The sequence below is a fragment of the Mixophyes fleayi genome, chromosome 11, assembly GCF_038048845.1.
Source record: "Mixophyes fleayi isolate aMixFle1 chromosome 11, aMixFle1.hap1, whole genome shotgun sequence".
NCBI classification, from domain to species: Eukaryota; Metazoa; Chordata; class Amphibia; order Anura; family Limnodynastidae; genus Mixophyes; species Mixophyes fleayi.
Window position 1 is genome coordinate 56,415,499 of NC_134412.1, and position 144,179 is coordinate 56,559,677.

General features: G+C 41.0%; 2 protein-coding genes across 3 annotated transcripts; both read right to left on the reverse strand.

Annotated features, from left to right (window-relative positions):
- Positions 1-12,739: 12,739 nt before the first annotated feature.
- Positions 12,740-76,215, reverse strand: SIDT2 (SID1 transmembrane family member 2). 2 transcript variants are annotated; one of them, XM_075190107.1, is made up of 28 exons: positions 76,068-76,215; positions 73,902-74,209; positions 50,228-50,349; positions 49,780-49,938; positions 49,646-49,691; positions 45,290-45,391; positions 43,658-43,741; positions 42,972-43,071; positions 42,821-42,886; positions 42,645-42,738; positions 40,266-40,321; positions 38,099-38,110; positions 36,938-36,988; positions 31,838-31,918; positions 28,113-28,231; positions 25,644-25,717; positions 24,119-24,185; positions 23,954-24,027; positions 23,526-23,649; positions 22,894-23,011; positions 22,630-22,766; positions 22,042-22,150; positions 21,874-21,950; positions 21,319-21,365; positions 18,139-18,244; positions 17,923-18,033; positions 17,468-17,581; positions 12,740-15,296 (listed from the first exon to the last, which is right to left on the reverse strand). In XM_075190107.1, exons 2-28 carry the CDS (start codon positions 74,073-74,075, stop codon positions 15,234-15,236), a joined length of 2,487 nt encoding a protein of 828 aa, XP_075046208.1. In that variant the 5' UTR covers positions 74,076-74,209; positions 76,068-76,215; the 3' UTR covers positions 12,740-15,233. The 2 variants fall into 2 exon arrangements, with proteins under 2 accessions (XP_075046208.1, XP_075046209.1); XM_075190108.1 differs by lacking the exon at positions 38,099-38,110.
- A 30,466-nt stretch (positions 76,216-106,681) lies between these two features.
- Positions 106,682-117,464, reverse strand: PAFAH1B2 (platelet activating factor acetylhydrolase 1b catalytic subunit 2). Its single transcript, XM_075190110.1, has 6 exons — positions 117,327-117,464; positions 115,460-115,556; positions 111,298-111,387; positions 109,723-109,839; positions 109,488-109,610; positions 106,682-108,147 (listed from the first exon to the last, which is right to left on the reverse strand). Exons 2-6 carry the CDS (start codon positions 115,538-115,540, stop codon positions 107,869-107,871), a joined length of 690 nt encoding a protein of 229 aa, XP_075046211.1. The 5' UTR covers positions 115,541-115,556; positions 117,327-117,464; the 3' UTR covers positions 106,682-107,868.
- Positions 117,465-144,179: the final 26,715 nt, after the last annotated feature.

Below are 144,179 nucleotides of genomic sequence, written 5' to 3' on the forward strand. Positions count from 1 at the left end.
CTATTTTTATTCACAATGAGGTAATCTCTCTGTGACACATGGTATAATGAAGTTACATGAAGAAGACCAGATTCAGCAGCTAGTCTGAAAAATGTAATGCACAGTTAAAAGGTTGAAAAATGTTTACTTTAGGAAGGTTTAGTATATTCAGTTGTACTCTGTAGATTTGGTTAGTGAACAGCCCCGAGATGTGTCCGTTACACAATATAATGGTTTTATTACTTTTATTTGCTGTTAAACATTTTTTCAGAACAATTAAGTATTTCTGTCTATTTTTATCCATGTCAGTTTAAGAAAAAAGAGCAGAAAAACTATTTTTGTCACTTCTATAAACTTTGAATTCTCAACAGACACAAGTAACAGTTACTAAAAGTATAATACAACAATAATAAAAACAACATACAGTACAAGGTAAATTTTTAGCAAAATATGCACGAGGTCAGCTGGGGAGGGGCAAAGGATCACTGATAGTCAATGGTTGCAAATGGAGGCAGGAGCTGCGACAAGGAGAGACCTGTTTTCTTGATCCATGGATTTGGCTAAGTTGAATAAAAAAGGGGTTAAATGGGACTGCTGAGGGGAGGTACTGGGCAGAAGAGGGGTATTCCTGTTTTCTCTAAAGAACCTTTTACTTTTGTAAAACGATCTGGTCTATCATGGAGGTAGTATGTGATCTTATCCATACACGCGGCATATCAAACGTGTTGTTTATGCACAGAGAAGGGGGGCGTCTACTTGCTTCCAGTGGAATGCAATAGATGATTAAAGGTTTAAACATACTTGCCAACTCTCCCGGAATTTCCGGGAGACTCCCGGGCGAGTGTGGCAATCTCCCAAATTCTGCCCACTTCACTAGGAAGTGGCCCACTTCCTAGTGAAGTGGGCAGAATTAGATCCCAAACGCCGCGATTCCTGGTGACGTTTGCATCATGACGTCACAGGGGGCGGGGCCAAAATGACACGATTTTGGCCGTCCCGCTCCCCTCACGCCTCACTGGCTGGCTCCCGGAAGGGAGCTGAAGAAAGTCGGCAAGTATGGGTTTAAATTAATATTAGTTATGAACAGGGTTTCTCTATAAAGCACTTACTAACTTAATGAGGTTGTCATGTAGTGCTAGGTAACTTTTAGTCTCTGTTAGGGATTAATAATTGACCTGGAGCTATTATGATGTCAAAGCATAGCCTTTATTTGCTTTATCATTAAGATTACCATTTTGTTTAGGTGGAAATTGCAAAAAATAGTAGAAATAAACAATTAGAGGAAATGCTATTCCAGAGGACAAGACCCCCCCATCTCCATTAATCGTGAAACAAGAAGAGAGGTTCATTCTTTACTTCAGTCTGTAGAATGGATGACAGCACTGACTAAAGGGTGGGGGGTTCCTCTCAATATTTGGTGCTCCCTAGAAAATCCTGAGTAAGTCATAGTTCCGGTGAGAGACAGACTAGATGATTTCCAATTTGTTATGAACATAAAGCCAGCCTTAAAAAAAATCTCTGTCTGGAATAAATTTCTCACCTCCTCCACCAAACTATGAATATTGCATTCTCAGCAGAAGAACAACGGCAAGTGTGTACTTCATTTGTTTTCTAGTAAAAGTGGAGTCTGGAGACATGGTCTTGGATCTGAAGCAGACACACAATTTTGTGATTATCAGCAGCTTAAAAACCATACTTGCCAACTTTGGCAAGTTGACCTCCAAGTGGAAGTGGGCGTGTGGGGCGAGGCTCAGCAGAATGCATCATTAGACCCCACCCCTAACAGATCATCACAATGCTAGCCTATTACAGCTGGGGGCAGGGCCACAATGATGTGTGAATTGCTTCATAAGCCCCACTTACGCCACTTAACTATAATTACTAGCCGGGAACCGGGAGGTTGACCTACTCTCTCGGGAGTCTGGGAGGACTCCCTGAAATCCAGGAGTTTCCCGAACATTCTGGGAGAGTAGTCAACTATGTTTAAAACAGGGCTAGGGACAAGCCATCTATGCCCTGGAAGTTATCTGTATGTCCCAGTAGATGTGTCAATGTTATCCTTATACCTTAGTAGCCAAAGCTATTCAGAATTTTCTCATTTGCAGATCATATGTTTCTTTACATGCCCAAAAGTATTTTCACAATGTATATTCCCTGGTAGCAAAACTCAGATAATGGGATTATCTATTTTTCCTCTACAATTGTCTATGGCAGCCATTACAGTGGGTAAATCCCTTTATAGTTTCAGTCATATATATAGCCCTATATATTTTCCTGTCTCTAGTAACATGTAGAACAGGTAGTGTTCTATTGCTTTTCTTTAGTGCAGGGGCTTACCTTCTCTATCCCGACAACATACTATCCAATAGTGTAAGACAAGTACTGGGCTGGGCTGGCTACCTGGGGAACACCAGTCCACTAACTCTGGTAGCAGATCTGGCGTAGGCCACAGGTCACCAAGATGGAGACCAGGCTAAGGAAGGCATTCCCTGCCCTGGGAAACGTTTTGCCACAGTTGTTTGGTATGCAGCGACAAGAGTTGCAGCAGATGAAGACCGAGACAAACCGCAAACACCCAAAGGGCACCCGCTCTAGATGAGCCCCATAGTTAGGATTCTTTATGCATATATGCATTAGTTAGTAATGTCCTGTCTCTTCAAGTACTTTTGTGGAAGGAAGAAGGACAGCAAGCTAGAACAGCATAGAGATAAAGACTGTAATAAGCCATTAACAATTCAGTCTGAAAGGGTCTTTTGTACAGCGTGCTGTTCTCAATTCAAGGGAAAAACTAAGCAGTATAGAAGTTTGTAGCCTGGATGAGAGGATCTTTTGTAACTAAGGAAGATCTGTATGATCATCATCATCACCGTTTATTTATATAGCTCCACTGATTCCGCAGCGCTGTACAGAGAACTCACTCACATCAGTCCCTGCCCCATTGGGACTTACAGTCTAAATTCCCTAACCCCTATACACAGACAGACTGACATACAGACAGACTAGGGTCAATTTGTTAGCAGCCAATTAACCTACCAGTGTGGAGGAAACCGGAAGAAATCCACGCAAACACAGGGAGATCATACAAACTCCTCACAGATAAGGCCATGGTTGGAAATTGAACTCATGACCCCAGTGCTGTAAGGCAGAAGTGCTAACCACTAAGCCACCGTGCTGCCCAATGATATACAGAGGTTAAAGAGAGCACAGTCTCAGGCATTCATGAAATTAGAGCAGAGATACTCTCAATTAGAATTTGATTATCCAGGTAATTTAGAAGATTGGTCTAGTAATGAATCCCGAGAGAGTAAAGAGACACCTCAATTGTTTGTTTTAAGCAATGTGGAGATTTTTTTAAGCACATATACAACTTTATAAGGGTAACGAACCAACTGCCACAGAGACTCATGAGTAGAGTTTTCCCTGTACATCAGGTGGTGAAATAACATATTCCTAAGGAATAGAAAAGTGTCAGTCTGATTAAAGAGATTAAAACATATATATATATATGCATTCAGTGATGAAGAGGTTCAGAAATAGAGCTTGGTCTCAAAAGTACCTGTAGCTAGTATGTCATCCACAACTATGATCCCTATTGAAGATGGGGTCCCTGTGAGGTTCAATGGATCAGTAGATGGAGAATTGTTTAAAGAAGCTTCATATTTCATTTGGAACCACTTTGAAATCTGGCTTTTATGGCCTCAGCGGCAGGGCACCTAGATTCTGGGGAGAGATACTGTATATAAGATGTCAAAGAAAAGAGAGCAGAAAATATGTGTTGAAAAGCATTGCGTTTATACAAAAAGGAAATTTCTGTGTAAAGCATCATTAGACACCATTGCTTTCTTAGCAAGGGCAGTGGCATCAGTAGCGATGGCTAGAAGAGCTCTCTGGTTTTGTCACTGAGCAGCAGACTCCCAGTCTTGCCAATTTCACGTTTGGAGTGTGCCTGCTCTTTAAAGATTTGGACACTGGCCACTAGATAATAGGTCTAATTCTTCCTTGGCTCATCAGTACTTCATAGAGGTAAGACGTTATAAGCCAGGGAGACAATACTTTCACTGCTCCCCTCATGCCCATGCTCCTTTAACGCTGTACTTTCCAACTCCAATGGATTTCGTTCCTCTTCCTTTGCAGTCAAAAATGGTATAGGTCAGGGCAGCCTACTTTCTCATCTCATATTTGCCATCATGATAGAACTAAAGATGGTCACTGACCCCCGCAAAGTGGTTTTGGTTTAGCTTCGTGTTTTGGTTTTGGATCTGTATTTTTTTTAGACAAATTGTTAAATATTCTAAAATCACATAATTTTGCTCTTTTTTTGATTCTACATTATTATTTACCTCACTAACACTAATTTCCAGTCATTTGCAGTCAATTTTGACCACCTCACAGGTCACAATATTATTTTCATACACTTTCAAACAAAGATTGCAGCAATTCTTGCAAGTGATAAGAAGAAGGCCATTGTCATGCCTGGGCATAAGACCAAAAATCCACCTCTTACATGTGCAATTATTTTTACACAAATCCTGACAACAGTTGTCTAGCCATTTGCAAAGCCACACTCAGTAGAGGTAGGGACCTTAACCATCTAGGATCCTCATCCATGTTACGGCATTTGAAGCGAGTTCATGGAAAGCTGTTGGGAAAATCAGAATCGTATGATATAAAAAAAACAACAACAAGCAGTCCAGCATCATCTACCTCCCTTCTCTCATCTACATCCCAGCACCTGCAATCTACACCCCAACACCTTCATCATCACTATCTTCACAAGTGATGGGAGTTAGTCCTGCATCCAAGTTGCTAAGGCTAGATGACTCCTCCACTAACCACGATTCCTCTGAAGAATTATTGAGCGTTAGTCCCGGTGCTGCTGCTGCTGCTGCAGCTACTGGGTGTTACAAAAACTAAGGGATTTCATTGCAACATGGCCAATCCGGCTTGGACTCTCCTGAGGATATGTGATTTCTCATAATGCCAACAATATTGTTAGAGCATTACAGTGGGGGGGAATTCCATCACATTTCCTGTTTTGCTCACACAATCAACTTGGTGTTTCAGAATTTTTTAAAAAATGACAATGACATGCAGGAGATCCTGTCTGTGTCCTGAAAAATTTAGGGTCATTTTCGGGATTTTGCAACAGCATGTAGGAGAATGCAGCAGCTGCAAGCAGACTAAAATTTGAGGGGGAATGTACTTTACTCCAGCGAAGTAGTCACCTGTGAAGAGAGTGCAGACACGGTTAGCTTGAGTCAAGTGATTGCCTTAATTATACTTTTTAAGAAGCAGCTAGAAAAATTGAAGGATGAATTTTAAACTAAGCAAATCCACTAACTATATTGTAATTGTAGATCTAGGACTTAATTCTCTTCAACAGGATCCAAGAGCTATCAACATCTTGTAATGACGTCTCCTCCTTCAGATTCTCTGGCAACTGCTTCTCGGAAAAAACCTAGCTTTCCCAAGACAGCCATCGGTGATGCAGATGAGTCAGCACAACATTTTGACATTTGCTCTGCTCTAAAAGAATTGCCCAAAAATCGTGACAGCTCTGCCATAAAATGAACTACAAATTCCATGAGAAAGACCATTATCGGCAATTACATCATAGTACACAGACGTCTGTGATGGTGGATTCCAGCGGGGATGAATTAGTATTGTTTGAGGAAGATGTACACAATGATGAGGGTGAATATAATGACAGCTAGATTTCAGCACCTGCAATCTACACTAAGAGAAGGGAGCTACCTGATGCTGGCATGCCTGGTAATATTTTGGGTAGAATGGTATCTTTGGAATTTTATGTTTTTCTACAGAAAACTTTCACCTTTTTTAGAGAGGTTTTTTTTTCTTTAAAAAGGTACAAGCTTTTTATTTACATTTTTGTTTCCCTGACTTAAAACCACTATGCACTTGAACATAGGCTTTAGCACATGAGTTAGAGGGATTAGGATAATCATGACTGAGACTGGAGAGTGACACCAACAATGTCACCCCTCCTGTTTCTGTATGAGCTATGGCACAATACAATATCACTGGAGACTTTTAAGAACACTGACAGCCCTATTATTACAATTTCTGTTTCAGCACTGAACCCTGCCATCTCTCCTGTTTACTGAGTGAGCTATGGTACAGTAAAATGTAATTGCAGATTTAGACCAAGCCAGCCAGCCCTATAATTTCTATTTCAGCAATGACTCTTAGCCATGGAGCACTGCGCTTTGTTAAATATATAACGCAGTAGAATGTGCCTGCAAATTCAGAAGACAAGCCTGCTAGCCCTCCTATTTGTATTTCAGTAAAGACAAATTAGCAAAGGAGCTCTTGTCTTTGGGTATGTATAACACCCTACACTTTTCGGTGCAAATTCAGAAGAAAAGCCTGCAAGGACTAGTATATTTGTATTTCAGCAATGGCAATTAGCAATGGAGCTTTCTTTAACACTGCTACCACCCTCCTCTTTCAATTCTCTAAGTTTGCCTGCCCAACTGCTCTACACTCTATGCTACCCCTTCTGTATCCCTCTCTCAAATGGCGCTAGATCACCGTGGAGGGCAGTATTTATAGATTCCAAAACTTGCGAGATCCGAGATCCAACAACGTCACAATGACGTTGATATCCAGATGATGACTATCAATGGTATCAATAGACATTTATCCAGCTGCTTTGCAAATAAGGGGTCCTCAGGATCTCAGGCACCTTACGCTCCTTCCTCTTGTATGCCTGTAGAATTTCTACCCTGATCCATCTTCAAATGGATTGTTTAGAAGGGCACATCTTTTCTTAGGCCCTGCAGGAACCACAAAGAGATGTTCTGTGCTTCTAAATCCTGTCCTGGATAAATATATAGAAATTTCCCTTACCAAATTTAAGGAATGGAGTTTTCTTTCCTTTTCATTGGGCGGTTGGCAAAAGGATGGCAGTATAATCTCCTGATTAATGTAGAACGTAGGTTCTAATTTTGGCAGAATCGCTGGATTGGCTCTAAGTACCACTTTATCTGCATAGACATTCATGAAAAGTCTTGTTGCACCACAGCACTTGTAATTCTCCAACTCTGCCAGCAAAAGTAATTGCCACCAATAACACCGCTTTCATTGTCATCTATCTTAAAAATATTTCTTGCAGTGGTTCAAAAAGGGTCAGACATCAGAGGATCAAGAACTAAATTGAGGTCTCCTGGAGCCATAAATGATCTGATAGATCCTCCGCTCTGGCTGCTTTGGATGAAGAATTGGGCCTTGGTCTAGGAGATCTTGCTGAAAAGGTAAATACCATGGATACACCCAGTACATCTCACACGCTACAAGGAACCATGGACGGTGAGGCCAAAATGTAAAGATTGCTATCACTTCTGCTTTTTCTTCTCGGTTCTTTCTATTTTTAGAATGTGAGTAGTGATGGGAGACATAACTCAGGTGAAATGTCTACAGCATCTATTCCCTCTGTCTCTGGACATTTGTACCAAGAAAAGAGACTAGGCATTTCTGCTTATCGTCATTACATCAATGTCCAATTTTCTTTCTTCTTTGAATAAACATCTTTTTGGGACTTTGCATGAGTAAAATGAACAAGGGTAGAAAATGGAGAGGGTACAGGAAAAAAAAAAAAAAGGGAAGGGAGGGGAAAAAAGAGGAAAGTTATATTCGAAGGCAAAATCACAAGAACAGTTGGGATATAGCAACAAAAATGTTCAAGGAAACAGCCAATAACAACCAAACAAGCACATGTGAAAAAAAGAAAAAGTTAAAGGAAAGGAAAAAACAAAAAAGAGGGAAGAGAAAGATTGATTTATAATTGCATAGGTTGATTTTCCCTGCACATGCTGCATATGTGTTTATTAGTAATAGCAATGTTGAAATTTGTTCCTTTCCTACCCCCCCCCCCCCCCCTTCCTCCTCTCCCTATCCCTGAACCATCTCCCTCTCCCCCACTAGTATAAAACATAAAATTAAGAGGAGACATCTTGTTTACTCATATCCTTTTGATCAATATGATGTTTTTACTTCTCATGCTGTTTCCTCTTTAAATAGAGTTTAAGAAAAAAAAAAAAAAGAAAGACAGAGAGAGACAGAGAGAGACAGGGAGAGACAGGGAGAGAGGGAGAGACAGTGAGATAAGGGGGAGAGCAAGAAGTCACTGCTCAAAGAAAGATAGAGAAGAGTAAGAAAGAGAAAGGAACGTCAGATCGATAAAGGAGGAGAGGTACCATAGTACTCAGTCCAAGGATTCAAAACGCAATTGAATTTGTTGGAGGAGTAATGAAGGATTCTTGAGATAAATTCAATGTGATAAACTTGCCACACTCGTCTAACTAAGGAGGGAATCGATGGTGGTTCTGGGTTTTTCCATGAAAGCGCAATTTGGTATTTTGTGGCCCTGAGAATATCTGGGATAAGCTTCTGAGTATGTTTAGGAACTTCAGGAATATATCGCTGGAGAAGGGAATAAAAAAAAGGGAGTTGGGGGTGGAGACTTGCGTTATATTGGTGATTAAAAAATGAATAGCCTGCCAGAGAGGAATTCATTTCGGGCAGTTCAACCGAATTTCATCCCTCTCCTCAGGGTCAAGGGATTCCCTCATGTCCACCTCCCATTTGAGCTTGTGAGGATCTATAGGGTGAAGTTCATAGTTCAGTATGAGACAGTAAAAAGTAGATATAAGATCTTGAGAAGAGGATCGCAGAGAGCACACTAAAACCACCGTTGAGGACAAGTGCATGTCCAGGCACGGGCATCGATTGGTGTCATAGAAATGTTGGAGGTACTGATAAAAGCTAGATGAAGAAATGTGGAGTCACATCTATAGATTGGAGAATGATGTTGGGACGTAGGGGAATATGTGTCAGTGATAAAAGCTTCAATGTCAACCCAGACCCAATCGGCAGGAGGCGAAAGAAGGAGAACACTTTGTGTAAGAGGAGAAGCATGGTAATATTTAAGAAAGTGGGAACTTTAAGGCCACCCTCTTGAATAGGTTTATGGAGAATGCTCATGCGAATCCTGGGCTTCCTGGACGACCAGATGAACTTAGTAGTCATTTGTTGAAGCATCTTAAAAGAATTTGCAGGAAATTTCAGGGAAAAGAGTCTGAAATAGATAAAAAAGAAGAGGGAGAATACCCATCTTAAGAGATGCGATCCTTCCCATCCAAGAAATTTTGAGCTTAGCCCATTTATTGAGGTCAGCAATTTCAGAAGAAAGATTGGAGGGTTAGTAATGGAAAAAAAGATATTGTCCACATATAAAGAAAGCTTATGCTCAGGAGGGCATACTTGGACACCCTGGATGTCTGGATTCTAAAGCAATTTAAATCAGGGTTTAATTGAAATGATGTCCCGAATCCCCCAATCAGCTTCTTTATTTGAGACCCAGAATTTTGCACTGACCCCCTTTCACACTGAGCCTCTGCCCAGATCGTCAGAGCTTGCCCCGGCAAAAACCCGGGTTTTTAAGCAGTGTAGATGGGGTATTACTGAGTTGTTTGTTCTAGAGAATTGTGTGCAAAACAATAGAGGTGCTCAAATCCACGAGCTAACAACAGTTAGGTCATGTTTTCAAGATTTCTGTCTGTAGAAACAGGTGGGAAAATTACCGACCCAGAAAAATAGATGAACTCACCTTTGCAAGATTAAACAGATCCTGAAAACATCAACTGGTGGCAGCTCATGAGGATGGAGTTTGAGTACCTCTGTTCTATTAAGTCTATTAAGAGATTGTTATGTGTGAAAATCCCAAGAGATCAGCAGTTTCTGAGATATTCAAATGACCTTGTCTGGCACCAAAATTCTTTTCACAGCCAAAGGCATTTAGATCACATTACTTCCCCAGTCTGGCATTTGGTATGAACAACAACTGAACATCTTGACCATGTCTGCAAGCTTTTATGCATGACACTTGATTTATTAGATGTTTGCATTAATGAGCAGTGGCCACTGAGAGTGAGAGTGAGAGTGTGTGTGTGTGTGTGTGTGTGTGTGTGTAATATAGACCCACACATACATATACACACACACAGATCCACCACAACAATAAAACCACAGGCAACTGTAGTGAATAGCTTTATCTCATTATAAAGTCCGGTCAAGAGGTGGGATATATTAGGTGGAAGTGAACAGCAAATTCTGGAAGTGTTGGAAGCAGAAAAAATGTGCGACAGGATGGACCGCCTATGCCACCCTGTCTGTTGCGGTGCTGGGGACCGGCTGGGCTTGCCCTCCACTGTCTCCTTTTCGTTATCCCAAATTGAGCCCTCTAAACGCTGTAGGAGGGGCTTACAATGCAGCCACCAGTAGGCTCCTACACCGGCACTTAGAATCGCTTCCTTCTGGGAAACTGTGGCTGCTAGGGTACCCACTGGCTGGTACACCTGACCTCTTGCCTTTAGATCAGGGTTGCTGTGGCTGGTTCCCCCCCGGCCTATCACACTGGCCAGAGCTGCAGGTAGCTGGCAAAGCGTTGGTACTGGAATGCTTGGTCCAACTGCAGAACAGCCGAAGAACGGATTAGATTTGGGTCTAATATGCAGGTCACAGAAATTACAGCAGGGTAAGTAGTCATCAAAAGCAAGTTCTTTAAGCAAGGATGTTTTATTAGCTCAAGTAGTCCTAATAAGAACAATTAAGCACCAGTCTGTGGTACTAGTGGTCTTTCCAGAAGTAGATAGTATGATACATTTCAGTACAAACCAGTGCTCCTTTTGTACACATTTTGACACAAGTTAGCAGGGGGTAACGCCGCCCCCTGATCCTCCCTGGCTCCACCACATCCAAGTTATTTTTAGTATCAGGATGCAATATGTTTCCCGAAACATGGATTTAAATGCAATGCAACGTTAACAAAATTTACACTAATCTGCTATATCCCAAAACTTGCTGTTTGTCTGTGTGGCTTGTTATCCTGCATCTCAGATCCTGTCCGAATAATTCAGAGAGGCAACGGCCACCTGCTGTGTATACACGCCAAACAGACGTGTTGGCCACGGAGATGAAAAGGTCTAATTAACATGAGGGACTTTCTTTAGAAAAGTTTATACAAATCTCAGAAGTTACAAATCAATACCTCAGAAATGAATGCATTTCCTAGACAGAAATATAACACAATATAATAAGAACATTTATAACACACAGTATCAAGAATCAGTACATTATAATGATATAAATTGGCATACTGTGATAATAATTTAAATATATTATTACAATAAGTTATTTATAAGTGATCCAGCCACAGTAAGGATCTGAGAGACTTTAACAAGGGCCAAAATTATGATTGCCTGACGACTGGGTGAGAGCATCTCCAAAATGGCAGGTCTTATGGGGTGTTGCTGGTATGTAGTAGTTAGTACCTATCAAAAGTGGTTCAAGGAAGGACAATCTGAACACGCAACAGGGTCATGGGCACCCAAGGATCATTGAAGCACATGGGGAGTGAAGGCTAGCCCGGCTGATCCAATCCCATAGAAAAGCTACTGTAGCACAAATTACTGAAAAGTTAATGCTGGATATGTCAAAAAGGGTTCAGAACACACAGTGCATCGCAGATTGATCTGCATGGGGTTGTGTAGCTATGACCGATTAAAGTGCCCACGCTGACCCTGTCCATCACTGAAAGCAGCTGATCGCTGTGCGTGTATGTAATTTATATATATATATATATATATATATATATATATATATATATATATATATATATATATATATATATATATATATATATATATATATATATATATACACACACACATACATATACATACATACATACATACATACACACACACACACACAGACATACAGTTTGAGTGGATAGTGGTACACTCCTGAATAATGTGGAGCTAATTTTCTACCATCAAATCTATTCACAACTACTTCTATGCTGATTAAGCAGAATACTAAAAAAAAAAAAAAAAAAAAGGGTCTGTGTCTTTGTTTGGCTGTAGGACCCACTGAGCACAATGCCCATCATCCTGGACCATATGTCCAAGCTGCAAAGGCTGCCTACTCCATTACCCCAGCCAGTAGGGATGGCAAAGGAGAATCCACCTCCTCTACTACTCTGCACACCTTGGATCAATTGTTCCTCCCCACTCTTACTACTTACCCAACATCTCACCAAATCCAGACACCTGTGCAATCCTTACTATCTACTCACGCACCTCATTCCACCCACAAAATTCTCATACACCTTATATGTCCAATACCACCAACATCACTCCAATACCTCCAACCTTATTCACATCACTCCACTATTCTGTTCCTACGCACTCTGGAATGCTAGATCTAAAATCTTATACTGGGGATTCATGTCCTCCAGAATCTATCTCAAAATTACTCACTCTCACCTACAAAGCCCACAACACCACCACACATTCATATAGCTCAAATTTCATCTTGAAATACTAGATTTACCTCTGACCTGCACCCCGTATCTGATAATCACCTCTCACCTACAAAACATTTTACGTGCTGCTACCCACTTAAGGAATTCCCTTCCACACTTGATTTACTGTTTAACAGCCTATAATTTTTTAAAAGGTCTCTGAAAACGTGCTCTTTTCCCATTAAATTGTAAACTCATGGTCCGGGCTCTCTCGCTTTATTTTTGTGTTTGCATTTAGTTTGTCAACCTTGTATGTCCCTCTTTTATGTATGGCTTGTCTTCTCCACTGTCCGACGCTGTGGCTGCTTACAAATCAAAGAAAATAATAATATTATGAAGGTAAAAACAACACAAAAAAGTCTCCAGAGACAATCGTTTTAACCACTTTTTTTTATATATATATATTTTGTTTGCTTTCTTATTTTAGCAGTATAAAACAAAACAACAAGAAAATGAACGGTTTACATGAAAAAAAATCACTGTGGAACACTAGCAGTGCCACAGAAGGGCGGATGCATATGGGAACATGTGCTTATAAGAGATGTGGTACTTTGTGGGTACAAAGCATGCACCGAAGGTCTGCATCAAAGGCAATATCTTGGCAAAAGATTTCCTTGTTCAATTAACATAACTGTTTTTATGCTGCAAGTAGGCCTGCGTCTACACAAAAACGTGAATGCATTCATTCTCTCTCAGTATATATAAGCCCAGCATGTGGAAAAGGGGAACACCTATTAAATCTACTATATGTATCAATATCAACAATCATCAGGGAAATTTAAATACTGGTGTGAGATAAATGGGGGAATTTACATGGTTGGATTAAAAATTTCAGTAACAAGTGAGATAAATTAAAGCACTTGCTTAAATAAATACAACTTTTAAAAACTCTTAGTAATTCACTTGGCTTATAATACCAACCACACAGCAATATGATAAGGAGTATGCGTTTCAGCTGTTATACCTTCCTACTATAGTTACCATAAAACATTCAGATAAGTCTATATTGGCCAGAAAACCTGGATAGCTGGAATTAAACACAGAGGGTGAGTAAATGAAAACTGCTGCTGTAAGAGTGTTAATGTTTTAGAATTTACGAGAACTCTATGAACAGTCAATAATAACTATAGATGATTTAATAGGGAAACTTTGGTCTGATGCGATAGTTCCCTCCAGTCACTTATAACAAAGTGCACAGACTATAACTCTAATAAAGCAATGTTAGTCCTACTCAGGACACAATCTTCATAATAAATAACACCAAGGCCATCATAACACTTTTTTTTGCTGTAGATCCCCTGGGCTGAAATAAATACCTGAAAATGCATTTAAAATAAATGACCAACAAACCTACAATACATAATGTTAATAACAGATTACTGTAACTGTTACATACATAAAAAATGTAAGATTAGAATTAAAGCTACAAATTTTGCATCTGGAATCTTGTCTCTGTGAGTGATACTGAAGAACACAACAGGAGGCCTGGAGTGCATAGAGAAATATACAACTTCACACACACACTAAAGAAAGAAAAATCTATACCATCTGACATATTTCTGAGACTAAAAATATTACTGTGAGCTTTGTAGCATTGGATGGCATCTTACATTTTAGTGTCAGTGGGCCTTCAATTATATTTAAAATTTCCCAGAACAGCAAGCTAATCTAAGACTATCTATACAATGGTAATATCGCCCACATTTCTGATGGAATACACTGCCACACATTTACATGAGTTTCTTTTTACATATTAAAGGCTAATTTCACTTTCTTGGACTTCAGTTTATGGCAGTGGTTCCCAAACTGTGCGCCTAGGCTCCCTGGGGTTCCTCGGCCAGGGCCAGTGGAAAGCAAAGTGGGGGACTACTTGGTAGATATTTTGGCTTAGGGGTGCCTTGAAAAAATTTTGGAAACCCTAAGGGTGCCTTGAACTGAAAAAGTTTGGGATCCACTGGTTTAGGGGATTAAATGTGCAGAATAGACCTAAATGGCATTTGCACTATTACGATTAAATCAGAAGAAACTGGAAAGACCACACGGTGCTGTAAGTAGAGGATGCAGTACGGCTGGCACACTAAAAGATAGAATAAGCTGCAAGAATGGTAAGGGCTAGATACACTCATCTCAAAAGTATCTAGAAAATAATAACATTAAAGAAAGTCCATGAAAGTGCAGTTTTCCTTTAAGAAGAAAATATCTTCTCAAAAGTGTTATTATTCCAAAGCCATGTAAGTCTGTATATAAAAATAATCTTCAGAAAATTAAAACAATATCACAAGAATAAACACAAACCTCTCACATAAAAATTGGCAATGAAAAAATCCTATTAATATTCTCCTGAAATGTGTGTTCATGAACATCTACTGTGGAGTCTTCCGCTCTAGTGATGAAAAACAGGTCAGTGACAGTGTTCAGAGAGACTATTCCTGTCACGATTACCTATTAAAGATGTCCCCTTTGTTCTGTTCTAATATTTGGCCAACTTATTATAGTTAAAATGACGTAGCTTACGAAGCAAAAAGCCATATAATGGCGGAGATGCTGGGCCCACAATAAGCTCACTTTGGCAACCAGAAGCACAACACTGGCACCCTGTGGTCAAACTGGAGAATACAGAGCACACAAAAAAGGCCCTTATGTAGCAGACAGTGGTGGCACATCTATCCTTCTGAAACCTTTCCACAGTTACAAGTCTACTCGTGTCTTCAATAGGAAGCGCTCTGTAAGTACAGGATGAATGACTGGACGGATACTGGGTCTCCTTTTAGGTTTGTCACAATTGTTGCGTAGTTCTCTCTCTGTACCCGATCTGGGACTGTTCAGAGCTAGTATCCTGGACTGTTTTTATTGTCCATCAGAGCAAATTTCAAAATGCATAAATCTTGTCTCTCTGAACATCATCCAGATCATCATCCAGACACAGCAGAACCTGTGAGAGAGAAAATCTCTGTCAAAAGTATTGTATAATATTATAAAATATAAACAGTCATTCTTCAGTGTAAAATATAGATCAGTGTTTTTGGAAATAGCACACCCAACATACTAGATGTATTAAACAGGTATAATCCCTATTTCACAGTTTCTTTAAAGGCTCAAACCCCTACAAATAAACAAATTCCCCAGTTTGTAGACCGTTTCCAATACTGCAACTTACTAGTTAGCTAATTTTAGTCTTCCTTACATTATCTATAGAAAATCATCATGCCCTGTAAAAATAATTACCTTAATGTCATTTCACCTTATAACATTCAACTAACAGAAAAAAGGCAAAAGTTCTGAAAATTAGAAACTAAAGAAATGAAAAAAACAGAATGGCAGGGTTGGAAAAGTGATCAGAACCCTGATTTAATACTGTGTAGAGCAATCTTTTGCAATTACAGCCATCAGTGTGTTTGGATAAGTCTCAACCAGCTGTGTGCACCTAGATTGGGCAAATATTCCCCATTCTTCCTTGCAGAGTGTTCAAGTTCAGTCAACTGCTCTCTTCAAGTCCATTCACAGACTTTCTAGTTTAGGTCAGGGCTCTAAATTGGCCAGTCAGCAGCTATTAACAGAGACGGAATTAGCGAGCTGTCAGCCCCGGTGAAGGGTGGAGGGAACCGGGCCCCCCCGACCCTCTGCATTTATATACCGCAAGTAATTTTGCGCAGTTTGCACCAAACTTAAAGTTATTTGGAATGAACTCTAAACTCTATCTTGGTATTATCTGACCATACAACCTTTTGTCACACGGCATCAGAATCTTCCAAGTGTTCCTTTGCAAAGTGCAAACAAGCCTGAATGTGGCACTTTTACAGAACAAGCTTCTTTCTTGCCACCCTGCCATACAGGGAAGCTTTGTGTAAAGCTTGTGAGATAGTTGGCACATGCACAGACCGACCAATCTCGGCCATAGAGATTTAGAAGTCCTTCAAATTTATCATTGGCCTCTTGGTAGCTTGCCTGATCAATATCCTCCTGGCTACTGCATCCTGTTTTGAGCAACGGCCCGAACTAGGCACAGTGTCGGTGGTGCCATACACTTTTTACTTCTCAATAATGCATTAAATGGTACTCAGATGGGGGTAGGGGGCGGATGGGGGTTTGGGGTGGAGGGGGTAAAAGTCTTAGAAGAAGAATTCAAACTTGTGCCTTTCCACAACTTTATCCTGCAGCCCTTTTGAAAGCATCTTTCCAACAATGGTGAATTATTTGCCTTACCATGCACTACTAGTAGTGAAATCCTCAAGGAACAGTCGGCTTTATTCTGAAGAAATCAAAACCACTAAAATTGGTTGTGGCCAATTAGCCTGTTGTGTGATCTGGTTGTAGCTGAGCAAGTTTATAATGGTTACTCTAAGGGCATGATCACTTATCCAAACCAGGTATTTAATTAATGAAATTATATTAATTGTTAAGAATGTTATTTTCATTTTCATATTGATGGTTGTAATGTGTATATACAGCTGCAAAAAGTTGATTTAATTTATTTCACTTTCCATGATAATGTGATGTGACAAAAGGTAATGATTTTGAAAGGGTATGATGCTTTCTAAAGGCACTGTAGCCTACACATTTTCTAATCCCACAGCTGTTTAGTCAGTCAGACTGCTACTGTCTACCAATAGCCCCATACTAGCAGTCAAACAACTAGTTCAACAAATCCTCCAACCTACATTCCACAGTTTTTGGTAGTCTTATATTTCCTACAGGTCCCATCAGTCAGTGATATAGTCATGGGAAGGATAATTCATGTCCAAATGTGGTGCTGCTATGGCATACCTAAGTTAAGGCATTTAGTATCGCCCGCCTAGTATTGAAGTGCCAAAACACACACAAGAATCAGTAGTAACAGCGTTGTACTTGTAGCTACAAAACACATGGAATGCTTTCAGCCCAAAAAATGTGACTAGTGCACTAGCTGCATAAACTGAAGCAAGACAGCATTGGCCACACTGTAGTCCAGAGTTCCTGCAGCCTATCAAGAAGGGAGGATACCTCTGAAATGAGATTCTGCGTAAACAAATCATTGCCGACGGGAAAATGTAAAAATAGTGCATACTCCCAGAATTCTGACATAGTAATAATAATGTAACCATGTAAAGAGAGAGTTAGACTCACAAGAAAAGAACCGAACATTGCGATGGAGGATAGAAAATGCCAAATATCATGGTCATCGAAGAATCCAAACAATATACAGTTTCTGTTGTGCTCTCGAGATTCAGCTGGAGTTTTCTGAACACAGAATATATATGGTGAGAATATGTACAATACCACATAGCCCATATACAAAGCAGATCATAAGGATAACCATAATACACAATATTACAGATTAGCTCATATTTTCCCTTTATACTGCACAGTAGCAATGGCCCATTAGAAAGTCTAAAAAAAATACCTAGGCCAGCAATCTCAGAACTCTATACCATGAAATACATAATATTATATATGACCCATTTCCTTAAAACCGACAGACAATACGGCTGTGGAGCTTGGTACCCCTTCATTATATTCCTGCATGACATGACACATGATCTCAAACACAGACAGGAAGGAGTTACAACGACTATGCTCACCTGCCAGGTACTAAGGCCATGGAAGAAGAAGAACAGAGCAAATCCCCAAACCACTGATGTGCAGGCGATGAACAGAAGCGGGACGGGAAGAATCCGCTCTCCACTGCGCAGCTATGATGGGCAGAGGAAAGGAGAGTGATACAAACATTGTCATTCAGGATCTCTGTATAATGACCATCTTATACACAAACATCATCATCATTCCTAACATCTCACCTTCATGATGATGTAGAAGGCAAAGTAGAGCAGTAAGTTGCAGATTCCAATGGCGAGAAGATAGGAGGCAAAATCATTAGGTCGCACAATCAGTCCATATGCTGCCCTGCAGACAAAGGAAGCACATGAATAAATGGTTTAACTTTCAAGCACGGGCAAAATGATTAGGAACTTTTGGAACAAACAAAGCATAATTTTAGGTGTAAATAAAAACGAAGAACAAGTCTTAAGAAACATTCCCCATATATATGCTCACACAGTTACAGAGGATAACTCCAGACCACACGAAAAGTCATTTTTTGGTCGATTTCTGTAAGTTAAATTGCTCTCCACTCAAAAGTCATTTACGACCATTTGGTGGGTGCCTGTGTTTCACTTCCACACTCCTGTCCTCTGGAACAACCGGTCTCCTCTTTAGTCACAGGGAGCATGTCACGTTTACTATGCTGAAATGCATGATCCAACAGAGCTCTGTTTCACCTGTGGCCACTCCTTGCATTCTATGAGCAGCAGCTATTGCAGCCATTGTGGACAGAATCCTTTATAGTAACCACAACTGTGGGCTTACTAAGCAAGCGCTCCTGTATAGTAATCACATGCATCAGCCATGACAGGCTCATTACAGTGTAGAGGAGTCAGGATACAACAGAAGGACAGCCTCCTCCGATGGCAGCAGTCTTTAACTCCTCATTGTCAAAACTGACCCTCTGTTCTCATCCAAGAAATTTTAACGCTATTATATATAATGTTCTCTATTAAATATATCCCTATTTTTGTTAAAAATGGAGTTTGCAGCCAAACTGTTATTGCAGTTCCCCTCCCGTTCCAGCATGGGTCAGGTGATTTACCTTGGTGTCCTATAAAGCTGCTACTGCTTGGGGACTGCTTGCCTAGAAAATCTGTGTGCAGCCAAGATTCAACCCATTTTAAAAAATGCATAGTAATGAAGTTGAAATTCGAGCTCAGTCATTGCAATTACTACCATATAACATCAGTACGCCTCTTGCTTCTTTGCTGTAGAGATAATAATGCCTGCATGGGCACATGCAAATAGTCTGTGCGATGATGTTCACAAAGTGCCATAAATTTATGTAGCCAAGTAAAACTGTTTGTTTGCTCTCTGAGAACTTGTGCATAGATCAAACAATTTTAGGTGTGCTTGACTAGGGTCGGAGCACCTATTGCCATCAATCTACAACACAGGGAACACAGAGACCTGCAGGACACACAGTGAGTGAGGACAGAGCAACTTGTAGCCAATCAGAGCATTAGATTACCAGCAGCACAGAGTATTCCAGATCAGCTAACTTCCGTGAGTCCATATGTAGGCAAGTTGCAAATAGGAACCCAGCAAGTGAAACGTTTTCAAACAGAAGCATGAAAGAAAGCATGTATGCTTCATTTTCTAGGTTTCTATCCTTCTCTCCAGTGCTCAGACTACAATGGTGTCACATAGGGACAGGTGATCCTGGACTAGAGTAGCAGCAGAACTGTAACATCACTATGTATTTTAAAAGACTCACTAAACTACAATTTGTATTGCTACAAAGTGCTTCTCATCTCCCTTTGAGGAGATCTGCCCTTTATGCAGTGGATGTGCTGCTTTTTCTGTCAGATATAAAATGAGTCAATGAGCAGTTTCGGTGGTGGATGGGTTTAAACACTTCTTAGGTCTACGAATTAAGTGGGACAAATCTAGTGTTTTTCCAATTATAAGGGGGGCCCGCAGGCTAGTTCATGGATGTCTAAATGTAAATATCTAGGTATATGGATAGCTAACAATAAGTACACACTAAATATTCAGCCTTTATTTCAATGTTAAATGATAAAATCCATGCATGGAAAAAATACCCCTTTTAATGACTAGCAGAATAAATCTAATAATAAATGGTGTTTCAGCCTATGTTCCCATATGTATTACAGCACGCCCCAATATACACACCCAGTCATATTTTCTGGACAACGGACAAATACGATTCCTCCCTGGTCTGCACTCTCTCAGCTTTACTATTATGCATCCAGCTGGGGCATTTGAAACAGATGGTGATAGAACCCTGACAAGAGCTGCAGATCCTCCTTACTGAACAGACAAGATGCACCTCTTGTCACGCAGCCAATAGAGGTTTGGACAGAGTTGAGAGAGGTAGTGGAGCTGATCCCGCTACAATGTTGTGGGAAAATGCCAAAATAAAGGATCAGACATATTTGCAAGGGAATAATAAGTGGTTTAAGTATGGAGCAAGAAAGCTAGGACAATTATACTCAAATTAAAATCCTTCAAACAGATTTGCAAGGAATTTGGAGTCCCTAGAGCAATGTTCTATACTTACAGCTCAAACATGATTTGGGGCACCAGACTCAATAAAGAAGTTTCTTCAGACAATGGTTACAAGAAAACATATATTGGGCATATATTAATTTTAGCAGGAATTATAATTCAGACAACCTTGCAAAATTGCAGGTTAAATGGGGGGTGGGGGGATCCATGGGCCCTCTCGTATGCTGTAGTAACGGAGGAGAGAGATAGGTCTATGGTTTAGCACTTGTGGGGAGTTCAGTCCCAAGCCTAGAAGCAGGTTTGTAGTTTACAACATAATTGTACTTTGATATTATATAACAGAAGGTATTTAAGTACAAGGGTAATTCTAGTCACTGTCTTATAATGTTGGATAATTTATTACCGGAGTGCTGGCATATTTGTATCCCTCTGTGAGTACATTGCACTAAGTATATTGTATAACTGCAATTGTATCACCACTAGTTGGTATGTTAATTATGTGACTTTATTCCAAGGATAACGAGATGAGTGCACTGTGTTCATAAGAGAGCTTGAAATGTCCAATGTATGATAGTGTGTTTTATGCTATGTAACATGTTCTTGTTAAGTTTTAGCGTGTATGCATTTTAGTTTGGGACGTTATTTTATCTAAAAAAAAAAAAATTTGAAAAAAAAACCCAGCTATGAAATTACCCTAATTTACAGAAAATAAAGAAGAAGTCTTTTCTACAGCCGCAATGAGCTTCATAAAAAAGGAAACTTGTGCTCTACTACATAGAAATTCATTGACAAGCACACACTGGTGTGCAGGATATTTATAATTCTTTACCTATATAAATGACACACTGCGGAGTATAAACCTCCCTGAGTTCAACAAAGTAATAATCATTCTCTTTACTTACAAAGACCAGTTTATGATGTTTCCCATCACAAGTAGTACCATTCGGTCCTGGAAAGGTTGGACAATTAGAGGAAGTTAGATTCTGACTAAGAGTGGTGTGGACAACACAAGACAAAGGTGGATTGGAGGGAGAGAAGGAACAGGGGAAAAAGGAAGGAGTCAAAAATAGCACGTGCCCTGTGCCCCAATTTCAGAGGGCTATATTAATATATTAACATAAATAGACATTTCTCTCAAATAAAAGCAAATAAATAATTTTAATTAAGTGTAGGGAGTCATCGTTTATCTTCTGTCACTTCTAAGGCAGAGTGCTGTAGAATACAATATTTTAGAAAAGAAATAGGAACAGGAAAATACCAGCAAATAAGGTTATATACAAAGAGTAAACATAACAGGCTTGTTCAAGACCAGCATGTTTGTAAATAGGATTTTCTGGGAACTTACCTATATTTCACAGACTTTTCCGAGAAATGAGGACATACATTTATGTACACACTATATGATGTGATAAGGGGCCAATACAGAATCCCCTAAACACATATAGGAAGTAACTCACCACATACATTGGGGGGCTGCACTGCCTCACACAGTCTGTGTACAGAACCTGAAGTATCCGGTGTATGATCCCGGTGTCTGTTGGTAAGGAGAGATTAAACAGGGAGTATAAAAGGAAAAAATTCCACGATCATACAAAGTTGGTCTCATCAGCTAACATGTCGATTACCTAGTCTCCAGCGACCCATATAATAGAGCTGAGTGCTCAGGAGCAGAGTAAACAGTATATGAATCACAGAGAACACAATCCAAAATACTGTGTTTCCTTTCCCAAACACCTGGGGGGAGAGAAGAACGGTTAGAGAGGTGCAGACTTGTAAGAAATACATACATACTGAGACTTAAAAAGGCAAGTGTACATAACGCATGTGTAAAAGTTGTGCAGAGAGGAGCAACAGCTGGATGTTTTTAAATAATAACTTTGTTTAAATTGATGCGAGAGGAAAATGTGCACAAATAAATGCGGAAATAAAGAATCATGGTACACATAAGTGTGTGACTATGTGAAGAGTAATCAGGAGAGAGAAACAAGCAAGGCAAAAGAAGATCACCACATCAAATCTAAAGACAAAGTAGACTACTTCAAAAATACATCAAAAACTAAGAAAAGGGATTCAGGAGAAGTTAGTGGATGAATAAGACAAGGCTCAGGTGGACATGTAAGAACTGCAAATCCAAATAAGTAATATTAAAAAATAAAAATATCTCAGAATCCAGATAGGACACCATTCTAACATGCATGAAGCTATATACTCACCACACCGAGGACGGAGAAAAAGATGACAGCGGCTAGGCAGGCATAGGCACTGTAAGCACTGGCGTTAATATCTGGGTGTCTTTTCTGATACAACTTCAACATGCACAAGCCAGCAATCATATACATGAAGGAAGTGTCTACAGGAGAAAGAGATCAAGAGGAAGAAAGGAACAATGGAGGATTACAAGGAAATAGACAAGGAATAGTAAATGGCTGAAGGAGTTGTAAAGAAAATATAATGCAGGTAAATGGGTGAACACTAACCGAATTGGAAGTTGGTGTAGTTTGGGCACACATGGTAACATGCGCTGAGGAGTCCCTCCATCATAAGAGCGGTGCCCATAGCGTAGAACACACCAAAGTGCTTGGGGATCCCACATTCCTGTGCAGAAATGTGAAAGGACATGATGAGGGCGCACTGGGCATAAGAAAGCGCTGCAAAGTCAATTTCAGGAGGCAAAATATTTATATGTCAGCCAACTTTACATTCAAACAGCGTGCAACATAAGACGGACCACGGTTTGATGTGAAACTTTTGGCTTCATATCTGGGACATAACATTTATTTCTGAACTGCTTTTTTTAAAATGGCAGGTACAAACGTATCCAACAGAGAGGGGTAATCAAAGAATTAATGTATATAATATAATTAAGCATGATCTGGTCTGCAAAGTTCCCCGAATTTGCAACAAACCTATAGTACATGCTTTGTTAGTTGCATTACTTGAGTTTTTATTATTCAATATCTCTATTTACAATATGCATTTGTACTTTAATAACTGCCCCTCCCACTGATATCAAGTCTAATTATAATGCAATCTCCCACTACAAATACAAGTCCATTTACTGTATTAAAATGTCACCTGTAACAGTTTTCCTCCTACAACGCCATCTTACCTCCAGCTGTCCCCTGCTGTACATGCGGCTGCGGTTATAACAAAGTTCTCTCTGTAGTACAATGATGAGGAAAAGCAACCCCAACATGATGTAGCCCAGGTTGCTGAGAATGTTGTTAAATGCACTGCAAAAATATAGCAAATAATACCAGAAGTTAGAATAAAGGGTGAAGGGATAAGAAAGAAAGGGGAAATATATCAGCCGGTAATGTATCAGATTTGGGTCGGTGTCTTTTATTCGTCCTATCTTGTCTGATCTGTGCTTTAAATGCTTTATATTTATTTCACTTTCACCATTTATCAGAATTTGCAATAAATCAGTCCCTCAACAGCCAACCACTGGTGTCAGCCAGTAAATGTCAAACTTCCGGATGCCTATTGGTCAAGGTGCTGTGATTCCCGCAGAACTGTGTCCCACAGCAAAAGTACCTGAGAGAGCCGAGGGGATGAGCACACAGGAAATTATAATAGCAAATGTCCTGATTTCCGGTTACATTCACCACCTGCAGATAAGCAGAGAATTAATGTCCCATGTTCACATACACTTATATGTGTTTGCAAGTACAACAAATATGAATGTTTATGTCCTCTCACCGTCTGGTATGTTATAACAAGCTGTACAACAGGCAAGGCGTAGAACACAGCTATTGTGGAGATATTCCTGCACATGAGATAAAGTAGGAGAACATTTGGACGTGCACAGTAAGAAAATGGAAAGACATGAAAAAGAGAAAAATCAGGAGTTTAACTTCGCATCCCGTTATCTCTTCAAGGCTGAGGTATTTATTCATTGTCAAGTCTTGGAAAACCTGATGCTTTCCAGTTGTTCGACTACAATTCCCAGCAAGCAAACACATATGCTTCCATAAATATACATTAAGCTTCATGGACTATAAACTTAAAGTTGTTGATTTACAGAAAAACAAATGAGCCTATAAAAACCGTACAATAAAAAGGAGCTGTTCTCTCGAGCAAACAGTGGTTTGCTTTAATTCTCTAATCTGTACTAGAAGAATGATGTAGGACTCATTTCATATAATCTTCTTTTCACCTTCAAATCTTCTGGAATCAGTTTGAAAGTCACCTCACATCAGTATTCTGTGGTATAGGAGGACCTGTTCCTTCCAATTATCTAGTTATCATTCTGTGATTTTACGTGTACCTCCACTCCATTCCCACAATATGACATGTGCTATTGTCACATGCAGCTAAGCAGCCACTTATATAATGACACAATTTGACAAGTCAATGTCTTCCACAAGATCAGCACACTGTGCTCCTTAAATACTTTGCGCTGTTGTGAACATTCTGATGATTTAAATGGCTAAAAGTTATTCTAGCTCTATCCAATTAAAGAACTGTGAAATGGAGAGGCTTATAAAACAAAATTAACAAGTCACATACTGTATATTACATATATGCCAATTATACAGTACCAACTCACATAATAATTTGAATAATATTGTCCTATTAACTAAATTAACTATTAAAGAGGCATCTGTAGTGGTGGAATGGTAAGCTGATTTTAGATTTTAAAATATTTCTCTGGCCATCTTCCATTAAAAGTAGTTCGTTTTGATGTATGATTAAAAAACAAACTGCACTTATATATTCCTTATTAACTGATGTGTTGGGGGTGTAAGCAGCTTAAGGAAGGAATATTCTATATTGAAATAATGCTTTATCAATAAATATGACAGCTCTGACAAAAGCTTCCATATCCTAGTAAACTTAACATACAGACTTTATAGTCCACACAACAAGTAGATCTGGAAGCTAAACCATAATCTGCTTCCAATCTTGTACAAATAGGCAGCATTGTGTATAATGTTAGAGGACCCAGGGGAGGTGCAAGCACTTAGGACATATAGATTACTGTTGAAGGTGAAATCTGGGTTGGGTGTAGTTAGTAGATTAGTTTATATAATTGGGACATTACCTCAGGGTTATTATGAGATTCAACAATGGATTTAAGCAGCACATTAATCTAGAAATCATCACTCTTCAATCACTCTGTATATGAAAGCATTGGGAACTTGCAGTTGCAGCCCATTACTTCAGGACTACCAAAATTGGATTTACGCATGAGCCATGATCTTGGATATTAGCATTTTCTCACCAGAAATAGATTTGGTACTTTTTTCGGATCACACGCTTGTCTTTTCTTGCTAGATCGGCAACACATAGATACTTCTAAAAACAAAAAAAAAAAAAAACAGACAATATGGGCAATTGTAAGCTTAGACGCCGAGTTTAATAGACATCAGGAAATGCTTCTCTTCTGTCTCATAGTATTTCTTACACAAGACATCATTTCTGCATGTTGTTACAGGTCATATTGGTGGTCAGATAGAATGCTGGTCTCAAAGACAAAGGCAGCAGATGAGCAAACTTTCAACCCAAATAGTGGTCATTAGCATAACCAAATCCGAATATTATCAGGGTCCATGCTCCTTCTGGAACCACACACACTGTGGTAATGGGAGAATGTGATGATCTCACTGTATCTACTACTGGCATTAGAGTATGAGAGCAGCACAGTTATTGTACATTGGGTACAAATACCATAACACTGACATACAAGGTACAAAAATAAATAAAAAAAATTGTGTAATAGAGACACCAAGCATATTGAAAGCAAAAACATCCACACAGGTGAGGCTCATGCATTAAGAGAATAACATCCCAGCATGGTCTGGGTCATGTATAAATGCCCTGGTTGTCTACGATTACAGCTATCGTGGTTGCAAGAGAAGGCCTCAGTGACACCAAAAGAAGGGCGATTACTGGGACATGGTTGGCAGGAGCTTCAGTGATCAAGGTAGCTCAACTGTAAATAATTAATGAGTAACAGTGTCTAAGGGGATATCAGCATGGAATTCAAAGGGCAAAAAAAAAGAAAAAAATAGCAACGGGTTTTACGCAAGTATAAAAATCCTCTTAGTTCATTGGGGGACAGCTGGTACATTGGAGTATAGAGGGGACAGGGTGAACTGGCCGAAGAACTGCCCTATCCTCATGAAAAAGGAGAGTAGACTTGCAAGATAATCTGCAAACTCTGAAACTCTTCTCGTCGTATAGATGGGCAAAAGAAAAACAGTTTTCCAAGTTAAAAATTTGAAATCAACCGTAGCCAATGGTTCAAAAGGCGGATCCTGCAAAGCATTCAACACAAAGTTTAAATCCCAAGGGACATACAGAGGCTGGACATGAAGCACCATCTGAATGAAAGTTTGCACATCAGGCATTACAGCGAGTCTTCTCTGACAGAAAGAACGGATTGGCAGGTGTCTAGCAGGACAGTCCCCTGCACAAATCCAATGCCTAGCAGGGCTCACATGTCCCAGTGACCCTATTTTTATTTGTTTTGCTTTAATTTTGAATCTGAAGCTTCACAGGCAGTAACTGACAGCCGCGGCTGCGGCTCCATGAGTCGCAGGCTGTCACAGAGCAGGTGGCAGAAGCTTCAGATTCAAAATTAAATCAAAACAAATAAGAATAAAAGTAAATAAACAGAATAGGGCTGCAGTACAGCCCAAACACAGCCCGTTCGCCGGGCACTTAAGCTAAACTGAGGACACAGAAAGTGCAGTATAGAGAGGGAGGAGCCAGGGCTTAGTTAACAGAAGTTCTTAAAGTGCCAGTTTGCCCTGTCCTTCTCTATACCTGAATGTCTCTGGTGTCTCCAAAAGTAGGACAGAAAAATCAGTGAAAGTCAACAATGCAAGGAAAGGTATACTAAAGAATTGTGATATCAGAGCATTAATTGAAAGTATTCGGCAAACACACGAGCACTGCAGATCAATTGTCTGCAAATTTCAACCTGTGGTGCAAGTAGACAGACTAATCAAAATAGTCCAATGAGAGCTTCACAAAGCAGGATATCAAACTCCGGCTGCAGAGCATAAATCATTCATCACATTGGTAAGGCATGTTTTCGAGTTCAGTGGTGCAGAGAGTCCTGGCAGTGGACTACCAGGCAGTGGAGGAAAGTGATATGGTCAGATGAAACATGACAGAAAAGCACAAACATGGGAACTCTAACTGCCCTGAATTTTCATTTCCATCAGTAAGGGATTATTGTGGTTCTGTACTGTATCAGGACACATTTTCTTGGTATGGTTTGGGTGCAATCATTACCTTAGAAGGCAAAGTAAATTCTAATCGCAACTTAATGGTGATCATTGATGAGTCATCAGCCCATTCTAGACACCGACATGCTCAATGCTGTGGAGTATACAGGCCGTGCTGACCACATGTGGTAGCACAACACCCAATTAAGTGACTTTATATTGGCATTTCCCTTCTTCTGTCCTCTACTTGTACTTGAATATTGCTAGAAAGCTTTCGAAATGGCTGTTCTGCAGCAATGCACATACATAATTCAAATAGGGTTGGCATTTAAATGAGGTTGCCTTAACCGGTAATTCTTTATTTTATATTACCATACCAATTTTTTTCCACAGCACTAAGTGCATCCTTAGCAGCCTTTCAGAACACAACTTAAAGTCTCACTTGCTCCACTTAAGTTCTGAGCTTATTCCACAGCCATTCATGAGTCCTCATGTCACAGCCCTGTTCAGCTCACCTTTGTCCTGATAACATTCTTATCAGACTCTATGTCAGTCAATGTATCATAATCATCCTCCTCTACAGAGCTCAGCGACTCCAATCGTGGACGGGACACAAGATTCTCAAGAGATCTGTCTGTGGAGGAAAGAAGTCACCAGTTGACATCTCTTTCTGAAATGTAGGAATATAGCACAAATAGAGACAACACTAGTGACACTCACATTCACTCCGGTCTTCCTTTTACTGTTTAAACCAGAGGAAGAGGGGTTAAAGCCCTGTGCTTCTCAACTGCTAACTGTACATGTTTCATAGGCCTCCTCACATAATCACAGGTGAAACAATTAATATTCGATCATTTAATATGAATCACTCATTAATACACCCGAGTGCCAGAATAGATATGTAGAAAACATGTCCTGACATCAGGTCCAGAGGGCCAGGATTGAGAAGACCAACTGGTTTGTTTAAATGAACCAGCCCCTTAGACAGCCTTTCAATTGGTCTCCCTCCCAGTACCCGAATGTAATTAAAATATATCCAATGTACCAGTCACCAAGCTTTCATAGAGGTGCGAGCTGATCAAACTGCAGCTTAATCTATCAGCTTACAGTACATTCCTCCTAATGTATTTATTTTATATCATACTATACCTACAGTACTCTTGTTTTCCCTGCTCTATCCTATTCTTCACAGAGTATTACATCATTTGTCCATCCTTACTTTCAGACATTAACAACAGTTAAAATCATTAGGCTGGAGATCATCCAAATTAACACAAATTAGCGTATGAATTAAAGATGACATTTTGAGTGTCCTGAGTTGTGGCAAAAGTGTGCATCACTGATCCCTTTTCTATGCTGACAAATCTACCAAGGTTTTTCAGTATTGGGAGATAAGCATGATCCCTATTTTCTCACCTACAGTCCCCTCTTTTCGCTCACAGACAGATCTTGACACAAGATCAGTTTAACTCATAAATTCAACACTAAATCAACCCCGTATAACACCATTACCTGATTTATTGCCTTTTACACCAGTTAGTGTAAATGTGTTCTTAAATGCATAAAACACTGAATGTATGTTGAAATTCTACGGTTTGAATGAATCCAAAGTACACCCTTTTCCTCCCATACATCTCCCCCCCTTTGTTTTTCTAAACAACTTGAGGAGAGGCTTTTCTGTCATCTGATGGACACTTCTGCCAGTTTCAGGAGACACACATATATTACTGCACAGGATCGCATGATTAGACAGTCTGTAATGAGAACCAGAGGACAGTCAGTTCTGGCTAACACTCATCATTCTCTCTTATTTCCCCGATTCACACAAACCCTTTGAAAACTGATAGGATTTAATAGCAGTCATACAATTGACCAGTTCTAGGCATTGTTAATGTACATATGGCGGATAGATAAGCAATTACTATGCATTCAACCCCCCAAATACTGAAATAAATATGCTGCCTCTTATCCAGTGCTGTGTAAAAAAGCAGAATCTGTCTGGGGAAACATGTTAAGGTGCTTATGGTTGTGCACAGTACAATATTAACATGTACACCTCACCACACGGCTGTTGTAATCCCAATAAGCTGCCCTCTTTATGTACTGCAAATACGCTCAGGACAACTTAGTCTGTTGATCTGCTAAAACTAGTTGCCAATTACGCTCCATACATTGACATTTTGTGACTAGATGAATAATATAGATATGTTGGCTTAAAGAATCACTGACAGGCAACATAATTATGTTCCCACTCCATCTAATCACCTTGCATACTTCAGGCACTCACCTAACAATGTTTCGCACCAACACACCACATTGTATCACCCACCACCAAATACTATAGTACACATTCAGACTGTCTCTGGTTCTCTCAAAACTGTTACAATAAAAAAGATTTTATTCTTAGGTATAATTTTTTTTGGGGGGTAATCCTTTGCAATACCACTCATAGGCCGCTGGTTAGCACACAGGTAGCGGTGTTTGAAATGCTCATGACCTTTAGAATGAGAAATTATGCATTAGGATGAACACAAAAGACATATGGTAATCGTCTGCCCTTAGCATCTATAACAGTGGAGAGAATTTGGATGATCCATAAGAAGCCTGAACAAGACAAGCTTGTGTTTTATATAGGAAAGCATAAAGAATCTGGTGAAAATACTGAACTGATCAGACCCAACAAACACAGTGCATATGATTTTACAGGGCAATGAGGATAATATTTTAAAAGTACAGAATACAAACATTACAGTACAAAATGTACACAAATGAAAATAATATGCAACATACAGAAATAGCAGTTTTTAATCTCAGTCCCTTCTACATAAATATAATGGGGATATTTTAATGTCTAGACTATGATTAAACATTTACACAGTTATTTTATTTAAACTGAAATATTAAAATGTGAATTGGATAGAGTTCGATACGTAAGAGTACATACACTCAATGGCCTTTTGACTAGGTACACCTGCACGTTAATATAAATATCTAATCAGCCAATTATATGACAAACTCAATGTATAAAGCATACAGACATGGTCAAGAGGTTCAGTTGTTGTTCAGACCAAACACCAGAATGGCGGAAAAATGTGATTTCAGTGACTGACAGTGGAATGATTGTTGGTACCAGGTAAGTATGGTTTGAGTATGTCAGAAACTGCTGATCCCCTGGTGTTTTTACGTACAGTCTCTAGAATTTAAAGAGAATATTGCACAAAACAAAAAAAATCCAGAGAGCACCAGTTCTGTGGGAGAAATCATAACGAGAGAGGTCAGAGGACAATGGTTAAAGCTGCCAGGAAGGCAACAGTAACTCTAGTAACAATGCTTTACAGCGGTGGTATGCAAAAGAGCATCTCAAAACGCACAGCAAGTCAAACCTATAAATGTATGGTCTACAGCAGCAGGAGACCACACCGGGTTCCACTCCCGTCTGCTCAGAACAGGAAACTGAGGATACACTGGACACAGGCTCACCAAAACTGGAAAGCTGAAGACTGAAAAAATGTAACCTGGTCTGATGAATCTCAAGTTGCTGCATGCAGAGGGTAGGGTGAGAATTTGATGTAAACAACATGAATCCATTCTGCCTTGTGTCAACGATGGAGGCTGGTGGTGGTGTAATGGTGTGGGGAATGTTTTATTGGCACACATTACCCCTTAATATCAACTGATCATCATGCCACAGCCTACTGAGTGTTGTTGCTGACCATGGGCATCTCTTTATGGCCACAATCTACCCATCTTCCAATGGCTGCCTCCAGCAGGAGTATACCATGTCACAAAGCACACGTCAACTCAAGCTGGTTCCACAAACAGGACTGAGTTCAGTGTACTCCAATGACCTCTACAGTCACCAGTTCTAAATCCAATAGGGATTCTTTGGCATGTGGTGGAACAGGAGATTTGCAGCATGAATGTGCAGCTGACAAATCTGCAACAACTACATGATGCTATCATGTCAACATGGACCAGAATCTGCAGGGAATGTTCCCAGCACCTTGCTGCATCCACACCACAAAGAATTCAGGCTGCTCTTGGCACAAAAGGTGATCCTACCAGTACTAGAAAGGTGTACCTAATAAAATTGCCACAGAATGTAAAATGCACTTGCATACTTTAAAAACTGACACTACCAACTTTTACTTTGGTATATATCATGTAAACAGAAACCATTATGATATACACACTTTTTTTTCTCTCTTAAAATCACACAGGAACAGAGATTCATATTTACCCGTATAACTGTAAGTGACCTCTGCCGAAGACACCAGACTGTCTGTGCCATACTCTGGACTGGCAACTGAACTGTTTTCTGCTGCATAATGGAGGGAAAATCAATTTTATTGAGAAAATTGAAAAAGAAAAATGCAAGAAAAGCAAAACATTCTAGATTCCAAGAGGAAAATGTATCAAACATTATAAAAAGGATAGTGGGAAAAAAAGGAAAATCAGATTCTAGCTATCACTTATCTAGTACAGTCTAAAAAAGAGATAGCTAGAATAAGATTGTTTGCTATGGGCAACACATCCACTTTCCTGTTTAGTTTTTTAGCTCAAGATTAAGCAGTTATCAAATGTTTGGAAAATGACCATAAACCCAACAACCTTATATTATACCCAAATATTGGACACAAACATAAAAACACAATTATTAGGATTTAATCGTCACACTTTTTTCTGTAAATTTTCAAATGGAAACACATTAATTCTCAAATTGCTGAGGTTCAGTAAGCAATCATCCACAGACTTTAAAAGTTAACTGTGGTCCCAAGGTCAAATAATTATTGTAATCAGTAAATTTCTTTCTCATTAGTTATCACCAAGTACTAACCATTTGACAAATCTAATGTACCAAAAAACACATAATAGATTTTACACTGTCATAATTTATAAAACATATTTAGCAAACTAATATGAAAGAAACCATGTGTGAAAAATTATTACACCCCATGATTCAGGAACCTGTAGGACCACCTTTAGCAGCAGTAACTGGAAATTCCATTTTCCTGTATGAGTTGTTCAGTCTTACATAGTATTTGAGGAATGTTGTCCCACTCCTTAGAACACTGCTTCAGTTCTTTACGGTCAGAGGGCAATAATTTATACACAGCTCTCTTAAGGTCCTGCTGCAGCATCTCCGGAGGTTGAGGTCTGCACTTTGATGTGGCTGTCCCTTGATTCTTCTGTTTATTAGCCATTCTGCAAGTGTGCCTAGAACAATTGTCCTGTTGCACAAAACAATTTTCGGCCAAAGCTTCAGTCGTCGGACATAAGTCTCACATTTTCTTATGCTATAGTTTGATATAAAGAGTACATGGTGGATTGAATGATTGCTAGGTGCTCACACCCTTGCAGGCAACCATAATTGTCACCCATCCACCACCAAGCTTAATGGTTAGTAAGAGGTCCTTGTGGTGTGGCTCTGTTTTTGGGTTTCATCCAACATGGCATTGTGTGTTAAGACCAAACCCTTGGTCTAGTCCAGGTCTGGCCAACCTGTGACACTCCAGTTGTTGTAAAACTACAAGCCCCAGCATGCTTTGCCAGCAGATAGTCAGCCGATAGCTAAAATGGTATGCTGGGACTCATAGCTTCACAACACCTGCAGAGCCACAGGTTGGCCACTTATGATCTATCAAGAAGTCTTTCATTTTGTTTAGTTTAATATATATATATATATTTTTGGGGGGAGAGAATAGACTTTCTCCTGGCTAACATTTCATGGAAAAAAAAAAAACTTAAGGCTTTTTCTGCCACCAAAATCATGAACTTTTATTGTTAAATTTACTGTGTTAACTGAGGCCTGTAGATCCTTTAATACAGCTCTTGGGTAACTTCCAATTTCTCAGACTATCATACAGTATTATGTTTGGGTAAATTTGCTGGGATGTCTATCCTGGGATATAATCAATGTTCTCCATTTATAAATAATCGTTCTCAATGTAGAAATATGGACTTCAAATTGTTTAATGGTCTTATAGTCATTTCCAGACAGATGAGCAGCTACAATTGTCTCTCCGAGATCTTTGCAGATGTCTTTTCTCCTTGGCATGGTTTCAACACAAGCCTGAATGGTCCAGACCAAACTGACAAAGGTTCTGCTTTTATATAGAGGTGGTAATACTTACAGATAATGAAATAATGATGACTAGCACCCTTACAACTTCTATATCAATACCAATGACTCACTATGGAAGCTGTAAGGTTGTACTTACTTTTTCACACATGGCTTCATCATGTTGTCTTATTTTCTATTTAATCTTATATATAAAAATCACTGGTCTATTTGTTGGTTTGTCTGTCTGGTTATGCCTTCGGATACCCCTGCCCAGATTGGGATGAAACCAACGTGAGGTGGTCCAGCTGAATCCTGGCTAGGTTTTAGGGGGGCGGGGGTGGGGGGGGGGGGTTAGGGTCTCTGTCGGACCTTCTGTTGGTGTACGCTGAACAGAAATTTGACCATGGGGGTGTGTTCTGGGCCTTCCACTGGATGGATTTGGAGGTCATTTTATATAAAAACAAAAATGACACTGGGCTGCCACATCATTGGTGTGTTGGAAAAGCTTCTAAGCTGCTAATTATTTTTAAAAGGTTGACCGTTACATCCAACTCAATGATAAATTAAAGATTTAAAGATTTAAACCCGGACAACGTCAGGTATGTCAGCTAGTAAATAATAAAAGTAAAATTGATTGATGTGTGTTATTAGTAATAAAAGGTTAGATATGTCAAATGTTAAGACAGTAAGAAACAGACTGTTAATTATGTTAAAAAAAAACAAAAACAAGAACCCAGAGGTTCGAATGTGGGTGTACTTTTTTTTTTTTCACATAACAAAATTAATGTCCATTCCATTTTCCGACATGTTTTATACCTATAAAAAAAAACGATTGGCCAAAAAAACGAAGTATATACAAACAGACTTACCTGCAGATGTCCGATGGCTCCGCAGGCTGACAGGCAGTGATTCCGAATGGACAGCTCTCCGGCACTTAAGTGTTTCAACACTTAGGCTGCGGGGTCCGGACATTGCTGCTTTAAATTACCATACATCTAAGTCGCGGACACATCACACTCAAGTGTCGGAGAGCTGTCCATTCGGAATCACTGCCCGTCAGCCTGCGGTGCCATCGGACATCTGCATCTTCATCTTTCAGGCAAGTCTGCTTGTATATACACTTGGGTTTTTTGGCTAATCGTTTTTTTTTGTAGGTATAAAATTGTGGTAATCAGTAATACGATTACCACCGATGCGTACACAGGGTGATTGATTTATATTTATTTGATATCAACATTTATAATATGAACACCGTTAGCATGGGCTAGCTGCTCTGTAAAGGGGGGAAGGAGTTAACAGGATTCAAGTAACTTGTACACAGACTTTAAATATGTTGTTGTTGTACCAAACATACAGCACTGTTTCCAGTAAATGAAGGTCAGTGCACACTGTACTGAGAAGAGATAGATAAGGAGTGTCAAGACATTTGTGGGAGTCTCAGAAGGATAGCAAAGACTGAAGGTTTATATTTAGTGTTTCCACTTAGCACACTCATGATCGTTGTTTAATCAGCCGCACAAAACAATCAGAATGTGATATTTCGCACATTCTATTGATATCCAACACAGTTGTGTTCATACCCTATTACAAATAGAATATATAACACGTGTCACCTACTTGCATTAAATTGGCTACATGTAAAAAATTGGATGTAGGTCAAGAAAAAAAAAAAGTATTGCTGCCAACGTCCTTTAGAGACCTCCTTAGACAGATTAGATTTTCTTGTGCTGTGACTATTCCACTTCAGCCCCTCCATTAGGTTTCAACCATATGTGTTGAATGAGTTCTCACCTAGGAACAAAAACCTGAAGGATGTGGGTGTCACTCACCGGACCGTGAGTGCCTCTGCGCTGGTGCGTGGTTCTCTAGCCTTCCTGCCGGCGCCTGTCCTGAGCCGCGGCCGTCCGCCATCTTGGATGCTGCGCATGCGCAGCATCCAAGAACTTATGACCTTTGCTTTTAATCTAATTGGTGGATCAGGCACCTCTCCCTATTTAAGGCACCTGTGCTCATTACATCGTTGCCTGATCTTGAGTCTCATTCCCTGTGAGTCTCTGAAGGTGTCTCCTGTGTCCTGCTAGTGTCTTCAGTTTCCTGCTGATTACCTAATCTGCTCATCAGCGGTTTTCATACCCGCTACAGACTCCGGTATCCTGCTCGTGTCCTCAGCTGGCTTCTGATTACCTGCTCTGCTCACCTGCGGTTCCCATACCGCTACAGCCGTTCAGCGCCCCTGCTGTGCCTGCATATCCTTGTGGACAAACTTCTCTACTCATTAGCGGTATGCTTACTTGTTAATGACTATCAACTGTTACCTTGCATTTCCGCTTAGGACAAGCTTCTCTACTCAGCAGCGGTATCCATACCCGCTATAGACTATTTGTTGTTACGCTGCATATCTGTTTGAAGCAAGCTTCTCTACTCAGCAGCGATATGCAAACCTGTGATTGACTATCAGTTATTATCCCGCATATCCGCTTTGTGCAAGCCTCTCTACTCAGCAGCGGTATACATACCGTTATAGACCATTAGCTGTAACGCTGCATATCTGTTTTGGAACAAGTTCCTCTGTGCTCTCAGTGTCTTCTTACAGTTATTGACCCTTTTCTTGCCTCCACTCATCCGCACCTGAACTACTCCTCACTTACTAGCAGTGGTACAACTTGCTATACGCAGACCACTGACTTTCCCGCTACCTACCTGCACCTGGACAAGTCTTCCCATCACAGCAGTGGTACAACTTGCTATCCGCAGACCACTGACTCTCCCGTTACCTTCCTTCACCTGCTCACGTCCACCCTGGTCTTCGTGGTTCAAACCTGCCTTTCCACTATAGATGTAAGTCGCTGACTCATCTACCAGAATAGCTGCAAGTCACTGACTATCATCAATTTCATTGGCATCCTCTCTCCATCTGCTGTTATGTACGTTCCACTATTCACCCTGCTGCCAGAGGACCGCTGTGCAAACTCCGCCCCTCTGGTAAGCATAGTCAACTGGTGAGATCCTGGGCAAAACTCCTAGTGCCCGTGACAGTGGGCCACACCTTTTACTGGCAAGTGAATATTTACTAACTAAACCTGATTTACTTGTAATCTCAAAGTGTTTTTCTGACAATAAACCAGCTATAAAACAGCCAACATCTTTTGTCAGTCTGGTTGTTGAATCAAAAGTCCTGAAAACATTTAGACAGACAATGAACATGTGCAAATATCATTCAATATTTGGGTAGAATATTATCCATTGCCATTGTTATTTCTCTGACTTGACACTTACCCAGGGAACCATAACCACACCCATCATATCTCTGAGCTATGGAAGACTTCCCTAAAAGTAAAAACAAAACAGTGAGTAAAAAAAGAGTGCAAGGTGCAGAGACAGATGAGTGCTGGGAGTTGGTTTGTAGACTGTACAAGTTAGTAATGTACACACATACCTCCCAACTGACTCAAATTAAATGGGAGAGATTTGATTCCAATGGACTGTCCTGACTGCCGGGAATGTTGGAATGAGCAATGTAAAGGTATATTCAGGGGAGGGGCATTAAGTTGGGGGGGGGGGGGGGGTTCTAGCACCTCAGAAGCACTAAGCATGCCACCCGGGGACGTGGGATGTGTCCCGTCCACAACATGATGACGTCACACACCCTCACACCCTTTATAGAGGGTGCATAGTCATCTCCCAATTCCCAAACATACTATGTTGGGAGGTATGTACACACAAAAGGTTTTCCCATCCACTTCTATACAAGTTCATGCTCATTCTCAAAAGGTGAAAAGAGCAGGTACAATGGCACAAAAAATATTTGTTGGATAGTTAAAGACACAGTTAAAAATGTTGTATACAGTCAGCAGAGAACAATCATATGCATTTTTTTTTATGGATGACAGTTGTACGAAAACATTTACGATGGTCAGATATTCCTTAAATTTTTAACATTTGCTAAAATGTATTGACCATGCTGAAATTTTCATTTGGAAAAACATATTTGGAAGTTTTTCCTTTAAGATATGTGCTATTACTCTGTCTTTAACTATACACATTATTACATTCCACACTTTAGGGCAATAAGAAATATTTAAGTGTAGCAGAAATAACATTGTGAGTATAAGTTAGTTCCAGTACACAACACATTTTGTGAAGCTTCTCCACTAGCTCAGATGTGACTTCTACCAATTGCAGACCACATCATTTTGCCACAATAAAATCTGGTGTGTACATGCTACATACCGGTGTTAGAATACTGCCAAAGATATTTAATATGGAGTAAAACCAAGCGAGAAATTAGTTATTTTTAATGTGGCATTAATAAATGGTTAGAAATTCAACAAACCATATGTAATGTGGTCTTAACTATTTGCCAATATGTTACCAAGCACCTAAACTGCATGCAGTGCTACCCACAGTACTATCTGGGTCCTCCAGAAGAAATCTTACCGAGCAGTGAGGCTGGAAACGGTAGACATTAAAAGCAGAAAAATAAGTTATTAACCTAATTGTAGCACAATTGAATGCACTTACAGTTCATATAAAAGATAACTAGCACACTTCTAAAGCTTGTTCTGTCCTTTAAAGGGCCAACACACTCCAAAATTAACATTCTCAGATATGAATCATAAAGGTAACATTGCTCTGCATTTACTGGACATTCTACCATTGGTCAAAGAAGTAAACATTTCCTCCTTAATCCACTGCAGACATCTGAAGCTCCTGCTAGAATTTAGGACACTGTCCTAAATGAATCTAAATACAGGAATCTCTGTACCCTCTGGTTCAATCTATTAATCTAGACAGTAGTTTTCTGCAAAGCAAGACTGAAAACCTGTCAGTCACTATTTGCCTGTTTAATTAAACCACCACAACCCTCATTGCAGCCTAATGCAAGTGAATAAATGTATTTTGGACTTTAATCAAGGATAAACTCTTATTTCAAGTATATTATTCAGTTTAGTTTTAATCCAGCTTAATAAAACAAATTCTAAGTTTAATTAGCACATCGTACAATATATGGCTTCTATACTTTTTTTTTTTTTTATTGAAGCTCAAGGTGCGCAATTCCAATCACTCAGTGCAGTGCTCCCACTGGGCTGGGGGCTTGGTCCTTTCAACCCTCTCCAAAAGGAGAAAAAGACCCCGTTCCTCCCCATCCTCCAGGTGCCAAAAGGCCCCAGAAAGGGACAAGGGTCTACATGGCCTTCTTTGCTTAAACTTAGGAGAGCCCCTTGACACCCCCAACCTCCAAAATCCTTAGGAGGCAAAGATATTTGGGTCCACCTCCGCCACAAGGCTTGATGGGCCCAATTGCCCAGCAGTCTGCCGAAACCTTTCCATGAGACTTCAGTCCCCCCATAAGTAGAGGCATCCAACAAACATGGGGAGGATGGAGACCCATATGAGTCCAACCATCCACCCTCCAAAAACATAACAAAAACACAAAAAAGAGTTAAAAGCGGAGGTGTAGTGCAGTGTGTAAGGCCCCAGACATTCGGATGGAAATCTAAAATTTGTCCTTGCACCCGGCTAAAAGGCCAGGGCAAAGGAAAGTGGTGCCACTCAAAGTGCTGTAGCAAACATTGCCTTACTCCATGCAAAAAGTGTGCTCCATCACCTAGGGCATTTTCGGGCAACCCTGGCTCAAACCACAATGGGGGTACAAAGCTCCTTGGGCTTCAAGCAGTCAGCCTCTCGGCCAGAGAACCAGGTAATGGCCTATAGCTTACAGGGGGTGCATTTAAGCCCCACTGTGTACATAGGCATCTACACCTGATTGTAGCCAAAAGGTATGGCTTCTATACTTACTATGGCCAGCCATTGTAACATGTTTGACCACAACTGAAAAGATATAATAGATGGCACTGGCTGTTACATGCCTCGAGTCTCTATAATGCAGTGTCAATCCTAAGGGAGAGGAGATGGGCGCTGGCTACTAGAAGGCTTTGTGCGCTGACATTACTCCTACAGAGGTGGATGGATTCTCACTCTCTGCACTGGATGCTACATATGTCCTCTCTGCTATTTTATGTGGAGTAAAATGGCCGTATTTACAATGTGTGTAGGGCAGGCTTAGCCGAACCTGTGACATTCCAACATTTGTAGAAGTCCACAGCTGGAGATGCATAGGGTCACTTCCTAAGCCTGCTATACACATAATGCAAATACTGAACATTTGTATTGCACTTTGCATCTTCCATCCTTTCCCTGAACCCGGAATGCTATCAACAGTGCTTTCAACTGATGCTTAATTGACATTTAATACAGAATACCTAAAATGTGTGTTCATCATCAACAGTATAAATGAACAGGAAAGGATATACTTTGTTCCTACACGGTGTGGATTTTTTTGCAGTGCGCAATCTTCAGATCAAAGTTGTATATTACATAACTAGTAACAATGGATCAGTAGTAATTATCTATATTTACCCTCTATTCACAACACTCACTATACAGCTACTAATACACCTAAATATGCCCATTTCAAAATCTCTAATATCATCTTTTCTCAAATGCAACTCAGCTAAATGCGCCTAAATTATTCATCTCTTTAAAAGCAATCATGTTACCAATCCAAAGTGCATGTTCCTTTGTATGTCATTGTGTAGATTACCTGTTTCATCATTCAAAGTTCCCTCCGAATTCAGCAAACCTGCTTCTTTCTTCTTTCTGTATAAACAAGCAGACAGAATGACATCAAATAAACAGAAACATCAAACCTTTCTTTGCACAAACATAGAATGTTGCAATTTTTTTTTTTTTTTCAACTAATGACCAACACATTTTATAAAATTCTTACCGATCCTGGGAAGTTATTAGAGTATAAAAAATATTTTTAAAACTATAAAATATACACACATTATAAAATCCAACACACTTTTTAAATTTGGTCATTATTTAACATCACAAACACAAAAAAAACCATCATCATCCCCGATTTTCCTATATAATTATATACATAGATTACCTGGCTTTAGAATTCTGACTGGGCAGATACTTGTGTCTTACTTTATATGACATTAAACACTAGTAACTGCTTGTTAGAGAATTCTAAGGACACATATGATGTAACAATTAATTTTAAAACGTAGCATTGTTGCCTCCACCAAATCACTGGGAAAAATAGGCTTTCACCCTTCCTTGACATTCAGAAAAAAAAATACCGTAAAAGTTTGGGTTTTTTAACCATTTAAAGCACAATGACAAACAATGTTGTCACTAGCAAGTCAGCAGGGACAAATGCAGCAGTGTTCATAAGTGCATTCACATGTATTGTCAAACTCATGGTCACCAATACATAATTTCAAAGAGGTTTATACCCTCACTCCAAGGTCATACAAAGCTAGATTGTACACTCACGGTCAGTTCCCTCATATTCCCATTGTTTGTCCATGTTTTTTAAAGCTTAAAAGATTGAAAATAATAAAACAACAATGCTGGCTATCAGCACCAGAATTAACTAAAAAACCTGAAACAAAAACCACTAATTTACTGTTGAGGTCAAAACATTTACATAAAACATCACCAAGGCAGTTTATGGACAGTTTCCCTAGGTAATTTCATAGATGTGTTCCAAATATTTCCTTTTAGGATACACAAATTACATTATTAAATGGGATCAGATATAAACATTACACGTTATAAAGGACGTCAGAGATAAATCAAATGCAAAGAGTAACAGCTTGAGTCCTCTTAGGGTTTGTGCAAACGTTTTAACCTGTATGTCCTCTGTTCTGTTTTTTTGCCAATTTACCAAAGAAACTGATGAGCAGCATGTTGGAAAAATAGCACACACTGTACATCCCCCCATGCCGTGCTGCCATCCACCATGTGCATTGTACCAGAGGAGATCAAGTCTGTATGTGATGGTTCATCTAATCTGCACTAACCCATCAAAACAGAAAAGAGACTAGATAGATTAAAAGACGTGTGCTTAAACAGTTTGTAGGAAGTGCTGTTATTCCTTCTAATACGCATCTGTTACGGCTGCCGAGAATGCAAACATCATGACACCATTCAATTTAAGCGGGGATTAGCAATGTTCTCTAAAATAAGCACTGCAGGAAAATCTGCTCAACTACTGTTTATTTTAGGTACGTTAAAAAACGTTTACTTTTTTTTTATTTTTTTTGACTGTTCCTTAAGAGCCACCATGTATGCGCAGTGTGAAGTCAAAACAAGTCATTTATACAGATACCATTTGCAAAATTATACAAATATTTTACAGTCACATGTATAATATGTAACTCATTTTTTAATACACAAAAAAATGTATATACTATAATTTTCAAAACCTTGTACCTTCAATAAAAGGTATTCAGCCTGTGTTTATTTGTTCACAAAACTCTAATTGACTATTCTTCAAATTCATGCCAAAATAAATATACCATACATCCGTACGCATTACGCACATCACAGGATATGTTTTCTCTTTATACTCCGTTACATTCGCTGTTAAACAAGAAGCTACCAAAATAAGGCAAACACCATAATGACGAAATACAAAACTAAATAAAAAAACAGCATCATTCGATCAAAAACATCACTATTTTTTAATGGAAAAACCTCAACTCCAAAATCACAAAATGTTTGAAGTAATTTTTAGGACTGTGGAAAATGTTGTCGGAGGCATCACTCCGAAAATCTATTTTCTCCATAGCTGCCCCAAGCTGATGATACAGTATTTGTATATCAGACTTCCAACACCAAAATCAACATAACCGCTGTTTGACGCATCAGCAAGTTGAGCAACATTTCTCAATCACACCTATGAATAGTCGTTAAGTGCTTGCTGGACAAAATGTGGGACTATCCAAAAGACCAGCATCTGTATACATGGACTAAATATGATGCGATGGTAACCGCTAAGCACAAACCAACTCCTGTGAGGAATCGTTTGCTTGTATCCCCAGTTTATACAAGGGCTTCTTTTATTTTAGTAGTTACATACAACACTTAGCAGATTTTGTTTCATCCATCGTTCAGCTCTTACCTCCATTTCTCCCAGCAATAAATAATTAGTGCAAACAGGTAGAAAGATAGGAAAACACCAAAACAGAACAGCATCCCACCAACATATGTAGTTCCTGAAAAAATAAACACAAAACACATGATTAACATGACCAAGAAGAATAAACATAATAAATATTACCCAATTCCTCTACATACGGCTAATTGCTGGGCTGACCAGGACTTCCAGGGTCTTCTGGCGATCTCCATGCTCAACTGGAGTTTCTACAATACACACCCACAAGTATTAGAAGGGATAGCAGTCTGAAGACCGGAGCAGACAGCGAATGTTTGGGACAGAATGCATTACCTGGATTTAATGGATAGTATGGCAGCCCCCCACCGCAGGCTTCATCTTCAGTCTTCACAACAACCACAACGTAGAAACCACCTTTGGAAAAATCTTTCCTCTGAAAGGTGGCAGAAAGAGCAAAAAGGTATGAAATCATTATATTTATATTGTATTTACATAAGATAAGATGCGTAACAAATATGGAGTAGCTACGTGGACAAAAACACGACTGGTTTTACTTTGGACCCAAGTAATTAAATAAAGCAAAGTGGAGAGATGCAGATTACAAAGGAAAACAAATACAATAAAAATATACAATAAATCTCTGAAGTGAACAATACTGTGCAAAACTTAAGAGCCCCCCCCGGAAAAAAAAAAAAATATTGCGAGATTGCATGCGCAGCAGCTCCATTTCAACGAGTCTGAATTCTACAGCAGCCGCAGCGCTGTCAAGCAGCATCCGCGGCAGTGCTGTATTATACTACAATACAGCACTGCCGCGGACGCTTCTTTGACAGCACCGCGGCTGCTGTACAGTACCGTTGGTTCGCGGAGGGGAGGGGTTTCTGGAGAACCAGAAACCCCCCCTGCGTGCGCCACTGGAGCCAGTCAGTCATATTCAGCAAACATTGGAGCAATGAATCCATTGAGACATGCAAGGTAGACTAAACATAAAAGTAAAGTAATAGAAAAATCAAAGTCACCTGAACTGTGATAGCAGCTTTCTTTGTCATGGTTTGATACATGCCAATAAAAGCCACATTATTATCAAGGTCATACACTGGGCACTGCAAAAAAAAAAAAAAAAAAAAAAAAGTGATTAAATAACAGTCTCTGGACTTTGAAACAATATTATGGAGGCCTAAAAATCTATTGCCATCTCACAACTATATGTAAAGTGTCCCTTCCTTGGATAAAGCGTCTGAAAAATATTTGAAGTGACACTTATCACATAATATTTTTATTTATACGGCGCCATAGAATCAGCAGTGCCGCACAATCAAAAAAAATAAACTGCAAAAATACAGATAAGGGACAAGAGAAACAACAGAATCAGTAAAAGTCAATACAAGGGAATATAGAGAAAGTGACTACATAAAACGACAACTGGAACAAAGGAAACATTACAAAGAGGATGAGGAGTTAGGAGGTGGAGAGAACCAAACTTGTGAGAGAGTTAACATTAAGAAGGTTAGGGTAGTAAATGAAGACAATATATGTGGAGTGAAATCGGCGGATGGAGGGCTAGCAGGGAATGGTCTTAGGATGGGTCCAAGTAGGCAAGTGTGAAAAGGTGAAATTTGAGGAAGCATTTGAAACATTCGAGGTTGAGGGCGAATCTGATTGGGCGGGGCAGGGATTATCTATAGAGGTTCCCTGGAGTCACCTCAACGGAATATCAAATTGTAATGGAGATTCCGTGACGCAAATGGAATAAAAAAACAAAAAGGGAATACAATAGTGTGTATTATCCTAAAGAATCAATGACAATTAACCTTAAGTGGCTATGTGGTAACCACTTGTCGTTCCTCAAGTGGGCAAGGTTTCATTCATTATAAGCTTATGAGTGATAATGCAGTATTTTAAGTATTCAGTACAAAGCATGATCTTAACATCTGTGGAGGTCTGGATGTTCATTGATATGGGGACATTGAATATTACAAGGTTCATTTTTTAAGATATATATCAGGTTAGTACCCGATAATAGACAAATCATTTGGTTTATACAGTAAACACAGTCATGTTTCTTCTGCCTTTTATAAGGAGATAATGGACTACCACATAGATAAGTCAGCACAATAAAGAACGTTGTGCTTTTGAAGAAACATAAGGTGAGTAGAACCACATGAGGTTGATTCGCATTAATTCTATAAGGCGATACATACTACTGTGTTACTCCTTTTACTTGGTTCCATTTGTGCCGAGGGATCTCCATTACAATACTGACATTGTAAAACTGCGGCATTAGTTCTTCCACTTGCATAAATCAATCTCTTACATGAAACTATATCTTTACACACACACACACGGCATAAAAAAAAGAAAGTTAACCTCAAATGTGTTAGATTTGCGCTGAGCACAAAAGGGAGCAGACAGAGTTTGGAAAACGGAGCTGAAACACTGCCATATGCAAGTACGAAGGTGAGTCAGAAGGTGATCAATATAACCCCTGTTTACGTGCTTTGTGCTAGTGTCACAAAAGCTAGTAAAATGCATGTATTTTGAAGCTAGAGGCTATGCGGCCCTAATCCCATATCTATACTATACACACACAGTGAACAAAGTGAACTCCCCAATATGACAAAAGCCATTTATACACAATTTTGTGTGCACACCTGAATATCCTGTATTGAGATGACCGAGCAGGGGAATGCGGACGGAGAAGAGACTTTTACAATCACGGAATCCACTTCAGCAGGAAAAATATACTTAAAATACTGCAAACAGACAAAAAGGAACAGGATAAATAGAATATAATAGAGATCATATATTAATATGCAGCACAGTCCATCAAAAATAAAAAAATCTGTGACATCTTTCACTCCCACATCATACTAACATATTTCCCGAGTTCACCAACACGGACATTCTCACATATAGAGTATACACAATCAGGACACTTATCACATGACTTTTCCTCATAGACAGATATATTGTTTAGCAGAAGGAAAAAAAAGGCAAAAGATAGTTCTAAAAATTAAACATATTTACGTATTAAATATATATATATATATTTTTTATTTTTTTTTAACTGTCCCCACTTTAATATAGAAACAAGACCACAAAATCTTCAGCCAACTCTTATGTAATATGTAATATAGGGGAAGTAATTAGCAGCCACCAACAAGCAGCTATACGCTATCACTTAAGAGGAAATAAGATTTAGAAAATGTACATACTAATTAGGTTTGCATACCAGCCCCCCATCATTGCAATTTTTTTTAATCATCATCTACGCCTTGTACGTCTATTTTGTTTTGTAAATGTAAGCCCCTTATATTTTATATAGATTACATTTTTAGTAATGCAGTAAAGTGATATGTTGAGCTAAAATTAAATAGACTAATGTAATGATGATATCTTGCATATTTTAATAAGTTGAAGATACTGCCTAATATTTACATACTCTATATACGGTATTAGTGCCTCTTCTCTTCTATAGTATGATAGTTCTTTTCTGACTTAGGTCCTGGGTGTAAGCTGCACATTTTCTAACTGCATCCCCAAACAAACAAAATGTAGAACTGCATTTCACATCACTCCACTTTATTGGATTCACATAAGCTGCATTCTCATACATGAGCGCAGTGAGGGCAGCGTGTACACATGTTGGAAGGAAGTGTCAGCGCAATACAGAATTCTGGCAGCCAACGCCTAAAAGGTTCAATTATGGCATACCAAGGTGGGATGTTTTATTTCATCCCCTTCCATCTTTCTCTTAGATGTCTGAAGATTGGTTAAAAAAAAAAAAAAAAAAAAAAAAAAAAAAAGAAGCAAATGAAACCAGGCCTTCTTCAGCAGCCACCTAGCCACAGCCCGCAACCCTCTCCTAGCCCTGATCTCGCGCTGGAGGTGGTCATTCTAGGCGTGCAGTGGCTATTTAGTGGCCTCTTACAAGACAGTAAGGTTACGTTTCAACAGTGCACTGCAAAGCTGTAGATGAATTAAAAGATGGAACTCATCTTCATAGGAAATACATTGGGTACCTTAGAAGCTAAGGCCTTGCCAGTTTCAAGCTGTGCCTGATAAAGAATGGTCAGCACTCAGGATAGCAATAGACGGGCTTAAGAATAAGGATATGGATGAGAGGGCTACCAGGAACAATATACATGTCCTGAAACAGATTTGCTAGAAATTTCTGTCAATTAAAACAGCTTATTAAAACAAATATTACCAGAAGAAATTATAGACAGGAGACCAAGAGCAGCCCCTGATCTGTACATGTATTTTTACAAAACAAAAGGAAAAAAAAAAAAAAACATGCATGCTTTCCAAAATGTTTTCTCAGTGGTATATATCTTAATGCTACTTCCATTATTTCATTATATAGTTTCATTCACTATTGATAAGAGGCTAGATCTACAGGAAATCATGAAGACACTTATCTTGTATAATTTGATAGCTAGAATCTGATTGGTGGCTATAGGCAACAGCTGCACTTTTTCAAACCAGCAGTTTAGTAAATATACCCCCAGGTCTTCACAGAAGGCAGGCCCCTGTCCTGTATGCTATAACATGTATGCGTCTCAATGACACTCATTTACCCGACCCTTGCTCTCAGCCCACCGCATAGGGTTGGGTAAATCCTTTGGCACAGGATTGGCACAAAATTTTACTTCAGCCTGCCCTGGCTAGCTCATACTTTACACTGCTCTGGACACTGACCCCTAGGTTATGTCTGACCCCACTTCAGGATCACAAGGAATATGGTTTCCTTTGGCTTGTTCAGAGTTCCATTTAGGACCACCAATCTTCTTATTGGACACTTCAGACTCCACATATCTCAAAGTAAAAAAAACTTCAGCCAAGATAGCCGCTGCCCCACAGTGTTCTATTAAGCAGTTACTCTCCAAGTTTCTCCAATGCCCTCCTCAGTTGGATTGACTATACCCTAGCATCATACGGATTGGTCATTGTACTGGACGACTGTTTCAATCAGCAGGATCAAACTATTCAAAACTTTAGACTGTTTTCAGTGGCTCAATCCTGTGCAAATCTCATATTAGTAGGGTTTTATTTTGCTCATATGGGTCCCTAATACCAGATCCCTATATTTTTACTTCAGGTGCAGGGGGTCAGCCTCTCCCCACCCAGGAATACCAGCTTCACTCATCTATACTGAGGACTTTGCTGTATATACATTAGCTAATTTTTGTTCCTTATTCACAATTGCAGATAAATAAAGGCCCTGCCTATAGGACATTCTTTAACTCCAATTAATTCTCCATTCCCTATTTCCCAACTGAAGTCAGTCCTCCTTAAGCTCCCATTGGACAAACAATTGTGTGTTTGAGGTCTAAAATTGATTATTTCTATATTTGTTCTCCTATTCTTATAGGTTACAAATTAAAAGTTAATGTTAACAACCTGAATTCGCCTATTAGGAGGTTGGCAAAGGGGCAGAAAAAGAGGGATAAACCCTGGCAGCACCTCTATCTTTGTATTGCTTGGGGAAATCTCTGATGTCACCAGATTTAGCTTACACTACTCCAACCTGTCAGTAACTGTACTAGAGTTATTGAAATAATTTAAAAACTCAATTACTGTAGAGAAGTTGGTGAGTGAATTTGTAGGGTTGAAGAAAGTTGAGGACCAAGAGTAAAGGTTTGCCCACAGGATGCTACCATTTGAGACGAAGTTGTCACCTAGCCTTATGGGAGGAATGGTCCTGGGTATTGTACTGGGTGCTTTCTCAGGTGCACAATCCCTTTCAGGTGTAGTGTAACTTGTTCTAATAAGGGCTGGCATGTCAGCTTCTAGTAAACTTATCAAACGCATTAGACATTCTTGCCTATCAAAAGAATGTAAAAAAGAAATTATGTAGCTTTGTTAAGGACCCTATAACTGTCAAATCTTCTATAAAAGTACATGTAAACCTGCAAATAATTTTTCAGAACTGGACATGCAGCTGATGACTCGTGTTATAAGTGTCAGGCAGTTACAGGTTCCTTATACCATATAATCTGGGACTGCCTGGACATATTTTCATTGTGGTGAAAGTTTTTCTAGTCATAATTTAGACCTACCAGTGGTAGTCTACCCTCAAGTATGTCAACTAGATGTTGTGCAACTGGGAGAAATAAGAGAATGTTTTTATCATCATTTATTAGATTTTTATACTAAAAGGGCTCACAATATTCCAAGTGCTTGAGCTTGGTGAAGGTACACTTCCCAACTTCCATGAGTAGAGGCTGATCTGATACTTTTTGCAAGTTTTGGACACCTGGATTGCCTGTCCTACTCCTACTTCAGGCTCAGTCTTCACAAATAATCCTGCTCCTCTATGCTAGTTTTCTGGCAATCATCTGAGTTGGTGTATTTTATGACAATGCAATTTATATTCTCCCCAAGTTAGTTTTGTCTGTTTAATTTGGTGGGGTTCAAGTTTAATTTTGTAGAAATAATTAAAATACAGCATTTATTGGAAGGAGCATGGTCAATGTGGCCTAAACCTCCTTACTCAGAATAGTAAAATTATGTAGGCCCTTCCCCTGGGACCCCTTTTCTCTGCATTATTGGGGTCCCTGCTAAAATCAGGTACAGATTACTAGCAGATCGGGCTCTTCTTAAATCAGAGACTCCAACAGTACAGAAGATGCACCCCACAGTTCTGGTAAGGATGGATGGGGGGGCATTATTTTTTAAAAAATTAATGTAAAAGTTACTTGATTATATAAAGCAGTTAAAAAAGTATTGTGTGTTTAACAGAGACATAGAAAAATTGTGAAATGTGGTCTCAAAAGATGTAATCATGAAATGGTCATTCTATTGTGTTTGTTCAACACAGAACGAATAGTACTCATGCTTTGAGCATGTAAAGAAAGTACATTTTGTCTTTAGGAGTCAGCTAGTTATTAATTTCCAGATACACAAACACAATACATCAAAATAAAGACAACAGCAAACACAGACATAAACCTTATCTTCACCGAATAGAAAAACATGTACTTGCCACCTCTTACACATTATACCTGAGGCTGAGCAGGAGTTGCATTAAAACTGAACGGTTCTGTTGTCCTACAAAGATAAAAAACTCATGAAATTCACACTGATACAGACACGCGTATCTATATACAGAAAGTCATGCAGAGACATTGTTTCTCACCGCAGCACAAAACTCTCCACGTGTGTGACACGCAAACTGTAGGTGGTGTTCTTTTCCGACAAGGTAGACACATCAACATAAAAGGATTCTGATTCTGCCCTAGTTGGTGGTTGGCACAATGTGCGTCCAACATCCTGGTACTGGTAGTTACGCTGGTACCTGGGGAAAATAGGAAGATTTGTAAATGTGACTATGTGACCGTGTGTGTGTGTGTGTGTGTGTGTGTGTGTGTGTGTGTGTGTGTGTGTGTGTGTGTGTGTGTGTGTGTGTGTGTGTGTGTGTGTGTGTGTGTGTGTGGAGAAATAATGAAGAGCACAGCATTGAGTGCTTGTTTATAGGGGATAATAAATGACAAAGGCACAATGCAGTATAGTAATACAGTACCAAAACAGTCTGGCATTTGGAAAATATACTGTGGTAAAATAAGGGAAGAATGTTTGCTACTTACAGGCCTCTGAGGATAAGTGGTACTTGGAAAGACACTACAGCTTCCTTCTGTCTGACGACAAAGAGCAGCGGCGTTCCTTTATGTTCAGACAACACTTTAACAGACACTCTCACCCCCTCCGTCTAAATACAAACACAGACACCATTATAGCAATTCATATTAGTAGAAGTCTGCAAGCTGGTGCATAGTCAACATTGGTCCATTGATGTTTTTAAACTGCAAAGAAACACAGGGGTCGAATTTAGAATTCGAGCAGCTACTCAATGTAACAATGTTACCTGTAAAGCCTGATTTAGAGTTGTGAGGAGGGTGCAGCCTAGCCCAACTCTAAAATACAGTATAAAAATAGAGCTGGAAAGTACGTGTGCCACTTTTGATGTGCAACATGGTTTGGCCGGCTGAAAATTCTGCACCCAGACAAAATTTGCACCCAATTTTAAACCAGACCCACAGTCTTTGTTACTTTTGATTATTTTTTGATGCTGCAGACTTTTGCACTCTTTGGTACAGATGTGCGCAGACCCCCTTGTTTTGGTTCTAAAACCCTCTTTGTGTTTTCGATTTGGTCAAAAGACGTCATGTGTTTTGTTTTGGATCTGGATTTAATTCAAAATTGTGAAAAATAGGTAACAGTATGTTAGCAAGAACATTCATTTACAGCCTATTGTCTAATGATCTCTTCGCAATTGTCAACATTTACACCAAATCTGGCCAAAGGCTGCAGCAAGCTGACTGGCTAAAATTAGTGACAGAGCAGCGGTACAAATGCATAACAGTTTAATAAAAGATACAATCCTTATTGAGCATAATGACACAGCAGTGTGCATAAAGTGTGGAAGTCCAGATTGCTACTACCTCTTGCTTCAGTGGCATAGCAAGTAATTTTTTTGGAAGCTGCCTCAATGATCTACATGCGGTCGCTGAACGCCGAAAATGCCCAGAAACTTTATGAGCCGCAGAGTGTATCGTCTGCACCAAGCTGTAATTTTTTTAAGAAATTCTGCACCACCAAGTTTATTGTATTAAACAACCCTGTCAGAGGCCTTTTCTAGAAACACCACCAGAGTGGATGTAGACTGTTTGTTAGCGGTCAGGCAAATTTTAGGCAGGGAGTGAGACTGCTCAGCAGCCTATAAGGGATCGGCTCGGAAAGCATATGCCCGCCTGCCCATGTTCTTCATAAGAGCAAACTAGAAAAGATGTAACCCTATTACGTTAGCCGTAAGGCCACCATCTCCTTGGCTTGGTCATACTGGTCAGTGGATATGAGATTGTCCGAAAGCAATCAGGAATAGCCAGTGAATGAAACACAATACTTTGGTATTACCACCCGCTAAAAAAATCTTTGCCACCCACAAGAGCCCAGGAACTTTATTTGGTAAACCAGTTGACCCAGTTTCAGTCGATCAAAGAGGTGCTGAACATACTTATCGCAACTCAGAGAAAACTTCACCTGCTTGTTCTCACCATTCCACATTTAAGGCAAAAATGAATGGGGCTGTTGAAGTGTCCCAGACTGCAGTTTTTGAATCATCGTGGGCTGCAGCCAGTCCACACTGAAGGAACAGCCATACAGCAGCTATATTCCTACACAGAAGAAGTTTTTGGCCATGGCTGTAGCGTGCAAAGATGTCTCTTGGGAATCATGGATTGCATTAGGAGAGACAGTTGGAATTGGGAAAATTGGATGCTGGACTACGCACTAATAATGAGGAGGTTGATAATTAAGGTGTTGACTGTGAAGATTGCCTGTGATTTATCCATTTGGCTGCTAACAATTTTCCACCTTTTGAAAAACGACTTGAATGAACTCATTGCAAACAACGTACTATGGAGGATGTGCCTAGATGATCAACGTTCCTACCGCTACATATTGTGGCATCACAAAGGCTACAGACGCCTCTACAAATGTTGTCTTGGTTGGGGAAAAAAATATTTCAAAACAAAAGATGTTTGGTTTTTTTGTTTTATGGCCTGGCATGACAATGTGCTCATCATGGGCATAAGGTGATATCCCTGGGGGTTGCCTTACTTCAAACACAATCATCACCCTCCTCGTTATCTAGTTCAAGTACAACAAATTCATTTTCAGTTCCACAATTTCCCCCCTAAATCATCATCACCACTACTGATCCTCACATTTTCAATTTGTTGAGAAATTTGGGAAGAAGGCTGCTCTATAATTAGAGTGGCAGACTCTGAAACGTCAGACTCGCATATAGCACTCATGTATACCCTTAGACTCTCCACAGGATTTTGTGAGTGCCCAAGTTATTCTTCAGCCTCAGTGTTAGTGCACTGATGTGGCTGATTTGGAAGGTGACAGACCTCCACTCTGAGCAAGAAGGTGGTGCAAGGAAAATTAAAGATAATGCATGACCGTGTTTGGCATTTTTTTTTGCAGTGAAACACCTGTGATTTTAAAAGCAAGAAATCTATTATTTTGGGGTGTGCTGCTCAGAGTAATACAGCACCCTGCGTTTTTGCCACTGAATAGTTCAGATATCTATCATCATCATCATCATCAGGTATTTATATAGCGCTACTAATTCTGTGCTGTACAGAGAACTCACTTACATCAGTCCTTGCCCCATTTCAGCTTACAGTCTAAATTCCATCCACACACACACACACGAGACAGAGACAGAGACAGAGACAGAGACAGAGACAGAGACAGAGACAGAGACAGAGACAGAGACAGAGACAGAGACAGAGACAGAGACAGAGACAGAGACAGAGAGTGTCTAGGGTCAATTTGATAGCAGCCAATTAACCTAGTAGTATGTTTTCGGAGTATGGGAGGAAACCGGAGCACCCAGAGGAAACCCACACAAACACAGGGAGAAAAAACTAACTTCACACACATAAGGCTGTGGTCATGAATCAAACTCATGACCTCAGTGCTGTGAGGCAGAAGTGCTAACCACTTAGCCACCATACTGCCCCTGTCTATACTATATATACTATAACAACCAGTATCCTACTCGTCACTCTGATACCCAATTAATCACACACAATTCTAACAGACTGATCTCTAAATAAACTGCAGTAAAATCAGTTATTAGTAAATAAATTACCTCTTGCACCCTGTCCAACCCTCTACAAGTTATTTTCTTACCACAGAATTGCTGCCACCTTCCTATTCAAACAACTGCTCTCATCTCTACTTTTTGGTTACTGTCTCTGCATTTCTAATACAACCCAAAACGCACCTGGAAACAAATTAAAAAAATTAAAAAAAGCAATTAAAAATAAAAACCACATTGCGGCATTCTTTATAGGTTTGTGACACAAATTAAATTCTGCTTTTTAAAAAAACAAAACAAAAAAACAAACAAACACCACTGTCTTACCATCCATTTTTTAATACAGAACAAGAAAATCAGGATGGATTAAACACTATATCTTCTATGCAAGGCCTAAAGCCTCCACAACTTGTATAAAACACTGCAAAGTTTTCCATTTATAAATGTTCAAATGTGATTGTGGACAAGAACTGTAAAGTGACGCATTCCAATACAAATAATGTTGTGTGATTCTTTTTGTTTTTGAAAAGATTCTTTATGATAATTTAGCCACAGCTCTGTTGAAATATATGGGCATATTTAATTTAACCTTGACAGTAAGGAGGCTAGTACTAACTGAAACAAAGTGTTTACTTTCACAAAAGTATTTATGATATGAAAGCAAAAGGCTACAGATATCCCAAATTGAACACAGGCCAAAATATAAACAAACAGGTACAAAATGTGTACACCAGAATAGGAATAAAAAGCTTTTTACTGCTTTGAAAGAATACAGCATGCTGCCAACAAATAACATTCTCATGATAAATCAGAAATTGATGTTTTCAGTATTCACTTTTGTGAATATTTAGAGATTTAGGAATTGAACCAGGATACAGAGAGGACAAGACTATATTTCACAAACAATGGTATCAGTTTGTTGTCAGCAATCCACTTTTTTTTGTTTTGTTTAAGTGTTTCTATATAGATTGTAAGCAGCACTTATGGTTATATTGTCCAATACCTCTGAATTAAATAAAAAAAAAATAGTTTTTAGGGACATCCTCTACCTGGGATTTAGAAGATTTAGCATTCACACAAGTGTAATAGATATATATATAAACCGTTTGCTCACATCATTATGTTTAGAGTAACTTGTGCAAAGTTATTTCAGCAACTCCTCCTCCTCCTCATACCCTTCTCCCCCAATCATCCATTGGGGAACACTGGGGACGTCCCAAAAACGGCAATCATCGTTGGGGCTCAGAAGATACTGCGCAAAGCACCTTTCTCCCCAATAATGGAATCCTTGTATGCAAACACACTAAACATATACAAAAATCTAGTATAAGAGTGAATAAAGGACCAGGTAGCCATCCGACACCATGCTGTGCCACCCAAGAAGTGCTCGCTGACCTGGTAGAAGATTCTACCTGAGCCTGAAGATTCTCTGGAGCAGGCTGCCCTGCTACACTATAGGGCTGACAGATTACAGCCATAATCCATCTTGCAATGGTAAATGTTGAAGCCAGCCAATCCATTGTGTGTATAATAGAGGACTAAACGATCCTCCGTCTTGCACATGTCCCGAGTTCTACGCACAAAGTCTGCAAGGTTTTGACCACAACCAGTGAAGAAAGCCCTCTGCCTCTGAAGATTTATATATTATTATTGAAATGAAGGTTTGGTCTGAAGAACTGCTACATCCTCATGAAGATCTAGAAGAGAAGACTTGCAGGTCAAAGCTGGTGAAAGGGAAGGCAGTTTTGCATGTCAGGAATTACAAATCAACCGAATCCAAGGGTTCAAAAGGTGAATGCTGCAAAGCATTCAAGACCAAGTTGGGATCCCAAGGGGCCATCAGAGGGACATAAGAGGTTGTACATTAAGTACACCCTGCAAAAAGAGTCTGCACATCCGGTAACAGAGCCAGTCTTCTTTGAAGGAAGACAAAGTGCTGACACCTGAACCGTAGCACACAACTTTTTCCATAAGATCATAAGCAACCTGTCAGGATTCCCAATATGAAAACCACTGAAAGAATGTAAGTGGAATGAAGTGGTTTATTATTACACAGGTTACAAAGGCTAGGGATGCAATAACAGGTAAGGCATTAAATACATGTCAGCAGAGTATGGCAGTTATAGCAAGAGTTACTCAGGAAGCCAGAGAAACCATGCAGGATACCTGGTTTACTCTGGAGGCACGAGGAACCGGATGAGTCACAGGTAGGCAGACAGCCAGGAGACTGGATCAGACACAGAGGTGTAACAACTGCAGACACAGGATCTGGATATCAAGACTATCTGATCCAGTCTAAGACCATGTTGGATAATTTTAAAAAAAGGGGATACCCTCAGAACCTACTGAGTGAGGCCGTTCAGTGTACCTCTACATTAAATAGGGACGAATTATTAAGATCTTTAGTAGTTAGTAGTAAAAGAAAAAAGGAACCTGATAACAATAATCCGGCCTTTATTTCAGTATATAATGCAAAATCGAAACAGATCCATAATGTTGTCAAAAGAAATTTTAGTATTCTAAAAGAAGACAATGTATTAAAAACTTGTTTGGAGGACAGACCGAAGGTGATCTTTAAGAAAAATTTAGACCTAAAGAGAATACTAGCCCCGAGCATGCTTAAGCGAGAGCGAGTAGAAACAAATGACACGTGGCTCCCCGATAGACCTAAGGGGTGCTACAAATGCGGTAAAAGCAGATGTCTGACCTGTGGTCATATTCTGAATAAAGTTAATAAAGTGAGATCTAACTCTTGTGGAACTGAGTATTCGATTAAACAATTTATTAATTGTGACACCTCCTATATCGTATACATGCTGGAATGCAGCTGCAAGCTCCAGTATGTAGGTCGTACTGTTAGACCTCTTAAAACAAGGTTCCGCGAGCATAGGCGGAACATTTTGAATGGTCTGTTAACGCACAGTGTTTCAAGACATTTTTCTGAAGTCCATGAAAAAAATCCAGAATGCCTTAAGATTGTAGGCTTGGAACATGTATCCTTTACTGTGAGACGAGGAGATAGGTTCAAAAGGATTTGTTTATGAGAATCCTCGTGGATTTTTAAATTAGGGACTCTTTGCCCAAATGGGTTAAATGAGGCTCTAGATTTTTGTGATACAAATTAGTGCATATACCAAAGGTGATATAAGTATGTAAACATCTTTGGGAGCACTGATTGGATATTTCAGATATCTATTCTATATGAAACATCATGTGTATTGTTTGTAAGAGATGCGTCTGTCTTGAGTTATTAATATTTAAATATTTGGGACTGTATAAAAGCAGACCCAATGAGAAATTGAATTATATGAGAAAATTTATGAGTATAAGTAATTAGGAGTACTATATATGACATGAGAAGAAAATATGAGTAATGTTTGATATATGAACATCAAGTCCAGGTCAGGGTGAACTTGGAATCTATGAATTTTTATGAACAAATTAACTCTATGAAGAATGTTGTCATCCTCTACTGAAAGAACTAGTGGGAGATAGAAAGAACCCTTATAACACATTGGAAGACATCATCTGCCCTTTAGAGATATTTACGATCGTTCCCACCTGGAAGACTTTACAATCCGTTTTCCCTTATTCTTCTTCTTTTATATATTGGAGGAAAAAACGGGATAAGTGAAGAATGGGAGGACCTTATAAATATAGACATAAAATAAAAACAATATAATATATATATGCTTTGATGTATATCCAATATACCTTTGTTCCCTGAAAAGGAATGGGGAAATTGCAAAAGAAGAAGTGTATTCGAAGGTGAACGTCACCTGGAAGATAACCACGCCCATGTGCACTATAAATAAGATTGGAGAATATCGGGGTATTAGCTTTGAGAAAGTTCCGCTACCTGTGGGACGAAACGCGTCAGCTAAGGATTTTCCTCTCACCTGTTTTTATACACAGCGCTGTGTGGAGTATAAGAATACACTGATAAGTATATGCCCTGATAACTTCAATTGCATTTGACTGAAGCGGAACAAATAATTCATCATATGGTTCCCTGGAGGTCAGAATATACACTGCACTCCCCTGACGGAAATACCATCGGAGGTTTGGAAGGTCCAGGGATGATCGCAAAACAACATTGGAATCACGTTCTCCGTTTACCCTCCTTTGAGAGCTATAGGATGTGGTAAGAGCGATTCCAGCATATTATATATTTTTTAAAATATCTGATGCCACGCAATTCCCGTATATGTTAAAAGAAGGATTTTATCAATCATACTAAGTATATGTGGAACCAACGGAACTTTACATCATTGTAATACTTGTTTCACTCAGCTGGAGACCAATTGTTTATTACGAACATATGATTAATCCATTACTCTGGAACTTACTAATACTATTATTCTTAATGTGTGTCTGACAAGACCATTTATTCTATGTCCGGATTTTGTTTTTCTTCTTTTTCTCTTTTTTATGCATGCATGCACTTTTGAAAGTACTCCGGAAAATTGTTGTTTTTTCAATTATGGAAACCTAGAATATCCATGATCCATGGAGTCCTGTTTAGTTGTATACTAATTATCCGGATCCTACGTTCCATGATTTATATGGAGGTTTATACATTATAAATACACCTTAGCCTCATATTGAACCAATGTGCTCACTATATATCATTGTATAGACTTGTATGTATTTCAGGTATGTTTATTTTAATATAGGAATCTATGGTTCTAATAAATGTGTGTTTTTTATCAAATTGCAAACATCTTTGAAGTTTATCAAGAAACGTTTTGCTATATAGAGATAGAGGGTTTTCCCAGCGCTGGACACCTGCTGTCTTTTACAGGATCTGGATATGCCACAGACTGTAGATGCTGGATTGCTTGTGGTGCAGTGGAATGCAGACATAGTAAATCAGGATGGTCAAACAAGCCAGGGGTCAAAGCCACACGGTCAACCACGATACCAGGAGAAGGCAGAAGAGAAGTCACAACAAAGCCAAATCTGGGTCATAAGATGAGGTGCAAAATGAGGAGCCAAGCAGAGGTCAAAACCAGGAAATCAATCAGGATTTCTACACAGGAAAAACCAGCAGCCCTAAATGCAACAGATGAACTGGCAAAGGCTGCTGGAACAGGCATTCTTTTATAGGCCAGGGACAGATGCCAAGCATCCTGGAGTAACGAGCTTAGCTCTGGCAGGTAGGAAAGCAGTCCAACTACCACAGTGGCTCCATGGTGGAACAGTGGTACTGCAAGCTGGATACATATAAATGCAAAAGTCCAACATAGTACTTGGCAGACATGATCTGCAGGAGGCAGATCGTGACAACCTCAGTAAACAAAAAGAAGATGTAGGAAACCCTTCTCTCACACACTAGGAAATATATGTTCTCCAGACCCTGTGATAATTTTTGGCCTAACCCAAATAATGTTTTACAAACACTTGTTTTGCTCGAAGGATCATGGTTTCACCAGACATGCCATTAAAGCCAGCCCATTCTAAGCCTTGGTGTAGAAACTGCCCTTAACCTAGAAGATCTGGTCTGAGCGGCAAATGGCACAACGGACCCACCACCATAAAGAGAATGTTGGTGAACTAAGCTCTTCAAGGCCAATCTGTAGCTACCAAAATGACTGGGATGCCCTCTTTCTTCACCTACTGCAAAACCCTCTGAAGAATTGCTACCGGAGGGAAAAAAACAGGTGAATCTGCACCGCATCTACCAAGATTGCTCAAGGATCTCTTGACTTGGATCAGAAGAGCACCACTTTATGGATCAACCAAGACATTTGGCTGACAACCTGTCCACAACCTGGTGAAAGACCTCCAGATGCAGAGACCATTCTCCGGAGTGAAAAGTCTGCCTGCTCAAAAAGACTGAAATAACGGCCCTTAATGTTCTGGTTGGCCCACCTAAAGATCATACATGCCTCTCTGACTGCTACTGCCACCCTGATGATTGAGGTATGCCCCCACCATGGCATCATCTGACGACTATCTTCACTGTCCTTTCACGCAGCAAATGCTTTGTGCTGACCAGAGAGCGGCACTCAGCTCTCAGGTTCAACACAGTATTGGAAGCTTGGATTTCTCCAATGTTCAAAGATTCTCAAAGAGCCCCCCAACCCCGAAAGCTGAAATCTGTCACTACCAAAATTCCAATCACAGATTAAGAATCGCCCATGGGTGACTTTTGCAGAGAGAGATTCTACCTCTGCAGCCACTAAAGGATCGACTGATACACCTTTGGGGAAAAGACAATCGTGAGATATGTTCCAACTGAAACTCTTGCATTAAACTGAGCAAACTGGACATCCTTTAAAATCGGTACCATCTTGGCCAGAACTTTCATGCAGAAGTATACTGAAGTGTGTCCGACACCCAACAGAGACCTTACCAATTTTTGTATGGCCTGAATCTTGTCCAGTGGCAAGAACATTTCTGGGTGTCGAAAAGAAGACCCAAAAGATAATCCACAGAGACCGAATCAGTTTGGACCTCTTGTAGTTCCGAATCCAACTGTATGATTCAAGAGTCTTTGCAGTCACCTGTACATGGGACAGAAACACAGACTAGGACGGTGCTTCCTGAATGAGAAGATTATACAGATAAGGAAAGATATTCACGCCCCTGGGACCGTAACAGACAGTCATAACCTTGGAGAAAACCCTTGGGCCCATGGATAGCCCAAAGGGAAGAGCCCGGAACTGGTAATGATATGACTGAGAATGGACAGATGTCCCTACCAGAATATGTAAATACACGTATTGATGCACAAAGCCACCAAGAACTCAACTGTTCCGGGCTGTTTATTAGCAATTTTAAGGACAACATCTTGAATCTGGGTTCCCGAGGATTTCAGATTCAGAATTGGTCTGAAAGAACCGGCGTACGGAAAGCACTCTTACCTCTCGTATTCTGATTAATGATGTTATCAAGCTCATGCCCAAACTAGACACCCCCTGAAAAAGGAAGCAACTCAAGAGTCCTTATAGACTCCACATCAGCCTCTCAGCCCTTAAGCCAGAGGATCCAATGAGCAGAGACTGCAGAGTCAGAGATCCTAGCCCCAATTAGTCCTGCATCCAGAGCTGCCTCTCCCAAATACACTGTAGCACTCTGCATTTGTTCCACCACAGGAGGCAATTCAGACTCCACCTTGCCAGCTAAGATGCCCTTGGAAAGCTGTTCGGCCCATCTTTCCGCAGCGTTTTTTACCCAAGCAGAGACCAAGGGGGCTAATAAAGAGGTTCCTGCCACCACAAAAATGGACTTAAGGAAACCATCAAGTATACGGTCCACAGCATCCTTACGCATTGCTGCATTGGGAATGGTAGTTGTCTTACACAACCATGCAACAGGTTCATCCACCTTAGGGAGCATTTCCCATGTATAAATATAGTCAGAAGGAAGAGGATAAGAGTTCTGCAGCCTATATGGCTGTGGGAGGCAGAAGGAAAAAAAAAAAAAGACAGTATACTTTTTGCCCTCACTTGAACAGAGAAGGGTCTGCAGGGTCCAGGATATCCAATACCTGGCACACTGCCAGTATCAGCTCATCCACCCCCTGACCTTCCCCCTCAACATCTGACCCAACAAGCACTTTGCCCTCCTCCTGAGGAGGAACAGCTATAATATGATTTATGTACATAAATTAATTAGTTCTACGCTCACGTAGATGGGGATGTGACTGGATCACTTATAAATAACTTATGGTATAAGTTTATTTAAAGGAAATAGCGCAGGGTTGCTTATTTATATCATTGCAATGTACTGATTTCACTGTATCATGTGGCACTTTGTAGAGGAATTGCAGTCATTTCTGAGGTATTCATTTCTGATGCAATAAGCATTTGTTGAGGAAATCTTGTGTATTTTGGTAGAGGAAATGTCTTGTTTAGGGTTTTGTAACTTTGCTCGAGGAAATCTCCAATTAGGCATATGTGAGGAGGGAGTCTGTTTTGCGGATAGCAGGAATTGCTAAATAAGTCTATTCAAAGTGAGTGACCAACACCTGAATGCACGACAGGGAGCCGTTGCCTGTATCCTGGCTACAGTCAAACGAAATTTCCACTCAATGGGATTCAGACTATTGCAGAAAAATGTACATTTTGTTAAGTATAAATTGCATTTAAATCCATGTTTGGGTAAACATATTGCATCCTGTTACTGAAAATAACTCAGACTTCAGGAGGACTGGCTTACCCTGTGAGGCTGTGTCTAAAACTGTATAAAACAGCACTGGTTTGTGCTGAATGTATCATTCTTGTTTCATCTGACCTGATCACTGTGTGAAAGCAAATAAAATTCACTTGCTTTAAAGACCTGCTTAAGAAATTCTCCATGCTGAAAATCCTGTGACCTACAGATTAGGCTCAAAATCTAATCTGTTCCCGGCTGTCTGAGATTTGGACCCAGCTTTGCAGCACCACTGCTCTGCCCGCTACGCAGCAGCTCTGGCCAGTGTGATAGGCCAGGGGGATCCATCCACAGCAACCCTGATCCATAGTAAGAGGTCAGGGGTACCAGCCTAGGTGTACCAGCAAGGGGGTACCCTAACAGCGACAGTTACCCAGAAGCTGGTAAGGAGTCCAGTGGAGGCAGCATTTGCAAGCCCATCCTACTGCGGTTAGAGGGCGCATTTGGGATTACAAAAGGGAACGGTGGCAAAGTAAGCCCAGCCGGTTTCCAGCAATGACAGGATGGCATAGGCGGTCCCATCCTGTCACAGGGGTGTTGTATCTGTGCATCAGGAGCAGCTTGGGCTAGGTGTCCTGCCTCCACACAGAGTATATTAAAATGACAAAGAAACAAGCACCACACCTTATGGTCCAAGCTGGTTCCTCCAAGGCCACTACACAGGACCATCAGCTGGTGCCTCAGATATCATACCTGTCAAACTCCCATTAGAACCAGAGGGAACCAGTGAAAAACCTCCCTCCCGGGAACGGGCAAGTTCAGAAATAGAATTGGCTAGAGACCACCAATGCTGTTTCATACAAGCAATGAATTAAAATAAATATATGAATTAAAAAAGAAAAAGCCTGAGCAACAACAAATGCTCTGTACTGCCGGGCACTTAAACTAAACTTAGGGTGTAGAGTGTTAAGAAGTTTTTAAAGTGCCCACACGCCTGGATCCCTATACTCCAATATACCCCGTATTACCCAATTGATACTTGAAAATCAACAAAATACTAATTCACGTGACTAATACACATCTCAGACAGGTTCAATAATAAATTCTGATTTTAGTACCATATATTCAAAAAATATTGATCTTCAATGACTGATACAGTACAGCAATTGAAGTTTTTACTCTGTAAAGCAGAGTACTGAAGTGGTCAGCCCAACGGATGATCACGGTGTAGGAATTGGTAGACCTTGAGGTCTCCACTGCAGCTCTGAATTCAACAAAAAACTGTCCCTACACTTACGGACAGCTGGGGTTAGAGGAGGCACTTCAGGGTCTTTGGCCTACAGTTCAATAGGAGAGACCATTGCGGGCTTCAAAAAGGTAATATATTATTTATTTGTGACAACATAGGAGGGGGAGGAATTCATAACTAAGTTGGTTTCTGATAAAGAGTGCATAAATAATCTATTATTTATGTTTAATTTTATAACATATAACAGAGATTCAGTCACAGTTGAATTAGCACAATAGCTTTGCACAAAATCAGCCATCCTGCCCCCATTGCAAACATTTGACTTGCTTGTAAAAAGTTGATAAACAGGTTTGAACATTTGGTCTGTAATTAGCATATGAAAGCCTGTAGCAAGCTTCTAGACTCCGCCCACAAGAGGGGTTTACACTGCACACAGACAGACAAATAATCTCACTATATACTTGTCACTCCATGCTGGATTTCGGACTGGTAGGTCATGTAGCTCCTAGGTGAATGGGCCTTCTTAGGCCCTAACTAGTGTGGATGATGGATTTGAATGTAGCAAAAAGGTGAGTGAATATGGATAAATGAATGTTGTAAGTGAAAGTTTAAATGAGAATGAAAGTGTGACATAAATGCATGCCTGGTTGGGATAAATGAAAGCATTTGTGTTTGAATTGGGATCGATTGGTTAGGCATTGGTCATGGAGACGTTTGTGCTATGTGTGAAATATCATGTGTTAAAATTGGCCAGTGGACATTGTGTGTTAACTGCTTGTAATGAGTAATGGGTCTGTATTTGTGGTGGATTGGCTAAATACTGCTTGTAATGCGTAATGGGTCTGTATTTGTGGTGGATTGGCTAAATACTGCTTGTAATGCGTAATGGGTCTGTATTTGTGGTGGATTGGCTAAATACTGCTTGTAATGAGTAATGGGTCTGTATTTGTGGTGGATTGGCTAAATACTGCTTGTAATGCGTAATGGGTCTGTATTTGTGGTGGATTGGCCAAATACTGCTTGTAATGCCTAATGGGTCTGTATTTGTGGTGGATTGGCTAAATACTGCTTGTAATGTGTAATGGGTCGGTACTGAGTTCACATTGTTTAGTAACTGTAATTGTTTAGTAGGCCTTGTGGGCCTACAAAGCCTGGCAAGTCAGCCATTTTGGATGGTGACTACATTGCATAGAAAGTGATGGATTAGGAAGTGATCAGATCGTTAAATATAACATTTTGTATTGGTGTTATACATAGTACGGTGTGGTTTTGTGTTGGTTTCAGGAAGTGATCAGATTGTTAGATATGCATAGAAAGTGCAGTAGTTTGAACTGGTGAAATACCATGTGTTTGAAAATGGCCGCTGGTCTTTGAGTGAGGTATGCATGTGGTCTATATGAATTCTCCCCTCCCCCTTCACTACACAATGCATACACACACACACACACACACACACACACACATACCTTTAGACAATAGTTAGTCAAAATACACACAATTACATATATATCTATATTACAGGAAATAAGTATGATATATTGCACTAAAATCTATATTGTGTGTACAATATTGTTACGCTGTTTATTGTTCTATAATATAATACAATACAACACACTTTAAACAAATCTATATCTTGTCGTGATTATTCTTGAAACTTGTCGATATAAAGAAATATAAAAATGATATTTCTTGGGTTAATTCAGAAATACCTTTTGCGAGGAGTTGGTTGACGGTAATAGTCATATATATATATATATATATATATATATATATATATATATATATATATATATATATATATATATATATATAACACGGTATTAAAATGGTCATACATACATTTGCCAGTATATTAAGGAGATTGTAACCCAAAAAGGGGGGGAAAACCCCTTTTACAGTTTCTAATGTTATTTATTTATTCATTGATGGTAGTTCAATATACATATTGCACAAAAAGTAGATCCTATGTCACAAAAGTCTGTAAAGCATATCTGAAACAACTTCTTTGGAAAATCAGAGTCAGGTGTGACACCAAGGCAGAAGACTTGGGAGACTGAGGAAATTGTAGCATGATTGACGTTGAGGGAGATTTGAGGGTAGGTGATGAGCTTTAGGTACTGTAGAGACAAGTATGTTGAGATAGCAGAAAAAGTAGGTTACAAAAAATAATGCAGCCAGGAAGAGGTCAGGGGAAGAGAGGTGGTACAGGAGACCAATTGAGCAAATTATTTCTCAAAGAAAAAAGGTGTACAGTGAAAAAAAGCATAGAGCAGAGCCTTGAGGGACCCAAACAAATAGTGGGGAAGTCATAAGTAGATACATCAAAGGTGCATTTAGATGTGGCAGAGATACAGACGCTAAAGGAGCATTTCCATAGGTAGGAATTGAACCAGCAAAGAACGGTGTCAGAAAAGTCAATGGAGTGAAGGCAATGCAAATATAAGGTGATCAACAGTGTTGAAAGCAGCAGAGTAGTCCAGGAGGAGGAAAATGGAGAAGTGACCCTTAGACTTTGCTCTAAGTAGATCATTGATCATTTTTGTGAGTGTAGTCTCAGTGGAATGTTGAGGGTGGAAGCCGGAGTGAGAAGACATAAAGAACAGCGATTGTACATAGTTGCTGAAGTAGTTTGGAGGCAAAGGGGAGGACATAAATAAGCGCTTATCCGTTTGTCACAGGATACAGCAGGAAATCATGTCAGGCAGGATCTTCAAACGGTGATGTTTTATTGCTCAAGAGCCCCAACAAGGACTTTACACGCTAGTTTGAGGTACTAGCAATTCTCCAGAAGTTACAGATGGAATGATACATTACATGGTGACACAGTGCTCTTTTTAATATAGTTTTGGAGCCCTTGCCTGGCAGGAGGTAACCCAGCCTCTGTCATAGCCGGCACCGCAACATCAGATTTTACATTGAATGTTTACCATCAGGATATAATATTCTCTAATCTTGCATGCAACGTAATTTAACTTAACTTACACAATTCACATCAATCTGTGATATTCTGAATTACTTGCATCCTGACTCTACAGAAATAGGACACCTAACAGCAAGTCTAATTACCCCATGCTGTGTGTTCAAGCTAAACAAGTATAGGTCACAGAGATCAAAAGTGCTAATTGACATGAGATTACCTGCCTGCAGACAGTGTAAAAAACACACTTCCTCCAGACATTTGCCTATTGCCTAATAAATCAGTACATTTCTAATACAGAAATATAACACTGTATCAAAAATCAGTACTTTTGCAATTACATAAATTGGCACCTGCACCACTAATTGAAATACATTTCTACAATAATTTCTACGTGATTCAGCCACAATAACTTAACGCTTTAGACTATTTATATTTTTTATATTGATCTTGATTTTGTTTATTCATTACTTATTTATTTTTTCTACAGCGTCTGATATTTGTTATTCCTATTCCTATTATTCTTTGCCACAAATCTAGTGTCATCACTCTTATCTCATCTATTAGCAATTCTCCACCACCTACACCCCAGTACACTAGTGACATATCAAAAGTTACTTATTGGCATCCCCCTCTCGATACATTCTTAACCATAACCGTACCATAGTAGTTCTACCATCAACCTTATTCTAGGAAATAAATAGTGTTTATAGGTGTTTTATAGAGACGTTATGAACTGCATAAAACCAGATTTGCCCTGTCTCATACTTCAATTAACACAATACAGGATGCAGTATCAGATACTCTCAAATGGTAAATATGTGAACACCTTGTAACAGACAGAAGTAACAAAGTATTGAAGAAGAGACTGATGGCTTTTGGGTGACTATAGAAACAGGGGACAAGGCTATTCTTAGTACTGGGGTGATCTATAGACCACCAGGTGAGGAAGAAGAAATGGACTGGAACTGACCGCAGGCCATCAATAAAATGGCTTTAAAAGGAGAGTTAATAATCATGGGAGACTTTAATCTACCTGATGTGACCTGGGAGGAGTCTTCTGCAAGTTCCACTAGAAGTAGGGACATTCTGAGTTCCTTGCAAGGAGCATCTCTCAAGCAAATGATGAGGGAGCCCACTCGCAAAGACGCAATATTACAATTAATTCTTACAAATGGTGACAGAATATCTGATGTAAATGTGGGTGAGAACCTAGGATCCAGCGACCATCAAGCAGTATGGTTTAGTATAAAGACAGAGACTGACTCATACCACACAAAAACAAAGGTGTTAGATTTTTAAGAAGGCTGAATTTGTAGAGATGGGAAAATGTGTAAGGGACACTTTGGCAGAGTGGAAGAACTTGAAAGGAGTGCAAGAAAGGTGGGAAAAATTAAAAAGTGCAATACTTATTACCTAATAGATACAAATGCAATACCTAATAAAGCAGCAGAGCTCTGTATCAAAAGGGTTAAGAAAAGTACAAGGAACAAGGAAGCCACTGTGGTTTGCAAAAAGAAGTAGCAAGTATTGTGAAAGAAAAAAAGGTGGCCTTTAGGAAATATAAGCAGACTCAGAATAAGGAAGACAAAGAGGTGTATCTTGCTAGACAGAAGGAGGCTAAGAAGGTAATCAGATGTGCAAAGGCACAAGCTGAAGAGAATATGGCCCAGTCAATAGGCAAAACTTTTTTTCGGTATATACCGTAAGTGAAAGAAGAAAAACAAAAGGAGGAATAATAAGACTAAAGTGTGAGAGTCTTGTCGAGGGAGACAAGATAATAGCAGATCATCTTAATAATTAATTTTGCTCAGTGTTCATTACAGAAAGAGTGGGGAAGGGACCACAGTTAAGCTGCAAGTATATTCATAAAAATGAGGTAGATACAATTACATTTACATAGGAGAAGGTCCTAACAGAGCTCTCAAAACTGAAAGTGGATAAATCAATGGGGCCAGATAAGATAAATCCAAGGATACTAACAGAGCTTATAGGGGTGTTGGTAACACCATTAATAGAATTATTCAGTCAGTCACTAGCTACAGGAATAATTCCAGGGGACTGGAAAAGAGCCAATGTAGTCCCACTACACAAATGTGGAAGCAAGGAAGAGACGAGCAACTACAGACCAGTGAGTCTTACATCAGTAGTAGGAAAATTGATAGAAACACTCTTAAAAGTAAGAGTTGTAGAATATCTCAAATCCAGTAACTTTCAGGATCCCAAACAGCATGGATTTACTGGGGGGAGATCATCTCAAATAAATCTTCTTATTGACTTTTTTGACTGGGTGACTAAAGTAATAGATCAAGAAGAGGCTGTAGATATAGCTTATCTAGATTTTAGTAGGGCTTTTGACACTGCCCCACATCGCAGACTGTTAAATAAACTTGAAAGCTTGGGATTGGATAAGATCTTGATTGCAGGATAGAAAACAGAGATGCAGTACATTCACAGGAGGAAAAGGTTACCAGTGCAGTACCCCAAGGATCTGTACTTTTTAATATCTTTATTTGAGACATTGCAAATGGTATTGAAGGGAAAGTATGCCTTTTTGCAGATGACACAAAGATATGCAACAGGGTAGACACACCAGGAGGGGTAAAACAAATGATTGATGATCTAGGTACACTAGAGGAATGGTCCAAAAAGTGAAAACTACAGTTTAATGCCAAAAAATGCAAAATCATGCACTTGGGTCTCAAAAACCCAAAGGCTAAATATAGTATTAATGGCACTATAATGGAAACTGCTGAGCAGGAAAGGGATCTAGGAGTCACTATTTCAGGTGACTTAAAGGCAGGTAAGCAATGTAACAAAGCAATGAGGAGGGCAAGTCAGATGCTTGGTTGCACAGGGAGAGGAATCAGTAGCAGAAACAAAGAAGTAATAATGCAACTGTACAGGTCATTGGTGCGGCCTCATCTAGAATACCGTGTTCAATTCTGGAGGCCATATCTCCAGAAGGATATATATACACATTAGAAACTGTACAAAGAAGGGCAACTAAAATGGTGCATGGCCTACAGCACAAAACTTACCCGAAAATACTAAAAGTACTTAATATGTATAGTTTGGAGCAGAGAAGGGAAAGGGGGACATGATAGACACTTTCAAATATATCAAGGGTTTGAACAAGGTACAGGAGGGAAATATTCTTCAAAGGAAGAGGAGTATTAGAACACGAGGACATGCACTGAAACTGGAGGGAAGTAGGTTCAGATGAAATTTGAGGAAAAACTTCTTCACAGAAAGGGTAGTGGATAATTGGAATAGCCTCCATCATTGGTGGTAGAGGCTAATGTAGTAGAGCAGTTTAAACATGCTTGGGATAGACATAAGAATATCCTTATAAAGAATAAGGGATCAAATAAGGTTTAAGGTTACCATAGGTTAATAAAACAATGGGCAGACTAGATGGGCCAAGCGGTTCTTATCTGCCGTCAAATTCTATGTAACCCTTTAGCTGCCAGGAGCCTGTGTCCAATTTCTAGCTCAGGGGACCACATCATTGTTTTGCACAGAGCTGTGCTTGCAGCTATGATTTTTTTATTATTATTAAAAAAAAAACAATCAAAATTGGCTTCTTTTTTCCTAAAATAAATGTTACTCAGCACCAGCATCTTGCAATGTGAGAACAAGGTGCAATGTTTCTCCATGCAATCTACTGTTGCCTACCAGCCTTTGTAACCCTAACAGGGGCTGCTTCTCACAGCCATTTTTCCTGTGACTCCTGCTTTACTCTCACAGCCCTCGCCAAAACCCCAGATTATGGCTTGTTAATGACATGCCAAGGAGAAAAGATATCTGCAATGGTCTCAGAGAAACCAGTTTTGCTGTGCATGACTGGAAAGGGTTAAAAGGCCATGAAAAAAAAAAAACAACAGCAATTTGAAGTCCACCATTCTACAGTGAGAAATATTATTCAGAGATAGAGAACAATGTATACAGTAGCCACTCTTCCCAGAAGTGTGCATCCCAACAAAATCACCCACAGATAACACAGTATGATGCTCTGAGAAACACAAAGTTACATGCCTCCATCAACACTGGCACTGTTAAAGCTTACCATCAGCAAAAGTCTAAGCAAGTTTGGCTGTCATGCAATGGTAACCAGGTGAAAGCCCATTCTCTTCCAAAATATCTAAAAACAATTGTTAAAAAAAATATTGCAGTATGGCTTCTGTTGGCAAAACTGAATGGAGTTATCTGGTCTTATTGCACAACAGCATGTTTGGTAACAACCAAACAACATATCACCACAAGAATCTTAAATCAACCGTCAAGCAAGGTTGTGGAGGAGTAATGATCTGGGGTGAGATGCCCCTGTCCATCAACTGAAACTTGGCTGAAATTGGATCATGTAATGGAACAATCATACTAAGCACACAAGAAAATCTACAAGTGAATGGCTGGCAAAAAAGAAATATGTTTTTGGATTGACCATGTCAAAGTCTAGAGCTCAACCCCATTGAGATGCTGTTAGGGGACCTGTGCATAAACAAATGCCTTCAATCAATTAACTGAAGAAATTTGGCCTACAGTTTCATACAGAACTGCTTCAAATATGAGGCTGAAACGCTTACAGAAAACTATTACAATTATTGTTGGCGGTTCTACAAGCTACAGAAACATAGTACTTTTTCATGACTTCATCATCCTAGTTTATCTATTGTTGAATAAATAATGATACATTTTAGGCTATCATATGCCATTTGTCATATATAAGATTAGATCTATTAATTTCAAGAGTTGATGATTGTTAATTATGTCTTTATATGTAAAAACACAGATTTGAAAGATACTGTTCTGTCTTTTTGACATTACTATATATGTATTTTATGGAGGACTATGCTGAATGGGGTCACCATCTCCTTGGCTTGTAAGGCCAAAAACCGGTAAAGACCCATTAAGTAGCTATCCCATCCAACACACAGTCACATGTTCTAAGACACCTTTTATCTGGATATTCACCAATGTGGTTATGGCTCCAATGCGGAGCCACAACCATCATTCTACCTGGTGCTGTTCTCTCTCTCCTTTCTTTGCTTGCTGCTCCCCATCCATTGTTGGATCTTAAGAGGCAGCCTGCTGGATCCCTTGCTACAACACCAGCGGCTGTTGAAGTCCAGTGACACCCAAGATAAGGAGACGAAAAACATTATTAGCATGGTGATAACAGGTGTGTGTGTGGGTGGGTTAATGTTATGTGGGAATGGTCGGTTGTAATGCATCAAATTCTATTATCTTAAATTTTCCGTATTTCCACTACACGCACTGCATATAATGATACACACTTACTAGTCAAACCACTCAAGCCCTGACAGAAACACCAGACGACAATAAGTGCATCTGATTTTTCCTTATCCATAGAACTGCTTACTTGCTTTAAGCGTCCCCTATACATGATACCACTGCAAAAACACCACTACTGCTGGCACACCTCAAACAGTAAGTGAGCTTTGATACATGTGCAAACACTTCTAATGCTTACTAAGAGTCCATTCAGCAAATCGGTTTCTAGAAGTGGGATCGAATATTTCCAGATCCCAAAATATCTCAATGGAGATGATCAAGTTAAGTATAAGAAAAAATAAATAAAAATATGAAGGTCACCGAGAGTAGTCGTAGTGCAGTCACCAATTAAACTAAATATTCAGTTTTTCCTTGTGTCCAGGTTTGGTTTTGACCTGTCAGTCATTGTAAGATGGAAAAGACTTTTCCTATAGAATTCAAAATATGACTTCAAACGAGAATTTGCCAAAATATATTTTGCTTCTTACAGTGTGAAACACACACTGACGCTGATTTTAACTTAACTTCTTGTCTACAGTAGAATCCAGTTGAGCTCTGTATTCTGGCTTTTCACAGCCCCACCCTCTCCTCACCTGGCCTAGCTAAGACAAAAAAACAATGGCAAACAGCCAGATACCTCTGCACCTATTGACACTCTGCAGTAACTGTAAAAGCACATGACTTATTATGCCTATGTTTTACACTACAGAATAAACTATTCCTTATTACTTTGTATTTTTATTTTATTTTTTTACAGTAGTTTTGTTGATCTAGCAGAAGTTGTTTATTATTAATCCCGAACAGTGTTGCAAAACACATTCTATAAATAATAAAAAGAAAATGCCATCTGCAGATTGATAGGCAGTAGTGCATGGCCATATACGATTGTCCCCAAAGGAGGGGGCTGGACCTTTCACTGGAATGACCTCCCATGCTCTATCTGTCCCCTAATCTGTGCACCTTCAAATGAGCACTTAAAACCTATCTTTTCCTCAAAACCTACCAGCCATCCACCTAACCATCTCTCCATGCTCAATCTTCTCACCTCCTTCTTCCCTGTTTGCGCTACTCTTGTGCCTGTTCCCTTCTAATGACTCCCTCCTGTGCCTGCGGTCTATTTACCCTCCCTTTAGGATGTAAGCTCTTATGAGCAGGGCCCTCTTCCCTCCTGCCTTTACACCCTTTCTCCTCCTCCCAACTTCTCTGTACTTGCTATGCTTGGAGCCCTTGGAGTCTTGGTTTATTCATTCACTGCTCTGTTTTACTCTGTATGGCCAATTGTCTGTATAATGTACGGCGCTGCAGATATCTTGTGGCGCCTTATAAATAAAGAATAATAATAATAGTCCCCTCATTCCTGGAATGCAAGAGTGCCCTCACGTCATAATAATCTTTAAGATAAAAGCTACCTTCAAAACGAATAAACTAAACTAACTAAGCAAAAAGAAAGGTGGTAATTTAATCAGCTATAGGAGCATCCAATCTGCCCTGATGTCCTACCAGGGGCAAGTCTAACGCACAGGACAAGAAGAAAAGGCCTAGTAAGCAAGAAATCAAACGAGGTTTCATGGTTTTACAGCAACCCAGCAATTCTTAACCTGCCCTCACCAACTCAAGACATAGTGCCAGGACCCAACACAGGCTGCATGCCATAATCATAAGGAGGATGATACGGTCTACACATGGGCCACAAAAGACAGTATTAAAGAAACATTACAGACTGCAAGAGGTTACAGCTGATGAGTTTAAAGCTTCCCATAAGGATCTTGAAAAGGGAGAAGTGCACTCACCTCCTCAAATAGGCAGCAACGTGGTTGAGTTGAAGGACAGGTCAGATACGATGGCAGGAAACCTGCCTTGCTGCAATGACAGGCCTGCAGACTTGGAAAAGGAACTTGAGGCTTAAAAGAGGATGTAAAATAAAAAATAAAAGAAGCCCAGACCTATGGCTGGGACTTTCTCAAGAGAGGTCATACTAAAGCTACATTACTACAAAGAAAAGAAATCCTTCCTTACTGCTTCCAGAAATAAGCATACAATTACCTTCACCGATTCCACCCTGAAAGTCTACCAAGATCAAGCACCATCCACATTTATTACACCCAGATGAACAGTACTTACAATGAGAAGACATTCCTATCATTGGGGCTGATTATCATTGGGGCCCATTTGGACTGATTGTACAGCAGAATGAAACACAAAAAGTTATAATGCAGCCTGAGGAGGCGCAAGCGGATTCCTTCTTCCGAGCTTCAGGCATCACAGCCTCCTGGACCTCAGAATTTACCCCGTCCAGGTCTGCCAGCAGAACCCCAAGAGATTCTCAGAAATAAAGCACACCTGTTACACTTAGACCCTAGAGTTTGGTGTCCGTCCCTATTGTTTTATGGCAATACAAACCGAAAACAACAAACATATTAGCAACGTCCCACCTTCCCACATATGCTATGTAATAAATAAGTTTATACAGAAAACATGGGACGCTCGGGGGAAGAATCAATTATACCTGGAGAATGTTTTTATTGCATATGTGCTAGGTCTTGTATGTTAAAAGCCTGCCGATATCCCCCCACCCATTTTGTTTATTTTTCTGCACCCCTTCCACGCCCTATTGTGCATTTTGCATTGTATACCCTTTAACATCAATACAGATTGGCTTTAAAAAATAAAATATGTACACATAAACACAGTGCATGCTTTCATTTTATATCGTACTGCAACACAAACTATACGTAGATCACAGGCATATTGTGTTCCAGGCTAGACACATGGATTGTCTTAGTTATGAAAAATGAGATGAGCGAGTCTCCCTTACCGATTCATTTAAGACATGAATTTGCTTTGACTTCAGTACTTAGTACTTTATTAGTAAAATGGGATAGCAAGTTGTACAACAATGTGAAATGTTTACCATGACCATTTTCATGTGGACCTGGAAAAGTAGGGGCAGCCCCATTTTACAGATACAGTTTCAAGACCCAAAAAGTCAGTGAGCACCTTGAAGTGCACTAAGCGGACACGTGTGCAAATTTAATGAAAAAAAACCCCACTGAAGTTTAAAAATAATCCTTACAGAGATTATCTTACCTTGTTCTTCAGCATGGTGTGATTGAAGGCATAAATGTTTTGTAATTCATTGTTTACAGAGTCATTATATTCCCGGTTGAATTCGGCATTCCACTGTTGGATTGTTTTGCTTGAAAAGTCATTGACTCCTTCCACAGGCCACAGCAGCAGTAGGAAGCAGCAGAGGGTGAACATTTTCCAGTGGCTAGCTGTGGAGGAGTGCAGAGTTCCTGCTGTCTTGTGCACCTTCCAACATCAGCAGGACTTCATACCACACCTTATGCAATCAACAGACTGAATGTCTGAGTCACAAGCAGATAGTTGAACACCTTAATAATACAGATATACAAGATGCATTCATTAAGATACTGGTGTCATAATGTAAGAGAAAAAGAAAATGTACAATAAACAACATACATATGTGACAAGTCACGTTCACAGGTGGCTAAAGAACGGGCAAAGTTCTTACAACACATACATTTTCGTAAATATTTCAATTACACTATACCACACAAATTGAGCAGCAGGACCCCGATCCAATCTAATCTACTACCGGGGGGCAGCAACAGGACCCCGGTCCAATCTAATCTACTACATGGGGCAGCAACAGGACCCCGGTCCAATCTAATCTACTACATGGGGCAGCAACAGGACCCCGGTCCAATCTAATCTACTACATGGGGCAGCAACAGGACCCCAGTCCAATCTAATCTACTACATGGGGCAGCAACAGGACCCCGGTCCAATCTAATCTACTACATGGGGCAGCAACAGGACCCCGGTCCAATCTAATCTACTACATGGGGCAGCAACAGGACCCCGGTCCAATCTAATCTACTACATGGGGCAGCAACAGGACCCCGGTCCAATCTAATCTACTACATGGGGCAGCAACAGGACCCCGGTCCAATCTAATCTACTACATGGGGCAGCAACAGGACCCGGTCCAATCTCATCTACTACAGGGGGCAGCAACAGGACCCCAATCTCATCTACTACAGGGGGCAGCAACAGGACCCCAATCTCTTCTACTACAGGGTAGCAACAGGATCCCAATCTAGTCTACCGAGGGTAGCAGCAGGATCCCAATCTAGTCTACCGAGGGTAGCAGCAGGACCCCAATCTAGTCTACCGAGGGCAGCAACAGGACCCCAATCTAGTCTACCGAGGGTAGCAACAGGACCCCAATCTAGTCTACCGAGGGCAGCAGCAGGACCCCAATCTAGTCTACAGAGGGCAGCAACAGGACCCCAATCTAGTCTACCGAGGGCAGCAGCAGGACCCCAATCTAGTCTACCGAGGGCAGCAGCAGGACCCCAATCTAGTCTACCGAGGGCAGCAGCAGGACCCCAATCTAGTCTACCGAGGGTAGCAGCAGGACCCCAATCTAGTCTACCGAGGGTAGCAGCAGGACCCCAATCTAGTCTACCGAGGGTAGCAGCAGGACCCCAATCTATAGAGAGCAGCAGCAGGACCCCAATCTATAGAGAGCAGCAACAGGACCCCAATCTATAGAGAGCAGCAACAGGACCCCAATCTATAGAGAGCAGCAACAGGACCCCAATCTATAGAGAGCAGCAACAGGACCCCAATCTATATAGAGAGCAGCAACAGGACCCCAATCTATATAGAGAGCAGCAACAGGACCCCAATCTATATAGAGAGCAGCAACAGGACCCCAATCTATAGAGAGCAGCAACAGGACCCCAATCTATAGAGAGCAGCAACAGGACCCCAATCTATAGAGAGCAGCAACAGGACCCCAATCTATAGAGAGCAGCAACAGGACCCCAATCTATATAGAGAGCAGCAACAGGACCCCAATCTATATAGAGAGCAGCAACAGGACCCCAATCTATATAGAGAGCAGCAACAGGACCCCAATCTATATAGAGAGCAGCAACAGGACCCCAATCTATAGAGAGCAGCAACAGGACCCCAATCTATAGAGAGCACCAACAGACCGACAGAAAAATATCACAGTATAGTCTGCAGGTAAGAAGCACAGATAAGGGACTGTGCATATCTCTAATCCAACATACACGTCGGTAAACGGAGAAGCCGTCCCTGTTTCACCACATTGATGTAACATAGTTTTGTATGACAAAGCCCGTCAATAACCAGAACAATGGGGACCAACACAAAGACCATACACTCAGCATTGTGTTCCATGCACAGAGGACTTACACCCTCCTCTGCAAATCCCCCAACGATCCTCATCTCCGTCTACCTCCCATCCATCCCTCTCGGTCTCTCTCCCCCGGTCCTCTGGTCTCCTCTCCCCAGCTGTCTCCTAGACACTGTCTCTGTGTAGCCGGAAGAGCCGAGCGCTGTCCAGTGACGTCATCCAGGATCTTAAAGGAGCCCAGGGACATGAGTCACATGAGGGGTAAGGGGGATTCGGTGTATTCACTCATGTAAATAATACTTGTTGACTAGTAATGTGACATAACTCAAGCTTAATAACGAACAAATATGTATAGGGAAATCCAGAAGACATACATTTAAAGGGACAACATCACTAAAGCAAATAAAAATGGACAATTCTGCAGAAATTGATGCTTTCCTTTATCTGCATAGAAGTAGAAATCAGTGTTTGTTGATATAGTCATTTCTTATACTACAGGACTAAAGTTGGATAAAAGAAGGTACTCCAGTCCACTAAATTTTAAAAAACACACTTTTATTAGCAAAGTAATATTAACAATTTTATTTATATTTATAATTATATATATATTCGTCTTCACATTTATTAGGCTGGAATATTTAAAATAAAGATAAAATAGGTGCAAAGAGAAAGAAACAACGTTAAGTGCTCTGTTAAAATAGGTTCAGACTCTTAGGGGCGTATTCAATTGTCAGCGTTAACGCTGCAAAACGAGCGCTCGAAAAATATTACCGTTTACACGGTAATATTGCGCCTAATTACCGTTCATACGGTAATTTACTCGCTCAATTTCAGCTCGCTGCTCAGGGAGCTGCGAGCTGAAATTGAGCGAGTAATTACGTATAAACGGTAATACTTTTCGAGCGCTCGTTTTGCAGCGTTAACGCTGACAATTGAATACGCCCCTTAGGGTATTCAATTGTTAGCGAGATCCCCGTAAAACGAGCGCTCTAAAAATATTAGCATTAATACGGTAATTACTCGCTGAATTTCATCTCGCAGCTCCCTGAGCTGCGAGATGAAATTCAGTGAGTAAACTACCGTATTAACGGTATTTACGCGCATATTACCATATTAACGCTAATATATTTTGAGCACTCGTTTTTCCAGGGATCTCGCTAACAATTGAATACCTTGGGGCTGTGATATATTGTCTGACAGACCAAGATCTATGTTTATTGTTTATTTATTATTACATACTTTCCTTTGATAAAACAGATTTCACATGTATTGTTTTTATAACTGTATATTATCTTTGTGACAATATTTGATGTAATAGTAGTTCAGTTTTTCAATAGTATTGCATATACTTTACAATCTTTGAACACATTAATCATCCATCAAAAATTGTTAATTTGAAAAATCGTTATTTCTAATCTTGTGATTTGAAAAATCTTCCCATTGGTAGGAGACAATAACTACAAACTATGAATAATTTGATTTCTCATATATCTCAACCTATTGTTATAAGAGGTTATCTGTTTATTTTCCTAGTTTATTAGTGCACCTAGTTTATATTATGAATATCACTTGTTACTTTATTTTAGATTTATTTCAGGAAAATGAGAAACACAACATTTTATAATTGCTTATAATTGAATCTTTAAAAGTGTTTTTTCACTTGTCTTTGAGTAGCAAGAAGAATAGGAAACATGAAGTTTTATAATTATTTTCCTCTGCATTGACCATACATGCCTAAGTTTATGTCTTTTGTTAGGAAAGTGTCATACACCTTAAATAATTAAATTGTCCCAGACATACACCATGATGATAAATATAATAGTATATTGCCTATTCACATTGCATGAACAGTACTGATTAATATATTTATATCATAGTGAAAGTTCATCTATCTAGTTAGTAATATTTTTTTCTGTAATTATGTCACAATTTGGCCTAAGTATATATTACTATAAGGAATGCAATGCTATTTTGCATAATCACAAATGTCCCAAATATACCCTATATGGACATACGTATTTGGCCACACCTGTTAATTATCGAATTGAGGTGTTTTAATCAGACCCGTTGCTAGAGGTGTATAAAATCAAGCACCTAGCCATGCATTTGCAAACATTTGTGATACAAAATGGGTTGCTCTGAAGAGCTCAGTGACTTCAAGCGTGGTACTGTGATAGGTTGCCACCTTTGCAATAAGACAGTTCATTAAATTTCATCCCTGCTGAATATTCCACGGTCAACTGTAAGTGATATTATTAGAAAGTGAAAGCGTTTAAGAACAACAGCAACTCAGCCACGAAACGGAAGACCACGTAAAATCATAGAGCAGAGGTTGGCTGCTAGGGCTGCGCATACCCAAGTTACCTCCAAGTTACCTCCTAGTTACCTCAAGGGTTCTCTGGACTCTGAAAATCAATGTACCTTGGAATTGTTTTCTAAACTCTCTTTATAGACAGCGTCCCTCCAGCCTTCTCCACAGTGGGCCCTGACCCTCCATGTTGCTCCAAAAGAGGGCCATGTCCCTCCAGCCAGCTCCAGAGAGGGCCCTGTTCCTCCAGCCTGCTCCAGAGAGGGCCCTGTTCCTCCAGCCTGCTCCAGAGAGGGCCCTGTCCCTCCAGCCTGATTCAGAAAGGGCCCAGAAAAACAGGCCTCCAGAAAAACAAAGAGAGGAATAAGAAGAATAAAGACAGAGAGTGTGAGTCTTGTTGAGCGAGACAAGGTAATAGTAAATCATCTTAATAAATATTTTTGCTCAGTGTTCACTGCAGAAAGTGAGGGCAAGGGGACACAGTAAAGTTGCAAATGTAGTCATAAAAATGACATAGATACATGTACATTTACAGAGGAAAAGGTCTCAAAACTGAAAGTGGATAAATCAGTGGGGCCAGATTGGATACATCCAAGGATACTAAAAGAGTTTAAAGGGATACTGGTAACATCATTAACAGAATTATTCAACCAGGAGTAATTCCAGACAACTGGGAAACAGCGAATGTAGTCCCATTGCACAAAAGTGGAAGTTTCACGCCTGAGGATCTGTCTGTACCCAGGCTGGGTTGTGTCTCTGGAGCAGAACTGGTGACTATGTGCAAAAAGGTGGGTGGCTTGATTAGCTTCCTTTGCATGAAAGAGAGAGGACTGGTATAGATGGTGGTTGCTGTGAGATCAGGAGACTAAAGAATATGAATGGCACTGGAGACTGGCAAGTAGTGAAGAATAGCAAGATGGTGGTCAGATTCAGCAAAGAAGACCAGACTGGAACCAGAATTCTGAACTGGACTGGAACCAGGAATACTGGCCTTGACTGAAACCAGAATGCTGGACCAGACTGGAACCATATTGCTGGACCGGACTGGAACCGTATTGCTGGACCGGACTAGATCCTGATTGTTTGACCAGACTGGAACCGGAATGCTGGACCGGACTGGAATCTGATTGTTGGACTAGACTGCAACCAGATTGTTGGATCAGACTAGATCTGGATTATTGGACTGGACTGGAACAGAACCGGAATGCTGGACTGGAGTGGAAATGGATTGCTGGACCGGAGTGGAAACGGAATGCTGGACTGGAGTGGAACCGGATTGTTGGACCGGACTTGGATCAGATTGCAGACTGCACTTTCTGAACAGGAATAATGGAAGACTGCAGACTGCTGGGAACCAGGTTGGTATCTGAATAATCAAGGTTGCACTGGCAACAGGTTAAGGCTCCAGGAAGTCCTTTTATACTAACTGTTGTCACCTTGTTCGAGGCTGTGGTTAGCTGGGCTGAAGCAGCACGCTGAGTGGCTGAAAGGGATCAGGTGACTAGATTCAAGATGGCAGCGTCCAGAAACTTGTTTTGGTGTGATCTCTGGAGTGGAGACGGACTGGGCAGCATCCTGCAGAGAGATCTGAGATCAGCAGAGCCTGCAGACTACGGGAACAGTTTAGAAAGACAGTAAAGGGGTAAGGACCTGAGAGCCTGGTGCATGACAGGAAGCAAGGAAGAGGCAATCAAGTACTGACCAGTGAGCCTTACATCAGTAGTAAGGAAATTGAGGGAAACACTCTTAAATGAAAGAGTTGTAGAGTATCTTAAATCCAGTAACTTACAGGATCCCAAACACCATGGATTTACTGGAGGGAGATCATGTCAAACAAATCTTGCTGACTTTTTTGACTGGGTGACTAAAGTAATAGATCAAGGGAGGCTTTAGATGGATCTCATCTAGATGTTAGCAAGTCATTTGACACTGTCCCACATCACAAAATGTTAACTAAACGCGAAAGGATTGGGATTGAATTCTAAGATGGTTGAATGGATAAGATCTTGGTTGCACGACAGAAAACAGTGAGTTGTCGTAAATGGAGTGCATTCAGAGGAAGGAAAGGTTACCAGTGGAGTACCCCAGGGATCTGTATTTGGACCAGAACTTTTTAATATCTAGGGATCTAGGAGTCACTTTTTAGGTGACTTAAAGATAGGTAAGCAATGTAACAAAGCAATGAGAAAAGCAAGTCAGATGTTTGGTTGCACAGGGAGAGGAATGAGTAGCAGAAAGAAGGAAGTAATAATTCCACTTTATAGGTCAATAGTACGACCTCATCTAGAATACTGTGTTCACTTCTGGAAGCCATATCTTTAGAAGTAAATAAATACATTAAAGACTGTACAAAAAAGGGCAACTAAAATGGTACATGGCCTACAGCACAAACACTTACCCGAAAAGACTAAGGGCTAGATTTACTAAGCTGCGGGTTTGAAAAAGTGGGGATGTTGCCTATAGCAACCAATCAGATTCTAGCTATCATTTTGTAGAAGGCACTAAATAAATGAAAGCTAGAATCTGATTGGTTGCTATAGGCAACATCCCCACTTTTTCAAACCCGCAGCTTAGTAAATCTAGCCCTAAGAGCCTCAGTCATTAAGGAGAGCAAGGAGTAAACTTGATCCTGTATAAACCCATGTTACAATGCAAGGGGCGTAAATTAGTTTTTTATTTTGACATAAAGAAAATACTGACTTTTTTCATATAGCACCAAATACTTAATAATTTTATATTTACACTGAAATTTAAAGTTGATCTAGGACATGCTGTATCCCAACTATAAATCTGTCCCCACATTTTAAATTTTCCAGCGGCTCCAATGCAACCTGGTTTTGCTGAGGTGCAAAGTTACTCTTTTTTTGGGCTTTGCTCTCCTTAATGACTCAGACCCTAAAAGATCTTAATATGTATAGTGGAGCAGAGAAGGGAAAGGGGGGACATGATAGAAACATTCAAATATATCAACAGTTTTAACAAGGTACACAAGTGAAACATTCTTTAAAGGAAGAGAAGTATTAGAACACGAAGACATGCACTGAAACTGGAGGGAAGTAGGTTCAGAGGAAAGTTGAGGAAATATTGCTTCGCATAAAGGGTAGTGGATGAGTGGAATAGCCTCCCATCTGAGGTGGTAGAGGCTAATACAATAGAGCAATTTAGAGATGCTTGAGATAGACATGAGGATATTCATACAAATAACTACGGATCAAATAGGGTTTGGACTGGAGACCCTCAGCAAGTGACGGCTCAGACTGGACACCCTCTGCAAGAGACGGCTCAGACTTGGCACCCTCGGCATGTGGCGGATCGGACTTGGCAAGAGGCGACTCAGACTTGGCACCCTTGGCAAGAGTCGGCTCGGTCTTGGCACCCGCTGCAAAAGTCGGCTCGGACTTGGCACCCTCGGCAAGAGGCGGCTCAGACCTGGCACCCTTAGCAAGAGGCGGCTTGGACTGGGCACGCTTGGAAGACAGCCACAACTGGGCACGCTTGGACCAGACAGCACTGGGAGAAGCTGCAGACTGGACAGCACTGTGAGAAGCCTCAGACTGGACAGCACTGTGAGAAGCCTCGGACTGGACAGCACTGTGAGAAGCCTTGGACCGGACAGCACCAAGTGGTAATTCTGGCTGAACTATATCAAGTGGCGACTCGGACTGAACCGTATCAAGTGGCGAATCGGCTGAACTGCATGGAATGGCAACTCACGCTGAACCGCATGGAATGGCAACTCGGGCTGAACTGCATGGAATGGCAACTCGGGCAGAACCATATCTAGCGACAATGTCTCTGGAGAAGATTGGAGAGGCAGAGCCCATAGTGAAGCATGCTGTAGGGACTGCGCCCTTTCTGAAGCAGGCTGAAGGGGCAGAGCCCTCTCAGAAGCAAGCTTTTGCTCAGGAACAGAGACAGCGGCTGGCGACTCGGAACTGGAGACAGCAGCTGGTGACCTGGAAATGGGTGACACCTTGGAACAGGAGGCAGAAGCTGGCACCTCAGAACTGGATGCAGAGGCTAGCACCTCAGAACTGAATGGCAACTCAGAACTGGAGGCAAAGGCTGGCATCTCAGAACAGGAGGCAGATGATGGCACCTGAGAACTGGATGGCACCTCGAAACTGGAGGCAGAGACTGGCACTTCTGGACAGGCGGCTGAAACTGTCACCTCTGGACAGGCTACTGAAACTGGCACCTCTGGACAGGTGGATGAAACTGGCACCTCTGGACTGGTGGATGAAACTGGCACCTCGAGACAAGCGGCTGGAACTGACACCTCTGGACTGGTGGCAGAGACTGGCATCTTGAGACAGGTAGCTGGAACTGGCATCTCGGGACTGGCGGCCCAAAGTGGTACCTCAAGACAAGCGGCTAGCACTGGCACGACTTAACTGGCGGCCGAAACTAGCACCTTGAGACATGTGGCAGAGACTGGCACCTCTGGACAGGCGGTTGGATCTGGTGCCTCTGGACAGGTGGCTGGAACTGGTGCCTCAGGATAGGCAGCTGGAAGTGGCGCCTCAGGACAGGCGGCTGGAACTGGCATGATAGGCCTCATCCCAGGGAGCATTACAGTCTGTAATTAGGGAACGGAAAGTGAAGCGCAAACAAATCCAGAATGAGGAGGAAAATAAACAGAAGATGGTTCTGTAGGCTGGCGTGGTCTGCGGTGAGGACAGTTTTGTAAATGTGTATATTACTGGCACAGTAGAGATTTATTAGCTCTTCTGCACCTCCGCACCTCTTTGGTCAGATGGGGGCGTGAACCTGGAGTTTGTTACACCATAGTTCTTGGTAAACAGTAAATTTGTAGTAGCACTATTAAGAGATATTTGCACTGATTCAGCAGCAGAGAAGGTTGTATGAGATAAATCAACAGCATCAGAACTGGCATAGACAAAGTCTCTTGAGTGGGTCCATAAGTAAAACAGAAAATTGAGCCAACTGAGAATGTAGTAAAATTATGTCTGCTTGTAGAGTCTGTAGCAAAGGTAGTTCAGTAATTTGTGAGGCAAACATGTTGCAAAAGGAAACAAATGAAAAACAATTGCAGAAAGAGTCCAGGAGAAAATCTGAAACAGGATCTTTCACACGGCTCCAAAGCTGTCTTTTTGGTTGGTCATACTGTCACGCTTCAAAGTAAGTCACAGCTATGGAGCCCAGGATGTGATAAAGAATATAGGTGTTTATTGATTATATTAAGCAAAATACAGCTAAATAGTATGCAGCAAATAATGCTGAAACTGCACAGGAATATCTGAGATGACTGGATACTGGTTGCAAAGAATACTGAAGATGCAGGTGGAATGGTTAGATGAAGATAGATCCGGAGTAGTGATGTGAAGTCCGAGAGCACAGAAGAACCAGGAGGCAAACCAAAGGGGAAGGCAAGAAAACAACAATGACCAGCACAGGAGAGGGAGAGAGGCAGGTATAAGTAGGGAACACCCAGGTGCAGGAGATAATTAGTGACACAGGTTACCACCTAGTAATAACAAAGGAAAAAGGCACAATAACAGCACCTCTGTAGAGGTGCTGCCAGATAAACATAATAAAACAAGTCCAAGGTCCAGAAGGCAGGAGCTGCCAATGCAAAGCAGCGTGCAATGCAGAAGGCTGCAAGCAGATCCTGTCAGACACTTTATATTACTGTCCAGCCAGAGAAGTCTTACAGTACCGTCCAGCCAGAGACGCCTCATGGCTCTTTCTGGTCAGCTCATAGTGCTGTTCGGTCAGAGGTGACTCAGCGTTGTACACTCCAAGTTGTGTGCCCAGTCTGGGCCTTCTGCCAAGTGTGCTCAACCCAAGCCTTCTGCCAAGTGTGCTCAACCCAAGCCTTCTGCCAAGTGTGCTCAACCAGAGCCTTCTGTCAAGTGTGCTCAGCCAGAGCCTTCTGCCTAGTGTGCTCAAACCAAGCCTTCTGCCAAGTGTGCTCAACCAGAGCCTTCTGTCAAGTGTGCTCAGCCAGAGCCTTCTGCCTAGTGTGCTCAACCCAAGCTTTTCGAGTTGTGTGCCCAGTCCGGGCCATCCAAGTTGTGTTCTCTGTCCGAGCTCTCAGAGATATGTGCTCAGTCCGAGCCCTCAGAGTGTCCAAAGACCGCTGCCCAGCCTCAGGTGCCATCTACTACTATTAATCTTGAAAGGACCAGTTAATCATTTTTGATGGAGGCATTTCTCAATTTATGACATTGATTTATCAATGTGTCAGTCTATTTGAAGATTCGCTTGACACCAACCAACAGGATTTAATGATCTATGATCATGTGCTTTAGAGGAGAAGCGCTAAGATGGGCATGTTCCATCATAGACTCCAAAGATTCCATACTACAAGATCTTGTTGACTTCAATGCTGCTTTCCATAAGGATTTTTGCCCATCACCAGTCCTTACATTGCTTGAGGAAACTTCTTTTCATGTGTCCACAGAGGTCCTTCTAGGAAAGAACAAACAAAAAAAGAAGGGGAAAAAAGCCTGAATTTTGAGACTTTCAAATCATATGGAATCCGATCCTTAAAGGGGGGGGCTATGTTAGGACTCTGATCCTAATTTGTATCTGGCCTGCAGTACCTCTATGGTACCAGAGGTGCTGATGTTTTGCCATTGGACATTTCCACTTGCTTACAGACGTTAACCTCCTTCCCTGATCATTATCTGCACCTGTTCCACTGCCTTATATACCCGCCCCAAATATTGGTTGTTGCAGTTCATCAAATGTTTGCTGCTTCTAGGCCCTGTCAGTACTCCTATGTTATTGTGTCTGTTGTTTTCCTCATTATCGGACTTCTGCCTGTTCCTTCATTTTGCAACTTTGCCTGTAACCCAAGTCCCTTGCTTTGTTTGATCTGCTCCTGCTTACTCCCTGGTATCATTGTGGATTTTCTGGCTTTTGACCCTTGGCTTGCCTGACCCTCCTTTGCCTGATTCTCCTATGGATCATTTGGGGCCTAAATATATGCCTCTGATGAAACTGCGAGTGCTGAGAACCGCATTAGACTATTTTCTAATAAAAACTATTGGATTTGTGGACACCATTCATTGGAACTTGTAGAACTGTACTCATCTGTATTTATTCAGCATCTAAGGAAACAAGTGTAGAACAGTGTTAGTGTTCCAAAAATAGTATATAGTAATAAAAAAATAAAAACTTGCGTACAAGAAATTCTAATGTCAGAATTCACTAATACATAGAATTGGCTTATGAAATATTTATCAATAAAATTAATCTTTAATATCCTCTTGATGAACACATAAACATATGCAGCCCTTGCAATAAAAAACTGTAGAGGCACTTTAATAAGTATTACATTTTCCAAATCACACATAAAATCACCAGAAATGGGCAAAACGGTGTCTGAGTGGCTAGCACTTCTGCCTCACAGCACTGGGGTCATGAGTTTGATTCCCAACCATGGCCTCATCTGTGTGGAGTTTGTATGTTCTCTCCCTGTTTGCGTGGTTTTCCTCCGGGTCCTCCGGTTTTCTCCCACACTCCAAAAACATACCGGTAGGTTAATTGGCTGCTATCAAATTGACCATAGTCTCTGTGTGTGTGTGTGTGTGTGTGTGTGTGTGTACGTGCTAGGTAATTTAGATTGTAAGCACCAATTGGGCAGGGACTGATGTGAGTGAGTTCTCTTTACAGCGCTGCGGAATTAGTGGCGCTATATAAATAGATGATGGTGATGATGAAGTGATGTCTTGCAAAACTCCACTTCAGTAAATTTACCCCTTGAAGTGTCTGTCAAAGTCGAATAATTGGATGAAAGAAAGTATATTGATTAATATTGTTTCACAGTGCGATTGAGATCAGTACGCCACGTGTTATTTATCGCACGATAAATAACGCACACGTACACTTACACATTCACTTGTGTAGTTCATTTTATATCCAGGTAAAACAAATCCACTTCATCCAATTACCACCTTGCAGGATCCTCAAGTATGTGCTGGTGTACCGATGGAATATATCTGGGTAAAAGTTTATTGAAACATTACTGTGTTATACTCAGGGTTTTTGTTAGTAGATGTGGTATCCCTAGAGTTATAGAAAGTGATAGGGGTATTCATTTTATTGGTAATAACTTTACAACGTATAAGTAGTGATAGCAAGTTACATACTTTTGATCAGCCACAAACCAGTGGGAAAATAGAGTAACGGTACTAGAATGAGGGTTGAAACTTAATTGGAGTGGCTGGTACCTCCGGCCACTAGTCCTCCCCACTGTCACAATCACTCCTAAACTGCCTCTTAACCTGTCATCTTTTGAAATGTTTTTGACTTTTCTTGCAATGAGTTTGTAATGGAGAGTCTGTTCTAGATCTTGAAAGGAAAGGCAAATAGTGAAACAGCAACAAAGAACGTTCAAAACACTGTCTCCTGAGGTGTTACACTGTTATGATGTTGGACTGGGAGAGTATGTCGTGGAACTGTAATTTCCTACGCTCAGGTTGTTTGACAGACAGGTACCAAGTGTTGACGACCAGCATCACGTCCTTAGGGGTAACAGAGAGACACTGGTACCCATTCCATCCACTGCCGAGGAGTCAACACCCGGAGAAGGTTCAATTACACTTGTGAATCTGGTCTGGGAGACCCCGATTGCAGTTAACAACACCTGAGCCAAGGACTTTGCAATGACTGTTGTCCAGCATAAAGTAGCTGTTTTTCCCTGTCCCGTGTTTCTCTCATCTCATTCTCGTTTCAGGACAGTCAATTCTTTCAATTGTGAACAAGTGACAGAGGCTGCTTCAGGTAGTGATATTGACGAGTTGGGGGAAGGAGAAGTTGTTAGCACAAGCAGTCCGACCAACTACTCTATTCAATTCAGGGGTAAAGGAAAATTTTCTAACCTTGGAGCTCGGAGACAGTGTGAGGGGCTATTGTCTGAAGAGTATTAAGTCTGTAAGTACTTTGACCCCATAGTTGAAGAGAGGTGCATCCAGCGATGACAGTCCAGTAATATTCGGACTTGAGCAGGCATCCTTGAGAATGATTATCATTCTTGGGTGGGTATGGTTTTATACCAAACTGAGTGCTGGGTGTGCTCTCACGTGCCTCAGAGATTATATCAAGTAGGACTAGTTCTATTTCCACTAAATATTCCTAAAGTACCCGAATTATGGGGTGGGAGGTCACTAGGGGAAAGGTAAGACAGCTAGGTCCCTTAGTTTGGAGTCTCCCAATATTTGGCAGGCCGATCACTGTTTCACATACAAAGAAACTTGAATATTGGGAGACAGGGAAGAACGAACAGACAATAGCCCGCCCCACAAGTGTTGATGAAGAGAACTGTTGATATTATTAGAGTGTATATACTAACTCAGGTTGAAGGAGATCGTAAATTACATTGTTGATAGACATAGTATGATGTTATTGGTGAACATGCATTATTTAAATGTTGTCTAAACTAAAAGACATGCTTTGGACAGATGAACATGTTAGGCATGAAGAGCTGTAGTAGAATATTCTATATTGTTGATACATGTTCTATTGCACCCTTGAAGGGCATACAAAAGGTTATCTCCAAGCTCCAGAGGTATATGTTCCATAGTAAAAGAAAATTGTTTCTAGGATTTTGACTCTTTTTTTATGGTAACCTGACTGATATCTAAAGACAGTGTGGTCATACGCAAAAGGGAACATACATTACAGAACAATGAAACGTACTACTGAGATCCTGCAATAAAATCTTTAAGGTGATAATTTTGTGTACTATCAAAAGGTGGAGCTGTCAAAGTTGAATAATTGGATGAAAGAAAGTATATTGATTAACATTGTTTTACTGTGCGATTGCAATCAGTATGCCACGTGTTATGGCGCAATCGCACGATAAATAGCGCATGCATACTCTTACACATTCACTTGTACATAGTTCATTTTATAATAGTTCCAACCCACAGTCGTTTATGAACAGATGTTATTTAGTTTATAATTAAATATTATAATGTTATATGCACTTTAGTGAGATCTAAGGTTCAGGTTACAGGAAACATATCATGTTTGGTGTCATTATAATCCCCTATTTATCCTTAGTGATCTGGTTCCATCAGCTATAAGATCGCACTTTGTGTATGTTAGTTATGGAATATAGAGTATTAGTGATCAGAATGGTATTGTGTGTATAATGTAAATAGACCAGTTTGAACTAGCTGTCGGCGGGAAGATTGGTATGGATCTGATTGGAGAGCTGACCCCCACCCTTGGTCGGTGTCGTTTGAACTGACCTATGAACTACACTATACTGGACTGTCCTGGAGCCTGAACCTATGAAAACATGCCAAGTCATCTGTATTGTATTTACTGTAACACCAAATATATTTATATTGCTGTGCTGGAATCAGCTTGCAGTCTCTTTGACCACAGACTTCAGGATTGAATGACTGTAAGCAGGATCCAGCGGAGCGCAACGTATATATATCGGCTGTACTTATTAATTTAATTGTTATTCTTTTGCTTTTGCTAATAAATCGCTTTGTGAGTTGGAACCACACAAATCGCATAGACAATTATTATTGGTAAACGATAAAATAACTTTAAATGTCTTATTCATATTGGCGGCATAATTAATCCAAAGCCACTTAAAAATAATTTGCAAAGTAAAATAATATAAGCTCTTTTGATCTATCATTAGTTTGTATAGATTGGGGAGTGTGTAATGAAAGTTTAGAAGCAGAAGAAACTTTAAATTAACCTTTGATTTAACACAGAAAATGAGAGGGTGTGAACCCCTGAGGCTCCTGTCTTATATGCATGTGTGTGTGTGTGTCACCCCTAAACATTTTGCTTGTTACAACATGGAACCATGATATATATATTTGAAATTTATTCCAACACAAAGTATTTGATAATGTGCAAATATTTAATCCGACCATTTGTCTAAACTAATTATGAACAAGAACTGTAAAAAAGGGATTGCATTAGTATCTAGTAAAACCACCTTTGGCAGCAATGATAGCTCTGAGACTCTATGGATAAGTGTCTATCAGCTTTGCACATCTAGACACTGGAATTGCTGAAGCTCCATCAGATTGGTTGGTGATCGTTGGTGGACGGCGATTTTTAAATGGTGCCACGGGTTCTCAATTGGATTGAGATTTGGGCTTTGACAGGTCCACTTCAGAACATTAACCTTTTTGGTGGTAAGTCATTCCACTGTGTCTTTTGCTGTCCATTGTAATGTTGGAAGATGAATCTTGCTCCAAGTCCAAGCATTCTTGTAGACTGCAGGAGCTTTTCCTTGTCAGGATCTGCCCGCAGCCCTCTGCATTCTATGCTGCTTTACTTGGCAGTTCCTGCCTTCTGGACTTTGGACTTTAGTGTTGTGTGCATTGTATATATTATGGCAGTACCTCTATTCACCAGAGGTGCTGCTATTGTGCTTTACCTTTGTTAGTACTAGGGGTTAACCTGTCTCACTAATTATCTCCATCGCCTAGGTGTTTTCTACTTATACCTGCCTCTTTCTCTCTTTTGTGCTGGTCATTGTTGTTTTGCTGCCTTCTCCTTTGGTTTGTCTCCGGTTCTCCTGTGTCTTTAGATTTCATATCTCTACTCTGGATCCCTCTTCGGCTCTTCATTCCTCCTGTATCCGCAGTACTCCAGTATCCAGTCATCTCTGATATTCCTGTGCAGTTTCAGCATTATTTGGTTCGTACCATTTAACTGCATTTTGATCAATAAACACCTATATTATCTCATCCTGGGCTCCATAGATATTACTTACTTTTAAGCGTGACATTCCTCCAGGATTTCTCTGCACTTTGCTCTGTCCATATTTCCTTCTATTTTTATGAGCTTTGCAGTCCCTGCTGCAGATAAGCACCCCCATAACATGATGCTGCCACCACCATACTTCACTGTAGGGATGGTGTTTTCAAAGTAATGTGCAGTGTTAGGTTGGCGCCAAGCATAACGCTTAGTATTGAGGCTGAATAGTTAAATTTTGGTCTCATCAGACCATAGAATCCATAGACCATAGAATCTTCCTACACATGGTCATGTCTCTCACATGTCTTTGGGCAAACTGCAGCCGGGCATTGATGTGAGATTGTTTCAACAAGAGATTTGTTCTTGCCACCCTCCTATACAACCAAGATTTATGCTATTGTTGCCCCATGCACATTTACTCCCATCTCTGCCATAGTAGACTGTAGTTCCTTTAGAGTTGATAGTGGCTCTTCTTGTTGACCTCCCTTACTACAGCTCTTCTCATCCAGACACTTAGTTATTAAGGACGGTCTTATCAGGAGTCACAAAGATCATGAAGTGTATAATGAAAACTTTTGAAGCAGAGAAAAATTTAACTTAACCTTTGATGTAACCACAAAATGAGAAGGTGTGAACCCCTGACAACGGAGTTTGTATTGTGAATATAGGCTTCTGTCTTATGTGTGTATGTGTGTGTATCTATCTATATATCTATATATATATATATATATATATATATATATACATACACACACACATACATACAGACACAAAATAGGGCCTACTATAACAGGTACTCACCCCATTTTGACTTTTCAACGTTTTGCCTGTTACAACATTGTATCATGCTGTATACAGTTGTGTCAGTTGGGCAAGTACTTCTTGCCCTAGTATGTTGCCGGATCTTCAGGCCTCCTCTCCTATTCATACATCCTGAACCCTGGCTCTTGTTTGCATACCTGCCTTCTGAGTTGCCAGCATACTGGTCCACAGGCTGTCTGACTCTGTGTGTCTACTCTATTGTCAATGTGGTATCGCTCTGCAGACTGTCGCTACCTGCTTCCTGAGTCTCCAGCATACTGGGGCGCAGGCTATCTCGCTCTGTGTGTCTACTCCACTGTCAACATGGTAACGCTCTGCAGACCATCACTACCTGCCTCCTGAGTCACCAGCATACTGGTCCGCAGACTCTCTGACTCTGTGTGTCTACTCTACTGTCTACGTTGTAACGCTGTCCAAGTTCCTCTGTCATTTGATCCTGCTTATCCGTGTTACTCACTTTGGTGTCTTTGGGTCTCTTCTCGGTCTCGCTCGTCACCTAAGATAACTGCGACCTGCGTTTTGGGAGCCGCAAAGTCCAGACTCCCTTGCGGGAGTCCCTGGTGAAAACCTCCCTCTCCGTTAGACTCCGTGCCTGTTGGGAGGTAGCACCAATTCATGCAGATCGTACGGGCATTCTTCAGACCTTTGTGAACGTGACAGTAGCGCTAGCAGTGAAGACCTCACCTCTTTGCAGAAATACCTGCCAAAAACCTACAGCGCATTAGACTCCATGTTTCCGTTGTGGACAGTGTTAAACTAGACTAACCGTACTGATCCAATACTCCCAGTGTGGATATGACAAATATAAACATTGGCCTCTAATCCAGTCTATTGCGAATTTAAATTGGCAAGTGATCAACTAATTGCAGGAAAACTAGATTCTTCATTTTCTGATTCCACAACTGGACCTTCAGGTTATACTCTGTTTATAATATAGAGCACATTAAGAAAATTGCAAGCTCTAAATTTGCAAGCTCTTAATTTTATATTATGAGCTATTGGAGGTCTCTTTATATTTATCTTCTGAACAAGCCATAACATTCTGAATCAAATGTATTAAAGCGCCTTACTGTGCTTTGCACCATTAAAACTGGATTACTAAAATCAACTAGTCTTAACTATTGCTATTGCAGTGTCTACTATAAATTTTGTTACCTAGACTACAATAAACAGCAGTCAGATTAACATATTTAAAGCTCTGTTGCCCTCCTGTGGCCACTCATGTGCATTAAATTCCATGGTGAGACCCAGGTGATCAACGAATACGTAATGACACCATAATGTGTGATCCCTAATTAAGGAAAAAGAGAGGACCTAGAAAATAGATCCATAATAAATAATATCAGACTTATATAAAAATATCCCTGAGTCATTTGATTATGCTGTTCTCCAGGTTAACTTTAAAAACCTATTTCAACACATATCTCCAGGCACAGATGTAGAGTTGGATAGGGCCCACCGAGCCATTAGGGCCAGACCTGCCTCCAAGGGTTGTGACCACTTACTTGCACCACCTCAGAATAAAACACTGGATAATGTCACTCATCAGGAATACCTATCCAATCACAATTCAAAGGAAGGGAGAATTTCAGGAAGTGGAACAACTACTGAGAGAACATTACTCTAAATGCTGTTGGTATTTCCCTTTTCAGCTTCAGGGATACCTGAATTTACCCTTCTACAACTCAGGACGGTCAAATTTGACATAATGTGGGTATCACATCTGATCCTGATTCATCAGAATCAACCTTATTCCCCAAAGTCCTCCCTTCTCCTGACTAGCAACAGATGTGTTACGCTTGTCTGCAAGTACTGCTTGTACGTGATCAAGCCCTGGCAATTCAAACTATTCAACTAGACTTAAAACAACTTACGATTTTGAACTGTCTTTTCTATGTATATACAAGTTAGTCTTTGTTCAGACACTTAGCGTGTGTGTAGTGTTTCAGAATTTATCTTCAAGTTACATGTTATTGATTGGTGTGTTTAGTTTTCTGCGCATTGATTTAATGCTGTTTAAATTCCGTTTCTTCTCACCACCGAGCCCCCCCCCCCCCCAAGCATATACACGCACACAGGCTCACAATTACTCCCCAAGTCATTCCATTTACATGTTCCCAGACTGACTCCTGGCACGTCAACAATTCTTCAGCTAGAGATTACACGCATTACTTCTTCCCTCACCAAACATATTCTTGCATAAACATGCTGTTCACTGACTCCATACTGTCACAAAAAATAATATCAGCAGGCATTCCTCCGCTATCATGGTCTAACCATCTCTCCTCCACACTCCTTTCACTGGTGCCTAGACGAATCCTTTCTTATAAACCCCACGATTTTACAAGAAGTTGGTTCCCCCGTAGTTTTCCTGTGAACTAAATTCACCTGAGGACATTTCAGTTTTATCCTGGTAGGAGGCCCATAAGGCAACCATTTGAGGCACCCTCATTAGGCTGGTCTCAAATTTCAAGAAAAGTCCTGAAATCTGCTCCCTTGAAAAACAATTAGAAAGTTTAGTATCTAAACACCAAACTTCTCCTTCTTAACCTCTTTCTGATATTGCCAAAACAAAAGGCCAACTATATACTCTACTTTCAAAAAGAGCTTCCAATAGTCTTACAAAGTGATTTTTATGAGAAATCAGACAAAGCAGTTTCAAGCCGTGCTAAAAAGAAAACCCAGACAAAAGTGCTCTTTGAATTTTATTAAGTCGATTAAAACTAAGAAAATCTCTTTAACATTTGACCTCAGGGGGTAAATGTATCAAGGTCTGATTTTACAAGAGAGAGTTGAAACTCGCAGATGTATGAAGCAGAGATTTCATGTAAAATCGCCAGAGTTGTGCTTCTGTCAAAATCACTATTTGCAAAATCACCAGAGATCAAACTCCCGACTGTTTGCCACTGCAGCTATACAAGTCTCAGATGTATGAAGCTGCGATTAAGCAAACTCAGGAGAATTTGCCTTCAAACACGCCAGATACAACACGCTGCAGCGTGTTGTATAAACACATCACTGTTACACTGCCTGTCAGTGTAAAAACTGTAAAGAATAGATTAAAGTATAACAAAAAAAAAAGTGTGGGATCCCTCCTCTGTTCATGCTTAACCCTAGTGCAGCCTAACTACTGCTGGTTTCGTGAAAATCAGGGAAAAATTTTGCGTGGGGTCCCCCCGATTTTCATTTAACCAGCACTAGGCAAACCAGCCAGGGTTGCAGGCACTATAGCAGGGGAGACACGCAGCAGGGGTCCCACTGCCATAATGACTAACCAACCCCAGGCTGTTCAGCGCTGGGCTGGATTCCCTAGGGAGTGGGATCCACCGAAAAAAATGAGCGCCCCCCCCCCCTAGGGACACCCAGCCCAGTGCTGATAGCACTAGGGCTCTTCCTACACCCCTGGGCGGTGGGTGTAGGGTAATAATGACGCATAAATGGTTAAAAGAAAAAAAAACTGCCGCCATTCTGTTTTGTGGAACTACAAGCCCCAGCCAGCCAGGTTGCCCTAAATAGTGCGGGCATGCTGCTGCTTGTATATCTACAAGCACCAGCATACCCACGGCAGCCAGGGCATGTTGGCACTTGGAGAACCACAAGTGCCAACATGCCCTGACACCCAGGGCTGGCTGGGACCTGTAGTTCCACAAAATAAACTGCTTACAAAACCACCACACCATCATTAAAACTACTACAAATTATTTAAAAAAATAAACCCACAATAAATACAGTAAACACCCTCATTGATACCACATATTTTTATTAAAAATAAAAAATTCCCTGATACTCACCAATGAAGTTCTCTCCTTTTGTCAGCAGCTTTCAATCCCAAAATGGCTATAAGCCAAGTCCAAAATAAATTTGTATCCAAAGTCTGGCTTGCCCCTGTCCCAAAGTAATTTATACTTCCAAAAGTCCATGCTTGACAAAGTCCAAAAATGTATGAAGGAACTCCGCTACGCAATGAGCGTAGCTCATTGCGCTATATCTATTTACAGTATTAGGTGATTTTCCCATGCTAGTGGGAAAATCCCCTAATACTATAAATAGATCAACCGCAATGAACTAAGCTCATTGTGCATCAGAGCTCCTAGCTAGTAGGAACTCCGCTACGCAATGAACGCAATGATGTTTACTTACAACACCAACCCTCTCACTTTGCCACTTTTTGAAGAGATAGAGCAGTATAGTAAGTTATCGGGTTATTAAGTTGACCACAACAAAACTGAAGTTCTAGACTTAAACATCCCAATTGCCACTAAAAAATGTTTGGAAGTAAACTTCAATTTTCGATGGCAAGCTTGTAAGATAAAATGCACGGGTATGGGGGAGTGGCCTGACTGCCATACTGTTCAAATGGAGTATCTCTGAGCTCTCCTCTGATCTATCAAAAATCGCCAGCCATCAGCGTTAGTTTGCCTTCATAAAGGCTTCTGCTTCTGACCTCCACTGGGGTGATACCCCCCCATTAAATTTGAGGGCTTAATCCGTCCCCCTAACTGCTGTGTGCTGCCTGAACAGTGCTTGGGCCTAACAGAGAGGGGAGCTGTATAACTACTGGCACCCCTGGAACTATTACCTACTCTCCGTGGTCCTCGGTCTCGCTGTGTGGCCCCATTGTTGATTCCCCCAAGTCTCCCAGAGTGCGCTCCATCTGCAGCAGTTCCCGGTCCACCGTTGCGCCCGCACTTCCGGCTCATGACCGGCTCTTGAGACTGGGCTCAAAGGTCAGCAGTCCTCTGGAGACCCTCTGCTGTGGGCTCCGGCCAGTGCCTCTACCTGGGGAACAACTTTAGTGGGTCTAAACCACCTGACCAGCAGTGCTCCACTTGTAAGCTGCCTGCAATACACCAGCTGATTCCAAGTCAGTACCTCTGGGCATATTTGTGCCTTCAGGGTTTGAATCAAAGGGTCTTGCTCCTCTACAGCCCTCCTTCTACACTTACTGTATAGACTGCCAATTATCCTAAACCATTACACAAGATATTCTACATCCCCAGTATACAGTTCTGCCTGATTTTACATCGCAGACGATTCTGAGTTTACAACTCTATTGTGGGACCCTCTTGACTGGTGCTGCGGTCGGGACTTTTGCTTGTAGGAACTCGTCCCACATCTGCGGCACCCACTACCACTACTATTGTTGTAACAACATCATAGGGGTGAGGTACCTCATCTGTGTTCCTGAGAGGGGCGGCCGGTTGCAGGCCTACTGCTGCTTATCATTCTGGTGAGGGCTGGTTCTCACCCGAGTGGGGAGCATAGAGATAATGGACCTGCCCCGTCGCTAGAAAGCACAGCTAACTAAGATCTGAACATAAGTGCCAGGCCTACAGGCGTGATATACATGGAGATGCATTGTATTTGATTGTGAAATGGGAGACCCACCCAGGTTCTCATAAGCTCACTATCACCTGTATTGTTTCTAATATGTCTGATTAGCCTCTTACTACGTTAATTGCTAAAGATTTCAGTTCCATCTTCTAAACCATCTAAAGTATCTGGTCTCACCTACACGTTATATGGGATTGGACCTCACTATGGTTTCTAAAAGTCACAAGGCCACTAAGACACCTTCTTCAAACCTCAGTCCTCCCCTTCTGCAGGGGCAGTTACTAAGCATAAAAGAACAAATGACCTGGGATCCAGAATTACCTCGCCGGCTCCGATTCAGTCTACATCTTCCTCGGTTCTGTCACAAATGGATCCAGATGCCCCAACTGCCATCAAATCCATGCAACTAATGTTTGACTCGTTTAAAGCCGAGGTTTTCTCTGAAATGCGCTCCTCGATACGAGACGTCAAGGCGGAAATAGGTGGGAGAACTAATTCTACTCACGTGATTGCTACAGTAAAAGATGGTATCCAATTATTACAATCTTGGGACATTCAAACTTCAATTCCCACTTCGGCCCCATTGTCTCGACCTCAGAAGGACTGGTCGCGTGTAGCTGGAGACAGCTATTTAATACTCCTTCTACTTCTACTTGAAGGTCTACTTCATCCTGGAGCGACTCAGCTTTACTTTATATCCCCCAGATTCTGTGGTGTCAGTACCATCGAGGGTTTCGAGTATTACTTATGCAGAGATTGTGATGTGAGACTACTTCTAAATTGTGGAGTGTGGACTTCCGGTCAGTGAGCAGTTTAAAAGCTGATCAGGACTCTTTTATAGTTTCTATATAGTTTTTCTTGCTAGTACTCTTTATATATGTTTATATAATATGTTCTATTATACTCTGTATATAATTTCTGAAGTTATTGCAAGATTTTCTATGCTTCTAGTAAGTTTTTTCTCACTCAATTGTGTTATTGTTTTGGGTGGGTACTCTCTTTCTAGGGCCATGTCCCCACAGTTACTGATTTTGCTGGATGACTTCCTCTTCTGGCAACTACTTTAATCTCAATATTGGGATTATTTTTGTTTGTTTTTATGTCCTGTCATTCCTTCTCCCTTCCTATTCCTTTCCTTTCCTCCTTGGTCCTCTCCCCTCCCTAGACAAGTACTCCTTTCTCCTTTTTAATCTCACTGTTTTCATGAGGTTCTTAAAGTTCTTTATTAAGCCAAAATGGTTAAGTTCTTATAATTGAATGTAAGGGGACTGAACTCCCCTGCTAAAAGACGTCAAGTGTTATCATTTTTTCATAAGCAAAAAGCTGATGTTATCGCAGTGCAAGAAACGCATTTCTTGGCTAAAGACCCCCCACCTTTAAAGCCCATAGATTCCCGCTCTGTTTCACCGCAATTGCCCCTTTTAAACGTAATGGGGTGGCTCTTTTGTTTAGCTCCAAATCCAACTTTATCCATAACTCTAGTTTTGAATACAAAAATGGAAGATAATTTATTGTGGTGGGATTACTAGAATGTAAATTAGTCACAATTGTTTCTCTATGTGCTCCCAACTCGAAACAAGTTCCTTTCCTTAGAGCCCAGTTACGAAATATTGATAAACATAAACAGGGCACTCTTATTCATATGGGAGATTTCAATATTGTAACTGATCCCAAATAGGACAGATCATCACAGACATCTCTCCGTACAATAGACAATATAACTGGTCCTTCAGCTGCCTTTGTCAGGTTGTTGGCAGACTTTTGACTTTACGATGTCTGGAGGATTCATGCCCCGCTGAAACGAGACTATACGTATTACTCCTCAGTGAATAATTCTTATTCTAGAATTGACCTGATTCTGTCGGATAAATGGTTTTTACAGAATACTAGGTCAATCAAGATCCTCCCGATATCGTTGTTTGACCATGACCCGGTAGTCTGGACCTGGTGATTTCCTCAGTGGGTAATTCCCCCTGGTGCATGGCGATTGACCTCCTGACGCTACTAGAAGCTAAGGTCGCTCTTAAAGAAACGCTTGATATGTTTATTGCCCCTAACTCACCGGGGGTCACGTCCGTATATAACTTCTGGTGTACGCTCAAAGCTGTAATGTGTGGCACAGCAATCCAGACTGGAGTCAGACTCAAGTGGGCATATCTTCGCAACCAGATGAGGTTGAAGGCGGAGTTGTCCTCCCTTGAGTCCTTAAACAAGACTCGTCCCACAGAAGCTCTCAAGTCCCGTATATCCCAAACTAGAAATCAACTACAAAAATTATTACTTACCCGTACTCGACAAGCCTTGAGTAGACTTCGCCAGAAATACTATTTATCAGGAAATAGAGCGGGAAGACTGCTTGCTAGAAAGCTGCAAGGTCACAGGGCCCAAAATCGTATTAAGTATTTTGTTGCTGAATCAGGTGCCAGAACATCTAATTCGCAATATATAGCTAATAAATTTGCGGCCAATTATTTGAAATTATATAATCTTTGTGACTGTGATTCCTCTATCCAACCGACCCAAACCCTGATCGAGGAGTTTTTAAGTGAGCTAAAACTACCATCCCTGGACTCTGACTCCAAATGCCCCTTGGACACAGTCTGAGATTATGCATGTCATTAATTAATAACTCAAAGATAAAGCTCCGGGACCTGATGGATTCATTAATAATTTTTATGCTACGTTTTAGACTGAACTTACCCCGCTCTTAGAACAGTTATTTAATGCCGGTACTCATCAGGGGAGTTTCCCTTCGGAAATGCTAGAGTCCTGTATTGTCACGATCCCTAAGCAGGGTAAGGACCCGACCCAATGCCAAAATTATAGACCAATTGCCCTCCTTAATTCAGACATAAAATTTATGCCAACCTGATCGCTAATAGACTTAACCCCCTTATCCCTGCCTTAATTCATCAGGATCAGGTTGGCTTTGTTCTCGGACAACAAGCATCCGATAATACATGTAGAGCGATCAATATTATAGAGCATTCTAATAAATCCCATCGCAAATTGTCAATTATTCGATGCGGAAATTGCCTTTGACAGGCTGCATTGGTGCTATATGAGTAGGGTCTTTGCTTGGTTTGGCTTTAGTGGTGAAATACTCAAATCCATATTAGCTCTGTATAGGGGCCCTTCTACATCGGGTTATAACAAATGCTTCACATGAGATAAATTTACTCTTTCTAACGGTACCCGACAAGGTTGTCCCCTCTCGCCTCTTATTTCTCTTTTAGGTATTGAACCTGTGGCCGAACGAATTAGGCAACATCCTCAACTCCCAGGCATTACTTTATCAGCAATCAGCCACATACTATGTCTTTTTGGCAATGACATTTTGTGATATGTGGCTAGTCTGGAGACCTCATTACCATCCTTAAATGATTTGCTACAGAAATTTGGAGGGGCTTATTACTAATAAATTGAACACATCCAAAACAGATGCTCTCCCTATTAATATAGCGGGCTCTCTCCTGGTGCACCTGAAGGCGGCCTTTCCATACTCTTGGAGGTCCCTCTCCATGCCTTATCTAAGACATATGATCACTCCCCATCTAGACTCCTTGCTTGAGGCTAATTATACTCCCTTATTGATACAATTAAATACTTTAGCAAACTTGTGGCAATATCATGAGGTCTCCTGGCTAAGCAGGATAATCGCGTTTAAAATGTCTCTCTTACCCACAATGATGTACCTATTTAGGACTTAGCCTTTTACGCTGCCCAAGTTCAAGATAGATAGATTACATTGTATACTTACCTCTTATGTATGGAAGGGCAAACCACCTAAACTCGCCCATACGACTATGCCCCGTTCAAAAAAGACAGGTGTTCTTGCCTTACCAGATTTAGTTAAATGCCAAGAAGAGGCCATTTTAGCACAGCTCTGAGACTGGTGTCTTCCAAGTTCCCATAAACCTTGGGTTGACCTGGAGAGAGGCCTTAACTACACATTCCTATTGGCTGATCTTCTCTGGATCCCCAAACCCTGGAGACCCCTCAGGCTGCCTTACCACGTCTCACGATTGATGCTCTTACAATTTGGGACAAATTCCTAAAGATATCTAATGTGGTCACCCTGCATACTTCTAATCTCTCCCTCCTCGCTTTAGCAAAACTCATACCTAATTTAAGCCTGTCCTTGTGGTACTCAAGCGGTATTACCAATATTAAAATGCTTTATTCTGACTCATCTTTATTACCCTTCTCATATTTGAAGGAAAAATTCCAAATTCCTAACCAAGATTTCTATAAGTACCTCTAAGTTCAACATTGGTTAAATTCCCTGCGTACACAATACCTCTCCTTGCAACACCCTCCAGCCCTCCTCTTTACCATACCTCTTTACTGACATCTGGAATTAACAAGACGGCCATCTCCTTTTGGTACACTCACCTTAATACATGTAATCAGCCAGTGAAGCCCTCCTCCCAACTAGCTTGGGAGAGGGATCTTGACCCGGTATTTGACCCGAATCAATGGGACATTATTTACCAAAATGCACATCGGATGTCGAAGTGTTTGAAGCACACGGAGATGCTATACAAGCTACTCCATAGACTTTATATGACCCCGGATAGACTGCATAACTGCATAAGATATAGCCAGCCCAGACCAGGACTTGTTGGCGTGAGTGTGGGGAGATAAGAGACATCTTTCATGTCTTCTGGAGTTGCCCCGTGGTCCGTGTTCTCTGGGCGGAGGTGTATACCTTAATATCAAAGGTCAGTCAAACTCTGATTCCTAATACTCCGGAAATGGCACTTTTACACTTTTTTCCTCCACAAGTTTTACTAGGAGAACGGTATGTTATAGGTCACATTTTCATAGCTACCCGTGCGGTGATAGCCTAAGCGTGGAAATCTTCTACCTTACATTCCATAGCCAAGAAAAATTCTAAGGTTCAGTTAAGCTGTGATATGGAATATATGGGAGTGCCTTACACCTCTTCTGCCTCCTCTCCCCACATCAAATGGTTTGACTGGAATCAATATTTTCCCACAACTCTGGTCCGGACAGATTCTTTGAGCCCCTTTAAATCTGTCGCAGTAATATCTAGAGTTAGCTCCCCATGCAATAACTTGAATGAGCCGCAATTTGTTAGGATGTTTAGATTTGATTGTATTGATATGTACTGCCTGCCTTTCTATTTCCCTTCCCTTATCCCTTGTATTTTATTGTGTATTATCTTTGTACCCTGTACTTAAAAGTTTTAATAAAAACCATTATTGAAAAAAATACATGGGTATTTATATTACAAAATCTTATAATCAACTCTTACAATTTTCCCAAATTTATAACAGCTATTAAAAAAGGACTTGACTGACCAATGATGTCAGGGTGTCCCATCTGGGATTGCTCAGATTTCAATTGACTTGGTTCATATGGGCCCAAGAATAAAATCATGTCCCTTATAAATATCTGGAGAAACCCCTCTGTACCCCCAGGCAAGCATTCGTCCTCTTTTGCTTATTGGCTATCAGCTGGTGTACATACGCTCAATGAGCAGATCTTCTCAGAGATTCAGTCTAAGTACAGTTAGTTTTTATCAATACCTTCAGCTTCTGTGTTTCCTCTAATCAGTATCCAAAGTAATATCTGCTAGACCTTGTTCTGCTTTCTAATCTTTAAGTAGAAGAATAGCGTCATTCCACAGGATCATCTCCTGCAACTCTGCCAATGTAGTTTCGCCTACACCCCAAGTTACCGCACAAAATATTGTCGGAAGCAGACTTTGTAAAAACATTTTCCTCTAGCTCAGTTTGCATTAAAATTTGGGAAAATGCTTACAAAGTATTCTACTGCAGGTACTATGCTCCAAGTAGGTTACACAAAATGTTCCTCACCACACTGAATACTTCCTTAAGATCTTGTTCACATATGGATTCTTTCTTACATATTTGGTGGACGTGTCCTAAGCTGTTTGCAATCATCAACTTAATTTTTTCAACCTCCTATATACTGTAGTTATACCTTTCTCCCCTAAGTTTTTTTGATCACCTTACCTATACCTGCTGCAATGCAACATCAAAATAAACAAATTATTTTTTTTGGATGCAAAATGTCACTTAGCAACTAATTGCAAATCATCCTTCCCCCATCTTATCAAGATATGCCGAAAAGAATATGGTATTCCTGCCACATGGAATATATGACAAGTGTTAAAAACTCCTCTAGGTCTTTCTACAAGCATACTATCCCTGGGCTGCTCATTTTAATGTCCACTTTACCCTTTCATTTACCAATTATAAACATATGTCCCACTGCTGATCTGCTTCTCTAAATTTCATCCTATTTAACCCCTGACTCAGCGAACTAAAAGACAGTCTAGATCAGGGGTCGGCAACCCCCCCACACGCGTGCCAGACGTGGCACGCAGACCACTATTGTCTGGCATGCCAAGCTCCAGAGCTGTCAGACTAAAGAAACCGAAGACGGGCGAGACTGTTTCAGTCAGCTTTAGAAAAGCAGCTCTCGTGGAACGAAAGATGCGGACTTCAGAGGTAAGTATCAGGGATAACAGCAACTGGGGGCACAAGTGTGAGTGATAACAGGAACTGGAGACACAAGTGTGAGGGATAACAGAAACTTGAGGCACAAATGTGACGGATAATAGCAACTGGGGGCACAAGTGTGAGGGATAACAGGAACTGGGGGCACAAGTGTGAGGGATAACAGGAACTGGGGGCACAAGTGTGAGGGATAACAGGAACTGGAGACACAAGTGTGAATGATACCAGGAACTGGGGGCACAAGTGTGAGGGATAACAGGAACTGGAGACACAAGTGTGAATGATACCAGGAACTGGGGGCACAAGTGTGAGTGATAACAGCAACTTGAGGCACAAGTGTGAGTGATAATAACAACTGAGGGCACAAGTGTGAGGGATAACAGCAACTTGAGGCACAAGTGTGAGTGATAATAACAACTGTTGGCATAAGTGTGAGGGATAACAGGAACTTGGGGCACAAGTTTGAGGGATAACAGGAATTGGGGGTACAAGTGTGAGGGATAACAGGAACTGGGGCCACAAGTGTGAGGGATAACAGAAACTGGGGGCACAAGTGTGAATGATACCAGGAACTGGGGGCACAAGTGTGAGTGATAACAGCAACTTGAGGCACAAGTGTGAGTGATAATAACAACTGGTGGCACAAGTGTGAGGGATAACAGGAACTGGGGGCACAAGTTTGAGGGATAACGAACTGGGGGCACAAGTTTGAGGGATAACAGCAACTTGAGGCACAAGAAAAACTCAGTGTTCCCAACACATTGGGATTTTGCTGCTATTGTGCACTAATAGAGCTTTTCCACTGACACAATTTTTTTTCCATAAAGAATGGGAGTGATTTCACCATTGCTGCAGGAACTATCCAAGAATTTGTACCCTATCTGCATTCAGTAGGTCAACATGTGAATATCCTCAGACTATTTGGCAAGGTACCATTAGTGCTTTCTACTTGTGCTTTTCTACAAATCCAGCTGAAGATCATCAGTTTATGGAGACAAATAGAATATATTATATTGCTCAAATTCACCTATTCATCTGTCTTCTGTGTACATGGACACGTAATGCTTGGGTTGCAAAGTGCCCCTATGCAAATGTTCGGGCCAAGGGAATGTGGGATTCCAGGCCAAGATGAAAATGCCCAATGTGGAAAAAGTAAAAACATCACTTCAGAGCCCTGCCTCCTAGCATGCACGGATCACTTCATTCATTAATATGACCTCTTGCATTTTTCTCATAAAATACTGTTTTAATGACAGCAAGGGAACCCTGGGTCTTTACTATGTATCACATTTCTACATTTGACAGTTTTAAATATATTGGTATTTCTGTGGCTAAAGATGCTTTACTGTATAAAGTGTATCTCATTGAAATTATAGCAAACGTCCTGCTAGCTTATTAACATATATTTATATAGTGCCAGCATACACTACAGTGCTTTCTTTATTAAATAAATTCACCAGTGTTAATTAGAAGAGTTTAGTAGTAAACAAACGCAAATAAACAAAAGAAAATAATGAGAAATAAAACAGTCACATTGCCTGGGACAGTGAGGTGGTGAATATGGTCTCTGGATGTGTTCATTTTACCTTCATGTTTCACATTTTTTATTTTTGTCTCACCATCTTCTTTCAAGGGAAATAATGGGTAAGGTAACGTACGCATGAAAGTCTGATGGAAAGACATCTTCAGTTTGGGTCAAAAGTTGTTGAAACAGATGCTGGAGAGGAGCAACTATTAACCAAGCAAGGACTCATGTAACTTATTGGGAAAAATGTCCTTGCGTCACTTCAACAGTTCCAAATACCAGTAAAATCTAAGAAAGGGTACAGTAAAGTGGTTATGGTGTCTCATACTCGAGTAACACCAGATCAGTCTTCTCCATCCATCTTCCTGAGCAGTGATGCTCAATTAGTTCCTGCTGAGGCAAGTATTTCCTCGAAGAGACAGCACGTTGTCCAGGAACCTCCTCAGTGAAGCGAAGAGAGCTGACCTGTAAAAGGCATCAGGGGACCCGCTTGATCGGGAGGAATATTGGATGGGAATTATTTAATGATGTCTTACCTTTATATATAAAAAGAACAACAACTCACATATATCTCCCAGGCCTCTCCCAAACAATTTGTGAAGATAGCTGGTCCTTGGGTTGAATTCATTCCACCTGCCAAGACTGCTAAATTCTGTATTGATAATCTCCTATTCTATTATCTATTTAAAAATGCTTTCCTTTAAATAATTAATAAGATCTTTTTGTGTGTAAATCATGTGACAGTCCAAGTCAACACAACCTCTCTCTTTTTTTTTTTTTTTTACTTCCACTCTTCCGCTTGTTCTCTGCGCTATATATGATTAAATTAACTAAGGATTTGATTTTCGATGGAAAAAATTTAAATCATGACATCCAACTTTTTTTGGGTAGCTGCATGTGGAACTCTTTTCTCAATTTGTAGGCTTCTGTCTCTGCTTTGTCATGTTGTAAGTTGCAACAGTTTTCTAAGTTCGAAATTTAAAAGGTTTATCTATACTGAAATAAACAAAACAGCTTTTAAAACAACAATTCCATGAAAAGAATCGTGTTTTTTTTTCACATATATCACTATGGCTGTCTAGAAGAAGAATATTGGTATTTACCATTTTCCCTTGTTTTGTCTTCAGGCTGCTAATAATGATTTATGATTGTGGACTACCATGGCAACCACAATCAAATGAAACACTCCTCTGAGCTCTATCTGCACTGTGACATCCTACCCTCCTCCCCCTGCCATTACGTGACATGTTGAGAGCTGCAAATCTGTGTAACAGGCTGACTGCGTCCGGCAGACATTTTTGTTAGCCAACCAAAAAAGGAGATAATGATTTGTAGGAGGATAGCTAATACAAATGACAGATGAGATGCATTCTTAAAATGCACTTAGATTGCTATTTAAAGGGGGGAAAAAAACTTCTATTTGGGATTGCTGCTTTAAAAGTCTAAACAAACTCATGAAAAGGTTGGCAAGAAGAATCCTTAAATAATGTTGGATTTCTTTAAACAGACCTTGTGCCCCACTCAATTTATTTCAAAATACATCCTCTAAATAGCACTCCTCACTTAAAAGTCAGGCAAAATATGTACACAATGGAGGCATCCATTTTGTGACCTGGGCCAATATTCAGCCAATCAATTCCCTAGGATCCAGTAACATCACAAAGGCAAGACATGCCTCTTTCCCATGTGATGACACTAGGTCCAGGCTGAAGATTTGTCTCCAGAGGGGCCACATTCACTGGGATCCTCATTCCAAATTACTGGTCTCGTAGCAATTGGGAAAGGATGAATTACCCCAATTACCACTGTGTGTCTGTACTGTATGTAAATACAGCTACATAGGAGGGTAGTGGTTAGATATCCTCTTAACTGTTAGTAAGATCCAGGGAAGACAAAATGCAAGTTTTTTCTTAACTTTAGTCTCAGTATTCCAGAGAAGACGGACAGTTCAATCTCCTTATCTAGGAACATAGATTTATACACTCATATGCTTACATTTTTTTGAAGATCTCCGTAATTAGGACACAAAACCAGAAACTAGTTTTAGAGTAGAACTGAATAATGCACATGTACTGATACTGCCTGATCTGACTCTAACAACATTTATTGCTTAATCTGCATCCTTCCTTCACTGCTGCCATTTCCTAATGACCGTAGCATCCGCATGCAAATAACAGGAAATATTCAGCAGCTTCAGCTGCTACCAAAGTACCACAAAGTCATCTAGACAGATCCCTATTTCAAGAGATCAATATAGGTTTATGTGTAGATCGTAAGAGAACATTAGAGAAAAGTAAATGAATAGTGGCACGATAGAAACCGTTTGAGAATACCTACTTTAATGATTGAACCCTTTTTGACTTTCCTAATAGTAAAATGTACACTACAAGCATTTAGGGATGTATGCGTCACCAATACAGGAAGTAAAACCTTCATCCTTTTTACATAAAGACAGAGACCAGGTTTACATTGGTATTTTTATAACTTCGCTCCATACACACGTGACAACAAGAAGAGACAATCAGTTCATTATGCCATACACAGAAGCATAAGCTCTGAAGTTGCGAGATCTACATATGAGTTTTAAAGCTGCACAGATCTGAGAGGCACAGACAAATCTTAAACACTATAGGACAACCCCACTATCTGCAGCTTTAATTGGTCCTAATTCTGCACCAGCCATATCCTTTAATGTTGTGTTATGGCTATATTACATCTATGCTTCAGTACTAAGCCACATGCTGTTACCCATAATGCCCAATTTTCCAGCTGATCTGAATTTGGTGGGGGTCAGATTTCAGTAACCTCTGCTTTGGTCCCTGGCTAGACCAACGTTATCAAACACATAATTCATACAGGCAATACTAATATATATATATATATATATATATATATATATATATATATTTTCACACATATTTCCAAGATTGCGCATACACTGCGCAATGAGAGGACAGTTACAGAACAATTTTACCAGTTAATAAAATAAACTAGGAGTATTTGCAATATGGTCGAGGTTGCTCTGGCAAAGAGGGGGTTAACTAGCAGACAATTTCAACTTCACAGCAGTGAAGCTATTAATGCTAGGCTTTAGTTTTGTAAACACACTCCACTTCCATGTATGTGTTAACCCTTTCATGCCAGGGTTGCCTGCGACACACCAAAATAGCCACACCAAATACCTATGCAAACACCTGTCACCTGTCAGGTTCAACTCTAAGCAAAAGAAAACAAATTGCATTAAACATGCTTCTTGAGTCGTGTCCTGAACATTGGCTTCTATATACACCAGAGGGCTTCCCAATGGCTGTAAAGCCACAATCTGGGGGCATCATCTCTTCACTGGATTTGCCACAGATTTATACACTCTACACCAAGCCAAGACTTTAGTTTTCATGTTGTTTCCATCCACAGGAATCCGTATCTCATTCTACACCGCAGACTCCACGGGGGAGGTATCAACAACACAACTGCCCAACAGTATGGGAAACAGTAAAGGGGATTTGCAGGAGAAGATGGGTGTCAGCAGGTGTATATGAGTTCTGTGTATATACATTGAGCATGTAGATATACAGCTGAGGCAATTGTAGTGAGCGAGGGTGGCAGCCAATGATGTAACACTGACGACAGGGTGAGGAGGAATGTGGTGATCAGGCCAGAGTAACTTGTTTTTCCTCTGGTGTCTCTTCCAACAGTTGCATAATCAGTTCATGAAGTGGTCTACAGACCTTGGCATAGCCAGCGGCAGTGAGATGGAGGAAATCGAACATGTCGTGTCGAGAGATGGCGCCATCTGAGTGAACAAGCCCCAAATCTACGTCCAGGAGCTGCACTCCAGGAAGTCGTGGTAGCCACGAGCGCAGCAACTGGTTCACACGTGCATTTTTCTCACGGAGCCGATTAGGCTTCTCGCCACGTGGCAATAATCCCTGCAGGACGAAAGGAAATTTGGGGAAAGTTTCTATGACAATATGTCACAACATCTTTGCAATGTATAGCCTGTTCCTTTACATCAATGACTTGTATTCCATCTATTCAATAATTTTAAAGAACATTCAGTACATGTGTACATAGAATAACAAATGCATGTGTAATACTAGGGACAGCTTTTTATGATGGTTCAGAGTATCACACAGACAATGACCATGCTGTATATAGGGCAGATGTTTTCAACACGTACTAAAGAACCCTCAGCAGGCCATGCTTCGTATAAGAGAACTAATAACCGGAACAGTAATTATACCTGCTTTATACCCTCCCATAGTCCTTACCTCTGGAACCCCTACCTTAAAACCCTCCTGAAACACAACTTGCAAGTGAAGCAGACACATCAGTACATGTCTCCTGCTTTACACTTTGACCCTTTAGGTCCAGGTCACGATAAGCACTTCATTTTAACATATTGTTAATTTGCTTAGGCAGGTAGCTTATTCACACGATATTGCTTCATCCTGCATTCGGCATCAAATGCATCACAAGAAATCAACTCTGAAAATAGTGTAGGCATCTGGTCATTGACCCTGGTGCCTGTACCTGTATCCAGTTCACACGATCGCAGTGAGACGGTGGAAAAGTGTGCTATTTTCTAGAATTTCACTCTGAACCGCAGACCACATTGCTGCTCGTGTGATCAACCAGTATGTGCAGGCATCATGATCAATGATCCCAAGGTCTACAGTATTTTCAAATGATTTTTCCCCAAGAGTTTCATCCTGCAGTTTAGGAATTTTCTCTAAAATTTTCATCTGACTGAGCCATGTGTCGTTCAATGCACCTGTATTTATTCACCTGTATAGTACTTTACTCTCTGTACTCTCTTCTTGAAAACATTGTAAAGCTTGGAGTATCCAATGGTGCACCATAAACTTACACATACATAGGTTCTAATACAAAAATGTTCAAACCATGAGCTGGGAAGGAATAGTATAACAATGGAATTTTTTCAGGACCTTACATGTTGCACTTGTCCCTACAACTGTATGTATTATCACAAGTTTTATTATATAAGATCACCCAGCCAATACAATCACACAGTCCAAATAATTTCATGGCTAGCTAAGTCAGATCGACCAATGGCGAGAAAACACCACTACACATTCATGGACTACACAGGCTATGAGAATTTACCACCTTGGCATCTAGGCAGAAGAAACAAGGGAACATATTTCCATTGTGGTTCTCCAAAGTATTTCATGAGGGTTATCTATAATTCATTGAAGATCTAGGATATGTAGGGACTCCCCGTTTGGTCAATGTGTCTTCTACATACCATAACAATTATTTTTGCCTGAGGTTGCAGCGTGTTGATGAGTTTTATGATGGCTTCCACTCCACCAGCTACTTCCTTGGCTGAGTTGTCATGGTTATTGGTACCAATCCACAAGACAATGACCTGTTAAATGTGGCATTTTAGGATACAGGATTAATTCCTTGATACAAACAATGACCAAATATGTAAGAGTTTAACTTTCTAAACTGAATATAGCAGCATTTAGCTATACTACCTTAGGTTTGATATTCTCTAGTTCCCCATTTTGAAGCCTCCAAAGGACGTGCCGAGTTGTGTCTCCACCAATGCCAAAATTCAATGCATGCAGTGGAGAGAAAAGCTCCCTCCAAATCTGTGGAAAGATTGGGAAAGTCAGAGAATAATACCCCATGACACAGCCGGGATATAAGTAACTAAAACTAAACTAAACCATCTGCTCACCAGACTATATTGATAAAAAGGTGAGGTTTGACAAACATAATGTACTCTCTATGACTTCAACAGGAAATCTAGGAACTAACAATAATTATATGACAAATATAAGATAGATATGACAGTGGCTCAACAAGTCAGCTTCCCGCAGGCAAACCTGAGCTATTTAAAAGAAAAGTAGGTGTTTTTCAGTTACATGTAAAGGTTATTTTCAGTATTGTTTGGTTAGGACAACTTAAAGACGCACTATTAGTGTCCGTGGACTTACATACATGTTGTACAGATTATGATCTCTGTTCTTCTCCATTTGGTACAGTAATATACGCTTTTATGTAAGTAATCGCATACTAGAATATTATTGTGTACTTTAAACATGTAGGGCCATGTTCCTTTGTATATTGCTTGCTGACTGGATTGAGCTGTTTTGCTTTTCATTGTAGTTTCGCCTTTAAACAATAATCCGGATTTTAAAAGGTCAACAACGGTGCGTTTTAGATTAGAGCGCAGACTGTATAGATTATTACTCACAGGACCTTGAAAAAGGTTCACTACCTGGTCCAACCAAAGGCTCACTGGAGCCTTTGGTTAGACCCACCAGGGCAGGGGAATGCCAGACCAAAGGTAAGTATAACTATTATTTTCTGCAGGGCTGAACTAACAGTAGGAGCCAGGTAGTCATTGACACTAAAACAATTACTACCGGTGTAGCTTTTGGGAGTCATTTCCATTGATGTCAATGGACACATTTTCCCTAGCTCATTAAAAGATTTTGCTGACCAGATTATACTAACAGGTTACTGAATCCGAGAGGATTTTGTTCACCTCTCTCTTATTGCGCTATCCTAGGTGTTTCATTTACTAGTTCTGGGTGAAGTTATGCTTTAAGTGTTTTACAAGTGATATTAGGATTTGTACTTCAATTTCAACTTTCTACGGCGTTTAAAATGGTACACACTCTATAAAATATAATCTAGTTCTATTAGACCGTCTGTAAGAGCACACAGTACACTATGCTGCAGCGCATCTTTAAGATGTGTTAATAAACATGTCTCAAAGTCCCTTTAATCATGGTCAAGTAACCTACACTTCAAAGAACATTGCTTTTCAACACCTGTGTGTAAGTAACCTTAAGAAGCAATGCCCACTGTTAATGCTCTGGAGCGTTGCCATAGCGCTAATGTAAATTCACACTAAAGCTAAATGCACAAAAAATGTACACCAAAGAATAATCTCCTTTATTGCTGATATGACATTCATACCACACAGCAGATCAACACGGGGCATTAATTAACAACTATAATACAAAAAATACACAATTATACAGATATTAGAAAATTTTAAGTACATCAATTAAATGGGACATAAAAAGACATCGTACCTCATACTGCTGCATTAGCTGCACCATGGAATCGCCTACAAACAAAACATCTGGCTCCTTGTCCTTACAGTCCAAAACAAACCTGTTGTGCTGCAAGAGTTAGTGCGGGGAAAACAGGACAAATCTTTAGTAGCCTATAGTATGTTTTTTCATGCAATAAACACAAACACATTACACAGCAGACTATACAAGTTGAGAAAATATTTCACAAGGTTGACCACTACTTGTTACCTATTATCCTAAGCCAGTCATATTGCTGGACTCCCCTCCCGTGTACCCCAGCTGATTACAGGAGTGACTTACGTGTAAGCAGTTCCTGCAGCTGTTCATGCTATTGGGACAGTACATTATAGTGAGCTACACTTGACTGGATGGCTGCAACTATCTGTCCAATCAGCTTTTCACAATACACTGTCCAAATACCATGCATGATTCTGAACAAAACAGCATGAGAAGTCAGTTTAGGGATGACCCAGTAGACGATGAATTTCGTGCATGTCAGTGATCCCCACTGCTAATCAAAGACAGATCGTGGTAAATAAATATTAAATAATAGTGGGCATCTCCTTTAAATTATTATAAAGGATCTGCTAAATGAAGCATCAATACATCGGTCCCTGGCAAGTGAACACCAGGTTCACAGAATAGACTACTCACTGTACAAGAGGTAACAATTAATTTATTTATTTTTTTACATTCATCCTAGAGATGAGTTTTTCCTAATAAGTTCATGTGTCTGACAAGTGTTAAATTAAAAAAAAGGAATGGAAATTTATAGCCAAATAACATAACACAGCACAAAATAACTATAATCTCAGGCTGCATTTGTAAATTTTAAAGGCATACACTGTTTCTATGTACTTTGAGAGTTTTTTTTTTGTTTTTTTTACAGTGCAATCATCCCTACTGAATTATGCAAATTTTATTTGCTTACCTCAAAAAATGTAAATGGATTTGAGGGGTCTTATCACTAAATCAACATAATATAATGTGTAATGTTAAACAAAAAAACCTGTAAATATTATTCTCAATTACTTAACAATAAAAACAGACAATAATTGATTACTTGTGTATTACCCATTATGCTAAGGTACACCTAAAGTAAACCCTGGTCCAATGAGTTGTCTTCAAAAGTCATATAATTGATTGAAGTCCATCTTCTTACAATTAAAGTGTTTTGATTAATTTTAAAATCAGTACACCTTCCTGTGGAAGTACTGTTAGTTACTGCCTTCATGAGGATCAAACAACATTAAAGGCAAATATCAATTTTTTTTAAAAAAAAAAAGCACCAATCGGGGTAAGGATTTAAAAATATTAATAAGATGTTTGATATATTTGGAGCAGTATCAAGATGATCATAAATAAATGGCCAGAATATGTACAACTATGAACTTGTCTAGAACAAGCCATCCCCCAAAACTAAGCATCCATGCGAGTTGGCACTAATTAGGGAGGATGCCAATAGGGCTATGGAAACTCTGACATAGTTAACGTCTTCCATGACACACTTGTAAGAAAATGGCAATGGGGCAACAACAGCTTAGCACGTCACAAATCTGCGCTTTATAGGAGTGACAAAAGCTCACTTAAAATTTTGCCTGGAATGTATGTTGGAGCCCCACATACCAGGTTTGATGAACACAAGGTTTAACCTTTTGGCCTTAAATCTAGGCTCTATGTTTGGAACAAGCCTAAAACTGTGCAACATCCAAAGAAAACTATACATACTATGAAGCATGGTGACGGGAGCATAATGGCATGGGGGGTGTCTCTCTGCTTCAGCGACTGGTAAACTTGTTAAAATACAGGGCTAAATTAATAAAATAAGATAGTAAATAAGTAAAATCTGGAGGAAAACCTCTTAGGTCTATGGAGATTTATATTCTGGCAAAACAATGACCCAAAGCAACAAAAACTGCACTAGAGTGGCTTAAATGCAAAATAAAACAAAAAAAAGAAAAAAGATGAATGTACTTGGCTGGCCCAGTAAAAGTTCAGGGCTCAATCCCATGGAACATCTGTGTATTGATATGAAAATTGGGCTTCGCCAATGGCCCATATTCAAGGAATATTGCAGAGAAGAATTGCCAAAACTGAACTGTCCAAACCTGGTAGAATTTTATACCTGAACTTAACCCAGAGAACAAACTCAGTGCTGTAATTGTTGCAGTTTCTATGGCCACTGTACTTCTAAATTGCGTTCTCATCTAATAAAGTGAAATTGCTAGGTAAATATGTTCCTCTGCAAAATTCCTTAGGCAAATAAATCACCTATTATCCTCAAAAATACCAAACATATAGCATTTACATGCAGATATTTATTTTTTAGTAATATGTCCCTTTAAACTTGCTGAACACAAAACTGTTCACAGTTAAAACTAGTTATCTCCATTCAACTTTTTTTTTTCTTTTTTAACAGCAATTATTACTACTGTATATGTTTACCTGCTCCCTTTACATAAACATACACTCAATGGGCCTGAATCATTAAGGAACATATAAGTGCCGTATTTTACATAAAATCATTCTGCACAGGCCCAGAAACGAACCATACACCAAGGACCGTTACGATTTCATGGACAGAATGGACATAATCAATGTACAGTACGGGCGTGCCAAGCTCAAGAAGCTCAACAGCTTCCAATTCAAGCTTTGGGCATCTGTAAGTTACTTATTTTTCCGTCATCTCCCTTGCACCAGCTACAGGTCAGGTGTAAGTGCAGTTTACCAGTGATGACGGCTGTGTATGTATGCTAGAACATGTGTAATAAGGAGCAACTGTAAAAATGTATTATGTACAGTAGGCATTAGTAACACCCTAATAAGTATATTTTATGGGGAGGAGGGAACTTTTTATACTTTAATGTTTTGTTATGAATAAGTACATGTAACATTATTTGAATTTTTTTTTATTTTTGTACGTATGTGATTTTTTGATACTATACATTATGTATTGGAGTACTGCAGAGTCTTGTCTGTTAGAGTGGACCTATACTACAATTCATCATCAGACGTTTCTTTAAATTTGCCCCTTGATGAATACAGACATGTGTATAGCCGACGTACGTGCGTTTTAAAGAAAAACCCACATTACGTTCGTTTTGCGTTTCTTTATGAATAAGACCCAATATTTCAGTCAGCCCCATAGTAGGAAACTTACAAAAAGAGATTTATACCACCGCACCCGGTAATCACAAATCCAGTCTATTATTTTAATATTTATATAATTATTGTGTGACTGAAATGGTGCACCTTTCACATGTAGATTAATTCACAGCTTCCAATTAATAATTATTATATCTGTGTTAACATATTTGATTGATATCTGTAGCCTGTATACCAATACAGGTAACCCACAGTGTGAGGTCCATAATATAGATTCACAATAAAGATTACATTGTCAGATAATAAAACAACACAGCGAGGCTTGGCAATTCATTGCCATTTTAACTATCTTTATTTAATTATTGTTTAATTGACACATTTTTTCACTTTTTCTTTCTATTTCGCTACTAACGATATTCAGGTTTATCTCAGGGAAGTTTTTTAATATAACTAATAAAAGGTATGATAAAATCATGACCATCACTGAGTGCCCTTACTAGACATGTTTCTTCTTACACCCTTGTTTCCATAGTAGGAAACTGTCAATCAATAACAGTCTCAGGTTCCAGAGATTTGGCCAAGGACATTTACAATCAGATCCTGACCACCCAATCACTGTACAAAGTGTTGGAAAAGTTTACATATGTAACGGCATAACACACTAGTCTCACAGGAAGTAGTACATCAGCCCTTATATCTCATTTTATGTATATGCCAATAAATAACCATGATTAATTGTCCACCATATGCAAGTCAAGCATTTTGGCATTAGTCGATCAGTAAGTAATTTCGACACACATGTGGAAGCATAAATTGAACTTATTCAATTGTTCAGGTGCTGGAAGTTTGTTCACCTAATTGCACAATTATTGATGCCCCTACAAATTGCAATGTTATGCATTGGTCAAGCTTCTCTTTCCATCCCACTTGACTTGAAAAGGTCACCTATACTGATTATTTAGAAACCCGAATAGGGAGGACACAGATGACTCTGCACAATCAGACATGCAGGTTTAACGCTTTGTTGGAATATGACCATTTGCAAATCCCTTACCTGAGACAGCCAACGGTCATCACCCTGTACATCCTCAGCAGCATGAGGGACAGCAGCAGAGTTTGTGTCCCCCTGACTCATTATGCAGAAAATCTGCCTGCAAGGAGAAAGGTGCACATCAGAGACTTGCGGTAGTTCAAGGGAAAGAGACCAAATGATCGTCATTATTCCAGGACAACCTGGGTAAGCTCCAAATTCCAAGGATACAGAGTATCAAGGTAGAAAGTACTAGCAATACTCGTCTTTCCCACTCACTAATGGGACATAATGTTTCCTATCACATCAATGTGGGTAGGACCAGCTTTTGATCTCACTCAGATATGGGTCATTGAAGAACATTTAAAATGAATATTTTCATTATGTTCTTGACAATGGGCAGCACAGTGGCCTAGTGGTTAGCACTTCTGCCTCACAGCACTGAGGTCATGAGTTTGATTCCCAACCATGGCCTTATCTGTATGCAGTTTGTATGTTCTCCCTGTGTTTGCGTGGATTTCCTCCCACACTCCAAAAACATACTGGTAGGTTAATTGGCTGCTATAAAAAAATGGACCCTAGTCTCTGTCTGTCTGTGTGAGTGTGATCCATATCTGAGTTTAGACTGCAAGCTCCAATGTGGCAGGGACTGATGTGAATGAGTTCTCTGTACAGCGCTGCGGAATTAGTGGCGCTATATAAATTGATGATGATGATGACAATACTCTTTGGTGGTACTATTTTTAGAGTTTACAGGGTCCCAGACTATATAGAGATCTTGTCAGTAATTCAAAACTCTGCTCAAGATGACAGACATCAAAAAGCATATTAACTGTGATACAGACCATGGACTTTCTTTAATGTATTATAAAATAAAGCCAAATAAACTTTTTAGTATTAAAGTTATCCTTCAAATTGATTATGTAGTATAGGTTTGGGGAACACAAGAGTTACTGTTGCATTCAAATTTAACCAGGGCATCTGTGTAGCATTTGTAGTTCTCCATATGTTCATGTAGAACTTCTAACTATAATCCAAAGCCTGATAGCTTAAGTGGCTTCTAGTGGAAGTGGACTGATAGGTTAACTGGCCCTGGTGTGTGTGCTTTCGGGCTTGTATAATTTCACTGCAAGCTCCACTGTCGAAGGGTCTACCCAACTAAAGTACAAAATAAATTGGTGTTATACAAATAAAAGTATGATGCAATCACCCAAACCCTAACCAATTTATTTGAATTAAGCAAAGTAAACCACAGAGATATCTATTACAAGTCAGCTGTATTTTGAGGCTGGAATGGTAAACGCTGGGCTAATAGGAGGAGATGGGTGACCAGGATTAGAATGCAGGTAGGTATACTGGAACCTACACTGGCACCAAGGGCTATTAACATAAGATTAAAATTAACATAAAGCTTATAATGCTTTGACCTTTTGATGGAGACAGTATTTGTACATTTTATAAGGCGCCGCATACAGACATTGGATGTATGTGAATGATGAACCTGAAGCAGGTATACCAGACACTACATTGTTATAAGGCGGGAGTGAAGATGCATGCACAGAATGGTATCATTATACTTGCAATTATCTTTTCATGGCCCTGTTATATACACCATGCAGGAGCCAACCATTATCCGAACCCCAACACTAACTGGGCCGCACAATGGTGACATTAGCCTACAGCGATCAGCACCGGGAGGGCTCTCGGACAAGGATATCACTCATGTATTCATCCCCTCAACCCTGGGGTACAACCATTACACAAGTCCCACTGTACAGCGCATCATGCCCGGGACCGGGAGGAGCCGAAGCTCCACCACCCACAGGCGGATGAATTCCTAAACCTCATCCCCGGGAGCATATGAGATGCACTTTTCAATGACGTCACTCACTCGGTGCTCCGGTAACTCCACCCCTTCCGGTCTAAGGGCTCCCGGTGTTGCTCCTGCTGGTGCGACCACCGCTTTCAACGTCACTTCCGTCTGCTCTTGTCACGAAGTGCTGGACCAATGACAGGCAGCGGAAGTGACGAACAGGAGGCTCCTTAGCACAAGAGAGAGCCGCAGAATAAAATAGATGAGAGACTCCGGAGCTGGGGGCGGGGTCGTGTGTTACACAGACAGTGACACGGATTCATTCATCCGCGGTGCAGGTCATTATGTGTATACAACGTGTACCAGACATCTTTCCCGACTGTAAAATAGGGACAGGTCAGGTTACGTCTCCGATCCATCCAAAACGGACCGTGTTCCGAAGGGAAAAATTGTACTAGCATACCTGCCAGGATCTTCAGAAAGTCTCTATGTAATATCCAGTCATTACAACTGTTTTCCCTCCCATGTCACCTGTGTGATACGTTATAACACTCACCTAAGGCAACACAGACACTTTCACCCCTGAGGGGTATATTTACTAAACTGCGGGTTTGGAAAAGTGGAGATGTTGCCTATAGCAACCAATCAGATTCTAGCTGTCATTTTGTAGAATGCACTAAATAAATGACAGCTAGAATCTGATTGGTTGCTGTAGGCAACATCTCCACTTTTCTAAACCCGCAGTTTAGTAAATCTAGCCCTGAGGGTGCAGCTCCATCTATTTATCTGTCTCTTATACAGAGTCAATATTTGCAGTGTTGACTCTTCTTTTTGAAGACCTCTGAAATTCGCCCTGGCATGCTGTCAATCAACTTCTGGGCCACATATTGACTGATGCTCGCCTATTCTTGCCTAATCAATGCTTGGAGTTTGTCAGAATTTGTGGGTTTTTGTTTTTCCACCCACCTATTGAGGATTGACGACAACTTCCCAATGGGATTAAGTTCTATGGAGTTTCCTGGCCATGAGCCCACTCCCTTGCCTGAGAAGCAACCCCACACATGAATGGTCTCAGGATGCATTACTGTTGGCATGACACAGGACTGATGGTAGCACTCATCTTTCCTTCTCTGGATAAGCGGTTTTCTAGATGCCTCAAACAATCTGAAACAGGATTAATCAGAGAAAATGACTACCCCAGTCCTCAGCAGTCCAATCCCTGTACCTTTTGCAGAATATCAGTCTGTCCCTGATGTTTTTCCTGGAGAGAAGTGGCTTCTTTGCTGGCCTTCTTGAAACCAGGCCATCCTCCAAAAGTCTTCGCCTCACTGTGCGTCCAGATGCACTCACACCTGCCTGTTGCCATTCCTGAGCAAGCTCTGCACTGGTGGGAGTGGGCTCACTCACAATTTTGCCTAAGAACACAGCCATGAATAAAGAATGGTACCAAAATATGCTCCAAGAGCAACTTCTCTCCAAGAACACTGTGGTGGCAGACAATGCCTTTTCCAGCATGATAGAGCACCTTGTCATAAGGCAAAAGTAATAACTAAGTGGCTCGGGAATCAAAACATCAAAATTTTGGGTTCATGGCCAGGAAAACTCCCCAGACCTTAATCCCATTGAGAACTTGTGGTCAATCCTTAAGAGGTGGGTGGACAAACAAAAACCCACAAATTCTGACAAACTCCAAGCATTGATTAGGCAAGAATGGGCGGCCATCATTCATTATTTGGCCCAGAAGTTGATTGACAGCATGTCAGGGCGAATTGCAGAGGTCTTCAAAAAGAAGGGCCAACACTGCAAATATTGACTCTTTGCATAAACTTAATGTAATTGTCAATAAAAGCCTTTGACACTTGGAATGCTTATAATTTTACTTCAGTCTACCATAGCAACATCTGGCCATGCTCTACTGCACTATTCCCTGTGTACCAGATCCTGGCCTGTTGGACTTCCCTTCTGCATACTGATTTTGTACCTCGCTACCACCAGTGTACCAGTCCCCGGCTAGCTGACCTGCTTTCAGATTTTCGTTTCTCTCCCATGTGTTATGCCTAATGGCTGAACAGAGAGCCGTGACCTGCGTGTTTCCGGTCGCAAAGTCCATGCTGTATTGCGGGCTGTTCTTGGTGAAGGCCGGGGTGTAACGGACTTACCTGATCCCCGCCGCTCCGTCCAGAAGCCGCACTTCCGCATCCAGGACCACGTGACCACACCCGGAGGCGGTCACATGACCACAACCCAGAGGCGGGGATTTTGAATCCCCTTCAGCATAAAAACCTCACTCTGACACTCGCTGAGTGTCAGAGCAACACTTCCTGTTCTTGGCTCCTGTTCTTCGTGGATCGCAGTGTCTTCCAGTTTCCAGTGTCTTCCTGTGTGCTGATCTCTGCCTGTTTGACTTCCCTGACTCTCCTATCCCTGTGTTCCGACCCGGCTTGCTGACCATTCTCCTATTCTTGTGACCCGTGTACCGAACCTGGCTTGTTGACTCCGAGTTGCCTTCTGATTCTGCCTGACTCCATTCCTGTGTACCGAACCGGCTTGTTGACACCGCTACCACCGCTTCACTCCGCTGTACTACATCTTGAGGCGAACCTGGGGACCGCGACCTGCGACTCCTGGCAGCGAAGCCCACCCCGCCTTGCGGCGGTTCTTGGTGAACACCGGGGAGATCGTTAGACTCCGCACCTCAGGTAAGCCAGTGCTAATCAAGATTAGTAATATAGTATCAAGAATCTGTTACAGTTTGCTCTGACCATGGATACCACAGCTAAAGATCCGTTGGAGCATTTAGTAGGAAGGATGGATAAGCAAGAAGCTAACCAAGAGCAACTTTTAAAATTCCTCAATAGTCTATCCACTCGGTTGGATGTTGTCCAGAACACCCTAGTGGCTGGTGGATCACCTGGGCCGGCAGTGGCCCCTGTACCTCAGGCCGCAGCAGCAGCTTCTTCCTCGCAGCTACGGTTACCTAACCCACCCAAGTTCGATGGAGACCCTAAAAATTGCAGAGGATTTTTAAATCAATGCTCCATACAATTCGAGCTTCTACCTGGGAACTTCCCCTCCGGAAAAACGAAAGTGGCCTATGTGATTTCGTTATTGTCCGGTCAAGCTTTAGCATGGGCTACCCCCTTATGGGAGAGGGACAACCCCATTCTACATAACGTCAACCTCTTCTTGTCCACCTTCAAGAAAATATTTGATGAGCCAGGAAGGGTGTCCAATGCCGCTTCCGGCTTACTACGTCTCCGCCAGGGAAACCAGTCTGTGGGGCAGAATGCGGTCCACTTCAGAACCATGGCCTCTGAACTTCGCTGGAACGATGAGGCCCTAGTAGCTACATTCTGGCAGGGCCTTTCAGACCGAATCAAAGACGAGTTGGTATCCCAGGAACTCCCTACGTCTTTGGACGACATTATCTCCCTCTGTGTCAAAATTGATTTGCGTTTCAAGGAACGTAATTCAGAGAAGGAACAGTCGCAGCGTAGTATGATTTGCTTGGCCCCCAACTTCCAAACCCCTGTTCTTCCCCCTGAAGAGCCCATGCAACTTGGGAGGACCCGCCTATCAGCCGAAGAGAGGGAGAGGAGATTTCGGAACAAGTTGTGTTTATATTGTGGAGAGAGTGGCCATCTTCTGAGTTCTTGTCCCAAACGCTCGGGAAACGACAGGGCCTAACGAGTTCTGGAGCTGTATCGTTGGGCCTCTTTTCTCAGTGTCAGTCAGTTCTCAATAGTAATGATTGCCTGTCTATTCCCATTTCCCTTCAGTTAGGACAAAAGACCTTCCCGCAGTCGGCTCTTCTAGATTCCGGAGCCGCAGGAAATTTAATTTCTGCCACAGTAGTTAAACAATTCGCTATTCCCACACAAGCCTTGGAACAACCCATCTCTCTGATGGCCATTGATGGGGGAAGAATCCCTGAGGGGTCCATCCTGGTACGCACTATTCCTCTTCTACTTCAGATAGGAGCACTTCATCGGGAGAAGATTTCTTTTCTAGTAATACAGAGATCTACCAACCCAGTCATCCTAGGACTTCCTTGGCTTCGTGTCCACTCTCCCACCTTGGACTGGAAATCTGGTCACATATTGTCCTGGGGACAGTCCTGCTTCTCTCGCTGCCTACAGAGAGTGGTTCCCCCGAATATTCCCAGACGTACCCAAGAATTTCCTGTGACTCTCCTGCCTGAGCCATACCAAACCTTCTCTGATGTTTTTTGTCAACAAGAGGCCACTAGACTTCCCCCTCACAGAATCTGGGACTGTGGCATTGATCTGATACCTGGTAAACCCATTCCCAGGGGCCGTGTTTACCCCCTTTCCCTCCCGGAGTCTAAGGCTATGGAGGAGTACATCCAAGAAAATCTAAACAGGGGCTTCATCCGCAAGTCTGCCTCCCCAGCTGGGGCTGGCTTCTTCGTAAAAAAGAAAGATGGGGGCCTCCGCCCTTGCATTGATTACAGAGGCCTGAATGCCATTACCGTTAAAAATCGGTATCCACTGCCACTGATTTCTGAATTATTTGACCGGATTAAGGGTGCCACCATCTTTTCTAAACTTGACCTCAGAGGAGCGTATAACCTTATACGCATTAAGGAGGGGGATGAATGGAAGACGGCGTTTAACACCCGAGACGGCCACTTTGAATATCTGGTCATGCCTTTTGGGCTATGCAATGCCCCAGCCATATTTCAGAGCTTTATGAATGAGCTGTTTCAAGACCTCTTGTACCAATCTGTAGTCATCTACTTGGACGACATTCTCATCTTTTCTCAAGATCTAGCATCTCATCGTACTCATGTATTGGAGGTCCTCTCTCATATCCGAAAAAATCAGTTATTTTGCAAATTGGAGAAATGCACCTTCGAGCAGAGACAAATTCCCTTCCTGGGATATATTATTTCGGGCACCGGTCTACAGATGGATCCCACAAAATTGAAAGCCATACTTGACTGGCCCCAACCTTTGGGCCTTAAGGCCACTCAACGCTTCCTAGGATTCTCCAACTATTATCGTCAATTTATCAAGGGGTACTCCTCTCTCGTGGCTCCCATCACAGCATTGACCCGCAAATCTGCTGATGCTGGTATTTGGTCCTCTGAGGCTATCCAAGCCTTTATATTATTAAAGTCTCTCTTTTCATCTGCACCCATTCTTCAACAGCCAGATTGTTCTCGTCCCTTTGTCCTGGAGGTAGATGCCTCTTCTGTTGGCACAGGAGCCGTACTATCACAGCGAGGTCCTTCTGGAAAACTTCATCCCTGCGTATTCTTTTCCTGTCGCTTTTTACCTGCTGAGAGGAATTATGGGATTGGCAACAAAGAGCTCCTGGCCATCAAATTGGCTCTCTCCGAATGGAGACATTTACTAGAAGGAGCGCAATTCCATATCACCATATATACCGACCATAAGAATTTGCTTTACTTACGCACTGCTCGATGTCTAAACCCTCGACAAGCAAGGTGGTCCTTATTCTTCTCACGCTTTGATTTCAACATCACTTTTCACTCGGGATCTAAGAATACGAAGGCAGACGCCTTATCTCGCTCTTTTGATCCAGCTGACATGGAATCCTCGGAAGATAAGAAATTCATTGTAAATCCATGTCAAGTATTGGCAGCTACACACCTGAAAAAGGGTTGTCCTCCAGGAAAAACATTCATCTTGCCACATCTACGCACCCGGCTCCTTCACTGGGCTCATCACTCACTCTTCTCTGGGCATGCCGGCATTCGCAAGACCTGGGACTTATTGTCCCGAAGCTACTGGTGGCCTTCCTTGCTGGAGGATGTGAAGAGATTTGTTGCTGCTTGTTCCAAATGTGCTCAACACAAGACCTCTAGGAAGATGCCTTATGGATGCTTGCTCCCATTACCCATTCCTGATTACCCTTGGTCACAGATCTCCATGGATTTTATCACGGACCTTCCCCCTTCCAAATCCTGTACTGTAGTGCTTGTGGTCACGGATCGCTTCTCTAAAACAGCCCACTTTATTGCTCTCAAAGGCCTTCCTTCTTCCTCCTCCTTAGCCGATATTTTTATTAAAGAAATACTTCGCCTCCATGGCTGTCCTCAACATATTGTCTCCGATAGGGGATCACAATTCATATCAAAATTTTGGCGGTCTTTTTGCAATAAATCCGGGATTAAGCTTGACTTTTCTTCCGCATATCATCCCCAGTCCAATGGGGCTACTGAGAGAACCGACCAAGAATTAGAGAAGTTTCTAAGAATATTTATCTCTAGTAACCAAGACAACTGGGTGGACCTTCTCCCTTGGGCCGAGTTCGCCCATAACAACCATTTTCATGAGGCCATCTCTAACTCCCCCTTTTTTGTTCTGTATGGCTGCCATCCTAGACTACCCACCTTCTCTCAAGTCTCATCTTCTGAAGTTCCAGCAGTGGACTCTCTGGTTCGTAACTTCTCTGATATTTGGGAACAAACCAAGACAAACTTAAAACAAGCAACTACTCGTTCCAAAAAATTCTACGATAAAAGGAGAAGAATGACTCCAAGTTTTGCAGTTGGTGACAGGGTATGGCTATCCACCCAGAACATTCGTTTAAAGGTTCCCAGTAAAAAATTTGCTCCCAAGTTTATTGGCCCATTTGCTATATCTGAGATTATTAATCCCGTAGCCTTTAGATTGAGTCTGCCTCCCTCTTTACGCATACCCAATGTCTTCCATGTCTCCTTGTTAAAACCGATGGTAACCAACAGATTCTCCACCTCATCCAGAACTCCTCCTCCTGCTGTGGATCGGGATCAAGTTGAATACGAGATTAAAACTATCCTAGATTCTCGTAAAGTTCAAGGTGCCATACAGTTCTTGGTGGATTGGAAGGGTTACGGCCCTGAGGAGCGCTCATGGGTAAGAGCCATTGACCTACATGCTCCCTGTCTACTTAAATCCTTCCATAAAAAATTTCCTTTGAAACCCTATTAGGTGTTCGGAGTCCACCTTTATGGCAGGGGGTACTGTCACGGACTTACCTGATCCCCGCCGCTCCGTCCAGCCGCACTTCCGCATTCCGGACCATGTGACCGCACCCGGAGGCGGTCACATGACCACAACCCTAGAGGCGGGGATTTTGAATCCCCTTCAGTATAAAAACCTCACTCTGACACTCGCTGAGTGTCAGAGCAACACTTACCTGTTCCTGGCTCCTGCTCTTCATGGATTGCAGTGTCTTCCTGTTTCCAGTGTCTCCTGTGTGCTGATCTCTGCCTGTTTGACTTCCCTGGCTCTCCTATCCCTGTGTTCCGACCCGGCTTGCTGACCATTCTCCTATTCTTGTGACCCGTGTACCGAACCTGGCTTGTTGACTCCGAGTTGCCTTCTGATTCTGCCTGACTCCATTCCTGTGTACCGAACCGGCTTGTTGACTCCGCTACCACCGCTTCACTCCGCTGTACTACATCTTGAGGCGAACCTGGGGACCGCGACCTGCGACTCCTGGCAGCGAAGCCCACCCCGCCTTGCGGCGGTTCTTGGTGAACACCGGGGAGATCGTTAGACTCCGCACCTCAGGTAAGCCAGTGCTAATCAAGATTAGTAATATAGTATCCAGAATCTGTTACAGATGCGAAGTTCTCCGGTGAAAGTTCAAATTGGATGGAACACTGATTTAGGAATCCACGGCATCCTTTGGGATTACCGTCGTATTTCTCTGGGGTTGGAATTCGTAGTGTTCTAAAGGTAGCCAGTACTGCGCTTGGTGGAGCAGCAGCCAGAGCAGGAACAGGAACTGGAGCTGCTGCCTGAGAGGTGCTCAGGGCATCCAAACGGGAAATCATTCCTTGTAAACACTGCAAGAGTTGTGCTTGGTTGGCCTCCTGGCGCTCTACCCGTACTCCTAAATGGATGAGGAGGTCTCGGGATGAGGGTTCTCCGGTACCGTCAGTCATGGCCAGAGTAAACTGTCTCGCTGTAGGCCTATGAGGCTGAAGATGATATGACACTAACCGGTATTGGTGCCACTGGTCAAACAGGCGCGGAGTCTAACGTACCCCTGGTGTTCACCAGGGACCCCCGCAAGGAGGTTTGGACTTCGCAGCAGAGAGCACGCAGGTCGCGGTCCTGTTAGCCAGTTACCAGTGTAGCGTAGAGAGGTCAGACTGTTCCGGGTCACAGCAATCAGGAATATCAGGTAGAAAAGGGTAATCCAAAGAATATTCGCCAAGCCGAAGTCACAGTACAGAATGGGTCACACAGAAGAGTAAAATGGTCGCCAAGCCGGGGTCACAACAGGTAATCAGGAATCAGAATACTCAGGAGTATGGAGGAATAGGGAAGCCAGGAACACTGGTGGTGAACCTGTTATTCTGGCACCCTAATGGCGCCAGAGGCAGGTTTAAATAGAGCCCAAACAGAAGTGATTGGTGGAGAGCGGAGGCGGAATCTGCAGCAGCGTCCCGTTGCCTAGCAACGGAACTTAGGCCAGGGCGCATGCGCCCGCAATCCGGAAGTCCGTGGCAGCTGCCGGGGAGATCAGACGTCCGTTCCCCGTCTGACAGGGAATCAGCGGGGACGGCGTCTGACACTCTCCTTGAAATTCCAGAACATGGCCATGGCCTTATCTGTGAGGAGTTTGTATGTTCTCCCTGTGTTTGCGTGGGTTTCCTCCGGGTGCTCCGGTTTCCTCCCACACTCCAAAAACATACTGGTTAATTGGCTGTTATAAAAAAAAAATTACCCTAGTCTCTCCCTCTCTGTCTGTCTGTTTCTGTCTGTTTGTGTCTGTGTCTATAGTAAGGAATTTAGATTGTGAGCTCCAATGGGGCAGGGACTGATGTGAATCATCATCATCATCATCATCATTTATTTATATAGCGGCACTAATTCTGCAGCGCTGTACAGAGAACTCATTCACATCAGTCCCTGCCCCATTGGAGCTTACAGTCTAAATTCCCTAAGACAGACAGACAGGTAGAGACAGCCTAGGGTCAATTTTTAATAGCAGCCAATTAACCTATTAGTATGTTTTTGGAGTGTGGGAGGAAACCGGAGCACCCGGAGGAAACCCACGCAAACACGGGGAGAACATACAAACTCTACACAGATAAGGCCATGGTCAGGAATTGAACTCATGACCCAAGTGCTGTGAGGCAGAAGTGCTAACCACTGAGCTACCGTGCTGCCCAGTTCTCTGTACACAGCGCTGCGGAATTAGTGGTGCTATATAAATAAATGATGATGATGATAACCATCTAGGATAGGGTCTCAATTTGTCTCAGAATCTGGGCCGGAGTTGGATTGCTCCCGTTCTCATCCATCCAGGCGAGTTCCTCCTAATTTTTTGGGCCGGTTATGCTAGGCTGTCGGTCTCATAATAAACTTACAGAACTAGCGGTAGAGGTCTTCGCCTATAGCAGCCGCCTATCCCATAGGGCTTGATGTGCTCACAGGTACTCGGATGCCCCCAGGTCTTAACTCTTATTGTAGTGTAAGTTTATTAACAAAACCGCAGCGGCAGGACCGGAGGAAGCAGTTCACATGGTAAGGGCTAGTCAGACGTAAGCCGAGGTCAGGGGTCTGAAGAAAGCAGAGTAATCAAAGACAGGCCAATAGGTCAGGGCTGGCAGCAAACAGGGATATCCAAATAACTTTCAGAGGTCAGGGCAATCAGAGTTCAAGCAGATCCAAAACAAAGCCAAGGTCAAAACAGGAAATCTACCAGGAGTCAGCAACTCAGTACACACAGCAGGTCAGCAATCCACAAGGAATTAAACGCTATAACGAGAAGGCTAAGCCCTCCCTGCCTTAAATACTAAAGACAGCCAATCAGGGACAGGCAATTTGAATGGCATAATAAGCCCCCCAAGCGTTGCTTAATAAATGTATCAGTTATAATTAGCCCACAGGCTTAACTGAATTCACAGCGCACACGCCTGGCTGCCTTGTGTTGCCTGGGGCGCGGTGGTCTGACAGATCGGTGTCCGGTCGTTGCCCTAGCAACGGTCTGGCCGAAAACCGGAAGTGACACTGAGGACAGAGGGAAGTGAGTAGCTGCACTGCCAACGGCTCGTAACGGGCGCCAGCAAAAGTGTTACTTTCACTAAAAAAAATCACTGCGTAGGGTCTCGCTGACACTACACAGCGATTTTTTTTTACTAATTGAATCTGCCCTTCAGTGTAGTACTAAAGTGATTTGTGTTGTAAGGTCTCTTTAGCGTTGGATTGTAATATCTCTTTAGTAACTCAGTAGTAGTAGTTTTAAAGGCATTTCCTAGGTATACGTTTAGTCATTTAATCCTCTCTTGCAATAAAGTAAACACATTTAATAAATGTTTGAACTCAATATTCACTGTCTTTCAGTGCTTTGCTGACAGTTTATGGAAATCGCACAGCGGATTTAAACACATTTTTACAGTTCAGCACAACAGATCAGTTGTGCTTGTGAAAATGAATGTTGCTAGGAAATATGGAGGCCAACCACAAGATGGAGAATGTCTCTGAGGTGACAACCACAAGATGAAGAATGTCTCTGAGGAGACAGTTGGTTACAGTATAAAATGGAGGTTCTGTGTGACTGTTAGATAAGAGTCTCTGTCCCTGGACACACACCACACTTCTCTAGTGATTAAACATAACTTTCAGCAAAATGTTCAGCATATTTCCTTATATAAACTGTGAGGAATAAATAATTAAACGGAGGTGGTTTTTCCTACAACTTTTGTTAGGCAACTGACTCTAATGACACAATATATAATTCATATGCAGCTTCTTGCACAATTTCTGCTGTATATAAATACTTTAATCATATCTAGGGTGATAGTTTACTGATAATAAAAGCGATTTTCAGATATTCTGATGAACTATATGATTCTATTTGCTGCATTTTCCTGTTAGAGTAACTGTCACTACTTGCAAACAGGTAGATCACACGGTGTATTGACTCACTGTCTCATCCTCTTCTGTTATCTCTCTCTCTACCACCTTTGTTCACTGCTGCTCATCTGTCTCTATCAATTTTCCTGTTCACTACTGCTGTATCACTCCAGTTTGTTAGCTGTCTTTTTCTATCTGTTTTCTTCTATTTTCTACACTACAGTGTCTCTTCAGAACACACTCAGGCTGTGGCTCCTTCCCCTAACAGTAATTTTTTTCTATCCAAGGCTGGAACTTTTTCTCAGCACAGGGTTTTCCCTGGGTCCTAGTGTCTCTCCTGTATTACCCTGTGACACTGTCCTGCTCCACAGGGCCCTAGTGTCCCAAAGTTTCCAGGTATCACATGCCTCCTGACTGGAATCCTGTGTATCCTAGGCTTCAAGCGTGCCCTTAAGACTCATTTCTTTATTCAAGTCTATCAGTCCTCCTAACTTGTTCTGGCTCTCTCCCCTAGTTAGTACCACCCTTTATGTGTCTCCCCCTCCCTTTAGGTTGTTAGCTCTCATGAGCAGGGCCCTCTTTCCTTGTGTGCTCCTTCTACTGTTCCTTCACCCTCTGTACCTCTTGGCCTGCTTCCCTAGCCCTGTTTTCCCTGTTTTATTAATCTTCGGCCTTCTTCTTTCTGAATTCTACTATCCCTTTCACTATCTGTCAGTTATAATCTGATTTGCTTTACCCTGTCCCCTGTGTTTGTATATATTTGTGTATCATGTTGTGTCTTGGTTCTGTTTTCTGTATATGTAATGTACGGCGCTGCGGACCCTTTGTGGCGCCTTATAAGTCAAAGATAATAATAATAATAATAATAATAATAATAGCGAATAGTGAAAGTCAGCTCAAACAGTAGAAACAGTAGCATAACTTATTAACTTCAACACCCAAGGCAAATGCAATAGATAACAGTTTACTCCCTATAACGGGCGGATAATACACCTTTGTTACATATTTCTGATCATCTAAGGGTTGGTTCAGTTCCATTAGTCACAGGGAAACTAGTAATAGGGATATTGGTGGTGTCTAACTTGGCCTCCGTCATACATTACTGACCCTGGAGATGTTCTACTGTCTGCTCCGGTTGCAATTGGCACACATGAAAGTGATTACGTCAATAGGGTCATTAAAGGGATTACATCCCAGGGTCCCTGTCCATTTGCCGTGTTTGAATCTTCTGCCGGTGGTTTCCGACTCACAGCAGTACACGACTATATCTGATCTCTAGACACGACACTCAGCTTCCCGTCACCCTTTTGTCGGATTTGGTATGTGTGGAATTCTGTAGGGATACTGATTACTGGTGATGGGTCTTTTTATTCCACACTCAGTCTCCCATTTGTAAGGGTGTAGCTATTGCATTGATGTTGTAGTTAACATTACAGCCAAACCGGCTTTGAGGTGTCTGTCTGACTCTAGGTTCCATGCACCCGATTTTCTTTGTTTTCTTTCATTTGCGTTTTCTCTGGGTTGCCTCAAATGAGGTGATCCTCTGTGGAATCTTGACCTGTGGTAAGGATAGTCCATTTTCTAAATTAATATATTCACTTTCAGCCATATTTTTGCCTTGAATCAATTTAGTGACCAAACATAGCTCTCTTCCCCCCACTTTGTAAGGCAAGGTACTGGCTTTTGTCTAGCTAAATACATTTACATATGAAAAAAATGGCTTCCAATCAGGTACATCAACCCATCCCACAGAAGTTTCTGTAACTAACTTTAGTGAAAAGATAGTCCCTTTATTTGCTGGACATAGAGAGAGTGATCCATCTGTGTTTAGAGACTCCATGGATGAACAACTAATTATGGAATTTATATATAGGAGCTGCAGTGTGAGGCAACATGGCTCCCTTCTGTGCCTGATTTTGTTCACCCTCCCTTAGGATGTAAGCTTGAATGAGCAGGGCCCTCTTTCCTCCTGTCTCCATACCTGTTCTTCCGCTCCGTCTCTACTGTATTTGCCTGCCCGGAGTTTCTGAAGTATTGGTATTTTATGTTTAATGTTCTGTACTGTTTTACCATGTATGGTCTACTGTTTGTACTGTGTACGGCGCTGCGGAAACCATGTGGCGCCTTACAAATAAACGATAATAATAATAATAATAACATGAAGGAACGGTTTGGGTAGTACCTGGGTAAGCATATCTAAAAAAGCTTAAAGAAGAAATTGTGTTCCCAATGGGGCTCTCAGAATTCCAATACCGTATAAAATTTATCTTATTATTTTTGATTAAAAGTTCTTAAAGATAGCAGTTTTCTTACTTGTACTCCTTAAACTAGCGAAATATTTAAAAACAAAAAATATGTGACTTGTGGTATAAAATAGTAATAATAAATTGCTATGCCTCGCTATGTTATTTGATTAGTAGTAATATAATGCACTGTTATGCACTATTAATTCCATATATAATCTTCTGTTCATTTATGGTACTTTTAGGTGCAAACTAGGGGAATGTTGTTCCAGTTATTCTGGACTTCCCTTTGCAGGATAACTCTCAAATTATCTCCATCGGGTATACAGGGTGTTTCACAAAGATGGACCCAATTTCAAAGTATTATATTTCACCATGGCAACATATTACAACATATTAAAATTACACAAAAGTTACAAACAGTTTAAATAGTTATCAAATTTAACTATTTTATAAATGCAAGTTCTCAGCTGGCACAACGAGTGGACCTGCGCAGACTACGCAGAAAACTCTCCTGAATTGTTCTCACGTTTTCCTCTGAAGCGCGTGGTTGCCCCGTGCTCTTTCCCTTACATAAAAAGCCTGTTTCTTTAAAGTGTCCGAACAAACGACGAATGTTTTTTGACATTATTGGATCAATGCCAAAATGCCGTTGAAACGCATGCTGCACGGCATTTACGGATTCAATCTTGTTGAACTGCAGAATGCAAAATGCCTTTTGTTTTGTGGTCGCTGGTTAACGACTGAGGCTAGTGCCTGTTGGTGCGCTTTGTCAAGGCCTTGACAAAGCTTAGCAGAGTGAAACGCGTGTCGGCGTTACACGCGTTGTTTCTCCTCTGCTTTATATAGCATTATTTAGTTTGGATGCTGTAGGGTTGAACCCATTAACTAATCCTTTGCTCTGTAGATTAGTCATCCTCACAGACTTTACATTAGAGATTCCCTAGCCGTGTTGTTATAGATCTAGCAGTTGCCGCTATTCCTTGCATATTTTTTTCGCTTCACTATATAGTTGAGTGAGGCAGTCTATGTACATCTATATTCTATTTGAAGGGACACAAGGGATCTATTTTATTAATAGGATTAAATATTGAATTATTATATAGACTACCTCAGTCTTATGGAGAGTTTCTTCTAGATATGGAATGATAGATCTAACCTCTAAAAGGAATATATCTTTTTCATATGATCTATGTCTATGGGTTCTGAGATTTTAACCCTATATTACACATATTTAGGGAGAATAAAGGATCGACTTAGACAATAAGGACATAGTATCGATTTTTATTATTGCTATAACCTGAAAACTAATAAAGGTTTATTTTTGAATACATTACAATGTAACTAACCTCCAATAGGAGATACATGTTCTGTTATGATCTATACATATGGGATCTGTGATCTAACCCTGTTTGAGATACATTCCAATAGAGAGTCTATAATAATTCTCTTATAGTCAGCATTCATCCTGGAATTAAGACATACTATTGGAGAAACAGCGCGTCTCGATAGTTTACCTATCAATCTTAACAGTTATTATTTTTCTGGCTCATTATATCATATACTTGTTTTTAATATTTTCACTGCTTCTAATGTCATAAAAGTCATATTATTTTAATTTGTACTAATAAAATTTAAATAAGTTTTAATAATCTCATTATCCTTTGAGTGCCCCTAAGACACATAAGGTGCTCTCTAGTTCGCTTTTCAGATCCTGCTGCTTTTGTCAGTAGTCACATCATCAATAAATACAAGGGAACCAGTTCCATTGGCAGCCATATATGCCCATGCTATGACACTACCACCACCATGCTTCACTGATGAGTTGGTATGTTTTGGATGATGAGCAGTTCCTTTCCTTCTCCATACTCTTCTCTTCCCATCACTCTGGTACAAGTTGATCTTTGTCTCATCTGTTCATAGGATGTTGTTCCAGAACTGTAATGGCTTTTTTAGATGTTGTTTGCTAAACTCTAATCTGGTCTTCCTGTTTTGTGGCTAACAAATGGTTTACATCTTGTGGTGAACCCTCCATATTCACTCTTGTGAAGTCTTCTCTTGATTGTTGACTTTGACACATATACACCTACCTCCTGGAGAGTGTTCTTGATTTGGCCAACTGTTGCAAAGGGGTTTTTCTCCACCAGGGAAAAAATTCTTCTGTCATCCACCACAGTTGTTTGCTGTGGTCTACCGGGTCTTTTGGTGTTGCTGAGCTCTCCGGTGCCTTTCTTTCTTTTTAAGAATGTTCCAAACAGTTGATTTGGCCACACTTAATGTTTTTGCTATCTCTCTGATGGGTCTGTTTTGATTTTTCAGCCTAATGATGGCTTGCTTCACTGAGTGACAACTCTTTGGATCTCATATTGAGAGTCGACAGCAACAGATTCCAAATGCAAATGTCACACCTAGAATCAACTCCAGACCTTTTACCTGCTTAATTGATGATGAAATAACGAGGGAATAGCCCACACATGTCCATGAAATAGGTTTTGAGTCCATTGTCCCATTACTTTTGGTCCCTTAAAAAGTGGGTGGCATTTTAGAAACCGTTCACCTAATTTGGATGTAAATACCCTCAAATTAAAGCAGAAAATCTGCAGTTAAAGCACATCTTGTTTGTTTAATTTCAAATCCATTGTGGTGGTGTATAGAGCCCAAAATATGAGAATTGTGTCGATGTCCCAATATTTATGGACTTGACTGTATATATATATATATATATATATATATATATATATATATATATATATACACACACATACATACATACATACATACATACATATTGTGACGAAATGAGTGTGATAACCCTGTGAGCATTCAGTTTCTCATTTCTCACATAATGTGGATTATTGCATGTACTTTTTATAGCCCATCCGTTTGTTCCCCAGCTCACCAGACTATAACTGCATTGTCCAATTACATGTGGCTAAGGAGACAATGTAGTTCAGTGTACATATGTATATTGTGTATTGTATATTGATGACTTGCAGTAAGGTTGCTATTCATTGTCTTTAAAGTGAAGCCAGGGAGATTATGGGTAGGGATCAGGTTGCCATGTGCTGGAGTAGGAAAACTAATTAGTGTCCATTGTTCACACCAGGCTAGTACAGACAGGCTATCTAACAGGGGAGGTTCTCTGGAAGGACAGCTCATCTTCACTGCCCTCTCCAACCCCCCTAGTCCAGCACTGACCAATGGTTTAGAACAGGCCTGTCCAACCTGCGGCCCTCCAGGTGTTGTGAAACTACAAGCCCCAGCATGCATTGCCAGTAGACAACCAGTTGATAGCTGGGAGGGCATGATGGGACTTGTAGTTTCACAACACCTGGAGGGCCACAGGTTGGACAGGCCTGGTTTAGAAGAATAGACCCAGGGGGTTGCATAGGGAGGAGAAAGACTGTGGAAATTAGACCTAAGATATAAGGAGCGACTCCAGGGGGGGAAGGGTGTTCATGCTGGGATTTCATTCATGAAGGTGCATCTAGTTTTGAATTGTCATTTTCTAACTAGCGTCTATATATGCAGCTGAGAGGGATCCATGGGTCATGAAGTCTGGACAGCAGGTGACTATATCTCCTTAAGTTATTGGGGTAAGGGACGGATGATGTGGTAAATCTGCCTGGCATTTCTTTACTGTGTGTACATAAGATTCTAGTGTTGTTTGTATGACAATAAATATACTGTTGCATTTTTATAACTGCATTTTGCCTGAGTGACCATACGAATCCTAGGAGGTACTGGGTAGACTTCCCTGGCATAGGAAGGCACCCGTGGGTGGCCAGCCAGCGTGAAGTGGGTAGCATTGGGCCAGATACACCAGGTATCTTCACACATATATACATCCTGCCTGTAGTCCCACTGTTTCCCCAAAGGGGCCATTGTAGTGCTCAGGCAGCTCTCTTACCTTCCAGAACTCCCTCGTTACTCCAGGATGATTAACACCTGCCACTGGCCTACATACGCCTGCTTTTCCCGGCAGTGTTGGCCAGATCATCTATTGCCATTACCTGTGTTCTCTCCTAATTGATGTCCTGGAATTGACCTCTGTCTGTGACTCTGTACCTGCTATCAGCTCTCCAGTGTTTCTGCGTTATCCTGCTGCAGAGTATTAACAATACCTTTCAGCTCTCCAGAGTTACAGAGGACTAACCTGTTGCAGTTTGTTACCAGCAGTCTCCACCACTTTGTGGTAAAGTCCTGCAGCCATCACTTTCAGTATCTGTTGTTTACTGAGTTCTTTTGCTATTTCTGCCATAGCCTACCGTACTGCATCCTGAAGCCTGTGTGACCGGCGTTTAATAAAAACCACTTTGTTAACTACGCTCTCTCTGTGGTTTCATACTGGGAATTCTGACACTAGCCATCCATGGCCTCTCAACCAGTCAAATTGCAGATGTCCCTGCTGATGTCAGTAGTAACAACACCAGGGGGTAAATGTATGAACCACCGGATTCTTCATCTCCGGCGAGTTCAGTGTCTTCCACGCTTAAATTTAAAGCGGCGCTGCCTTGTAAAGGGAAGTTTCCCTTTACAAAGCAGCGCCGCTTTAAATTTAAGCGCGGAAGACGCTGAACTCGCCGGAGATGGAGAATCCGGAGGTTCATATATTTACCCCCAGGTCTACTGATTGGCAGATCTCCTCTGTCTCGGTGAAGTAGGTAGTGATGCTCTGGATTGTGGCAAAGGTTGGACCAGTGTGGCAGTAGGAGACACATGACTCATTTGAATTCTCTGTGCACTGGATGGCTCCGGGCATGCAGGCCCTTTCCACCCTGGATGGTTAGCCAGCAATTCATTGGCTAACCCTGCAGCCTGTTCTGGTGTCTTCGGACTCCTATTTGAGACCCATGCCTTAATGTCGGGGCTCATATGAGCAAACAACTGCTCCATAATAATAATGTCAGTTAATTGAGAGAATATATGTACTTTTTGTCCTGCCAACCACTGACTATAAATTCTCCTCAGACTCCTCGCAAACTGTGTGTGTTGAGTCCCCTGCCCTTGTCGTGCTTCTAAACTTTACCCTATAGGATTAAGGGGTGATGCCTTAATAGGCTTTCACACCCTGAACTGAACACATCCTCCAAGGGCTTAAAGAGTGATAGGCTTCCAATGCTTTACCAGTTAAAGGGGAAAATACAGGGACCCTCAGTAGTGCCTGTGTAGTATATTAAGCTTCCTAATAACGGAGAATGACATTATTTTAATTTACAGGGAGAGTAAAAACTGGATACAAAAATGTAAAGAGTTTATTTAAGCAATCAGCGTTGTTCTATAAAAAAAACAATACAAAAGCACCTACAGCTTTAGCCGTAGATGGCAGTAGAGCCATATCTAACACATACAAGTATATGAAAACATACTTCTAGATCTAGGTAATTCTTCTTGATAAGTTGAAGGACAAAACCCCAATTACTAGAATAAGAGAGACAGTATCACCCAATTAAAACCATCCAGGTGCAAGTGAAATTCTTAGATTATAAGGCAACGTGTTTTTCAGAAACAGACCTCATTTTGGTTCTTAAAGGAGAAAGGACAAAAATTAAAATATACAAATATATTTATAATATGTAAAAATGAAAAGTATCTAACACCTGCAACACTGCCGCTCTATCTCATGTAGGGGTACCCCCTTCCCCAATTCATCAAGAAACTTACAGCATTGTGCTAGACTTCCCAAAACAGCGCCAACAGTTGCAGTACTTCACAGAGTACTGCTTCCTCATCCTCATACTCCGAACTGTCGTCCTTCATCCAGAGATTCTCTAGGTCCCTTACAGATCAGAACAGGTTGGGTCTCAGCTGCCGTTGTCTCTATACCTTGAGTCAGGCACACTTCACGTAGATGAAGTTCGCCACTGACTTGTATGTAATCTCAGCCTATCTTTCATACTCAATATAATTTAATATGGTTTTTCCTGCCAGTAAGAGATCCAATTGCTGCCACTAAATGTGAGTATATGGGTACTGTGACCGCGTGAGGGGAACAGGTATCATCTCCTGGGGTAGATGGCAGTAAGCAGCAGCAATGAAGTCAACCAAGTCCAGGGTTATCGGTACTACTGGCCTCAGCCCAGTTTATTAAGCAGCAAAATGAAAGAAAACTTTGGCTCTAACTAAATATTTGTCAATCATAACAACCTAAAGAAAAAAAGCAAATATCAAGGTTTTCTCTCACAAGGTTTTCTCTCACAAAGTGTAACCAGCCTCAGACCCAAGGCAGTGAGAGAGAGACTGAGCTGTCTTGCAGCCTTTTACCTGCACCACTCAGGTGCACCTACTGATTAGCAGCAGGTTCACAGGTAACCTGTAAGACCTGGCTGCATGCCTAATGGATGGAGCTCACCCTACTCTCTCCATCCATAAACCCCAAGATCCTTTTACAGCTTTTCCATAAGCCCATAGTCCTACAGCAGCTCACTGCTACTCCATACCATACATTTTCCTGTGGTTTTAAAAACAGTAGGAACCTAGGTCCTAGGAGATATGTATCTGTTTTCATACACCTCACCCTTGACTCTGTGACAGTACTTTGATTTTGACTGACATCAGTGGGTATATTTACTAAACTGTGGGTTTGAAAAAGTGGAGATGTTGCCTATAGCAACCAATCAGATTCTAACTGTCATTTTGTAGAATGTACTAAATAAATGATAACTAGAATCTGATTGGTTGCTATAGCCAACATCTCCAGGTTTTCGAACCCACAGTTTAGTAAATATACCCCCAGGATTATGGTACAATTCTATTCTATTATGAAGTCAACAGATCAGAGCAATACAGCAGGAGACCCCACATCTTAGCTAACTGAAATAATAGACAAACACCAACTTTACTATATCTCCCAAATGGCCTAGGGGAACATTAACCAGCTGATTACCAGTCTATCTCGCACTCCTAACCCTTTTGAAAACCATACTTAAATTTAACATAACTAACCTAAACCTGTCTGACCTAAACACTAATGGCCTATGCTAACTACGAACTAACTTAACCAACGTTCTAACAATACTATTCTATGTTACTATATACTATACTAAAAAACTAACTAATCTATCTATACTACACATGCTTAATAAAATAAACTATCTATACAGCTCAAGGTATTCCTTTACAATCTCCACATACAATGGCACACAAATCTGTGTTTGTTGCTAAATCCCCTCAGTTCTGTTATCAAACCCACTATAATGTACTACAAATATAGACAAGCCATCCATTTATCCTTACTATCAAATAACAGAGACACAGAGAAACATAAGGGACAAAATCTTTTACTTTAAAGAGTACTTGGAGATCATATATACGGTACATATAATCCTTACATATATTACATTATAGTTTACCAGGCAAGATAGTATTAGATGTTACTAAATCACTCTCAGCAGTGAGTACAATTTAAATCCCAGTAGCATGTTATCCCATTATGTTATTAAGTTACCTCAAAACAGTGGTTAAAGTGGGGGTGTATACGGTGGTATGCCATAATGTTACTTCTACTGCTTTGCTTGTAAAACAATCAAATTCCATTCACTTACTTTTTCCATACAACCACTTCTAAATTTTCATATTGCCACTCCAAATTTCTACTTCGACCACTATGTATACGTGTAACTGCAGCGAATCTTTAGTGTGTGTATGAGTGCGTATGAGTGAAGGAGAATGTGAGTATGTGTGAGTGTGTTGGCGTATATAGAAGAGAAAGTGCTTATGAACATGTATAAGTGCGTGACAGGAAGCATAAATGAACACGTGAGCATGCGTGAGACAGAGTATAGAGAGAGTTAGAGAGCATGAGAAAGAGCAGGGAAACATGAGATATATAGATACCAGGACAACCTCCACAGGACAACCTTTATATTAACAGGTAGGGTTAATGTAAATATATTATTGCAGTATATTAATATCAGTACTACAGAGCTAGGGTTACTGAATTGATTGCAATTTAGTTAGGGTTAAACAGTATACAGTATATTAAGATTGCAGAGTTAGGGTTAATTGATTGTAGGGTTAGCATTAATACTGTCAGTGGCACACGCAGGGGGGGGGTTCTGGGTCTCCAGAACCCCCCCCCCCCCGCTAACTAAGTGCCCACCATAGCGGCACTGTACTATACAGCAGCCGCGGCGCTGTCAAAGAAGCGTCCGCGGCGGTGCTGTATTCCATACACCACCGCCGCGGACGCTTCTTAGACAGCGCCGCAGCTGCTGTATACTACAGTGCTGCCGAAACGGAGCTGCTGCACATGTGCGGCTCTCTCTCGCATTTTGTTTTTTGTTTGTTTTTTTGGTCAGGGGGGAAACCTTCCCCCTGACAATCCTGCATGCGCCCCTGACTGTATACAGTATATTTATTGCAGCATTAGAGTTAATACAATAAAAATGGATAAGGCAAAGTTAGCATTAATACAGTATGCAGTTGCAGAGTTAGTTCAAAGTACCTTAAGTATGTAGAGTGCACAGAGACGCGTGCTGAAGGCATCCTGGAGGCTGTTAAGTATTTGCTGTAGTATAGTGGCAGAGAGACTGAATGGAGATGGGAACTAGGCTTATATAGCCCAGGTCTTATTCTCCCAGCCTGCATCTGTACCTAGGTGGGGACAGTGATCTTCACGTCCCCCCACAAATTGCACATTGCCAGATGAGATCATCATTCCTGGCTTGTAATGATATGGCTCTATAGATATGATACCTTGCCCTCTGCACATTTGTGGGGCATAGTCTGCAATATGCACAGGCCGCAGCTTGCAATGAATGGCCATTATGGGAGTCCTCCAGGAGGCTTAAATCCCCCCCCCCACAATCAGGGGGTGGCGTACACAGACGCCTGACCTCCATTTTTGGAGCTCCTTCACAGCTTGTGAGGTCTGTTTTCCAAATCGAGGACAACCTGTCAGACCTCTCATGCCACTTCCTGTTCCAGGCAAGTCATGGTTATCCATCTCAATGGATTTAATTTTAGACCTGACTTCTTCTAAGGGATTTACTACCATATAGGTGGTAGTGGACCATTTTAGTATGATGGCTCATTTTACTCCTCTTCCATGTTTACCATCAACAAAATCACTTGCATCATTGTTTATCCAGAATATTTTCAGGTTACATGGAAATCCGTTTAACAGGGGGTAACAATTCATTGCAAGATTTTGGCGGTCATTTTGTTCTCTCATCTTCACAATGACTTCTCTGGGAAGAATTTATCTACAATACTCCTCATACATCATTCAGTACTTCCATGTTCTTTTGTTTATACAGTCAGCACCCTAAAGCCTGTTCTTTCGCTGATACCTTGGTCACAGAAGGTGTTGATATCAAGGGAACCACTGTACATCTCAAATAGATCTGGAGAAAAATGCAGGCCTCTCTTTCTCATCATTTTATAAACATCAGAGATTGTGTAATTTTAAAGTGGGGAATAAGTGTGGCTGTCTACATAAAATATCAGACTCAAACAGCTATCATTGAAATTTGGGCCTAAATTTGTTGGCCCATTTAGGATTATTGAAAGAAGTAATCCTGTATGTTTGGAGCTGGATCTCCCTCATTCCTTAATGATTCTAAGAACTTTTCACTGTTTGCTATTTAAGCCAGTACATCAACCTAAAATTGTCATACCCAGCTCCGCTGGGCTTGACAGTCTCCAGTATTAGCTGATGGACAAACAGAGTTTGAGGTGGAAAAGATTCTGGATGCCAAAAAAGTTCAAGGACAAATCCATTATCTGGTTTATTGGAGGACACATGGACCAGAAGAGAGTTCCTTCATGCAGAAAATCTTTCACAAAAAGCACCCAATGAAACTCCATTATAGGGGTCCCTTGACCCTCCTGAAAGGGGCGGGGTAATGTAACAGTTGCGGCAGGCATAGCACTCTGTCAAGTTGGTTGTCTGACAACAGCAACCATCGTCCTACCTTGATTATAGTTAGTTGCCAGGCAAAGCAAACTGCTTCCTTGTCTTGTGCTCCCAGGGTCCAGCTAGTTCCTAGGCAACAGCAACTTACTAGCAAGTCAATCTCATTAGAGGCCTCTGCACCAAGCACAGTTAATCAGGCTGGGCTCCTGTCATTGGTCCATCAGTGTTTATAAATCCCTTCCTGTCTATCACTTGTGCTGGTAATAGTTTCCCTTAAAGCTAGTGTGCGGTTTGTATTGATTTGTTTGACCTGCAATTGTGACCTGGGCCATAATGTGGATTTTGCTGTTTTCTCCTGTCCCTGACCATTGCCTGTTTTCTGGATCTATTATTTAACCTCTTCCTGCTCTGGCCTTGGCCTGTTAACCGGAATTTGCCCTGAACGCAACCAGCTCTGACCTCAGCTTGTCATTTGTTCACGCCTTTGAACTTTGTCTGGCCTGACCATAGAGCAGTGTTTCGGACTTGATCTGTTTCTATTGCTGTTGTCTGTTGCCTCCTTCCATGTCCTGTCCACCCCACCAGCAATATCATGTTTTATAAACCGCTACTACCACGAGTTACACCTGTGGGAAACCGAGTACTTTAGGAACATATTGCGTTCCTTGGAAAAGGAGCTGCTATAGATGAAGACCTTCTAAAGAAAGTTGCAGTGGTTTATAATCTCTTCCAATATTGCACTAACAATGTAAAGCTAAAAGATACTCAAATCTTAGTTTCTCATTTACTGTGAAACTTCCTCTTCTCCTCCCTGCTTTGCCACCAGCCACTGGGGGTCCATTCCTCAGAGTACTATCAATTTCCACTCTCCTGGATGAATCTGATAGCCACTGAGATAACCTGCTACTGTGTTGTCCTTGTTTGCTTTGTGAAGTGCTGAAAAGGACACTGCATTGTTTTCTGTTCATATCATAATTGTTGACAACTCTGCCATCATGGCATTGCTCTTGGCGCCTCCTTGTCAATTTATGAATGCCACCTCTGTCCTATTGTCTGAAAAGACTTTGACAGGCTGAAAGTGTAGAATTGCTAGCCATATTGGCCTAATTTCCAAAATGTTTACATGTAGCTTTTTCTCGTCTTGCAATCATATGCATTACACCATTTAAGTATATAAATGTGCTCCCCAAATTCTGGAGCCGTAGTCTGTTGTTAACACCGCCAGTTCTGGTTCCAAGAGTTGTATTCCCTTTTTTTTTCAATGCCCGATCTTTGTAACGGTTGTGGGAATCCCTCACATTCCTGAAAAGCCTGATGCCATGGTCTAGGGATTCTTGATTGTGATCCCACTGGTTGAGAATCTCCAACTGATGCTTCCTCATGTGCTATCTTGCCCATGGTAGGACACCTATAATGGATGAGAATATCTCTTGGAGCCTGAGACTGTCCTATATTGAAAGTTACTCCAGTGTTTGAACCTGATGTGTAAAATTTTGTATATTGCGCAGTCGTCATTTAACAGTGACACTTTGTATCTTGCTGTATCTATGTAGGAACTGTAACTGTTTTGAATGTGTATGCTGACTCTTTCTCTTATTTATGATGCATCCACACTCCTGCAGAAGAGAGATCACATTGGTTGATTTTGCTTATGCAATATACTTTGATTTCCCTATCAGCAGGACTCATCTAAAGCCTACAGGTAGGGTCAGACTGGAAATCCTTCCTTCCTGAGGGTGGCCATGAGGACTACCAATATCTTGATAAATGTCCTTGGAGATGTAGACAGGCTGACAGGAAATACATAAACTGAAAAAGGCACATCAGACCACGTAATCTGAAAATATGCTGATACTGCAACTGTGTAGATAAGCATGTTGTAAATCTATTGATGTCAGAAAGTCTTCTTTCTCTATTGCCATGAGAATAGAATTTACAAATTTCACCTGAATATGTCTTCTCTGAACAAAGAGGTTTAGACTTCTTAAGCCCAAAACTGTCTGGAAATCTCCTGACTGCTTCTCTACTAGAAAAAGCTTTGAGTTCCAGTGTCCCTCTGATTAATGGGGTCTCAGGAAATCACACTCTTTCCCATCAACTTCTGCAAACTGTTATACAAAACCTCCACCTGCATTGGGGAGGATGGTTTCTTGGACTTTATAACATTTTCTCCCTTTGGCAATTTTTAGAATTCTATTTTGTAACCCTTGGATATAATTTCCATCATCCAGTGATCCTTAGCAGGGTGTGTCCATATATTTACATACTTCAAAATCTTGTCTCCCACAATAGTCTCTGACAGTTGCGCTATCCAATATTCACTGGGAATTCTTTGATCTGAATACTCTTTCTTTGCCAAAGTTTGTTTGGAGGGATTACCCTCAAACTATTTAGAATACAGCTTACCGGGGTGATACCACCTGGCTACGTATTGATGAGCGATTGATGAGGAAGACCTTTAAGGATCCTGTGGTAACTGATAGGATCTACCTCCTGTTGTCACTGTTTCAGTTTTGGAGACATCTGAGGCTCAGAGACCTAAAGTAATATTCGATATCAAGGAAGAGCAATACAGGAGATATGCTAGAAACTATGGCTCACAAACATTTCTAAACTGGCAGCTGGTTTGGGCCCAAGGAGACCCAAGAAGGGTTAACCTGATGTGTATTCTGGTGAACATTAATGCTGTGCAGGTGCTGAAGGTAATACCTGTGGTTATAAGATACGTTGAGTGGAAGGATTTCCTGCCAGATGATGAGTCTTAGACCATTGTCCAGCAATCCTGTTACATGTTGCCTGTATACTGTATATTGACGTGACTACTGCTGTTAGCTGCCTGTCATTCTTATCCTGCATGTTTTGATTATGATTTCTTTTGTGTGCTTGAAGTTTGGATTCTTTATTATTCACACCGCTGTGCTGCCATGGTACTCCTATGTACTTGATCTTGCACATGAGGCTATAGCCAATTTTAACAGAACTGTACTGTCTATCAAGGGAGCTAAACTGCTCATTACTAAGACATCCCTGATTGCATGCCTTGTTTTGGCACTGTGCTACTTCCTTTCTGCCTTGTGTAAAACTGGCATCACTGCTGAATGTTTGTTGAATGGGTGCCTATTGAAACAACTACTGCTACAACAATGAACTTACATACCACTCTGTGTTATGACTCACCCTACGAATTAAGTTGTCAGAACCTGATGGTGAGGAGAGCTTCAACTTTAGCAACCCTCTTTCCCATGGAACCAGGTATGTTAGCCAGTACTCAGTACTCAAGACAAAGTCCTGGGGATAACTGATAACTTAACCCAAGTAGGTGGGCACCACAAAGGACTTGGATGTTGAGCAGAGATCTCTATGGCATCAGGGATGCAGGATGCACCTGGACCAGAATATACTGAGTTGCAATAGGATGCAATACTAAACTCCACCAGTATAACAGTTTGGCAGTGTAGAGAATGGAACTGGGGAGTAACACAGTGCAAGGTGTTAGGCTGCCTGGTCAGATAACGAACCTGCAGAACTGATAGACGGAGGTCTTTACCTATAGCAGCCGCCTTTCCCATAGAGGTAGATGTGCTCACAGGTACTCGGATGTCCCCAGGACTTAACTTCAAAGTAGTGTAGGTTCGCTATACTAAACCGCAGCTGCAGGCCAGGAGACAGCAGAGATGGTAATGGAAGGTCAGACGAAAGCCGAGGTCAGGGGTCACTTGCAGGGTAGAATAGTCAGAAAACACGCCAAAGGTCAGGATCACAGGCAGAACAGCAGAATCCAAGGTACAGGCCAAAAGGTCAGGGTCACAGGCAAGCAGGCAAGGTCCAAGTAACAGGCAGAAGGTCACAACAGGTAATCAGTAATCCAAGAAACCAGAGCAGGTCAGCAACAGTACAGAACAGAAACGCTATAACCGGCAGGGAGGGTAAGCCCTCCCTACCTTAAAAAGCAAATTCAGCCAATCAGAGCTTAGCTCTGGAA

What these genes read in the sequence shown, in the direction of transcription:
- SIDT2 (XM_075190107.1), bottom strand. Translation starts at nt 74,075, where the DNA reads ATGTTCACCCTCTGCTGCTTCCTACTGCTGCTGTGGCCTGTGGAAGGA. An exon ending in GGTCAGCCCAGCAATTAGCC is followed by an intron (nt 42,739 to 42,820) that starts GTATGTAGAGGA and finishes TTATTTTTTCAG; the next exon opens with GAACTACATATGTTGGTGGG. An exon ending in GTGTGGTTATGGTTCCCTGG is followed by an intron (nt 31,919 to 36,937) that starts GTAAGTGTCAAG and finishes TCCATTATGCAG; the next exon opens with CAGAAAACAGTTCAGTTGCC.
- PAFAH1B2 (XM_075190110.1), bottom strand. Translation starts at nt 115,540, where the DNA reads ATGAGTCAGGGGGACACAAACTCTGCTGCTGTCCCTCATGCTGCTGAG. An exon ending in TAGAGAATATCAAACCTAAG is followed by an intron (nt 109,611 to 109,722) that starts GTAGTATAGCTA and finishes CACATTTAACAG; the next exon opens with GTCATTGTCTTGTGGATTGG. An exon ending in AGGCAAAAATAATTGTTATG is followed by an intron (nt 108,148 to 109,487) that starts GTATGTAGAAGA and finishes TTCGTCCTGCAG; the next exon opens with GGATTATTGCCACGTGGCGA.